This window comes from Sturnira hondurensis, unplaced genomic scaffold (assembly GCF_014824575.4).
Source record: "Sturnira hondurensis isolate 20B ecotype Veracruz unplaced genomic scaffold, ASM1482457v3 Scaffold0001872, whole genome shotgun sequence".
NCBI classification, from domain to species: Eukaryota; Metazoa; Chordata; class Mammalia; order Chiroptera; family Phyllostomidae; genus Sturnira; species Sturnira hondurensis.
The window spans coordinates 19,962,629-20,106,807 of record NW_028074503.1 but is presented as its reverse complement, the minus strand read 5'-3'; positions in this window follow the sequence as shown (position 1 = coordinate 20,106,807).

Below are 144,179 nucleotides of genomic sequence, written 5' to 3'. Positions count from 1 at the left end.
ACCTTGTTTCTACCTGGCGGCAGCCCCGAGCTCCTTGCTCCTGGTTGATGAGTAGTTACACTGATACAGTACTAAAATTACATTCGAAGGCCCTTTGAAGGCAACTGCAAGGCTAATGTGGCCCCAGGGAAAACGAGTTTGACACCCCTGCTTTAGACGCATATGACATCACTTTTTGAGTTTTGCCATGTTGTGCAGAGATGCTGAACTCAGCCTGTGATCCCTCTCCCACTGAACTAAGATGGCTCTTGCCCTAGGGGGCCTCTCTACCAAAGATGACTTCCTGACACACTCTTTGTGTTGCCTCTGTTGATGCTGAATTTCAGTTCTCATTTTGATACAAAAAGCTCTTGTGTTTCTAAATGCCTTCAGTTCTGACAAGGCAAGGGTGAAGGCTATTTCAATTATTTTCTACATAAACTACTTCCCATGTTCATATAGACAGTCATCTGATCAATATTTGAGGAAGAACTGAAGGGATGCACAAAGTGGAAGACTATTTAGAGGTCATTAGACCATCTGCTCTTGACCATAATGGAACAAATGTGAGGTGCATCATGGTCATTAAAACGAGTTAAATAAGTATATGGATGATTTCTCCTTTTAATATATATAATAAAGCATTTCAAGGTTATCTCTCTAAAAACATCTCATATTTTCTTGCAATTTGCATGATTTCTTGACTGGAAAAGAAAGGATGCATGGCAGCCCAGCTTTCTGGAATGCATATGGGTTATACCTCATCTTGTCTATGCTTTAGGCATAATGATGGCTTGTCCTGGTGACCTGTCCAACACTCAACCCCATGGGGCCATTTGTGTTGTGAACACTTCCCAGAAACCATAGACTGCCTCGCATCCGCCTTGTCTTCATTTCCAGCTCTCCCTTCTTATGCAATACACTCAACTTTCTGTATACTGCTGAGTGATAACTTTTACCTTGTTAACCTAGGTTCTTTAATAGCAGCAAGCATTTCATGTTTCTCTATCATTTCTGTTGAACTGAAAGCCTCTTAGTGCTAAGATCTATCATTTATATTATTTGCAACCCTACAAGTATATAATTGATTCTTGAATAAAATTAGGGCTTGGCTAAGTCCTTTGCAAATCTACGGTAAATACATTTTTGCCTTCTTCAATTATCTTAATAATCCAGCCAGTGTCAATCCTTAAACTAATTATAGAAGCAAATACCTAAGGAATGACCAGAGTAGAAATTAGTCTTGTGCTCCTTGCTATGCATGGTCTTCCCCAGTGAAGAAGCCAAGGATCTCATTAGGTTTTTTGGAACTCATTCTTTAAGAGATGGGTCTGCTTGAAATAATTTGATTTATATGCCTAACTAAACCCTTCTGTTTTCTGGTCCTTTCCTTCAGGCAGTCTCCCCCTGTGGTTTCTTCTTGTCCTCTCTCTGAATATACTGCCCATACAGATGGGTTACCAATGCAGACACTTGCTTGGTGACCTGGAAGTAATTAACTGGATACATTAATAATATTAGCACTGGTTCTTGCAACCTCAAGCTTTAGAAGAAAGCAGAAAAGTCCCAGTAAAACCAGTCACAATTTGCATTCACACACTTACCTTCATGGTCAAAGAGACCTAAATTCTATATACTGATTCTGCCACTTAGATGTATGATTCGAGACATAACCAATTCTCTAAGGCTCAGATTTCTCATTTGCCAAATGGTTATGATCATTTACCTTACTAGGTTATTATGAGAAATAAATAAGGGAGTCATGTGTCAAACTCTTACACACTAAAATGACAAGTGCACAGGGAGTATACTCAGAGCAGAATGACTACAGATAATGATAAAACAAAAGAGTAAAACAATTATTTTTATCATTTTATTGTGCTACCAAATTAGCTTTGAATTCTGTTATATATTCCATTTATATATTTTAATGTACATTCACATTTAATCTATTCTATTTGATCTCTTTCTCCAGGAATCATTCTAGACCAAGAGAATTAATGTTTAAAATGGTAATCATACAGTGCAATTCACAGATGAGGTTTTCTAGAATTGTACACTTGAAACCTATGTAATTTTATTAACCAATGTCATCCCGATAAATTTAATTTAAAAAGAGCTGGAAAAAAAAGGTAATCTCGGGTTCTGGTTTTGGTGACAGTGGAATAGCTTGTATTGTACTAACTTCTGAGCAGATGATAATGAGAAATTTTGGGAAAAGTATTTTTTTAAATTATGGTAATAATTGGCTCAGGCAAGAATCATGAATAAATGCTAAAATAATGTATCACAATTTGATGAGTAAAAGGTTATTTGTATTATCTTTAAAACTCTCCATTTAATTAATAGCAACGACATCTGGCAAGGAGCCACATTAAGTCAATAGTCAAAATCAATGTCACAGGTAATGATACAAATCAATATCTTCAGCTTTCTAACAGGACACAGTGAGAACACAATATTGCTTCTGAAGTTTCACTGCCAAACGTTCAAAATCTGAATCCAGTTCTGAGGAAACTTTGAACAAGCCTAAGTTGAAGGGGCATCCAAAAAATACCAAGAATAAAACAGAGAAGAAACACTATGAAATCATCCTAGACATTTTCACTTTTGAATATGGAAGTCACAGTCACATGTGGCTATTGAAATGTAAAGTTAAGTGAAATTAAATTAAATACAAAAATCAATGATCATTCACTCCACATACATTTCAACTGTTCAAAGTGTATGCATGACTAGAGGCTACTGTGTTGGACAGTGTAGGTATACATTTCTACAATCATAGTAAGTTTCATGACCTAGAACAGTAAGCCCTGTTCTAGATTAAAGGAGACTAAAGAGAAAAAACAACTGAACAGAGCACTTGATCCAACATTTGAGTTTGCCATAATGGGCATAATTGGAAAAATTAGCAGAAATTGTTTAATATTATATTGTTATTAATTATATGATTTTGGTAATAGTACATGGGCTATTTGTATTTTAGGAAACTGCATTCTGAATCAAGACTTATTGGTTAAAAGGGTATCACATTGGCAAAATACTGTCAAAAGGTTTGGAATAATTCTGTATGTGTGTGTATTTATATGTATATAAAATATTTGTAAATAAATACACAGCTAGGATCACATTTAATAAAAGAAATCTGGGACATCTAAAGCCTATAAGACATGCCTGAGGAGAATTAAAGAAGGTCTAAATTAATGGCAAAATATGCCATGATCATGGATTGGAAGAGTCAATATTGTAGCCATTTCCTCTAGCTAACATATGGATTCAACAAATTCTCATTAGATTAAAAACATTGTTTACAACAATTCTAGAAATTGAGTTGATTAAAATTTATATGGGAATACAAAGCCCTGGCTGGTGTAGCTCAGTGGATTGAGCATGGGCCTGCGAACCAGACGATTGTGGTTCGATTCCCAGTCAGGGCACATGCTTGGGTTGCAGGCCAATTTCCGGCAGGGGCCAGTTCCCTGCAGGGGATGCACGAGAAGCAACCATACATTGATGTTTCCTTCCTCTCTCCTTCCCTTCCCCTCTAAAGATAAATAAATAAAATATTAAAAAAATAAAATAAAATTTATATGGAATACAAATATATGGAATACCCATACATTTTTCCCATATTTTGGGAAATAAGAACAAAGTTGAAATAGCTCAACTGCCTGATTTTATATCTTACTACAAAGCTGCTGTAATTAAGAAAGTATAATAATTGTGTAAGAACAGGCACATAAATCAAAGAAATGGAATACAGCATCTAGACACAGACCCGCATATGTACAACTGACTTTTGGCAAAGATGCCCAGGTAATCTAGTAGAGAATGTAGAAAGTCTTTATAACAGATTGTGTCAGAACAACTGGGTAAACTTGAGGAAAAGGATGAACACTGACTTATACCTCACAGCTCATGCAAAAATTAATTCAAGATGGATTGTACTAAAACCCAGAATATTATGTTCATGACCTTGGGGTAGACAAAATTTTTGTTGTTGTTGTTTAAAATAACACCAAAAGCACTAAACAAAAAACCTGATACATTGAACTTCATCAAAATATAAAATTTCTGAATATAAAATTTCATGAATTTAGCTTCATTTCAGAGCAAATACAAAGGGGAAGATGAAATTCCTCTGAGACTGAGGGTGTCTGAACAGAAGAAACTGGTTTAACTTCATTTGCTCAGTTTTCTATCATTATTGGAAGTGGGAATTGAGATTTAGGTTAATTTCTGTTATAATGGAATAAAGTTATAGTTTTATACATGACTTTGAAATTACTTAGATTACAAACATATTATTTGAGCTGGCAGAATCTGAGAAATATACATTTTGAGAGAATGTGTTCAAGGAATACTGTTTACGGGCACAGAATGTATAGTCCATTTTAGGAGAAAAAAATATTCCACTGGTCCTGTTTTCTTGCCCAGTATTCTGGGTAGATGTGGTTACTTTGCCCCAATCCTTGCTTCTTCCTTTAGTGATATGAGTCTCGGTTTTACTGTTCACCTGGCAGTGTGATGTGTTCAGAAGGCCTAGGAAATCCATTTTGATGACTAACATTTTCACATAACATGGCTAATGTTTCCATTTCTTAGATGTTTGACAGAATATAGCCAAACTGTTAGCTGTTTCAGCATAATTTTCATAGCTGCTTTTTAAAGTATTTGTGTTTTTGTAGCAGAGCAATAATCTAAATGTATGCCTTTCCCATAGAGCTCAGCTGAAGTCTATGGTCATAAGAATTATTTATTTTTTTCCCCTCTGTAATGTCCTTGTGACCTTAGACAAATTATATCTTCTGAACTTCCTTTACTCATTTGTAAACAGTGTGATTATTCCCTAGGCTGATATCTTAGCAGGGCTGATGTTCTTCTGCCCATTCTGCCAGACTCTGACCCTGGACTTTGGATCTGAGTCTTCAGATTTGGGTACTGCCCTCACTTATCTACTTCTACCAGTTGGTAAGAATTGACGAATTCCTTTTATATCATATTATTTTATTTTTTAAGAAATCATTTCCTTTTTTAAGATTTTACTTATTTATTTTTAGACAGAGGGGAAGGGAGGGAGAAAAACATCAAGCTGTGATTGCCTCTTGAGCACCCCCTATTGGGGATCTGGCCTGAAACCCATGCGTGTACCCTGCTGGGAATTGAGCCAGTGATCCTTTGGTTTGCAGGCTGGCCCTCAGTCTGTTAAGCCACACCAGCCAGGGATAATTCTTTTTTATCCTTGCCTGAGGAGATGTTATTGATTTTAGAGGACATGTTATTGGGCAGAGAGAGGGAGAGAGAGAGACATCAATTTGAGAGAGAAACATCAATCTGTTACCTCCTGTATGTGCCTTGATGGGATCAGACCCACAACCTAGGCATGTGTCCTGATCAGGTATCTAACCCATGACCTTCTGGCGTACAGGACAATGCTCCAAGCAACTGAGTCACTTGGCCACGGCAGGGTTGACTAATTTTTAACTTTTATTACTATTATTCTGTCCAGAATTCGGTAGTTCTTGTATTCATTGTCTTCCATCATTTGGTCATTTCATAAGAAGTCATTATTTTCCTCTAAGGCATCAAAAATGTTTTATTTGCGGGACATAAAGCTCCCTCTGAGTCTCTACTTTTGTTTATACCCTTTCGGATTATTTTTCAGAGCTAAACTGTTTTGTGATGGGTGTAATTACCTATTCCCTTAAAGACTGATTATCACACTGGTTTGTGAGAGAATCCGTTGAACCAGTTATATGAATCATTTATTTCATATTGTATGATATAGGTGCAGCTCACGTTGCCTTGTCTTCGACTACATAGTAGTGAATCTGGTTTCAGATGAGTTCAATGATTCTCCTCTTTTTGGTGGCAAATCAAAATTTATGTTCCACTTCTGAAAGAATGTACAGCTTTTTTACACCCCCTCCCGCTGACACCTCCTCTTCCCTGCCAGGTGTCAACATGATTTCCATAGCCTGGGCTTTCTGAGCCACAACCTTGGGAAAGCCTGGTCTTACGCTTCCATTGTGCTTTCTCATCAGTTCTCCCATTTGTATTCACAGCCCTCTGTGGAGTTGTCACAATAGATAGTATCATTCTTCCTATTTTTCAGATGAGGAAACTGGGGCTTCCAGGGATGGCATCATTTATCAAATGGTAACAAATAAGTGAGGAAACCATACACAGTTGCACCTCGATTTTTGATTCCGGGTCTAGGACCTATATTTTCATAATCAACACAGTCCAAGCGAATAGCAAAACAACAAACATAAGTTAGCTTAAAAAAAAACCCACAAAAACCCTCGAAGAGTAATACCTTATTTTGAATGCAAAGTCAAACAGCAATTACAACAATAAAGTTACGACTCCTGAAGTTCTTTCAGTAAATTGCCTGATTATACTTGATAACTTCTTTCAGATAAATAAATCTTATTTTTACCCTTTTATGTAAGTTTCCTGCTCACTTAGTCTCGCAAATGACATATTCTGTTCATACAAATCTAGCTAGAAACACTTGTGATTTTCTCCCTCCTCGCTCCTGCTTCCTCTTTTATGATTATGGCAACATTGACAGCTGTGTTCATTGCGATCTATGGCTGGCTATACCTATAAGTACCTAGCTCTGGAATCATTTTGTCCCTCTGGATTTGAAAAATTACACCCCCGTCTCCCAATTCAAGACACTCTGAGACAGAGCTCTGCTGCCTGCAAGAATATTAGTTTAGAGAATAGGATTGCTGCTTGCACCGCACATGCGGCTCTCTTGCCAGCAATAATCAAAGCGAGCTTGTATTTCTTTAATGACAAAGCCTCCCGGTGTGTTAATTTGGTTCTCTGTGACACTACATCTTGTCAGAGGAGAGAGAGAAATGGGAAAACATACATTAATATCACTGTCAGCCAAGTAGTACATTTTTTTTTTTCCCTGTGTAATCCCTATTCGGAAGGCGAGGGGCTTTGGCTCTCTACCTCTTTGGTTCTGAGGAAGCTGCGGGCTCACACTTTCTGCTGTGTCCAAGGGGAGACCTTTTCCATGTGACTACTCACTCTGGCCCCGAAGAAATTATTTCTCTGCATTGAGTAATTAGTCTGCCACGAAGCATCATCTACTCACTGTCTCCTGAATGTGTATTCCCTGTGGCACAGAGGGAAGATGAGAGGGTTTCCCATGAGAGAGACTTCATCCTGCCTGGCCCCATGACAGTGGGAAAGTCACTCTGGACCTGGGACTCTCATTTGTAAAATAATGACACTGACACTTAATTCAGTCGACTGTTGAGAGGATTAAGACGAATACCAAAATTGCTTTGCCGTGGCCACGTTCATCCTCTGCTCTTCTCAGACCTGCAGCTCATTTGTGAAGCAGCAATTTAGCTCAGAGGTGACCATGAACGGCAGTTCTAGGTGTTTCCAAATGTGGCTAAAATGAAACCTGAGCCTGGGAGTGTCATCCCAGGATAGTTCCCGAAATCTCTGTGCACTCACATCAGCTATTCCAAACCTGGGGGCTTTTTCAGCCTAACCTGCCAACTTTTCAAGTTCCAATGATGATAGTTTTATTGGCACCAAAGTCGTGTGTGTTGCCAATTGGCTTTAAAGTACGACCATTTCCCAGGATTTTATGGGCATGCTTCTTTTGCCTCTTATTCTTAAAGAATCCCTACATCTTCCAAGCTTATGTCTTAGCACTGGCCTTCTTTAACAGACGGCAGTGCTTAGACCGATGGTGGTTGGTTCTAGAAACCATTATTCCTTTGAATGAGCAACTGCCTCCCAGATAGCTTGCTAAAGAGGAACTAGCACTTTCCTTTCCTCTTTTCGTTCCCATCAAGAATGCTCTGAGTTTACAGCAACCACTGAAGCCTGTCAGCATGCCCGTCACTACTGCAAACCAACCCAGCTGAGGGGATCTCTTGCGGGAAGTTCTCAGGGCCTGGGTGTTTGGTTTGCCTCTTCCTGTTTGCCTTGCAGCTTTAAATAATGCGGTCGCTTTACAACCACTTGTTTTTTGAGTAGGGAACAGGGCATATTTTTCTAGCAGATAAAATGACTTCCCACCATTCACTCTTTGTTATTTCCCCTTTCTGAAGGGCGGTCTGATGAATGCAGGGCAATGTGTAATACAGGCTTTCCTGTTTTCTGCTCTTTCTCCATTGGGCTTGTCAGTCAGTCATGGGCTTGTTCTGGGGGGGGGGTGGCATTCATGAGAAGGAGGTTGAAGAGAATTTGTGTGCATTATCCTTCTCACAGAGCACTCATTCTATTTCTGCACTGCAACCAGGTGCCAGTTAATATCCAAGATTCCATGTATCCAAATTATGCATTGGGAATGAAGAGTAAGAGAAATCCAGGGTTATATCACAACTTCCTGAGATGTCATATCATGCTGTAGAAACTCACTGATGAATTGTGATGTAGTGTGGTCGATGAAGCACCAGCCAAGGGCTGAACGTGATTTTGGCAGAGAGTAGAGTATCTGAGATCTAGACTGCTCTGGGGAGAAGCTTTCTGACCACTCATTACTGATCCCACATCCTACATCTGAAATTTCTCTCTATACCACTGCCCTGAAAGTCTATGTTGAAGGCTCAGGACTGAGCCAGCTTCCTCATCTTAATTTAGTTTTACCCGCCTACAGACAAACTGGAATCCCTTTCTGCCTCTAGAGACCTGCTAACGTCTAGTGACTGCAGGGGGGAGATTGATGCTGACCGTCTGTCCCACGGCCAGTGGTGTTGAATGGAAACAGCTGTAAGGATAGCACACATGGGCATGAATTTTTCCTCAGTGGTGTATTCATAATGACAATTTTTCCTCTTAAAATTGTTATCAAAGAGAATTCCTACCTAGCTTTAATTTATGAGTCCTAAATGAACTAGAAATAAGGTCTGGACGGCTAATGGATTTAGGTCATGCTCTTTCTGTTACGTGTTGTACGATACCACTCAGAGCCACCTGAATAAAGAAACTTCATTTAAGTGGAGAGATCTTAGAAGGTCCCCTGATTCAACATGTTGAACTTAATCTACCTAGTTTACCATCATAGCCATCATTTATTTTGAAACCTACATGCAAATATTTATTATAAATCAGCATCTATTCCCAGACACAGGTGGTAAGGGAACTTGATACATATTGGGAAGCCACTAGGAGAAGGATATAGACTATAAAAATGGGTGCATTTTGGGTACATAGATTTTGCTTAGTATGTATATTTGCCAAGGACCCATCCTCTTGATATGATGTTAGCAAGATAAATGCAGAGCCATAGTGAAATCAGGCCCTGGCTCCACAACCCCAGCTGGTGGATCATGAGTCACTTACTGACAGTGACCTTGAGCCAGTTCTTGACTGTGGGGAATGGTGGAAACTAAATCCCAGACCTCTCCAGAGGCAACAACTGTTTCCCCTTCTACCACTCTTGTGTAAAGGAGCCAAAAAACCCAAGTAGGATCCTCTCCTCTTGCTTCCCTGACAGTCTCTTCTGCTGGGAGAAGAATATTGGTTTGGCCAAAAGTCCATTATGTATTTTCTGTAAGATGGCTCTAATAGCACTTAGTTGTTTTTAACTTCATTTGAAACAAGTCTGTCAGATTGTGTTGTGACAGCTGTCATAGCAGTGTATGTCTACAACGATTATCAAAATTGATGAGTTTTTGTGCAGCCATTTTAATATTGAAGATGGAAGAAAATATAAAAGCATTTTCAGTTTATTTTGCTTCATTTCAAAAGTAAAATGCAACTAAAATGCAAAAAAAAGTTTTGGGCAGTGTATGGAGAAGGTGCTATGATTGATCGAACATGTCAGAAGTGGTTTGCAAAGTTTCTTGGTACTATTGACATTTTGGGCAAATAATTCTTTGCTGTTGGGGCTGTCTTGGGTGTCTGAAGATGCTTAATAGCACCCCTGGTCTCTCTCCACTAGAAGCCAATAGTGGGAGGTAGCCAACATATTCAAAATATCCAAATCAATGAAGTTATTGGTGAAAATGAAAAAAAATATGTCTTTTATTTCATGAAAAAAAAACCTAAATGGATTTTTTGTCCAACCCGATAGTTTGGGCCATTGGATCTGTCAGAGTAGATCCCAGGCTGTAAGTACCAGAAGTCCACAGCTTTAAAGAGGAGTCACTCTGTAGAGCCTCAGATGGTGCCAGGAGAAAGGTAATGGTCTATAGAAAAAAGAGTAAGAGAAGAGTTAACATGTGTCAGTCAGGTACCATCTCTTAGACTGAATGCTCAGCGGCCTTTTGAGTAAGTCCTACGTCTTGCCTGCAGAGCCAAAACTATGCAGAGGGGACAGTGATCCTCACCATTTGTCACTGAGAATTTCACAAAAGCCATGATAGGTGGTTTGAAGAAATGATATAACAGTTTAGCCACAACTGGAAGGAATCCGAGCTCCACCAGAGACAGTACTTACTGTGACTTCGTTCCTCACCCTAGTGTGACAATGGTACGCCATGGAGACCTTCGCATGTGGGGCTTAGGTAGCGATATGATGACGTCTCAGAAGAACTCATCACCAAACAATAAAAAACTTTTAATAACTGAAAGCTATCTTTGAGGCACAGTATGCATTCTTACTGATACTTACTGGGCATGGGGAGCGCTGATGAGTACATTAATGACACCCTTCTGACTTTAAGTTACTTATAGCTTCCCTGGGGGCTTGAAACCTGTATATAGGAAATAGCTTATGGAAAAATAACAAGCAAGCAGTTAAAAGATTGCTACCACTTTGAATAATAGCAACAAAAGAATGCGAGGGAAAACGTGGTTTTATTTATTTATTTAGGCATTTCTTAAAACAGCAAAGAAATGCAGGAAGTAGGGAAGGAGTGATAAGAATATAAGAATGAGTGAGAAGGAAGGCAAAATTTAACATTTCTTTATTTTTCTCTTGAATTGAAAATTTGACAATTGAAAGGAAACTAATTTGATGGATTCCAGCTTGCCCTTCCTTCTCTTCTTCAGGCATCAAAAAGTAACCAATTTTGTGAGAGCTCCAGAAAGTGCCAACTTTTCCACAAAACCTGAGTTTATCATTCCGACTCACGGAACTATTTTCCTTTTCTGTAGTCCTTTCTCGTTTACCATTTTTCCTATTCTGACTTTATCCCCACTTTCTAATGGCATATATCAAGGCTCAGAGTGCAGGCATGCAAAGTTGAGAGAGAAGCTCAAAGCCAGGGGAGCCACAGTGAGCTCGTGGGGTTGGATATCTTGGTGAAAACAAGACCGGGAGGGAACATTATCATTTCATTCAAAGAGTCAACGAGTTGCCTTGTAGAAAAAGGAGCCAGTTTCTCCTCTATGTTCTAGGAACTGGGCCTCATAAGTAGAAACTATTGAGGGAGTGTTTCAGTTTGACAGAACAAGGAACAAATTAATAGCTAGAAGATCCCAAAAGAGAACATAGAGTAGCAGTCTCCTTTCCAATGGCAATATTCAGAACAAGTGCCATTATCATCCATACGGGACCCTTTGTACAGGGGATTCTTACGCTGGTCTCCAGGATGAGCTAGACTAAATAATTTTAAAGATTCTTGAAATTTAAATTCTGTTATGTGAAAACGATAGCTAAATTTTATATATAATTTATGCTAAACATTTATGTTAGAATAAGTACTAATAAGAAAAAAACAATCACTTGTATGAATCATTCACACTTAAGCCCACTTACATTTCTATAAATCTTTCCAAAATTTTATTTAGGTATATTTCTACAAGAATGGACTATTCTCCAGTCTGCTTTTCTACCTCCTCAATAAATTATGAGCATCTCCCTATTTCAAAGGCTATGGATCTAAGTCATTTCAGTAGTTGTATCATATATTAATACATTTTTTATCAAACATTAAGGTTATCTCCAATTTTTCACTAATGTAAATAATGGCACAATGGAAGTCCTTAAAAATGCAACTTTTTAAAATTTGTCTTTTTCTTTAGACTATATTTAAGAGTAAAGCTATTAGGCCAACTTTATGCCCATTCTTAATACTTTTAAGATATCAGGAGATCTTACCCTCCTGAAAAGTAGGACATGTTCCAACTCTCAGAAATGATACGTGACAGAGTCTTTTTACCCAAACCCTTGCTGGAACTAAACAGATCAGATTCTTTCTGATCTTTGCCAATTTGACAGGTAACTTTTTAATCTAATTTGTTTCATTATTAGTGAGATTGAGCATTTTTTATGAATTTACAAGTCATTTATAATTACTGTTCCATGAATTTCTATTTATATACTTTGTTCATTTTTCTCCTAGAGCAGGGATGACACACTCATTTTCACTGGGGGGCCACATCAGCCTCGCGGTTGCCTTCAAAGGGCCAAATGTAATTTTAGGACTGTGTAAATGTAACTACTGCTTAACAGTTCAGTGAGAGCTCTGTGCTGCTGCTGGGTAGAAACAAGGTGCTGGGCCAGATAAAACCGGGTGGAGGGATGGATTCGGCCCGTGGGCTTTGTGTTTGCCAACTGTGTCAGAGAGCTTTCTTATTTATTTGTGACAATTGTTTGTATATTATTAGCCCTTTTTATTTATGTTGTTAGTATTTCCATTCTTATTTGTATGTATTATATATTGCTTTTTTTTTAACCTTGAGAAGTTTTACAGTTTCATTTGGTTGAATTATTTCTCAGCATTTTCTTTTATAATTTCTGGTTTAACACTATGATTACAAAATTCTTTTTAGATGAAGGTGTGAATACTAACTTTTAGAGGGAGGATCTGTATAATTTACTTCTGTGTGTGCCCTCAATTTCACCTGGTAGCTCTAGACTTAGGTTCATTGATGGGGAAGAGACTCACTGCTAAAAATACACATATGGTTCAGGCAGATAAATAGACCCATTCCTTTTGTTCTCTCTGATCACAGCCCTTGTTATTATATATATTCTTGGCCTTCTAAGATAGGACTTTAGGTAGGTTTATGACATAAATTATCTTAAAATACTGCACTGTTTGAAGAAAAGTGTTGGTACAAAATCATTTTACTATTGCCAGGTGGATTGATTGTTCCCTATTTGTGTGCTTGCACCAATGTAAGCACATGAACACAAATATATACACTCACATACAACTTGAACTTATTCGCTTTTCAATGATAACTCTAATGTCTTTGGATTTTTAAGAACATTGCAAATCCATTTGTGTTGATCACCTTCAACGATTCCCCTGTAATATGTAGGCTTTAGGTGGATAGTCACTTGCATTATTTAATAAACATTTATAACTATAATTATCAATAACAGTAGTTTATTAAGCACCTTTACAAGTCATGATGTAGGTAGTCATGGAGATAAATACTATACACAAAACTGGACACAAAGGTGAAATATATTGACAAGAGGAGGGGCCAGACATTTTGAAGCCACCGCCGTGGTCAGGGTAAGTGGTAATGAAGGCCCGCATGACACCAGTGTCCACACCCACGGGAAAGGGGAGAGGAGTCATGCATGAGCTGTGCTACAGAGGAGTATTGTCAGGAAGAGTCTTGTAAAATTGGCCCTTAGGAAGTCAGTTTTAAGGCAGAGGGAGTCAGGCCCACTTGTTAGGGAAAAGAAAAATCATGCCATGAACATGACCCTTTTAAGGGCTGTAAAAGAAAAGGTGTAATGAATGATGAGTGTGATTTTTGATGTATTCAGCTGAATGAGAATAACGCACATGAGAGTAAAGGACAGTATGTGTTTGTCTTCCAGACTGTGAATCTGGCTTTTAGCATTAACATCTCACAAAGGGGAGCAAACTCCCTGGAGTCTTTGACAATTTTTACAATGTTAAAAAGAAATCTTTGCAAAAGTATTACCTGTGAAAGTGGAAGAAGAATTTTCTAAGAGGAATGAAGGGGAAATCACTTTCTGATTAAAGTGAGTGAAGAAAAGGATGAATGAAGTACATAACTCCTCAAAGAGAGATGAGTGATTCGGTATTGATGAAATAAAAAGGAGGACGAAGAGAATTTTGAGAGGTGTGATTTGACTGCCTCTGTCTCCCCACAGGAACTCAGGAGTCATGGGTATCAGATGTCAGCATCACAAGAGGGAAGAAGCCTGCATCTTGAGTCATTGAATGGCAGGGAGAAATAATAAGCAGCTCCTCAAGCCTTCAGTGAGGGGAGCTTTCTGTTGTGTCTCGCTCCAAAAGCTGGAGTTTGTGTCAGCAGCTGGTGTTAAGTAGCAAACACAAATGCCCACTTTATAAAGTGCTTTTAAGTTGAAAATATTTAGTATATTGCCTCACACCAGCATGTAATAACTATTGCAATTGACATCAATTATATTATAATAAGTCATGCTTATTCGCACTTAAGCATGACTGTCAGGCATCCTTTCTTGGACAACGGACACATGGAGGAGTGAATAACCCAGTGCTCACTATTCACTTTCTCCCCACGATCTGGGTTAGAAATTCTGCCTTTGCTATCACACCTCACTATCCTCTATTACACTTATTTATGGTCTGGTATGGGATCCACACTAAGCAGACTAAGGCTTTGAAGGTGGACACTGCATTTTATGGACCTTTTTACCCCTAGAGTTCAGCACCAAATCTGTTACAAAGAGCAGACAGTAAATATTTGTTAGATCAGTAAATGACTTATAAGCATACAGTGGTCAACTTGGGCAAAAGCATAAAGACCGGCAGTCAATTCATCTCGCTTTTCCTAAGATGAAAGAACTGAGTACAGATGTTAAATAATTTGCCCCATGTCACCCAGTTGGTTAGTGGAAGAGCTTAGCATTGAATCTAGTCGGTTTTTTTTTCCTTTTTGAAATGCAGTTCCCACTATATTACACACTTCCTCCATTGAATTGGACAACAAAGGATATTTCAACAAAATAATCAGGGAGATTTTGCTCACTCTGAAGTTTTCTATGAGGCACAGTAATAACTCTTAAAGTTCACGCATTTCCAGGAAGAGGAAGAGGCAGCTTACAGAAAACCACAGACAGGAACTGATCGGGGAACTTATCTTGAAGCTCGGCAGCCTCTATGTGCACCTGCAGTGGAGCATCACAGAGACACATAAAACCACAATAAGACTTTTTTTTCCTGAGAGTTAGTTTCTGCTGGGGGTTATGAGGAATGAAATAGCTTCCAGGAGAGACTGCTTGGGCTAATGAAACTTTAGAAGCCAGAACCAGATTTTGCCACAGAGGGAGGGGCTGTGGTAGTATTATCAGTGCACAGCTGCGGCAGGCGGCTCGGAAGGAGAGAAACAAAATTAAGAAACAACAACACTCTCTCTTTACCACCAAGTCCCACTGATTTCAAATCTGCTCAATGAGAGTGCAATTTAAGAAACATCTGGCACACTGGGGAGATATAAGAGAAGTGAACCTGGGAACACACCTGGTGGGGCCCTTATGTGATGAGGTCGTGATGTGCTATGTGTCCAAATAGATGTGGGCTAAAAGACAAACCGAGACATACGCTCGAGGCCTCAGTCTCCAAGCCAGAATCCTAGAGGTGTAAGTGAGAAATCTATCTTTCCTCCTCCACACACATACACACATACACACATGTGCATACACACTAGATCGCACTGGCCAACAATTCAAGGGAAAAAGAAAAATGGGGACCAAGACAATCCTATTATGCTGAAGAAAGGAAAGACCATATAGCTGAGTGAATTGCACCATTAATAAAAATGCAAAATGAAATTTGGGGGTGGGGGAAGGGAAGGGAAGGGGGGCACTTACATAGTACTAACGCACTGTGACTTTTGTTCAAGATGTCCAAGTAAAAAAACATGCTATTTGTTGTTGACATCATGATCTGAAGCTGGTTGGTTCCTGTTGGAACAAAGGGTGGGATGCCTTGGAATGATCTCTTTCAGGGATGTACACATATGTCAGTAGTTTCTGCTCCACCCAGAGAGTTCCAACATTGTTAGCCTCAGCTGTAAGCCATTGTCATAGGTAAATACTCAGTTTTACAAAAAGAAATTTAAATGTGGATCATCACCTTATTTTATCTATTTTATGGTGTGGTGTGTGAATCACATCATTTAGCATATGATAAACCCATCTTGGAATCTCTAAATACTGTATAGATGCAAGGCTTGAAGCTAAACTCAGAATATGTAATTTATAAACTCGAGCTCTCTAAATTATGTCATTTCACTTTGCCATCCTTGTTCCACTCTTCTCTCTACCACAGTCAATTATTTGATCGTCAAGTTACAACTATAATGCAAATCAAAGGAGTGTGAATTTCCCCAGCTTTGCGCTGGTCAAAACCACATCTGAAGCACCGAGCCGGCCTCTCAGAGTGTCATTGTAAAGTGCGTGATGCCACTAGCAGCCAGGACAGTGGAAAATGTAAGTAAATGTTCGGTCTGAATGAGAAAAGTCTACCTTTGATTATTTAAATGATACAGGAAAGGAAATTTCGGGGGTATAGCTAATACTCAACAAAGAGGATTACTTTCTGGTATCAAACTGGAAACATTATTCTGGAGGACTTCTCTCCCCACAACCCCCAGGCCTGACTTCCTACGAGGCCTTTGCAATTTTTGAATGCTGCTGTTATTTGCAGTTATGGTGTATGTCTATACAGAAGACTAAATTATCAGACTGATTTAAGCTCACAGTGAATCAAAACTCAGGTGTTTGGAGAAGGCCACTTTACAAGAGTGGAGCGGAGAAAATGACTATAAATATAGAGGTGTGCCCTGTCACCGGGCAGCAGTGCAATGGCACTCGGATGGACCATGGGGGTCTCTGTCTGAAGCACCAGGGACCCGAGTCCCGACGATGGTGCCGGCTGACAGCACCTGGGCTCTTGACTTCAGTAGTAGAAGCAACCGTAGTGATAGTAGGGAGGACAAACCAATGAGAAGAGGCTGATGATTTTAGATGCAGAGCCCATATTCTTTATCTCTGCTTGTGCTTCAAACCTAGTCTGACTTCCTGAGAACGGAAAGCCCCTCAGAGCCTCAGATGGCACGGAGGTGTGTGCCCAACCCTAGAGAAATAGATGCGGGGTGTTTTCTAAACTTCCACGTCCTTTTCTTTCTCAAAAGACCAATCATGTGTTGATGTTTTTTAACTGTGTGTTAATTCCTACTATGTGTATGTAAGATATGGATTAAACCAAACTATACAGATATGTTTTCTTTAAAACTACACAACTCTCATCTATAATTTAGCACCACCTGTGGAGTTTTGAACCTAGGAATGCCCAAATCTGAGGCCTCCATGGACAGGATTATTCTAGACATTCTTCTTGGCCCTGGTGTGAGTGTGTGTGCGAACACATGTGTGTAGCCATACTAATTTTTGGACTACTTTTTGGTGCTTAGTATGCATATTTGAAACTGCGCTATCCCAAGACTATCCCAATTCATTGTTTTGGTCTTTGCTTCAGTTGTTGGCACTGCTGACCTCCAACTCTGAGCTCTTGGTTCTGCTTAAATTTATGACAAAAGCTGTTCCTTGACACCCTCTGTTTACTCTCTGATTATTACAGATTATTCTTAGTTGTTTTCACAAGGAGGGAAGAGACAGTTAGAAATTGTTAAAGATCCAAAATCCACACACTCAACCTTGTCTAGTTACTTGGCATGACTGCAGGAAGGTTTATGGGAGATAATGTCAGAAGCAAATAGGGAACAAATCCATGGCTTATTACTCTACAGCTGCGGTCCCAGACTTCAGGAGCTGGGCTGCTCTACATCTGAGGGCTCAGCAGCAGGGATGAAAAACAACGATTCTGCTCCCCTTCCCTGAACCTTGATAATTTAATGCTCCAACAAAGAGAAGCAGCAGAAAATGCAGTGGGAAGCTTACCAAGGCAAGTAAGCGTTGCTTCCCAAAGTATCAGCAGCCAGTGTAGCCATCCAGTGCCCACCCTTTTCACCTAGATCCTCTTCCTGGTCTGGTTAGCAATCACAAGTGCTGGGAGCCCTCCCTACTAGGAGGCATCTCAGAGCAGTTTTGTGTCCATCGCCAATATAGTTCTTGGCAGCAGACTTCCCCAAAATGATTAAATGGAAGATTTCATACAGAGCTACAGGGCACACTACCTGATAATGCAAGAGGTTTTTTTTTTTTTTAAACACCCTTCATTATGTCATGAGTTCCAGGGTCTGGCTGGCACGTAGATGTAACAATGTTGTTGGGCTTAAATTATGCAAGCATTTGTCTTTCCCCCAGCTGAGTCTGAAATGGGGTCTTGAACTCCTGCTGTTAAGTGGATCACACTATTTCTGTTAACTAAGACCAGATTCCTATAAGAACAGTAGTTTAAAGATGCTATCTACTGAAGACTTGGTACCATATTACTCATGTTCTGCTTTACTTTGCTAGCCATGTATGTGAACATATTTGAGTTCAACAAGACAGCAAAGGAAATTTCAGATGAGGAGAGGGTGTCAAAAAAGTCAATCTATAAATGAATGTTTTTGCAATCTGTAAAAACAATTCCTTTTGGAAAAAGAAACAAATAAGTAAACCTCAGAATGTGCAAGTGGGTGATTCATACATTCCATGGAGTGAAAACGTTAAATTCTGAAAGCCTTTAGGCTGTGATTTTCTTGTCTCTCCCCTGTAACTTAAAATAGACGGAGGGAAAAGACAGCAGAGAGAAGGAGGGGGATTAAATGAATCAAGAGGGGGCTGTCAAAGCCGCTATAAAGTCTGCAGGAAGGCAATAGCAGTAAGGAAAAGTAAAAAGGCTACAGTCATAAAGATGATGGCATTTGTGAAGCAGTGGGAAGAAATGTCAGGATGGGTGCTTTCTAGATGTGAATAATATAGGACTTAGACATTTCACATTCCAGATTATTTTATTGGTTCAACCAATGTACCTTGTACTAACTTTTGCATGTGCAAATAATTGGGTACTTCCGTAGAGAGGCCTTAAAAGCTTAGATAATCCACTTACTTTATTACTCTATATCCATCAAGCAGTATTATTATTTTTTAGATTGAGCGAAGTATGTTTTATAAAATTAGCTTCAGAGTTTATCAACGTTTTATAATCCTTTAAGAGAGTGGATTTCTAGCCTAGCTGAGATTTTGGATGGCTTAGGAGGATTTTTTTAATTTTTGATATAAATTCCCAAGGGCTATTCAAAATCTCATGTATCCAGAATTCGGAATATTGGAGGTGATCTATCTGAGAATCTATGATATGAAGATCCGACATTTTGGAGAACCATAATTCTGAAGCAATATAAGGAAATTAATGTATTATTCAATACTTTTCTAATACACTAAAAACACAAAGTTGAATTCAATAATTATCACTTAAATATTGAAGAATTAAAAAAATGAGCACATAAATAATTATTTTGTCTTTTATTGTTTGCCTGATGACAAGGCAAACAATAATTATAAGACCAATTTTGGTTAAAATAGGTTTAAAAGTAATATCCTTTGAAAAAAGATAATTAGATATGAATAAAAGAAAATAAAATAGAATTTATAAATTAAAATGAAAAAGGAGGAGCAGAACCACTGGACTAGAAACCAGAAAAAAATGTGCTCACTGTCATCTTAAACTGAGAAATTAGTTCAGCTTTCTCTTCTATCAAATAAATCAATCAGATTTTAAAACATCTCTAAGTCTCTTCAAATTCTAACATGATAGTTCCACAAATATTGAGATTATTGTATTTTAGAGACATCATATGGTGAAATAACTTGATTCAATATCTGAGTATACTTTAAATATTATTTTTAATAGTCTTTTATTAATAATTAACATCACCCTTTTTGTTATGGGAAGTGGTGATTCATTACATTCTATCAAGCTTGAAACCAAAAGCCCATCAGAAAGGCCAATGTATTTTTTACTAAAAAGTCTTTTAAAGATTCTGCCCTAAGTTTCCCGATTTTTACATTTTTTCACACTTTGTTCACATATTATTATTTACTGTTAGTCTATAGTAATAACTACAATGAACCACACATGTTAATATGTTTATTCATTCATTCATGCAGTGATTCAACAATGCTGAATGAGCACTTTAAGTATGCCAGAACCACACTAGGTCCAATGGGTAACACAGGGGTAAAATAAAGTGTGGTCTCCACTCCCTCAGGGCTTTATAAACTGGTGGATAAGCAGTCATTCATTACATAATTTTGTACTCAATATTAAATTTCAGTTGTCATAGACTTTCTTAAGGAGAAGAATTTAAGCTGATAACTAAGAGTCAAATGCGTCTTTAGAGAAGTAGAACAAGACTGAGCAAAGGCACAAACCATTTCAGGTAAAAGAACCTGTGTGTAGAAAGCCCAGTGGTTGAAGATAATGTGGAAAGCATACAGGACATAAGAAAAGGCTAGGGAGACTGAGGACCAGAGCAAGAGTGAGGTGTTTTAGGATCAGTTTTGGTTGGAAGTTAGAGTGATCATGTAGACCCTGAAGGCTCTCTGTTGTTCTCAGTGCTGTTCATCAAATATTTTTTATCAGACTTACCTGCCCTTGGGAATTAAGTGAGACCCTTTGACTTCTTTTGATTTGAGACATCTAACAGGTGTGCAATAGTATGATACTGTGATTTTACTTTGTGTTTCCCTAATAAGTAATAATATTAAATAATTTTCATATTTTTATTTCTCATCCTTGTATCTTCTTTAGTAAAGTGTCTCTTCAAATTGCGTTTTTTGTTAGTTGGGTTGTTTGATTTCTTATTACTTAGTTGTAAAAATTCTTTACGTATTTTGGATAGTCATCCTTTATCAGATATGTTTTACAAATATTGTCCCTAATCTGTGGTTTGTCTTTACATTTTCTAAATCCAAAGTGTGCCTTTTGACAATCCAAAGTTAATACTTGTGATGAATTCTAATTCATCAAGCTATTATTTAACATCCCTCTTATATGAGAGTTCAACAGATAAACTATCCAGGTATATATTTAATAAGAAATATATCATATTTACATAAGAAAATATTTCCAAAAGAGATACAAATAGACTTGAACAAATAGGCAGACATTCCATGTGGGATAAAAAAATATATTTTTGGTGCTAGATATGTTGATTCTAAAGATCATAAGAAAAATTAAATAAGCAAGATTAGACAAGAACATCTTGAAGAGGTACAGTGATGATGTAGTATCACTGTGTACTAAAATACACTATAAAGTCTGTATTTAAAACACCATGGTAGATATACCACAGGTTTATGAATCCATTCATCTACTGCTGGGCACTTAAGCTATTTCCAAATCTTGGCTACAGTAAATAGCGCTGCAATAACATAAGGGTGAATTTTTATTTTGTATTGTTGTTTCAGGATCCCTGGGATATATTCCTAGAAGTGGAATCACTGGGTCAAATGGGGGCTCCATTTACATTTTTAAGGTGTATTCCATATTGTTTCCCACAGTGGCTGCGCCAGACTGTATGCTCAGCAACAGTGCACTAGGGTCCCTTTTCTCACATCCTCATCAACACTTGTTTGTTGGCTTGTTGATAGCCATTCTGACAAGTGCGAAGTGATAGCTCATTGAGGTTTTAATTCGCGTTTCCCTGATGACTAGTGATGCTGAGCATTTTTTCATATGTCTACATGCCCTCTGTATATCCCTGTAGACATATGAAAGTATCTATTCAGGTCTCTTGCCCGTTTTTAACTGGATTGGTTGTCTTAGATGTATTAGTTCTTTGTATATTTTGGAGATTAAACCATTGTGAGATGTACCAATGGTGAAATGTTCTCCTGTACAGCGGGTTCCTTATTTGTCTTCCTGATGGTTTCTTCAGCCATACAGAAGTTTGTTAACTTGATGTCCCATTTGTTTATTTTTTGCTTTGTTTTCAGTGCCTTAGGGGATAATATTGGTAAAAATATTTCTATGTTGAATATCTGATATTTTAGTGCCTATGTTTTCTTCTAGGATTTTTATGGTTTTGTTACTTACTTTTAAGTCTTTTGTTCATTTCGAGTTTATTTGTGTCATGGTGTAAGTTGGTGGTCTAGTTTCATTTTTATGCACATACCAGTCCAGTTTTCCCAGGACCATTTATTGTAGAGACTGTTTTCACTCCATTGTACACTCTTGCCACCTTTGTCAAATATCAATTGCTCATCAAGCATGGGTCTATTCCTATTCTTTCTCTTCTGTTCCATTGTTCTGTATATCTGTTCTTGTTCTAGCCAGGCTCTTTTGACTACAGTGGCCTTATAGTATAGTTTGATACCAGGAGTTGTGATACCTCCAGCTTTGGACCTGGATAAAATTGTATTAAGTCAATTAAACCAGTCAGTGAACAAAAAAATTCCACATGGTCTCACGATAGATAACATATGTGGAGTCTAATGAACACAATAAACAAACAAGATAGGAACAAAACGTTACATACATGAAACAGATTGACAGTTGCCAGAAAGAAAGTGGGGGACAGTATGAAAGATGGTGAGGGGTTTAACCAAAGAACATTTATACACAACCCATGGATGCAGACAACAATATGGAGATTGGCTTGACAGGAGAGGTGGGGGCTAGGTGGAGGTTGAGAAAGGGAGAAAAAGTGGGAACAACTGTAACAGAACAAAAACATAAAAATAAAATTTAAGAAAATAATAAAACACTATGGCATTAGAATAAGAAAAACTAGCTCTATTAGTGGAACAGTATAGAAGACCCCCCAAATGAACCCATGCATATATACAAATTAGGTATAAAATAAAGGTGACATTTCAAATAACTAGGGCAAAGTTGACTTTCAATAAATGGTTTTAAAAGTACAGGACAGCCATAAAAATCCTGTTATGTACTTTGCACCCACATATGAAAAAATTCCATGGAGAGCTCAGATAAAATTATAAAAAATAACCCCAAAGAAGTACAATATGAAAGGTGTATTTTTTAATAATCTGCAAGTATGGAAAGCTTTTATCACTTGATTCAAACCTAGAAGCGATGAAAGAAAAATTTTAATAAAAGAAAGCAATAAGGAATTACATAGTAAAAGGACTTTGAGGAAAGTCAAAATACAAAGGACAAAGGAGAAACTATGTCAAACTTACATTAAAGAAAATCTCCCTAAAATATAAAATGTTCTAAAAATATGGAGATGACAGAATGTCAAACCTAATAGGAAAAAATAGACAAAGGATATAAACATGAAATACACAGGAAAAAAATAAGTATCCCTTAAATACATAAAAATATTTTTCTTTCAGTTAATAAGAGAAATGCAGAAGACTACTTAGAAATATTACTTGTTACCTACTAAATTAGCAAGTTCAATTATTGTGGTGAATTTAACGGTATAAAACAAAATTATATGCGTATTTTTCTTTTACTTAGAAATCCTATTTTTAAGGAGCATCCTGGAGAGACACCTCAACAAACATGAAAGAAGAGCATATACACAAATTTATTCTCTGTTCAGCAACAGGGGGTGATTAGATGAAACAATGCCACTGAACACTGGAGAACCCTGAGATTTTAGAACATAAGGAGGATTATCTCTGTGCTTATTTGCAATGATCTTCAATGCACATTATTAAAGCAATAATCCAAGTCTCAGGATAGTATTCATGCAGTAATGTCATTCATGCAAGGCGGTAGTTCTCAGGTGGGGTGATTTTTCTCTCCAGAGAATATTTGACAATGTTTGGAGAGATTTTTGGCTATCATATTGGGAAGGTGCTATTGGTATTTTTGGATACAGGTCAGGGATGTTCAGAACAAACCAGTACAACAAAGAAATAACAGTTAATATATGCAGCAAACAGATCTTCACTTTGTCACTAAAGGAACCATGAATTTTTCTTGGAAAATAGCTGATACAAATCTGAGACAGGACAAATATATACTGAGTCTGGAATACCTTCCTGTGCTAGAGAGTAAAGGTGCACCCAGAATCTGGTAAGAGGGTGCCAAAAGGAATGAGCAGCCAACTTGCAGACTCTTCTATTGACCAATATGGGGAAAGGTGAACTTAAAGAGTTGCATAAAAATAATAGCTATAATTGACTGTACAGCAATGAATATGTATTGCATTTATTTAGTGGCAAGTAAGAGATAGAGATGAGAAATTGGGAAGGAAAAAAAGCACATTTGTTACCATTTGGGATAATAATACCAAATCCATGCTCAAAAAAAGGGGGAAGAAAGAAGAAGAGAGGGAGAAGGAGAAAATCAATTAAAGAAAAGAATTTTCTTTAGCATTTATGTAGTCTATTTTAAAAAATGCTAATTCTTTCTTAGTTGATGTACTAGTCAGCTTAGGCTGCTATAACAAAATACCATAAACTAGGGGGTTAAAGCAACAGAAATGTATTTTCTTTCAGCTCTGGATGCTGGGAGACAAAGATCAGAGTGACGGCATGGATGGTTGCAGACAGCTACCTTCTTTCTGTGCATTCAAGCAGTGTCTCTTCTGGAAAGAACACTAATCCCTCATGACTACTTTTAAACCAAATGTTTAACCTTATCAAAGGCCCTATCTTCAAATACTATCATGTGGGAGAGCTAGGACTTTGACACATGAATTTTGAGGATACACTCAATCTAAAATGGCTGATAAGGGAAGTTTTTTTGTTTGTTTTTGTTTTTGCAGAAGAATACCAGTTACCGTATTTTGTCAGACTATATGACACACTTTCCCCACCCCACATTTGGGAGGAATAATGGTTGTTAATGCTACTGTTGAGATCTGTTTACATTTCCATTGGAGAAATATGTTACTTATGTTATTAAATATTTTACTACATTTTTTGCTTCAAAAATTTTTTCCCTAGTTTCCTCCTGTAAAACCTAGGTGAGTCTGATGGTCTGAAAAATACAGTAATCTGAGTGGGAGAAATAATAGAATGAGAATATCACCTTATAGCAAGCTCAAAGAAATAATTCATTCAGCAATCAATCTATAGGTTATCAATGCATGCTAAAATAATTAGGTGGAAGACAGGAAATTTGCAAAGGCCAAAACAATGCTTCATGCAACAGTTATTAGTTGTAAAAAATAAGCATACCTTTAAGATAAGAGATACGGTGATTTTTCCTTAGCCAAGTGATCAAACTTAGCATTGCTAATACGGCAATCTCCTGCACACATCTAGGTGTGATGCATAGTGTTGTTGACATCTAACATTTTTTTGTCAAGAATGTTTAATCTAAATTTAATAAGCCTTTGGATCTAACTGCAATTTCAAAGAAATGCAGACGATATAATAAGAGGTCAACAATGCAATGAGGAAAAAATCAGGTAACTTCGGATTGCGGAATTGTTGGTGAGAAAACTGACCTACTCTCTTGGGAAGGAAGACAGGTTATATGCATACCTGCTTACTGAGAAGCAATAATTGGGGGACCACTTGTGAAGCATTGTTGATTTCTTTCAATGTGGTATTGCTATTGCAGTGACATAAAAGGATGTTCTTCATTTTAGGAAATGTACACTGATGGATTTAAGAGGATAAGTATACAAGACCTGCCGTTTATTTCAAATGGTTTAATCTATATGCATATGAACACACACAGGTAAAGCAAACACAGGCATATGTTAGTTTTTATTAGCTTTCAAGTTATAGTCATTTTAAATCTCCTATATGTTTAAAATTCTAAAATGAAACTAGAAAAAATACTAGAAGGATGATAACATAATGGTGGTGTGGTGTGGGGGAGACTTCTGGTCAAAGTAGAGCAGTCTACAATATATCATCTTTATACCATTTACCCACAGAGAGAAATAGTGTGTGTGTGTGTGGTATAAAATACATATACATAAAAATCCTTGGGCAGGTAGAATGAGAAATGAGAAAACCCTTAGTAGTTAAAAGCCGCGGTACCAAAAAGAAGGTGGAGGCAAACACGGCCGTGTGGTTCAGGACCATGTGTAAAACGTAACAGCCTCTGTGTCACTGTGGGCTGGGCTTCGTCCTAGTCAGCAAGCTACTTTCCAAAGAATTCTCGTTACTGTCAAGGGTGTGGTCCTAAAAGATTCCTTTGACTATGGCTTAGGAAGAAAGAGATGCATTGACAACAAGCAAGAAGTACAAACAGAAATAAAAAGAAAAGGATACAGCAACAAAAGGGAAATAACAAAAACACGCAGAAGAGCACTACCAGTTCAGGAGGAGATGTGGCAAAACCCTAACGTAAAATCTGTTTTACAAAAACCTCTGGTGCTGTACAGACCAGAGGACCAAGGTGGCAGTTCTCAATAAGGATTATAGCTCTTTGGGAGAAGTGTCTGTTCAGGTCCTCTGTTTTTTAATTGGAGTTTTTGTTTTGGTTATTGTTACTGAGTTGTATGAGTTCTTTATATATTTTAGATATAAACCCCTTGCAGAAAGTGTTATTTGCAAATAAATCTCTTGCCTCATTCAGTTGGTTGCCTTTCTGTTTTGTTGACAGTTCCTTTTGCAGGTAGAAAAGGTTTAGTTTGATATAGTCCCATTCATTTATTTCTTGCTTTTAATTCCATTATTTTTGAGGAATTCATTAATATTCATAAAATATTAATTTTATGAATATTAAAATTTATAAAATATTCTTTAAGACCAAGGTTTATAAGTTTAGTACCTATGTTTTATTCTGTGTTATTTATTATTTCTATCTTATATTTAGATCTTTGATCCAATTTTAGTTAATTCTGTAACAACATGGATAGATCTTGAGAATAACATGCTAAGTGAATTAAGTCAGATGCAAAAAAGTGAAGAACCATATGATCTCACTGATATGTGGGATATAAAACTAAAAGCAACAAATAAATGAACAAGACAACAGAAACTCATAGATGCAGACAGCAGTAAGGTGGTTTCTGGTGGGAAGGACGGTGGGAGAGGTCATGGTAAAAGGTAAATGAGGTCAAATAAACACCAACCAAAGAAGACTTGACTTTGGGTGGTGAACATACAATACAATATACAGATGATGTATTATAAAATTGTATACTTGACACCTATGTGATTTTATTAATGAATGTCATTCCAATACATTTAATAAATGTTAAAAAGAGTTACAGAACATGGAGAGACTCAGCATGCAGAACATATTAGAGAAAACATTAAACCTGTTACAATCCGGAAAGGAGGGATCGTTATCTTTGCTAACAAGAGAGTGTTTACTAGAGGAAAAAATGTGTAAGAATCCCTAAGTGTCACCTAATCAACAAAACAAAGCAAGCAAAGTAGAATCAGAGACTTGGAAATAAAGAACAAACTGACAGTGACCAGAGGGGAGGTGGGAGGGGGATAACAGGGAAAGAATGGGAAGGGTTGTCAAGGAACACGTGTACCGGGCCCATGGACAAAGGCAAAGATGGGGGAGGACTGAATGTGGGGGGTGGGGGGTAGGGCGGGGGGAGAGTAATCGGGGAAAACTGGGGACAACTGCAATCAAAGAACACAAAATATTTCTAAGCATCAGAAACTAATACCATATATATATATATATATATATATATATATATATATATATATATTAGAAAGAATGTCTAACAATGGTATAACTGTAGAGCAAATCGTAAATTATATAGACTTGAAGTAAGTGTACATAGCAAGGAAGACAATAAACTGAAAAGTTACAATATGTGTAAGAGAGCGAGCGAGAGAGAGTGGGGGCAGGGTGGGAGGTGTGAAGAGTGTGCCGGGAGGAGAAAGACAACAATTGAATTGCATATTTAACAAAACTTTTTCAAAACAAAGGGTAAAATTTAAAATATCTATGATTTTAGTTTTCAGATAAAAAGAAACAAGGTAATGCATTTTATTGAAGGCATTTTCTGAGATTATTCAGCTGGCTAAATTTCACTAAGTAAACAAAATCTATGTGATCTTGTTTGAAAATCACAGATTTTCTCTTATTTATTAAAATAATTGGATATTCATGTGTTTTCTATATTCATGTGTTTTCTAAGTTAAAATTTTCTTACACTCTTGCAAAAACCTTACTTTGTCATTATGTATCTTTTATACATGATAGTTTTAATGTGCTCATATTTTATTTAGCTTTTTGCTTCTTTAACCCTAAATGAAATACCTTACATTTCTCATGTTTTTATACTTCCTTTCTATTGCTTGAATTCGAAATTGGTGTAAGCATCATCAAATAATGTGGAATCTGTTTTTTTCTTTTCTCTGAATAAATCTAAGAAATAGAGAATATTTGTCCATCGGAGTTTCCATAAGAACATCCTATAAAGCTTTCTGAGCCTACCTGATGCCCCTTTATAGAAAATAAATGTAACCTCATGATACACTGGCAGGTCCAGGTATAAATAGGAAGTAATTTTATAAAATGTTTATGATGTCTAATACCCAAATGGAGGGGTTTATGTATCACAAATCTACACATATCAGTGAATCATCACAAAGCAAGCACACCAGTGTAACCATTATGGGGTCAGGAAATTTATATTTGAAATCCGCGTTTTTCCGCCTGGATGACAATGTTGATAATTTTATTACTGTGTGTTTTCTGGTGATGAGTTCTCTTAGAATATTTTTCATTTGAAATAATATTAGCTCATGTTTAAGGATATTGTTGTTGAATATAGAATTCTAGTTTTTGTAGTCATTTCCTTCCTGTACTTTAAGGCTGCAACTCAGTTGTCATTTTGTATCTACTGTTTTGGGTTCAAAGTTGGCTATAAGTTTTATTTATTGGTCCTTTTTAGAAGGCATTGTGGATGCTTTCACAATCTCTTTGTTTTTGTGTTTTAGTAAGCTTTCTATGATGGGTCAATTCCTCTATGTTTATTAGTCTTAGGAGTTAGAAAGCCTCTTGATTTTGTGGTGTGGTATTTTCATATTGTTTTCTGAAGATAGTTTCTGCAACTTCTCAGGTGGAAAGAAATAATACATATAAATACATAAATAAATACAAGTACACAAATAAGTCTTGACCAAGACTTCCCTGTTCCTGCCCCAACAGGAGCAGGCTCCTCAACACACACACACACACACACACACACACACACACACACACACGGAGACGCAGATGAAGGATGAGTTGTTTGTTACAGTAGATTTGTTCCTTTGTTCCTTCCCTCAGCCAGAAAGCCCTTCTTCATTCATGTAGTATGATCTCTGTTCATGCTACTCCCAAATGTTTTTCTTTAAAATATATTTCCTTAAACATATGTAACATTTTTTTCAAAGAGGTGTCCTCTGTCACTGTGGCACTTGGGGCTGAGGCTTCGGGTATCTCAGTGGCTTATCCTTAAACTAAGGAACAGGGTGTCTTCAGCTCTGATTGAGCACCTGCCTTAGTCCCTAAAAGGAGACCTTCCACGGTGAGGATGGTTTTTCGGGAAGCTTGATTTTTGCCAGGGCTATTATTTTTGTTTCTATCTTCATAGAAGGTGCTGCGTGGCAAAAGTATAGTTTTAAAATTCTTTGTGGGGCATTCCATATGTGAACCAACTAATTTCTTGGGGTCTGGAAGACTATGTAACTCCTAGGACTGTTGAGAGGGCTCAGCAGCAATCCCATGCCAAACTATATTAGAAACCAATTTCCAGAAGATATTCGAGAGGGCCATTATAGCCACTTCCCTCCCATACACCTTTTCTTAATTCTGGAGAACAGAGTCCAAAATCAAGGTGTGAGCAGGGCTGCCCTCCTTCTGGAGGGTCTAGAGGGGAGTCCTTTCTTTTTTGTCCAGATTCTGTGAACTTCAGGTTGTAGCTGTAGCTGCATCACTCCAATCCCCACTTCTGTTTTTTTTAAAGATTTTATTTATTTATCTTTAGAGGGGAAGGGAAGGAGAGAAGGAGAGAAACATCAATGTATGGTTGCCTCTTGTGAGTCCCCTGCTGGGAACTGGCCTGCAACTCAGGCATGTGCCCTGACTGGGAATCGAACCGCGATCGTGTGGTTTGCAGGCCCGCACTCAATCTGCTGAGCTACACCAGCCAAGGCAGCCCACTTCTGTTTTTACATAACATTTTCCTCTTCTCCCTCATCTAATGTTTAAGAGGTATGTGTCCATATCTATTGGGATGTTTCTACCTGGGAGTCTCTAGGGAGTCAGGCAGCTGCAGGTCCCCTGGAGCAGGGCAGCACCAGTGGGGACCCCATCACATTACTAGAAAGGTTTAGACTTGCCAACAATAGCAATGAGTGATCTCAAATTTTGAGTCATAGAACTAAGAAAATATACTGCCTGTTATTTGGAAAGAAGTCAGTTTGGGCTAAAAATGTGGATAAAACTGATTTATTATTAGCTTGAGTCTTTACTTCTCATTCCAAGACTATACACATAGTCAAGATGTTTATAGTAAAGCTGGCAAATCACATCTGCAATAAGTCATCTTCTTCCAGTTTGCAGGGCTGCTCTAAGTGCCTTAGTTATTCTTCTTACATTCCAGAATTAGTTTCTACTCCTTCTTTCAGTCAATGGTTGGCTTGTCTCTTTCTTACCAGCAGCATTTACACAGTAACTGATCAATACATATTTGAAGATGAATGGAAGGAATAAACCACAAAAGCTAACTCTGGCTCCTGTTGTGTGCTTCTTTATCTTCTCATTGCTTCCTGGAGCCTCTGCTGTGTCCAGGACATGAAGCTCTGAGCCTGGCAGATGGCGGAGATATTTCTAGGGGAGGAGAAGTGATCGCCAGTTCCTGAAAAGGCCGGTGACAGCCCAGGCTGTGCTCCTCGGCAAGGCCAGCCCGGCTTCCCTCCTCTAATTGCATTTCATGCAATGCGATCTCTGCTAAGCAGTCACAGATCAAAGGCCTCTTGACAACAAATGAAATCAGAAGAAGATAGCTATTTGTCATCCTCTGTCTAAGCTGACCCCCATGAAGGCAGCTCATTAATATAAGAAACCGCAAAGGAGCCAGAGTCCAGGGCCAGGCTTGGGCCAGACAGTTGAGGGGCATCAGTAAGCAGTCATCTGGTTCTCTTTCTCTCAAAATTCCCCCCTTTGGCCCACTGCTGCCTAAAATTCTGGCAACGAGGGGTCAGCCAGTCCTATGTCCCTAGATAAGTAGTTCCTTAGAAAAAGCAACTATTCTTGGGAAGTCAGTAACCCCTGTTATTTATATTTTACCCTGAGTTATATTTTCAGAATTTTTTGAAACGACAGCTGGCCATCACGAAGGTAAACCTAGGGAGTGGGAATATGGAGCCATGACCTTCAGAGTCAGGTCAAGAACAAAGGGTGTGCCACACAAGTTCTGAGGACACAAACACAGAAGGCAAGAGGCAAGGCAGGTACACATTTTGGGAGGATAAAGAAGGGAAAATAAAGAAAGACAAGGGGATGCAGAAGGCACAGGAAGAGAAGTGATGGGAACCACAAGAAAGGAAAGTCTGTTACCACACAGGCAGTGCCTTCTGTGTATCCGTTGTTTTGTACACTTTACTTCATTTAATCTTCCCAACAGCGCTGTCAGGCTTCATTGCCTTCCTGTGACCTAGAGAAGAAACGTAGACTGATAAGAGATCAGGGACTTGCTCAAACTGTGGCTTGGGATAAGTAGGGCAGGGTAAAGGTCGGGTAGGGATGCTTTCATAATAGGTACAAGAGATCCTGTTTACGGGTTGTGCTGTGGGGAAAAACAAAAAAAAATCTTTCCTTAAAAAACTTATTATTTTATTTCTACATTAATATTCAAATACAAACAGTGAAAGGACAGCAAACTCACAGTTGTTAACAAGCACACCTAAAACAAAAGCAAACTAATCGGACAGCTAGAACAGGAGCAGAGCCACAGAAGTGGAGATCACATGGAAGGTTAGCAACAGGGGAGTGGGAGGAAGAGAGATGGTACAAAGAATAAGTAGCATAGACAGTGGGGAGAAAATAGGAGGAGGGCAAGAGTAGTGTGGGAAATGTAGAAGCTAAAGAACGTATGACACATGGACATGAACTAAAGGGGGGAAATGTGGGTGGGAGGGGTGTGCAGGGTGGAGGGGAATGAAGGGGAGGAATGGGACAACTGTAATGGCATAATTAATAACACATATTAAAAAACAAACAAACAACCAAAAATATTCCTCCAGATTTAAAAGCAGGAGTAACATCTTAGTTTATTATTATTTGGTCAGATTAGATCAATTCAGTATAAAGGACTTGGTGATACAAGAGCTAGGGAATAATAACAGGAATAGCTTTTGATAGAGGAAGGAAAGTGCAGTGGTCTGATGAAGGAAGTGTGATTGAGGACCGGCCCAGAAAGACACCCCATTGGGATGGCACAGGACAGAGGAGAGAGCCTGCCAAGTGACTTTATCTGCATAATGTCACCCACTAGATCAGCGCTTTTCACATTGTAAGTTGTGACTTGCCATAGGCAAAAAAGAAACACTATAAATAGAATATAAAACAGTAAATTACACAAAGTACGGATAAGTATCATTTCATAAAATTTCAGTTTTACTTCAGAATATTTGTGTGAATGTATAGGCAGGGTCACGATCTCAAATACATTTCATGGTCAGATTTCAGTGCATAAGATCTGTGGGGAGGGTTCATTGTAAAGTCGTAGCTGAGCCCCACCTTTGCTGACCCAGGAGCTGGGGGATGAGTTCCAGGAACTCACGTGTTTAATAAGTCCAACAGGAGCCACACCTGAAGTGCTGGCATTGGCTGGTATTTAGAGGGAGGAATCTGCTTCAGGAATCACCACAACTGAGATCTACAGAGTGGGAATAACTAGAAATATGCCCCTCTGACGTTTGGCTTTAAGAAATTTGCTTGTTAATGACTCACATTGCATTTGATTAAATACTCTCCTGGACCTGTGCTTGGCAAAAGGGTTTTCGCAGGCGTGATGATGGGCAATTTGAGAATCACCGGAAGATGCTTGCTTAACCCAAAATATTTTTTCTTACTTTACATGTTGCTGACCCCAAACACTGAGCACACTTTGGACAATTAAAGTCAAGGATCAAAGTTGGAGACCAGAGGAACAAAGTCTAATTTAAGGTCTGGACAAAGTCAAGAGGTCAGGAGCCAAGTGAATGCAGACACTGGGTGGGAATAAGTGAACAGAGGCAGAGAAGAATGGAGACTGTGTTGTCTGAAGAAATTGTTCATGTTCCATCCATCTTCACAATTTACCCATAATAAGTTCATTCATTCATTTATCAGCATTGGGTGCTATTAATGGTGAGGAATGTGGACTCTGGACTCATCAATACTTACCTTTCTTTACCTTCAAAGAACTGCAACTGGAGATAGTACCAGTACATCCTCACGAGGTTGTGGGAGATGAGGTATGTGTTGTGCTTACAGGTCAGTCAGCATAGCCTCCAGGATAAGGTCTGAGCAGACCTTCCGGTGCCTCCCTATTCCTTAGGGCACAGGTGGCAAACACAAGGCCCTTGGTCGAATCTGACCCTCCACCTTGTTTTATCCAGCCTGGCACCTTGTCTCTACCTGGCTGCAGCACCGAGCTCCTTGCCCCTAGTTAAGGAGTACTTTATACAGTCCTAAAATTATGTTCGGCCCTTTGAAGGCAACCTTGAGGCTGATGTGGTTCCTGGTGAAAATGAGTTTGACACCCCTGCCTTAGGGTAAGCATCCCAGCTCCTCGGCCTGCTACGCTACCCTTCAGAGTCTAGTGACCCCTCCTTTCTGGCCTGATCTACTCTAGCCACATGGAGAGACCATGTGTCCTAAAATGTGCCATCTGCTTTCTGCATAAGTCAACCTTACCTGTTGTGGCAGGTGAACTCCTAATCTGTCTTCGGGGTTTGCTCAAAATTATTTTTTTAATGAGCTTTTTCTCCCTTCCATTCTTCTCATAGGTGTTTGTTACTCACCCTCCCCAGGGCATCTTCTTTATTCTGTTATCATAAAGATCTCCAGATTGTTATGTTTTGCTCACCTTTCAGGCTGACTTTCCCTGTGAAAGGTGTACTCAGTAACCATTCAGACCTGTGCTTGCAGGGCACTTGTTTTGTTATCATCACTACAGTTTTTTTTTCTGCTCTGAAACCCAGTTTACTTTGTGTGATATCCATTTAATTCAGTGACTTGGTAGTCTAAGTTGGTTAGTAATACCTTAGTAACTGTGTGGCTTATTATTTCAAACTCACTTCTGCCTTTATCCATCCTTGCCCCCCTCTTTTTCCTGCTCCTTCTCTCCATCTCTTCTCTCATTTCCACTTTTAGCATCATAGGATTTTTTTTTAGCCAGATGTGGCTTCCGACAGTAGGAAAATAAGGAATAATAGTGGTTATGGTTCATTCAAGCAATAGTCAACTTAATTCTGGCTCCCTAGCAAGGTGGCCACAGGGCTCTCCCTTTGTCCACGCCAGCTTGATGATTCCTTTACATCCTCTGTTTTGGCTAGTCTTCTTCAAAACTCCTGAGATGTGTGGGAAGTTGGACATCACACCCTCTCCAGCCTCATCTTCTCCATCCCAGCAACTCGGCCACAGTTTCTTCATGTCCCACTGGCATGAGCTTTGCATGCTCAGAGGCCTCCAGAGAAGAGGAAGTGCTGGTTACTGAGCTCGCATATATACCCCCCAACTTCAAGGGATATGCCCAGCACTCTTCCATCCACTTGGGGATGAAAATAGGTCCTTCACACTTTCTAAAACTTTCCATCCTGGTTGCAAAAACTACTAAGCCAATTAATATGTCCTTGGGGCTTTGAAGCAGATTAAAATTTGGCGTGTCTATTCCCTAAAAATGTTCCCTTGGGAGCTGGCCATGTGGAATTGGGCACCTTTTTCCCCAACTCTCTGAAGCCCAGTTTACTTTGTGTGATATCCATAGTGATCCACGTCTCTTCTTCTTAGTCCTTGGATGTGGCCAATAGGAAGCCAGGGTGCGAGAAAAAAAAGGGGTACAGTTAACATGGGAAATTCCAAGTGTCTGTAAGATAGGAAACATAGCACATTGAACTCTGAATGTTGCTCTAGTTTGACCAGAATACCTGGCAAACAATTGGAAGACCACAATTGTTTATGGAAGGAAAGAATGTCTTGAAACCTTATACGTGATTTGCTGGGTGAAACTGTCCAGACTGTAAGAGGATCTCAGTTAGCGCCAGGAACTTTGCCATCAGCGGTTGAGGCCAGAGGTTCATGCAAAAGAGCTGACCCCACAGTTGGTGGTTTCGGAACAATATGTCAGGCTGGAAGCTGGAAGTTCTGCAGCCACTGATTAACTAGGGAATGTAGGAAAAATACTTCCAGCCTTTCTTGTTCTCAGCTTCTTGTCAGGTGAATGATGGTGGAGGGTAATTTTACGTGGACCTTCAACTTTAAATATTCTTTGAGCATCTTGCTCCTGTTTTACTAGTTCTTTGACTTTAAATAAGTTACTGATAACCCACAACCTCAGGAACTCAGCTAAGTAATGAAGGAGATGAAGTGTTAAAGATCTATTCTCCCATTTATTTATTCAATAATATTTTTTGTGTCTAGTAGAACCCTGAAAAAAATCTGCATAGAGATGGTGAATTTTAAGGAATGTAATTACAAGTTTGGCATTTTCCTACCTCTTGGATGGGTGCAAACTTCATCTTCTTGTTTCAAACCGAGCTTTCTGCTGACAGAAGTGTGTGCCACCCCTCACTTGTTCCAGGGCCTTAGAGACCAGTGGGATTGTTTCAGAGGCAGAGGTTTTACGAGATGAAAGGCTGAGTCTAGACTCTGAATTCTATGCCACCATCCAGTCAGAATTGCTCCACTTCCTGTTGGCCAACCCTAATGCTTGGAGTCAGACCAGAAACAACATAGCTGGCAAGTTAGAGAGGGGCTCTCAGAAGCATAGACATTAGCTCAAGGCCTTCTTGGTATAGCTCCCCGAGGGTAATGAGTCAGTTTATCCCGCAACAGGCACTAGGGTCAGCAGGAGCGATTTTTCTGGAACTCCTCCTTTGGGGTCACGAGGGAGTATGCCCACTTCCTCCAGGCACTGAGAGCCAGTGTCCTCATACCGCCTCCGCACCGGCTTTTGAGATCAGCTCTTTTGGAGTCGAATCCACTGTGGCCTGTCTTATGTGCCACAAACACTTATTGAGCCATATTATGTGCCAGACATGGCAACCACGGTGATGATTGTAGAAGTAATGATTTCAAAAGGCATGATTTATGCCTCTCTAAGACACCCACAACCAGAAAGAGGGGAACGTGTTAACAAATGACTCTATTACAACAGGACAGATTCTCTAGTAGAAGTCTGAACAGAGAGATACAAACAAACTCTTTTCTTGAATATCATTACATTTATTGGGTGCATAGGTTCAAGGTCATGACTAACTTGAAGTGTTATGGCTTAACATTAGTCATGTATAAATGTGCATGCATCCAATATTAACAGTTTTTCAGAAAAGAGTTTGTTTGTATCTCTCAGATCATCCTGCCCGTGCAAAGGGCAGGCTTGACAGAAAAGGTGACAACTGGGTGGTAGGTTTTGTATACAGAGGAGCTTTCCAGGGAGAAGGTGTGTGAGGGGGCATTGTGGGTTAGGTGTAAAGGCGGGAGCTGAGCACCTGGGCTGGGTGATCCTAGCACATGATGGTCAGTGTCAGGACCTGAACCCAGGTCTACAGTTCCATTACTCTTAATAGTAATAATAATGCCACATTAATTTCCCTGATCTCCTACATGAATGAGTTGTAGTTTTACATGTGCAATTTTAATAGAAACCTGTGATAACTGCTGATTGGACAGTTATCAATAGCCATATGTTTTATACAAAATAAAAAGTGGAAAAGTATACCAGATTAAAATTCTAGGTAACAGTAAATGTTACCACTAATGTTGGCTCTAAAGACAATCTTCATGAACTGCTTATCTTAGATAAGAGCCCTGAATAGGTCAAGTTACATTTAACAAACGAGAATCACATCCAATGCTCAAAGCCACATCGGGCACCTAGTGCGTAGGTAGAGTTCAGGTCACCTGATCCTAAGGTTTGAGAGATTTTTACTAAACAACTTTCCTTCCTTAGGCACAGGGATAAAATGCTTCTGTGCTAAGACACCTCAAGGACAGATGACAGCAGGCGAATCAATGAAATGTTGCCAAGTGTCTTAGCAAAGGTCCCGAGTTGGAGGCAAGAAGAGGGCAGAGCGCGGGGGAGGGAGAGAGCGCAGGAAGCCAGCTCTGGCGGCATTCGGCAGAGCAGTTCCTGTTGATATGCTGGCTTCCAAGATCAGCTCTCCTCGTCCCCCACCCTGGCCAATCCAGTAACCAGACAGTAAACTACTTAATTTACATTATGTTCTCATCCCACTGAGTATGGGACACAATTCTCTTGTATTTTCTGATAAGGCTGATAATGAAGCGATCAGTCTATAGGATTCCCAAATGGCAGTGAGCCTTCATTTGCATAATGATATTATAGGGTCTGTCGAACTCGCTAGTGATGATCCATCCATATGCGAGAAATATAGGTCAGCAAAGATGCAGCAGCGATGAGTGAGGCAGGGCTATCCACTTATTAAAGTAAGAAAGGTCTTCTCTGTCCTTTCGTTCAGCATGAGAGAAATAAATGGAATGGAATGGATCAGGGGATTCCATTGGCTTCTGAACAATCAAAGGAGATGCATCAATTCTGTCTCATGGTTTAAATTCAATTCAAAGTCTGCTTAACTCTTTCATTTCCATTGGCAGAGTATGTTCTCCTGTAATTCTCTCCCTAACTCAGAAAGGGGAGTTTGCTCTAATAGAGAGATTAGGAGGTGCAATGGCCATATTTGGGGTGGGGAGAGGTAAAAAAAATTAACCACTGTGGCTTTCTCCCTTGTGTTTTCTGCTCTCTGAGATCTAGGAGATTTCCAGCCCACATACGACATGTTATTCTGGGCTTTTTATTTACCTAATTTTCCCTGTGCTCTTTCTACTGTGTCTCTAAATCTTGCATGCAAGGTAACAAATCTTGCTTCCCCTATATTTGTACATTTGCCAGTGGCAAACATCTTGCTTTGTATTTTTCCCTGGAAAACTCTTAGCACAGCACCTACTAAGGCTGGACACAAACATGGAAGGCCTTGTAGGAGTCTATTGACTTGACATCCCAGCATCACCATAGATTTAACTTTAAGGAGGTAAAGGGATCTTAATAAATCATCTAGGTCATCCAGAGACAGGCAGTAATGCAACTAAAACATTTGGAGAAAATGAAAAGATATGCTTGCAGTTCTAACATGATACGCACATGATCTCAACTAAAAATGAACTCTTCTATGAGTGATTTTAACTCATACTTTATTGTAATTTAAAAATATTTGCTGCATCTGTGTGCCAGGAAACTATAATTACCCTCCAATGGCTTAATGCTTATTAACAAATGGAAATTGATTTTATATCACTGTATATATAGATAAAGTGAGAGAAAGGGTAGTATATATAAGGAAAGATTTATTTATTGTCACATTCTTTTTGTGGCTATTTTATTAGGTTGACATTAAATTACTCTGAAGGAAAATACATATGCAACATACATATGTAGAGTGTACCCACACTCACTCACATATGTACTAATGCATCATTCACACCAATTAGACTGGGATCACCTTCATTGTGAGGATAACATTATAGGGTAACTGAAAGGGAAAACTTTCTGCCTAAGAGTGACTTCAGTGCCGTGACTGTGTGGACAGAAAGATGATTTTGGATATGTTGATTAGCACAGAGTTGATTTGAAACGCAAAATGCTAACCAGAAAAAAAACACACACACACACAAAACAAACAATTCTAATTCTTGGCTCAGATTAGCAGGGCTGCTCAACCTCAGTTAGCTCAACTGGTGGCAAGAGAAGAAACTTGAGGCTTGAGCAGTTCCCAGAGATTCTGGAAGCCGTCTTACCCCAAATGAAAGAGTTGGACGAGGATGGAATACAAAAGTTTATTTCTCTTCTGGTTTCGACCTCAGTCATCTTTGTTCTTGATCTCTGACCTTTGGGCTGACTTCCATCATCCCCAGGCTCTGCAGCTCTTGCCCGTCTGGATCTTGGCCACAGACTGGAGTCAATAAAAAAAAAAAGCCCGAATCCAAGAACATCCAAAGCCAAAATACAATAAATCACTGCCACCGAGGGAGAAAGAAGTGATATTTTCCCTTTCTTAACTAGGAGTGAAAATGTTATGTTGCCTGCCCATCAAACTGGGCTATGAGCTCATGCCTTGGAGTTCAGCGTTTTGGCACGCCCTGCAGTCATTGTTTCCACGGCAGGAGTCCCAGCACCCCCGCCAGGCTCCATTCACCTTGCTGACCCTGATCTGGCCTCGCTGTCCGCTGAGAAGGGAGTGTTTTGCGAGGCATGTGGGCAATACCATTGTAAGTGTGAGGTTTTTGTTTGGAATAAGAAACATGCCACCTCAATTCCATACTCTCAAATCTTTAAGAACAGTATACGTCAGATTATCATGCACACAACTGACTTCAGTGACTATTCTCTTGGTCTGATTGCCTTGTTTCAGAGAGCAAATGGGAGAAAAAGGGGGTTTAAATGCTAGAGAATGCTCGTGAAGCCATCTGTTTCTCAATTGCCTAACAGGCTTCAGCCCTCACCCTGGAATCTTGGATAGAAATGGATTTTGGAATTTTCTTGTTGTTATCTATTGTGTGTAAGAACTTTTGTAGCAACCAAAATGTCACTGTTTATCTTGAAACAATATTGTACTGGCATCATTTGATTTCTGTATTTTAACTGACGATTTTCATTTCTCATTTTGTATCCAACTGCTTCTGACAGTGTTTCTTATCTATCAGATTAGAACTTTGTGGGAAATTATGTGGCTTATGGGACTTTTTCGTATATGACATGTTTTGTTTACTTAGGGCTAGTGGAATGTGGGAGAAGAGGATGGATGTTTGGCTTGTTTTACCAATCATTGCCTTGTATTTTGCAAGATTGATGGCTTTCTTTCCTCAAAGACATTGCTGGCCCACTTTCCACAAAGTTGAAGTCTTACTCAAGACTTAAAGACATCTCAGGGACCTTATGGCTCATTCTACCTCCTTCTCGATCTCCTTGTTGTGTAGATGCGGGTGCCACACCCTAATATCAGACAAGAATGCCGTTACTGTTGTAAGACGAACCCCAGCTGACGCCACAATTTATTCCCTCATGATGCAACATTGCCCCACTTTGGATATTTTTACCCTTCATTTTAGCTTTGACCTGGCATTAGAGAAAATGTTTAAGACATTTTCAAAGTCAGGTTTGGATCATAAAAATATACGTTTTATATTTGATACTAAAACATATCTTTGCTTTTATTGGTTGGGGGGAGAGAAGTTGGGTGAGAATGGGAGTAACCTATTAAATTTGAACTATTTATTGTAGGTTTGAAAGCAACCTATTATAATATTTATTATAACATTTAATTGAATAATTTGTATACATTTAACCAATTTCCAAAGTAATTTGCATTTATAGACACTGCTATGTTTGTGTGTGTGTGTGTGTGTGTGTGTGGTGTTTTCACTATGTGTCTTTTTATGAAAAACCCTGCAAACCAAGAAAGTATGATGGGCAAGTTTATATATGAACCATCTTTGAAACACAAAGAACAATTAATATGTGATATTTACAAAAACTGGATAATAAGTACAAAATAGAAAACTGATCTATGTAATATTTAGACATGGATAAGGGTATGATATAGAATATAGGTCAGCAAACTTTTTCTCAGCCTCTGTGGATCAAGAGGCAAAGTAAGGTTATTATGTAGTATTTCTTTATGTAACTAGTGAGGCAATGACTTTCCAAACATTTTTGAACTTAAAAATATTATAATAATTAAGTATATATTTTTGTAAACAGGTGTACTGTCATGGTTTGAATTGTGTCTGTCAAAAAAGCTATATCCAAGTCCTAACCCCAGGTACCTTTGGGTGTACCCATGTGCCTTATTTGGAAATGTAGTCTTTGCCGTGCAGTTGACCCTTGAACTAACTATGTGGGGGTTAGGGTTGTCCTTCTCAAGCTGAAAATTCTCATATAGCTTTTTGACTCTAGTCTTCCCTACCAATATGGGAATTCAACTAACCTTAGATCAAAAACAGTATTTGTAATCCTTGGTTGGGATTCTGTGGTTGGGAAAGTAAAATGCTGTTTTCAATCTGCACATTTGGTTGAATTTGCAAATGCAAAATCTCAGGATAGGAAGGGCCAACTGTATTGCAAAATATATGCATATAAATGAACCCTTGCTGCCCAAACCCATGTTGTTCAAGGGTCAACTGCAGAATTAAGTTGAAGATCAAGGGTCAACTGTATAAGTTTAAAGATCTCAAGATGATATCACCTGAATTTAGGGTGGGCCTTAGATCCAATAATTAGCTTCCTTATAAGAGAAAGGGTACAGAGATTCAGACCAAGGAAAGGCATAGAATTTAGGGTTGTTCTGCGACAAGCAAAGAAGTGCTAGGGGCCTCCAGAAGCTGGAAGAGGCAAGGATTGACTTGCTTGTAGAACCCTAAAAAAGAGTTGGCCCTACAAACATCTTGGTTTTGGACTTTTGGCCCCCATAACTGTAAGAATATAGCTTTCTGTTATTCTAAGCCACTCAGTTTGTGATCTTTTATTATGGCAACCCTAGGAAACTGATACATATTAATGGGAAGAATGGAATTAATTTTTTAAGGATGGAATAACATTTCACAGATTTGGGGTTCAAAGTTAGTATTTCCTATCCTCAAACCAGTCACAAATGCCCATCTGGCGAATTCAGTCTTTGTTGGCAGTCCTTACGGAAGTAGACAGCAAGCCAGATTTAGCCCATGGACCTTAATTTATCTGTCATCAAAAGAAGATCAATTTTCTAAATTGCTACTTTTATTTAAGTTTTTTGTCTAAATCTAAATCTTTGTTCATTTTTACATCTAATCTCAGCTTTAAAAGCTGTTTTTCACAGATTATTTTTTTCTCTTACGGAGGTAAAACAAAATTTGTTTCATTAAGGAGTGATGATTATAGAACCAAAATCTGCAACATGCAGGGAGCAGTTTTTATTTAGGAATGGAATTGTGGGGAGAAGGAGGAAGCTGGGCTTCCAGGGAAAAAATGTATTTCCTGGGAATTGCAATGTGAGAGAAAAGACACTACAGAGAAAACCATTACTTGAAGTGAGACCTGTCCAGGCCCCAGACAAGTGTGGCCCAGAAGTTTGGTGTGTTGACCAACCTCCAACTTGACCTTCACACAGTTTCCCTTTTTCCTCAATTTTGGAACTTCCTGCTGGCTTCTTTGGAACTTCCTCGGGCATCTTTTCTTTGCCAGGCACACCTGAGCTTGAATAGCTGCAGAGAAGTCTTTCTTCCCAGTGAATGCAGGAACCTCCGTGATTTGTGGAATCTCACTTAATGCTTATCACCCTTGCTGTTGAGACGCTCCTGTCCTGAACCCTAACAGAGGTCCCCTTAGGCTCGAATTACTCTAATATTTTACCTGTTAATTTTCCTCTGAATAGCCCAATGGGCTAGTTTTCAGGTGGTTTGTAAAAATCACTGAGTTTGTTTGATGTATTTTTTAATTGATTGTCCCACTCTCCTCTCTCCCTTTTTTAGGGATCTGTTTGCTTCATCTATTTATGAATTATCCCTAACCATGTAAAGTTGTTGAAGCAACTCCAGAACCCAAAACAGGTCACGATAGCCATATATTTGGAACAGGACAGATAGTTTCTGGGAAGCAGAAATGTAAAGAAGGATGGGGGTTATTCCAAGGGGAAGCCATTACTTACTCTTAGCATTCGATGCCAGAGGAAAATAAAATATTAGGGGCAGGGTGTCAGGGAAATTAATTTTTTTACTAAGAGAAAATGCAGGAGTAGATTAGGAAGACTTGCTGGAATACAGCTTTGATCATGGGATAGTGGTAGTGGTTAAATATTAATCTCTAGGTTAGGGCTCTTGGATTTGCTCTTTTCAGGACTAAAATGGAGTGGAGATAATGTAGGCATGGATGTTAGAAGAGATCAGATGAACAGAGGGTTTATGAAACAAGGCTACACTGCTGGGCTACTGTGTGGTGGGGGTTGTAGGGGTAGGTTAGCATCCCTCCACCAATGTGGACTGAAGGACAGGCTTCATTGGTCTCTAGCAAGGAATCCCTATTCTGGCAAGGAATGCCTTGAGTTGCTCATTCCCCATGGCATCTACATGTGAGTCCATTATCTAGGTAGATTTGTGTGCTCGGTAAAGTACAAAAACTAGAATCAAAGGTGGCAATATTTCAATGGAGAGAATAATGATGGCAAGGACACTTTAGGCTCTCTGAACCACATACCTGAACACAGGAATGGTGCGCCCTTACCCACTGCCTGACCCGTTTAGATCAGCCTTGCCTCCACTCTGCCTTCTTTCTTCTCTAAGATCAGAGGCAGTTCGTGTAGTAGAAAAAATCTGCCCATCCAGGGTGGGTCTGAGGAGCATCAGGACCAAACCTTGGTCATATGCAGAGATGTTGTCAGTTGTGATTTATGGCCTCTAGCGCTTCTCGGCCATTTATTAAATGCTTTCAAACTATTTTTAGATGAACATAAAAAGAAATTGAATTTAGATACCATGTTCATTTTTTTTTTTAATTTAAGAATCAGGAATTCAGGATGAGGCAAGGCAGACTGACTTTTCCAAGCCACTAGAAGCCGAGCAAGTTATAAGCAAAACTGCACATTGAGATTCTGCATTTATATATTTTAAATTATTTTTCAAGATATTGCATTTTATGGACCTATTCTTAAGTGGTCACAAGTGACATTAATTCTAGAGAACTACTTCCCAACTCATTAAACAATTTTAATTATGAACCCTTATCAGGTCTAATATTTTTATTATTCAGACGAGGCGACTGAGGTCAAAAAATTTAAGTGACTCCCCAGATGCGGTTTGGGCACCACGGCAGAGCAGAACTGGGAGTCAGGGACTCTTGCCTTCCAGGCCCGTACTTCATTCTATAGCCAATGTTGGTAAGTGGTGGGATTTAGATGCGGGCAGAGGTTCCAGACCCTGTGCCCTTCACCACCATGTTCTACAGCCTCTCTGAATCCAGACTCTTTCTCTCTTGAATTGCAGGGTTTCTCTCCCCTCACTATAGCAGACTACTTTCTTTTCAGCTGTGGGGTAGACTTCCAGCTTCTCTTAATAAAACCATCAACAAATAAAATGCAAATGTGCATTGCCAGTAGAGTCACAAACTCAATCTGCCATCAGAAATAGTTACAGCTACTCTGAGGTATGGGGCAAAAAAAAAATCCCAGATTTGCAATGCCTTCTTCTTCAAAGTTAAATTTTTGGATGGTCTAATGAGACCTTACACCAGTGCATGGAGGAGCTTCAGAAGTGCATGGCACATGCCACTAAAACAAATGACTCTGGCTCAGACACTGAGCAAGTTCACTGGCTTCATAAATCATAACGTATCTCCTCTCTCACCTGAATTAGGCACACATCAGCCCAGTAGTCAGGGAAGAATGGTGACTGACATCTCAGAATAAGGCTTAAGTTGAATAGTTTTCTTTTCCTTTCACAAAGAATACAGATTAATTTTTCATTAAGGACATATGGAAATATCTTGCGATGATAATTTAGAAAGCCCCGTAGACAGAGAATAATTTGCCTCTGCTCCATCGTCAAATGAAAATGAAATGCTGGTTTGGGGAGCAAGAAAGATAGACCAAGACAGTTGAATTATTCACTTTTGAAGGTTCCCAGTTCAAATGTTTTGCAAGCTTGTTTGCAACTGGGCTGTGCCAGGCTCCATCCACGTCTGTCTAATGAAACTCATGCTGAAAATCTCAGTTGGAAGTTCGGGGAATCAGGGCCATTTATCAAGCCTCGTCATAATTATTTAATAAGCAACATTAAATGTTCAGTCAAGTCTTTAACTCATCAGTTCAGTTATCACAGTTTAGTGCATGCAAACATCATTTACAAGGTTTCCCACTGAACGATAGAGGATAGAAATAAACCCCATAAATTAAACCAACCCTCAAAATAAACTTCTTATGCTTGATGTCCCCTGCCTCATCTTTTCTGCTTTTGAAGAGGGCTCCTCAAATGAGCTCCCTCACCAGAAGTGTGCGTGTGTTTAGCTGGGGTCATTTTCAGTGTGTGTGTGAATGTATGTGTTGATTGTTGGGACAGCAAAGGCTCCAATTTTGCCAAGGTTTGCTCCTTTCAGTCTGTTTAGCTGATACCAATATATTAGTGTGGATTCAAGATTATTTCTATTATAACACCATCCATTTGTATAGATTCTGTTATGCTTTCTTATGAGAGAGAAAGATTTTGATCGTATTAGTGAAGGGATTTCCATAAAATTTTCTCTTTATCTAGGTGACAGCTCTTGATATGTTGGATGTATAGCTATCTTATTTCTCTCTCTCTCTCCCCTCCGCCTACATTCCTACCCCTATTCCTCTCTCTCTCTCTGCCTCTCTGTGTGTGTGGAGAGAATTGTTGCCTTAGGAGACTTATAAAGAGGAAGTCAGGTGCTCAAAGCTTTGTTTGGTTATGCACATTCCAGTGATTCCAATGGTTCCAGTCAAGCTGACTGCAGCATTTCTTCACTGTCATTTAGGTGGTCAGGGGTCAGCAAGCTTTCTTAAGAAGCGAAATAAACAATTGCAGAGGGGCCATAACATCTAAGAAAAATGATCATAAGATCATTTTATTCTGCTTTTGCTATTTACTATCTGTGCACCCATCTGCAAGCCTTGGTTTTCTTAATTAAGATTGTGATGCCAAATTTCTGTTAAAATTTTATTAAAGGAGTATTTAAATAAAAAATTGCTTTAAAAGATAAAATGCTCCTCAAATCTTAAAGTTTTTAGTATATATATACACACATGTTATATGTATATATATATATTTATATATATATAATTCCAGTATATACTGTAGTAAAAAGTATATATGTGTGTGTGAGAGAGACTATATATGTACAAGGTCTGTCCCGAAAAAGCCTAGACACTGTTAATATAATGAGAACGGTTTGCATGACATCGATGTAACCTGGCAGCCGAGGAGTATGGACTGGATGTGTATGTGTGAACAGTGACAACTTCACTGTACTAGTCAGTGGGCACGGTAGACACTGTTGCGTGAGCATGTGTACTGTGTGGCCATCACATTCAAAATGACTGAATGAGTAGAGTAATGCATCTGCATCCAATTTTGCATTAAGCTTGAACATTTCCTCTGCAGAAACTATCCAGATGATTCAGAAGGCCAGAGCTAGGGGCACCTGGTGATTGGCAGCTTCATCAGAACACAATACCTGCTCATGCATCATTTCTCATATAGAGTTTTTTGGCAAAACGTCAAATCACCCAGGTAGCTCAGCCCCACTACAGCCCAGATTTGACACCCTGCAACTTCTGGCTTTTATGAAAACTAAAAATCACCTTTGAAAGGGAAGAGATTTCAGACCATCAGTGAGATTCAGGAAAATAGGTCAGGGCAGCTGATGGTGATTGGGAGAACTGTGTGAAGTCCCAAGGTGCCTACTTTGAAGGGGACTGAAGTGTCATTGTACTATGTACAATGTTTCCTGTATCTTATATCTTCCTCAGTGAATGTCTTTATTTTTTGTATTACATGGCTGAATACTTCTGGACAGACCTCATATATAATATATACATAGAAAGAATGTTATACAGTGAATATCTATACCACATTTGTGTGTGTATGTGTGTTTATGCCTGAAGTAGAATCTAAAAAATGTAAGGTTGTAAATTTAGGAAGTCGTAATAAGAAGCAATGATCCATACTTTAAACTGACTATGCCTGTTAAGACGACCACATCTTGAGTAGGTGCTCCACCTACCTGATGCCAATTGAATACTCATGATCTCTCTGTGCTTGATCATAGTATAATGCATCAAATTAAAATATTGGTATCTTGTGTGTAATGGTGGGATTTGTGGCTATGTTATATTAAAAGTCTCTTGGACTTGCTATTCAAATTGTTTCAGAGCTTTATCAAGCATGTCATGTTTTCCTTGTGTTTTTGTGCTTCTGTCTCAGTGGGTCCCACTGGGCTTCCTTTATTTACTTCTAAGAACAAAGTATTTCCACTCACAGGGTTTTCTAAATACACTGTTTTCTGCCTGTACTGATTCCTTTTGGCACACACATCTGGTCACCTGCAGTTACGTTTCAGATCTCATACCCAATGACCTCCCTGACCAAGTCACATCCCATTCCCCCCTTCAGTTTTCTGCTGTTGCAACACTATGTTCTCTCTGTTCTTATACTTATCACAATAATAAACTTAGATTCAATTTACTACAACTAGTGATTGTCTGCTCTACTAGTCTATTATAACTGCTGTACAGTTACAGAGTAAGTCTGCTTTTCTCACTGCTGTATTCCCAGAGCCTCACTCAATACTTAGCACATTCTAGGAGGTAGGTAAATGTTTGTGGAAATCATGGCTTGCTCTTGCTCCCCTACTGGCTCAACTGGGGTTACCCAAAGCTTCAAAACACTGCAATGATTAAGGAGATATTCATCATTTGGCTCATTTAGTGAACACACATCTATTATATTTCTATTCTAGGTCAGACTATGAAGTCTATTTAGTGAGATACATCTAGATCATTGAGGGGAAACTAATATGACTCAGATTTAAATCAGCAGGGAGATAAAATCTGAGGGTATTATGGATAGAAGAGAAAGAACATATCAGAAAGGCAAGAGATTCAAAAGTATAGTCAAATAATACTTCAATCACTTGAACTGTTCGACGGAAGTGACATAAGTGATATGTGTGTGAGCATAATTGCAGGGAATGTATTTAAGAATCATAGGTGGATAATATCCCACACAAATCTAAGGTGGTTGTAATTTTGTAGGCAGCTGACAACTCTTACATCTTTGGTCTTGGCTTACTGCAGTTACTTGGAGTTCTTTAGAACTTTATTTCTGAAATATCTCCATCCATAGTGTCACACACTTTGTATGTGTTATATTATTTAATGCTTACACCAGCCCTTTAGGTCCTACAGGTGAAGAATCTGAAACTTAAGGAAGTGAACTAACTTGACTTTTGTCCCTATGTAGAAGAGACTAGGGCTAGATCTTGCACCCCTATAGTCTGCCTCTAGAACATGTGCTCTTATTTTGAACATGGACTTAGTATAAGTAATTTCCAAAAAGGACCTGGGGCAATCACTTTCCTTTACACTGCAGAGCAGATTATGGCCTTTTTTTACTACCTGGTATTTGGTCATACACTCATAAGAGACTTCTGCTTCATCTCTGGAGGAATTATAAATTTGTTTTAATAAATTTACATTTAAAAAGAACAAGGTTAATATAAGTTTGTGAGAATTATTGCTTTTCCATCCGGGAGGAAAGGGACAGCAGATATTACTGGCTTAGGAGTTATTACTTGTCTTAGCTCTGTTGCCATCGTTAATTATCTATGAGACATCAGGAAATCACTGCCCTTTGGCCTGCTGTGTCCTCAGTCACGAAAAGGTCAATTCCAGCTACAATATCTCTAAGATCCTGTGCCACACTCATTTTGTGCTTCTCTACAAATCATCTTTGTACCAGTTCAAACTACAGCTTCTGCAACAGGGGCACAGAGGCTTTGGTCAGCTTCATGCAGGTGTAACTCCTTTGGGCCTGCCTGGCCTGGGACCTCACTCACACTAGATCACACTTGCAGGACCTTCCTGGCACTCTGCATGCAAAACCTGAGAGTCCCCTTTTATATTCTAAAGACAATTCTCAATGCAATCCATGAGGTTCCCCCAAGGCCGGAACTGAGAGTGAGTGGGTGGCCCTGTGAAAGCCTACTTAACAAATCCTTTATTGCTTTTTCCTCTCTCCATGTTCCCTTTCTCTCCCTCTTACCCACACAGTGCCCTCATGCAGTCCTTGGTCTTCATGTGGTTTGGGGTCAGACAGGCTAAGAGGGTCTCCTTCCATAGTCAATGTTGTTGACTCTGGGAATCTCTTCCTGGTGGCACTAACTTGCCTAGATACATTCCCGAGAGCCTTCTAGACTTTCCAGTTAAACCTTTGAAAGTTGCTAAAATAGTTATCTAATAGCCTTTTAGTAAGCCCTACATTTTTAGGAAAGTCAGAAAGGATCAGATAGAAAGGATTATTCCAATGAGCATCAGCACCAACAATGTCATTTTCTAAAATCATTCATATTCTAGACTAAATTACCCTCGTCCCAAGGGTCTGTAATCTTCAGTATAACTTTTCAAAATATCTAAAAAATTATATGCTTCTATTATTTTTCTTAAAGACCATCTCCCTAGAAATATATATTAATGTGAGATTTCAGAAGGAAATACTCAAAACTTGATGACAGGTTTGATGAGGAGGTGATGAAGTTAATGTGGAGAACATGTGGAGAGGGGAGGAAATGAGGGGGCCAAGGCGAAGGTGGGAAAAAGATAGAAGAAATGTGATGCTATTCTGGGTTCTGGGTTTCTTTAAGACAAATCTCTGTACTGAAGTTTTCATTGACTTCATTGAATTACTGTTCTCTTCAGATACCAGATAAAACCATCTTCCTGAATAAGTCTTTAAATACATTCCACAGCAAAAGTGGGAAGTGGAAGGAGAAGACATTACATTCATGGACCTCTGCTCACCGTCCATAAAATGAAGGGGTCCATTGCTATGAGTGCTTCTGACTTTCCAGTCAAAGAACCAGATACTACAGAATCAGTCTGTGAGATACTACAGGATCAGTCTATGAACTCAGGCACTACCGCTCTCTCTGCCGCCCATGGTTTCAGATAACATAGACCTTTCTTGATTAGCTGCAAGGTCTTGGTTACCACATTGAACTTGATTGTCCATTCTTGTAGTTTGTGAGATGGTTGTGAAAATCACATCAAACACATAAAGAACAATGACTGACCCAGAGAATATTAGTGAATTTTAGCTTTAAACATCCATTGTAAGGTACATGCATGGCTACTGTCTGGCATATTCTTTTATAATGCAGTAAAGTAGAATTACCTATTATCAAAATTATTTCTTCAATACATAAATATAGATGGTGCTGTGAGTTATTTGAAAAAGTATGGAATGTTTTAGTTGATAATAAACTCAATTAAATTTAATAGTATGATAGAGAGTGGCCATTTAATTGCAAAACTTCCCTCCAGACCTCTCTTCCCGCTGAGCTACCACATTTTTAGTTTGCACTGATCACCATTTTTTAAAAAACGATTTTACAGGTTTTCATTTTTATTAAAACAAATATCAATTGCTATAACCCATATGAACAATAAGCTCCTTGGGGTCCTTTTTTTAAACAAGTAAAATGGTCTTAGACCAAAAATTAAGGAATGTCACAGTGGATTAGCTCTGGCCCCATCATAGGTTTATTTCTTGCTATGACCTCATGAAGAGTCATTGTTATAGAATCCCAGCTACCCATGTAAGTCCCTGGATGAGCCTAGGTTTGGGGTCCATCTAGCTCAGGAAGCTGGTTTTAGGAGACTCAAGTGATTTTGACCTAAGTTAGCTTGTTTTCTCCTTGGCTTTTTGTCTACTTTTGCACTTTTTCTTCTTTTGCTCATTTTTTCTTGTCTCTTATTTCTCCTTATTTTTACTTGCTTTTTACTTCATTTTCTTTTTCTTATTTTTTATTTTTAATAGACTTTATTTTTTAGAGCAGTTTTAGGCTCGTAGCAAAATTTCTTTTATATTTCTATTCTTTTCTCATTTTTTCATTTCTTTTCCTTTTCTCATTTTTTCTTTATTCATTCTCTTTCTCTTTCTCTCTCTCTCTCCCTCTCCCTCTCCCTCTCCCTCTCTCCCTCTCTCTCTCTTTCTCTCTCTGTTAGGATTTGCTTTTGTTTATTTTTGTTTTAGCCTGGCATTGTGTTTTGATACAGTTAAATGACCAGTTCATCAGGTGGACTTTGGACCTGCTTTTCTCTTGAGGTTATTTGAATGAAGCTTCTCACCAAGCTTTTCTTGCTTCTAAGCTGCTGTTGGGACACCTAGTCTAAAGAATAATAGAGGTATATAAACTGCCATGGTCTCTCAAAAAGTTTCAAATTAAGATGATATCCAATGCCTCTATAGCCTTCAAAGCATTTTTTCCAAAATACCTACTGAGGTTCAATTCTAATGGGCTTCCAGGAACTTCCTGGATAATGAGAGGCAAAGCTGGCTCTACCTGTGGCCAGACCCATGGTCCACACCCAGCTGACACTTCAGAAACTGGACTGTCTTTCCTGGGTCACTTCTCCCCTTCTCTGCTCTGCCCTGTCTTTTCCACCATGTCTGTGGGGGAGGGAAGGTATTTCTTAACTTCATTTCTTGCAAACCTTGTAGTAAAATTGGTGATCCAAAAAAAATGTGATGGAGGTCACTTAGCTGTGCGGCCCTGTGCGCTGACTGTATAATACAGTTTGCCATTCCACCGTGATATTTTTTTTAAATTTGTGTAATAGTGGCATGGAACAGTTACTCCAAGAGGCCTGACTGAATTATGAGTTGTTCATCTAGCCTGAGGTTCCAGGGGGTGCTCACTTCATGATGATCCTAATGTCTCATGGTGCCCAGAAAGAGGATTAATGATGGGACAACAGCTCAGAGGGTTGGAAGGAATGACATGAAAGGTGGCTTTTAACATCAAGTTGCAGGTTCCCAAGTACCAGGTATTTCCATTTTAGTGAATATATTGTATCAGAAACCTATCAAAGCTTTAGCCTGGGTTCCTAGGATGCCCAAGGAACTTCCCAGAAGACCCTCAGGAACTAATCATTGTTACCATACACCTGCTTGTGAATTCCCCTGCATTTATCATTTTGATTAATATTTTGCATTATTCTAAATGTATTTTACATAGGCTTTATTTTCTTCCTCCCCTTGGGTCAAAAGTCATTAAGTTTAGGACCAAGCCTTATTCATCTTTTATGTCCCAAACCTTGCATATTTCTGGATAAATATTTAGAACTCAATAAATAAGTATTGATAAGTTAATGACACTTCTAAATCAAAGGGGAAAATTCAGTGGTTATTACAGACTTGAGATGGGTCTTTGAAGAATGTATTAATTTAAATACATATAGAATGATGGCTGGTGATGCAATATGATCAAAGGCAAAGAGAATGGACATAAGATGGAAAAGTTGGGGAGGGGGGTTTGAGCGTGAAGTTCAGTGAGCAGTCTTGCACTAAGGGAGAAAAAACACCTAAGTATAATTTGTTTAGACATCGTAAGTCCTAGTATAATATTGGTATTTATGGAGGGTGCATGGAGAGCAATGTGATCTATAAGTGGTTCACTCACAGGTATCATTCACAGATGTAAAGAACATCACTGACTCAGTATATTTATGTACTGAGTGCATAAATGTTAGGTGCACTAACAACTACAAAACGTATTGGGGTTAAAAAGAGTTGAAGGAAGAGGATATACTTATGGTTTCTATTGCTATATATAGAGCAAAGTATTCCAAAAGCCTAGCAGCTCAAAACAACTTACTGCTCATGATTCATGATTGTATGGGTTCACTGGACTCAACTGTGTGGTGATTGCTTGGAATATATGTATATGTGTGTATATATATATATATATATGGATGTATGTGCATATATAGATGGATAGATATAGATATATGAAATCTGTCTCTGCTATGAAAACAAACAAAAGAGGATAAAGATAAAAGTGGAGAATGATAGGAAGGGCACTAATTTAGAGGGAATTGTCAAGAAGACCTCTCTTGAGAGTTAAAATTGCAGTGAAGCCTGATTAAAGTGAGGGAGTGAGCCATGCTATTACCTGGGAAAGTGTGCTTTAGGCAAAAAGCGGGGCATGGGCCTGGCAGAACATCAGAGAGGCCAGCACAAACTAGAGTGGAGTGAGAGGGGAAGCAAACACTTGGAAACGAGTTTGGAACATTCATCAAGAGCCAGATCATTTAATGTCTTATCCACAGGGAAAATGTATTCTAATTTTTATTCTAATTCTGATGACAAAACATTAGAATACAGGAGGAACCATGATCTGATTTATGCTTTACGTGATTCAATATAGCTGCCCTACAACTGGAGACTAGATGAGGGGAGGGGGCACAGGAGGACCCGGGAATGATGAGAGCAGATAGACCAGGTAGGAGGTTTGCAGTGGTCAAGGGAGGAGTTGATGGTAGCTTGGCCTAGAACATTGGTAATGAAAAACTTAAAACAGTTTAATTCAATAACAGTTTGAAATTGACATCAGCAGGATTTGTCCCTAGGTTGGTTTTTGGGAGATAAATCAAAGATGACTCCAAGGTTTTGACTCAGTGAAAGAATGGACTTTTCTGAGACAAAATTACTGAGGGAAATACAGGTTTGAGGAAATAAAAATCAATTAATTGCTCTTCCCTTCTTTGTAAATTTATATACAAGGAAATGCAAAAATCGTAAGTGTACATTTACTAAGTTTTGATAATTGAACATGTCTGTGTAATCCAAACTCCTATCAAAATATCGGTGATCCCATCACCCTAGAAAGTTTCCTCAGTCTTTGTTTCAGTCCCTCCCTTCCCAGCTGCAGAGACAACCCCTGGAGGTTCCTTTTGCCTTTTCTATAACTTCGTATTAGTGGATCGCATGATTCCATTAATGTGAGTGGTTTTTGAAATGGTTCAATATCTTTATTAAATATCCACAGGGTCAAAATCAATTAAAGACAGCCAGTAAATTACCTTTAGTGACAAAGGTAGTCGATAAGGTATATGTGAGAATACAGGTGAGGCATCCTGCTGGAGGTGAGTTTTGAGGACGGTTTGCAATGAAGTGATGCTTTTTAATTAGATTATTTGGGAACTGATGCAAGGGCAGCAACATAGTTTATTTTGTCAGGAATCCATTTTAAGGGGAGCAAAAAATTGGATGAGTCTTTGGTGATAGATCTTTTAAAAGAGAAGAAGAGGTCAAGGAGAATGAATTCAAGTTATTAGATGGTGCCAGTAGATCCATAAAATATGGTTCGAGGAACTTATTCTCACAGCTCTCTATTCTAGCATCAATTTGATACTTCTAAGCTGGTGGTGAAGAACTAGTCTCAATACATGGTACCATGTCCTTTCAACAGAGCCTTGTAAAACTATGATGAAGGCTGGAGTTTGACAGTGTCTTTGTAATGTGAAAGAAGCTGCAATTTTTAATTACTTGCCTTGGGTGAAACAGTGGATAACTGTTTTTGAAGAAGAGACAGTTCTTATTTGTTGCTGTTTGTGGGTGGTCTGTTTGCTTGGGAACACTCAAACCAACTGGACCTCTGAAAGTAAGCCAGAGGCAGGATTCATGGCCCCATGTTCCCCCGGCCCCAGGCAGAGGGAGTTAGACAGTAGGTCCTAATTCTGGAACTGACATCATAGTTGGTCACCACTTTGCCCTTTTCTCTTAAAATATAAAACACCAAAGAAAGTCGATTTAAGAATATATTACTTATTAGACAGATGCCTACAGGGAGTGACTTGATGGGGACTGGAAAACTCTTCAGTCCCAAAATATCTCCCCTTGAAATCTGTTATGTTTTACATTGGAGCGTGAAGGCTTTGGGAATTCTGAGGGTCTCTGCTGTCTCTGTAAATACCTTTGGGAAGGAGAGCACATTAGGCTCTCATCAGCTGGGGGATTTATCTCATCTCTCCAAGGGCAAAGCCCTGGGGAACAGGATGCAGAAGGGAAGTAGAGATGCTCAGACAGGCAAAGAACCTTGAAGCGCAGGCGGTTTGCAAGGGGCTACCCCAGAGAGATGCTATTGACTTCAGCATTTTCCCAAGGTCTGGATGCCTCTGTACTGGGGCCCCCTTCTGAGGCATTGACTCCTTCCCCTCGCCTACCTCTTTACTGTGCTGCGACTGTACCTTTTAGCCATTATCTGAAGCACTTACGCTTCCTCATCCACCTGGAAGTGTCCCATTCTCTCTCTTGCCCCCTCTGTCCTTTTGGCTTGCCTTCCTTCTGCTCTATTCAGAAATGTTGACAAGGCATTGTTCACTGCTGACTTGTCTGATTTTTAAGTTTAGTTATTAAGTGGCTCTTTTGTTGTTATTGTTATCTTCCACAGCACTGGATCTTAATAGCTGCTGAACTGCAAATAATGAAAAAAGCAAAGAACTAGAAAAAGAAATGTTGAGAAGTAATATTTCCCGAGTAATGACACCTGAGCCGGCCAAGCAGGCGACATTTCAGTAACAGGAGGCGTTTCAGTAACGTGGATCGCAGAGGAAATAACGGTTAAAATCCCTGAGACTAGAATTCCATTAGTGGCACTGGGGAATTAGGGAGTTTATGCATCTGCTATTTTTAGTAGAGCAAACTGAGGGATTGTAATAGCACTGGCTTGCTACACGTTTGAAGCATTCACTGGACTCAGTAGAGAGCAGTGTTTAAGTGAGGAGTGGAATTTAAAAAAAAGAGGGTAAAGCGTATGGTGTACATGCAGTGTGGGGGTGTTTGGCCTCCGTGGAGAAAAGTGATAGGGAGCACGTTTATGAAGAAGATCATAATGGTGGTAATGCCTCAGCTTTCACATTGTTCATTGGACTCTGGTTAAAGACAAACAGATGAATATGGAGAATGAAAGGAAGCTTTAATCAACTTAAGAATCATGTATCTTTTTAGCTTTTTAGCCTCCTTTCCCCAAAGTTTGTTTTTATGATTACAAGTAAAATAATTGGGGGTAGATTTTATAAGCCATATATTTTGTATCAAGGAGAAAGGCTCATTATTCAAATTTCTGATGAGGGTAGAGTAATTAAAGCTAGCAAGAAGAGGCTGGGCAGAGTAATTAAAGCTAGCAAGAAGAAGGTCTGTTCAAATATGATTACCATGCTAACCTCTCTTCCTCAACAGCAGGGTGTGACTGACTTTCTTTAGCCTGGTATGGGATGGGTGTAACTGTTCTGAGCAGTCATTTTATATTTAAAATTATTCCAAGTCTGGGACTGGGAAAGTCTAGTCATGACTCCCAGGCTAGGGATGGTTGAGAGGCCTTCTTTATAGAGTGTTGGGAGAGGGTCACTTTGGGAGTCTTAGCTAATAGTAGATCTGACCCTCCCAATTTAACATGGGAGGAAGAAAAGTCATTTGGTGGTCCTGAGACTGGGTGGCTGTGACATAATGCTGCTTCCACGGGTCCCCAGAATCAGAGTCAGAGACGTACAGAACTATACCAACTGCTTTCCTTTATGGGACTCCGGTCTGCTATTGGATATATATATGCACAGGAACCTATGCAAATTAAACACAGTGTTACCTTTTACATCTGGCTGAGGTGGAGAATCTTGCGACAGCAGATTCTGAAGATATTTAGGTGTGGCTTAGCAGTGAAACGAATGAATGTTAAGCCAGTTATAGAGCACTTTTATGTGCCAGACGATGTGGGAGGGGCTTTATGTACATTTTGTCATTTAATTCTTTTTTAACAAATATTTATTTTTAGAGAGAGGGGAAGGAAGAAGGAAAGAGGGGATGAAAAACATCCACGTTCTTTGGAATGAGAAACGAACACAGACATGTGCTCTGACTAGGAATTGAACCTGCAACCTTTCGGGTTGAGGGCTGGCACTCAATCCATTGAACCACACCAGCCAGGACTATCCTTTAATTCTTATAATCATTATGTGAGGTAGACATTATGATTCCCATTTTTGGGTAAACTGGAGTTCTGAGATGTTGAACAAGAATGCAATTGCTAAGTAGTCATTACAGGACTCAAACCCATGCCTGTCTGATCTGAAAGACCATATACTTAACCACAAAGTTTAGTGTTTCATCAAATAAAAAAATAAACCCCAACATTTATTTTAGTTTCACCCAAGACCAATAATTTGAGGAATATTTTGCTCCATGAAATGGCATGCTGCCTTGTATGAGTTAATGCTGAACATTTATGCAATTTTAGCCTATTATATTTCAATTCATCTATCATAATCTTTCCTGGAGGAAACTGGGAGGGGTCAGGGGAAAATCTCTCATTTACCATTAATTTGTGTAAAAGAATTCAATTTGAAATGTATAACAAATTGAATTAAATTGAGAAAAGTCATAAGAGTTTATCAGTTGAGGTTGTCAAGACAGCAGTAAAGAAAGTAGTTAGGAGGCTGATTTTATATTAGCTGGCAAGCCAGCCAGGTCACTCTATTAAAATTCCAAGAAAGCCTGAATCACAGCGCTGCTCAACGTGACAATTAAATGTAATATGTAATTTCTTCCACTACCCATTACACTGATGGCCAAGGTGGCCACTCAAAATGAAAGCTACAGGAACAATTAATGAAGCACAGTGCAGCTTGTGTGTGGTGGTGGGGCCATGTGGTGTGTTTCATTACAACATATTAGTCCCTGCTATTTTCCTCTCCTTGGTGGCCAAGTCTTAACTTTCAGCTGTAAGCTCAGTCCTAATACATTTGTTCAATGTTGTTTATCACTGATGTGTAATTAGCAATGGTGCCTGGCTCCTGTTCCCTAACATTGATATCCATCCAGTCATTCACATCTCAAGAACACGATACATAGGGTTATCTGGCAGTTAAAAGTTATGTATGAATTTATTTTTATCTTGAGCAAGCGCATGAGCAGGTTCACTGAGGTCCTTTATTAGAATAGTCCTCTGGATTGACTATTGTGGTCAAGGGGACCTGCATTCATTTTCAGCTATGTGGTTCACTGGCTGTAACATGTGGGGATTGTCACATCCTCCCCTGGGGCTTAGTCTGCTGCCTGTTTGAAGGGCTATCTACATGACTAATCCCAAGAGTCTCTTCATAGAGCAACCAATGGTACAATAGTTTTCTTCAACTGTACCAATTTAACCCCTGAGTAGTGATGTCTGAGAGTTCCCTTGCTCTCCATTTTACCAAATATGTTAAATGGGTTACTTCTCTGCTAATTACTAAGATTGAAAAAGTTGTTTTTACATTTATTATTCATTCTTTGTCGTTTCTGCAATAATTATTTATGCAAGAATTATTCATATTGTAACCATGCAAATTGGGCTTTGGCAGCTTGGTGCTTTTATATATGATCTGACAATTTGGGCTGAAGGAAACAGGTTTTTATGAGCAGGGTTCCAGCCTTGGGGGTGCTGAGAGCACTCCTGCTCTGAGCCCTTCTCTCCCACGAGACCCAGAACTTTGCTTGTTCTCCAAAAGACTATAAGCCAAAAGCGGGCCCAGGAGTTCCCCATTTCCTCACCTGTCCTTAAGCAAGTCATGCAAGCAGATCCCCATCCCCTCTGGCATGCGCACTTCTAGGTTTCGGAGTCGCCATCTCCTTGTAGCATCTCTCTCCTTCAGGATCTGGGGTGTGCTGCTCCCCGTCTCCATGTAGCAGTCCAGGACCTGTGTGCTGTGTTATATTGGAGCCCAAGGAGGCACATGTCCCATTGCGGGACCCTGCCTCTAGGGGTGGGATTCCAACCATGTGGGATCTAATCTCCTCGTGGGCCTGGGATCTCATGGTCCTACAAGTGTCCCATCAGTGTCAAGAGTAGGGCCAGAGGCCCAAAATGTCCAAATTGCCAAAAGCCCAGAGAGAGAGCCTGCACCAAGTTCCAAAGCAAGAAGAGTGACTTCTCTGTACCAAGCCCTGTACCAAGAGCATGAATGAGAGAGAGTCTTCCTTCTTTCTACTTTAAAAGGCCCTCTTAAAATTCCACATGTGGAGGGAGCCAGTGGGAGTGTCCAGCTTTTCCTACAGTAAATGAGTGTCTTTGACCCCCTTTTGGTTGCCATCTTCAGTCAGGGCAAGAGTTGTCCAACCATGCACAGGTGCACATGCACCTGTTCACCCAGGGTGGGGCATCTGGGCCCAGCGGCTCATGCAGGCACTCTACGCGCTTTCCCTCTGCCTGGGGGTGTGTTGAAGAGCCTTTGTTATGCAATGTGCCTTAAACACTGTGCCTTCTACTCCTTTAGCACCCTCTTCTACCTCCTTGCCTCTTCGCTTTGGGGGGGTTCTCCTGCTCTACAGGGACCTCTGCTCTGACCTACCCTGTTACAATCTTTTGCCCATTTTTCTATTAGAATGTATGCCTTATTCTCATTGCTTTATAAGAATTTTGCCAATTGTAAAATTTCCTTATATGCATGGATATTCTTCTGAACTCTTCTGTTTTACTGGTCCAGATTCCTATAACAATACCATATTATCTGAATTACTGTAATTTCATTATAAATTTGATGTTCTGCAGTTTGCCCGTGAGATATATGTGTACATTCCCATAGATCCTGCTAGGGATTCACTTTTCTGAGTCTGATGCTAAGTGCCTTTAAATAGTTGTGGGTCATTCTCAGCTAATATCTCTCTGAACAGTACCTATTCATTACTCTTTTTTATTTGGAATTGAAATTGGATGCATGTTAGAGCTCTCATTTCATTCATCCTCTCTCAATGTCTGTTTTACATTTCCTTTTCTTTAACTGGCCTCTTTCAGTTCATTAGTGCTTTTTTCATCTGTGTCTAATCTGCTGTTTTACTTTTAGAATTTTTTGAATCTTAGACTTTATTTCTCATGTTTTTCATATCTAGAAAATCAACTTAGCTCTTTGCCAATATGTCTTATCAATTTTAAAAGTCTCTCATTCATTCATGACCCTTTGTACCCTCTCTTTTATTTCTTTAACCTTTAAACATAATTATTTTACATTAATCTGATATTTTCTCTACTTGTAGTCTTTGCAGATCTGATTAGTATGTTCTTGTTTCTGCTGATCCTCCTGGATAGAAGAATAGTTCCTCCTATATTTAGTAAATAATGGCTGTGAAATTTATTCTTAAACTCTTTTGACTCCCTTTTTCTTCCTGCTTCATATAAAAGCAAAAGAGGCAGGTTTGCTTTTGTGAGCAAGTGTTTTGTTCATCTAATTCACCAGTGAGTGTGTCATTCTCTAGGTACCCTTCCTTTATTTACAGGTCTCTGATTCAGACTCCCTTGGGCAACAGGCTTTTTCTCTTAGTTTTGTTTTTGTTTTTTACATTTTTTTAAACTCAGGCAATTTACTCATCCCAGAAAATCACTTTTGGGACTGTTTGAAATATAATAAATGTTTTACTCAACAATTTCTAAACATGTGTATAATGTGTTTGAAAACAGGATCATATAAATTAGCCTTAAAGCAAATATCAACAAATGCCAGTGGTTTAAAATCACAAAGACTATGTTATTTGATAACTGGATTTCAGCTAGGAAAAAAAAGAAAGTGAAATGAAACTTTAACTATAAAATCCTTAGCATCTTGGAAGCCAAGCAGCATACATTCAAGTAACCTACATGCAAATGTACATATTTTTTAAAAAGATGAAAGTCATTATGGAAAATAACTAAACCTAAATGACTGAGAAAAATGATAAAAATTAACATAGAAATTAGTATATAAAATACATTGGACAGATTTAAGAAACTCAGGAATTGGTTTATTTAGATGATAAATTGATGAATTTCTGGGGAGACTGACTAACAATAAAAAAGTACAAGTACTCAGTATTAATGGAAATGGTAACATTGTTTAGATCCTACATATTTTAGGAAGATAATAGAAAAATATTATGAATGATTTTATATAATACATCTGAAAAGGTAGATGAAATAAAAATATTCTTAGGGTGAGAATATTATACAAGAGGGAAATTAAAATCAAACAGATAGAAATTTTAAAGAAAACTCATCTATAAAGAAATTTGCAATATTACATGGCATCATCAATTATTCCCAAATGTTTAAACATTAAATAATTCCAATATTATATATATATATATTTTCAGACAAAATAAAATGAAGAGAATCTTTTTTAAAATGATAATAGGTTAACCTATGAGAGTTCTACCAAAAGAAAATTAAAATAACAATTGTTTCCTGAACATAGATTTAAAAGTTCTAAATAAAACAGTATCAGTACACTGCAATTGTATACACCAAAATATATCAGAAACACAGTGTGTTTAACTGTAGATGTTAAAAATCGGCTTATATAGGAAACACTAATCAATAAATATTATTTTTGTAATTCATGGGTAGATACATGGATCATCTCCACAGGTGCAACAAAAACATTAAACAACCATACCAGATAGGACATGGATGTTGGAATGAATCATCAGACTGAGAATTTAAAACAATTAGGCTTAATATGTCAATGGCTCTAATAGTAAAGTAGATAGTGTTAAGAGCAGATAGGCATATAAGCAGAGATGGACATTATAAGAAGCAAAAGAATTCTAGAGATCAAAAACACACTAACATAAATATGAATGCCTTTGATGGGCTCATTAGCAGACAGAATATGGCTGAAGAAAGAATCTTTGGATTTGAGGACATATTAATAGAACCTCCCTACACAGGACAACAAAACAAAAAGGGCTAGAAAAAAAAGGAGAAGAGAAAAGAATAGAACAGTGAGACAGTCCAAAATGTGCAGCATATGCATAATGGGAATACCAGAAGGAGAGGAAAAAGGAGAACAGAACATAAGTCTTTGAAGCAATAATAACAAAATTTCCCCAAATTAATATCAGACACCAAATCACAGATGCATGAAGGTCAGAGAACAAGCAGGATAAATGCCAGAAAACTCCAAATACAACAAATCATGAAAACAACAGAACTACACCTATACATATTTGAAAGCTAAAAAAATGTAGAAGCAGATAGAATACTTAGTAACTCATTCTATTAGACTGTTCTAAATTTTCCTGATATCAAAATCAGATAATGAAATTAGAAAGAAAACTGTAGATCAATATCTCTCATGAACATAGATGCAAAAATCCTCAACAAAATGCTTGCATATCAAATCCAATAATGAATACAAAGAATTACCCTCCTTGGCTAAATGGGATTTATTTCAGGTATGCAAGTCTGGTTTAACATTCCAAAATGAATATAGTCCATCCCATTGCAGGCTAAAGAAGAATGACATAATCATATCAATAAGCAAAGAAAAAGCATTTTACAAAATCAACATCCAATCACGATAAATTCTTTCAGCAAACTAGAAATAGGAGGGACATCCTCAGCTTGATAAAGAACATGTGCATAAACCACACAGCTAGTATCAGGCTTAATGAAGAGAAACTGCAAAGCATCCAAGTAAGACAAGGAAAAAGGCAAAGATCTCTCACCACTGCTTTTCCACATTACATTGGAAGGCCTGGCTAGTGCAATTAGATAAAAAAAAAGGGGGTGAAAGTTATACAAATTTGAAAAGAAAATATAAAAATTGTCTTGATTTGTAGATGATATGATTATTTATTTAGAAAATCTGAAATATTTGACAAAACCTCCTAGAACTAATTAGTATGGTTATCATATAAAGTTTAATATATGAAAGCCAGTCACTTTCCTATATAGCAGCAATTAACAAGTGGAATTTAAAATAAAAAATACACTACAATGTATATTAGTACTCAAAAATTAAATAGTTAGATATACATCGAACATAATATATGTAAGATCTATGTGAGAAAAACCAAAGACTATTGAAAGAAATTAAAGAACTAAATAAATGGAGAGATATTCCATGTTCGTGGATATGGGGATTCACTATCCTCAAGACGTTAATTGTTCCCAACTTGATCTATAGATTCAGTAAAATTCCAATAAAAATCCCAGTGAGTTACTCTGTGGGTATTGACAAACTGATTCTAGAGTTTCTGTATAAAGGCAACAGGCTTAGAAGAGCCAGCATGGTGCTGAAGAAGAACTAAGTCAGATAAACCGACACTGCTCAATTGCAATTGCAGTCAACTGATTATTCAAAATGGAACAAAGGCAAAGACAGGTTTTTAGCAAATGGCACTACAACAATGGGACATCCATGTTCAAAAAAGTGAATCAAGGCACATAGAAACAGACCTTACATCCCTCACAAAAAAACAACAAACTAGACTGTATACTTCAATATAAGCTAAGGAAAGACCCTGGGGCACTTTACCGCAGAGACAGTAAAAGGACCACGGGTTGTCAGGGGTACAGGGAAAGGGAGAGATGGATAGGCAGGGCACAGAACATTTTTTAGGGCAGTGAAACTACTTTGTATGATACTGTAATGTTGGCTATAGTCATGCCATTTATCACAATACCAAAAGTGAACCCTAACATACACTGTGAACTTTGGATGGCAATGATATGCAATGTGCATTTGTTGATTGTAACAGGTGCACCACTCTAGTACAGGAATTTGATAGTGGGGGAGACTGAGAATATGTGGGGACAGGGGATCTATGGGATGTCTTTGTCTGTTTTTCTTAATTTTGCTGTGAACTGAAAGCTGCTCTAAAATTAAGCCTATTAAAAATCCATATAGACAGACAGAGGGGGAATAAGAGTAAGACAATGTTGAAAAGAAAAAAGAAAATTAGCACATTAAAACTTATAGGCCTTCAGTATTTAAGTCTGGAATTAGTGTAAGGATAGACAATTGATATAATGGGCAGAATAGAAAGCCCAGAGACATCCCGTGCATATATGGATTTAAGAATATACAACTTGTACAATGACAATGACATGGCAGAAAAGTTGGGAAGGTATCCTCCCAAATTAGGTTGGTTCAACTAGATATCCATACCGAGAGAGAGAGAGAGAGAGAGAGAGAGAGAAAGAGAGAGAGAGAGAGAGATGGACTTGAACTCTGCAACACACTGACAAAAATATACATTTCAGAGTGTTGTAAATCTAAAGGTGAAAAATTTTTTAAAAGCTCCTATAATATTTAATAATGTCCTCATGAACTTGGGGCAGGTAAAACTTTCTTAAACAAGGCACAATAAACTCTAATTACAAATGAAAAGATTACCAAAGTAAGCTAGATTAAAATTGGAAATTTCTGAGCATGGAAAGGCAATTTTAAGAGAATATAAAAGAAAGTCACAAGACTGGGAAGAGTTATTTGGCAACACATATATACAAAATACGTCAAGAATTTTCTATCACTAAGGAAAAATATGAATCAAGAATCAATAGTAAGAGGATCAGGTACCTCACAGAATGAGCATTTGAATGGTCAATTAGCATGAGACACAGCGCTTCAACTCATTAGTCAGCAAAGAAATGCAGATTAAAACGACAGTGATAAACACTACATACCTATTAAAAACTTGTACGTTCACTTTAAAAACAATATTGACATTTTCCACTAAATCTGAATATGTAAACACACACTATGCCCCATTAATTTCCTCTTAGGTGTATACCCACAGAGAAGTTTGCTTACATGTAGCGACAGACAAGTACAAGAATATTCATCATAGTAGCACAGCGCTTAATAGACCCAAATTGGAAACATCCCTCATGTTTATGTAGAGTATAATGGATAAATAAATCTGGTACATTTACAATTGAGTCCTATATAGCAATGAAAATGAGCAGATATTGTTACATGCAAAAAGGACAGCAAATTTTGTATATATACATAAAATAATAGTAAAAAATACACCCAAGCCCTGGCTGGTAGCTCAGTGGATTGAGCGTGGGCCTGTGAACCAGAGGATGGTAGTTCGATTCCCAGTCAGGGCACATGCCTGGGTCGCAGGCCAGTTCTCTGCAGGGGATGCATGAGCGGCAACCATACATTGATATTTCTCTTTCTCTCTCCCCTTCCCCTCTAAAGATAAATAAATAAAATCTTAAAAAACAACACCCAAGTAAAAGTGGTATATGCTGTTAGAAGACAGGAGAGTGGTTAGCTCTGGTGAGATGGGAGGGGCTGTGACTGGGAGAGGCCGGGAAGGGAGCTCCAGATGTTGATAAAGTTTAATTTCTTGATCTGGTGGAATTTTCACTTGGTGATAATTCATTGAGCCATTCACATATCAATTGTGCACTTCTCTTTTTGCATATTATACTTCACCTAAAAGGTTAAATGAATAAAGTAAACCAATTTTTAAAAGGTTATTTTCTACTCCCTCAGTCAGTGTTGAGCAACTCATCAATCACCAAATGGCCTACCATATCGTCATGCATCAGCATTATTAAAATATTAGTGACCTGGGCAGTATCGATGCTCCATTTGAAAAATAGAGTTACAAATCATATTTTTTTGTCCTTGTATAAGCCAAGGGCCAAATCATAATGTGATTTTTAAAATTCCCACCTAATTCTTATCACTTTCAAATCCCTGCTGTTGCAGGAAAGTCTATGTGATAGAGCCCAGGGCAAGACCCCTGACAAATGCTACCGTTCTTTCTCTTGTTCACTCCTCGCCAGACATAGCGGCCTTGCAGCTGCTCCTCAGAGGTTCCTTGTTTTCCCTTCCACCTGGAATGCACTTGACTCAGACATCCAAATGCTTGGCTCTTCCACTTTATTCAGGTTTCTGCTCCATTATCATCTCAGCTTTTTGGTCTATCCATCAACAGAAACATTTTTCCTTTCTGTTCCCATAGCCCACTTCTCATCGTAACATTTGCTGCTTCATTAAACGGTAATACCTAGTTAGTTGCTTTTGTTCATAATTCCCTTTAAGTGTAAGCATCCTGGGGGAAAGAACTTGCTTTTCTTCATTGCTACATATTTTAGCATCCAGGACAGTTTTCAGTACATGGCTGGTCCTCGGTTGTTTAAATGGATGAATGAATGAATTGTTGTTTGCAGGAAGGGCTGATGCCATACCGTACAAATGAGATTGTTCATTTGTGTTAATTTATTTGAATGTGCAACACTAGACTCTGGACAACTGGGTGTTAACCCTCCTCTGGTTTATTTGGGCAGTCTTAAACCTCAAAACCTACCCTTGACCACCCTCCTCCTTTATCCTGCTGTGCATATGCTATCGAATCGCACAGTCCCTGGCGGGGAAACATTAAACAAACAGAACCCAGAGTTGCTATGCTGTTAAAGCCAGAAGTACATCATTCATTATGTGAATAAAATACAGAGAGAATAAAATAGCCACAGAGTAATGGGAGTTTTATTCTCTCTTCCATTTCACTCCCTCTCTATTTTACTTACGTTATGAAATGATGCTCCCGCCGCTGGCTGATAAATGTTGATTAATCTGATGGAGAGTTGGATTTGTTAGCGGGCAAAAGCAATGTAAATAAATCGAGCAGGTGAACTGGAGTTCACAGTGTCATTTCTGAGATTAAAGAGCCTGTCTAGCCCTCCAAGCTCACTTATTACAATCAGGATGCATGCTCTTCTTGTAAATAGACCGAGGAAGCCCCTTCAAGCAGCTCGGCAGACCTCCTTTTGTGTTGTCTACTGCCTGTCCCTTCGGCAAGTTTCATCTCTCGGGAATTGCCTATTCTGTTAATTTTTTGTTTCTCCTCCAGGGGCTGGAATTTGGGGGAAGGGCGGTGAGAGGGAGTAGGTGGGTCAGTTTTTCATTTTTTGAAATCATGTAGCCAGCCAGTCGATAATTGCACTTATAATACGCAAGAACTTACAATTTGCAGGGCTATGAGCAAAACAGTTGAAGAAAAATAACAATAAAGAGAACCGCGAAAGCAGCGATAGTAATTAACACCTATATAACATGGACTGTAAACGCAGGCGTTATCGTTATATCTAGGTCAGCGAGGTGTCAGTGGGGTCACCATTCTTTTGAAATCCACCTTACCCACTTATAGTGTGGATTGATTGCCCCATTTTAGGTTCTACAGAAGGTTCTGCCTTCTTCAAAATTTGTTAAAGGTCTGCAAGAAGCTAATGGTCTTCTTGTCATTCCTGGCTCTGGGTATCCGCCCTGCTAAAAACAAACAAAAAAATCACTCCCCACCTTCCTGTCTGCAGTTATTCTCCTTTCTTCTGTTTCATATTGGCTTCGATACGGAACTCAGATCTGTCTCTGCAGTTGTCCTCCAGGTAACAAACCACTTCCCTGAACACAGTGCTGGCAGGTAGTCGTGCCATACTTTGCAAGGCTTGGCATCTACTCCCCATGAAGTCCCTCATCATAGCTTCTATATACAGTAATTTAGTTTTGTTGCCTGTTCTTTTGATGTCTCATCCAAGAAATTGTGCCAAGACCAATATTAAGGATATTTTGCCTATGTTTTCTTCTAGGAGTTTTATGGTTTTAGGGGTTACATTAAAGTCTTCGGTCCATTTAGAGTTAATTTTTTTAATTGAAGTATGTTTGACATACACAATCATGTTAATTTTAGTTGTACAACATAGTGATTCCACATTTATATACCTTACAATATGATCACCATGATAAGTCTAGTAAGAATCTGTCATAAAAAGTTATGATATTATTAACTATATTCCCTGTGCTATATATTATTTATTTATTTATTTATTTATTTATTTATTTAAGATTTTATTTATTTTTAGAGAAAGGGGAAGGGAGGGAGAATGAGAGGGAGAGAAACATCAGTGTGTGGTTGCCTCTCACGTGGTTCCCACTGGAGACCCGGCCCGCAGCCCAGGCATGTGCCCTGACTGGGAATTGAACTGGTGACCATTTGATTTGCAGCCCATGCTCAACCCACTGAGCTGCAACAGCCAGGGCAAATTATTTATTTTAAAACTGGAACTTAATCCCTAATTCCCCTTTACTTTTTTTACCCAATCCCCCACCACCCTCCCCTCTGACAACCATCTGTTTGTCCTCTGTATCTACGAGTTTGTTTTTGTTTCATTTTGTTAGTTTTATGTTTTTAGATTCCACGTATCAGTAAAATTATATAACTCTATCAAAAATACAAACAGTCTGATTTAAAAAATGGGCAGAGGACCTCAATAAATATTCCTCCAAAGAAAACATACATATGGCCAACAGACATATGAGAGGATGCTTAATAAAATTAATCATCAGAGAAATGAAATCAAGACTACACTGAGATAACACCTCCCACTTGTCAAAATGTCCATTATCAAAATATCAACAAACAATAAGTGCTGGCAAGGATGTAGAAAAAAGGGAACCCTTATGCACTCTGGTAGAATTGTAAATTAGCACAGCCACTGCGGTAAATTACATGGAGAGGTTCTTTAAAAAAATTAAATACAGAAGTAGTACGTGACCCAGCAATTCCCTTTCTGGGTCCTTATGTGAAGAAGATTAACACATTTGTCAGAAGAGAGACACGCATCCCTGTGTTTACTGCTGCCTTACTCACAGTACCCAAGATACGGAAGCAATATAGGCATTAACTGATAGATAAATAGATGAAGAATGCCTGGTACATATATTCAATGAAACATTACTTAGCAACAAAAAGAGTGAAATCTTGCCGTTCACATCGCATGAATGGACGTAGAGGGCACTCTGCTAAGTGAAGTAAGTCAGAGCAAGGAATTTTGAGTTAATCCTTGTGAGAGGTATAAGGAAGGGGCCCAGTTCCTTTCCTTTGCGTGTGGCTGTCCAGTTTTCCCAATAACATTTATTGTTGAAGAGACTGCTCTCTGCCCTTTGTGTGTTCTTGACACCCTCATCTGACTCTAGTATAAAATACACAAGTTGATTACATTAAGCCAAATAGCTTCTACACAGCAAAAAGAAAATCAATAAATTGAAGGGGCGACCTACAGAATGGGAGAAAATATTTTCTAAACATATATTGTAGAGGATTAATATACACATATATAAAGAACTCATATAACTCAATAGCAAAATAAATAATCCCATTAAAAGTGGGCAAGGGCCCTGAATAGGTCTATTTCTAAAGAAGAAATATTGCATACAAATGGCCAATATGTATTTGAAAAGGTGCTTAGCATCATTAATAATCAGGGAAATGCAAATCAAAATCACACCGAGGGATCACCTCACACCCATTAGGGTAGCTGTTATCAAAAATATAAGAGTTAACAAATGTTTGCAAAAAAAGAAGAGAAGAGGGAACCCTTATAGATTATTGGTGGGAACATGAAATGGTACAGCCATTACACAAAACAATATGGAAGGTCCTTAAAAAAGAATTTGAACTACGACAGGAATAAAAATGAATATCTGCAAGAGATATCTGCCCATGTTCACTGCAGCATTATTCACGACAGTCAAAATGTGGAAACAACCTAAATGTTCTTCAACAGATAAGTGGATAAAGAAAGTGACACACACACACATATATATGTCACTTTCTTTATATATAAATCTCACAAATCTCACATCTTATATATATAAATCTCACATATATATATATATATATATGTCATTTTCTTTATATATAAATCTCACATTCAATGGAATATTATTTAGCCATAAAAAACAAACACAATCTTATTTGGAATAACATGGATACATTTAGAGGGCATTGTATAAGTGAAATATGCTAGAAACATAAATACTGTATGGTTTCAGTTATATGTAGAATCTAAAAACAAGGCAATTTTATTGGAATACAGAATAATGATTACCAGAGTGTGGAGGGAGGGGGGTGATATATATCCAATGATATAAATTTTTAGTTACAAGAAGAATAAGTTTTGAGGATACAACGTACAGCATGGTGACTAGAGTTAATAATACTGTATTTGGGGATGAGGGGGAAGATGGCGACAGAGTAGGATGGAGTGATTCCTGTTCCCGTACCCCTGGGAGAAAATCCTGGCAGATCTACTGAGGAACAGCGCAATCAACCAACAGTTCCCCAGCATTTATGAAAATAAGAGACCAGAGATTGTGATGGAGGGACCAGACAGCTGCAGGTCAGTGGGGATTCCGGGTCGCCAGTAAAGACAGAAGTGGGGGTGGGGTGGGGGCAGGCAGCAGCGCCCTTGGCCAGTGCTTAACGGCTTCAGTGCTGCCGCTGCTATGATCAAGGTACAGAGGCTTCAGTCTGAGACCAGCACGGGGGGGTGCCTGCTGCGGAGGGAACTCCGGAAGCCTGGCACCCAGCAGGTCTACAGCAGACGCCATGGGAGCCTTGGGTCTGCTACAGGGTCTGTGGGAGAGACTGGCTCCCTCCCTCTTCATCTAAGCAAGGCTGGGCAATACCGGGTAGAGACCTGTCTGCTTAAATTTACAGAAAGGGTCACAAGGGCAGAAGGCAGTGTTGAACTGCAGACTCTGTGGCCTGGGAGAATTGAGAGGGGCACTGTCCTCACCAGTCTTTTGGGGATTGGGCTGGGCTGAGGGGCAGGCTTTGTGGAGAAGTTTTTATTGGAAAATGAACTGAGGTGTTCTCCTGCAACAGCAGCTAGCTTTGATTTCCACCCAGCCCAACGGCCATCCAGGGAAGGGGCGGAAGCACTTGAGTCCCACCACAGGACTGGGAAGGTTGGTGCCAGATCCCTTGGGATCATCCCAGTCTGGTAGACTAGCTGGCGCACTTCCGCGCGCATGTGCGCCTACACCCCAGCCCACAGAGAGGTCCTGGTGCAACCAGAAAAACCGGTTTGGACAGTTTGATACCAACAAGGGAAGGGGTTTTTTGTTTGTTTGTTTGTTTAGCAACTTTTTAAAAGTAATCTTATATTTTTTAAATTTTATTATTGCTTTATCTTTCAATACTTTGTTCCTCTCCTTTCTTTTTTCCTGTTTTAGTCCTTCTTCCTTTCTTCCCAAACTTATCACTTATTCCTCCTTTCTCCTGCCTTTTTTTGTGTTTGTTTGTTTGTTGCTTTGTTTTCTTTTACCCACAAGAGACACAAACAACTGGGAACTGCAAAAGGACCAGAGTGGGACCCAAAGAGGGGGCACCTCAACAATAGAGACAGAGAGACAAATTTCACTTTGCTATAGCAGAGAAGCCTCAAGTTGCTGCATAATTGTATTATTTTTTCATTATTATCACTTCTTTTATATTTTAATAGTGTCTTTGTATTCCTCCTCTTTCTGTATAGGTTTCTTAGTCTTGGCTGGTTATATTGTGTTATTTGACAGTTTCCCCTGTTCTTTCCTCCACAGTGTATTGCTAATTTTCTATACTTCATGCCACTTGTTTTCCTTTGGCATACTACCCAAAGCTCTATGCCCCCATTCAGACAGATGACATAGAGTCTGTCATATGATTGTTGCTCTAATATTATTGTAAATAATAGCTGTTCTATACAACGGTAAATACTTCACAACACATCTCTCAGGTCTTAGCCCATTTTACAGGTTTCTAAATTCTATTACTGTAGTGATTAACTTTATCTGCTCACATGCTACACCTAGTTACTATTCTTTACTCTCACCTTACCTCAAAACCTGACCGCCTGCAACCTCACTGTTTTCTAGATACAACTTACAAGCCTTCCCTTCCCAACAAGAGACTTATCTTTTGTCCCTCCTTTCTTAAAAGTGGCAAGCTGGGTCAAAGATTATGGTTAATACTATATATAGCCTAGAGATTTTCTATTTCTTCTCTACCAACTGTGACTGTAAATAACATAAAATACTCTTCTGCTGTTATAAACCATTTTGCCTCCTCCTCCAACTGATCACACACACACACAAAAAGGAGTAGGTGGAAGTGGAGAACACCAAGATACCTGCAGGGGACTGCACCACTGACTTTCACAGGTATTCTACCGTTGAAGTTCACACCATAAACCCAGGGAGTCAGAACAAATCAATTTAAGAAGCTGAAGCTAACAAGAAGAGTCTCACAAATAATGGGAAGACAAAGAAACAATCCCCAAATGAAAGAAAAGGTGGAAGTCTCAGAAAAAATGTTGGATGAAATAGAGGCAAGTCAACTATCAGACATTGAATTCAGAGCACTGGTTATTAGGAAATTCAAAGAGCTTACAACGAGCTACCAGAAACTACAGGGGAGCTAAAATGAACTCTCCCCAAACTGTATCAACATGAAAAGGGAAATAGAAACCATCGGCAAAGGCCAAGAGGAAATGAAGAATACAATTTCTGAACTGAAGAACACAGTAGAAGGTATGAAAAGCAGGATCAATGAGGCAGAAGATCACATCAGTGAGTTGGAGGACAGAGTAGAAAAAATCTCCCAGAAAGAGCAAGAAAAGGAAAAGAGGCTCAGAAAGAATGAGGAGGGATTAAGAGAAATGCAAGACAATATGAAACATAATAATATCCGAATAATAGGAATGCCAGAAGGAGAAGAAGAAGAACAAGGGATAGAAAACCTATTTGAAAGAGTAATACAGAAAAGTTTTCTAATTTGATGAGAGAAAAAGTCACACGAATCCAGGAATCACAGAGAGTCTCAACCAGGTGGAACTCAAAGAGGCCCACTTCAAGACACATCATCATTAAAATGACAAAACTCCAAGACAAAGAGAGAATCTTAAAGGCAGCAAGGGAGAAAAAGGAAGTAACGTACAAGGGAGCCCCAATAAAGTTGGCTACTGACTTCTCAATGGAAACACTCCAAGCAAGAAGAGAATGGCAAGAAATATTCCAAGTAATGAGAAACAGAGGCCTACAACCACGGCTACTGTACCCAGCAAGGCTCTCAATCAAGATAGAAGGCCAAATAAAGAGCTTCCAAGACAAAAGAAGTCTAAAAGAATACGCTTCCACCAAATCAGCTCTGCAAGAGATGCTAAAATGACTGCTCTAAGGAAAGGAAGAAAAAAAGAGAGAGAGAGAGGAACACAGGTACAAAAATGGCAATGAATAAGTGCCTATCAATAATAAGATTAAATGTAAATGAATTAAATGCTCCAATTAAAAGACACAGAATAGCTGAATGGATAAGAAAGCATGACGCACACATATGCTGCCCACAAGAGACCCACCTCAGGTCAAAAGACCATCACAGACTAAAAGTGAAAAGCTGGTAACAAATTTTCCAAGCAGACAAACAAGGAAAAAAAGCCAGGGTAGCAATTCTCATACCAGACAAAATAGACTTCAAGAAAAGGGCTATAAAGAGAGACCTAGAAGGTTACTTCATAATACTCAAGGGAAGAATCCACTAAGAACACATTAACATCGTAAATATATATGCACCCAATATAGGAGCACCCAAATATATAAAGAAAATCCTAGATGACCTCAAGAAAGATATTGACAGCAACACAATTATAGTAAGGGATTTTAACATCCCACTGTCAAAAATGCAGATCTTCCAAACAAAATATCAACAAAGATATTGCAGCATTAAACAACACCCTAGATGAAATGGACCTAACTGATATATATAGAGAGCCCTTCATCCCAAAGAAGCTAAATGCATATTCTTTCCAAATGCACATAGAACATTTTCAAAGATAGACCACATGATAGGACACAAAATGAGTCTCAACAAATTCAGGAAAATTGAAATCACACCAAGCATTTTCTCTGACCACAAGAGACTGAAATTGGAAACCAACCCCAAAGGAAAAAACCCAACACACCCAAAATCATGGAGACTGAATGACATGCTATTAAACAACGAATGGGTCAAGATTGAAATTAGGGAAGAAATCAAAAAGTTTCTGGAAACAAATGAAAATGCACTCACAACAATCCAAAACTTATGGGACACAGTGAAGGCAGTCCTGAGAGGGAAGTTCATAGCAATATAGGCTTACCAAAAGAAGATAGAAACATTTCAAACAACCTAACCCTATGCTTGCAAGAACTCGAGGAACAACAACAAAGACAGCCCAGAGCAAGCAGAAGGAAGAAAATAACGAAGATCAGAGCAGAATTAAATGACATAGAGACTAAAAGCACAATTCTAAGGATCAATGAATCTAGGAGTTGTTTTTTGAAAAGATAAATAAAATAGACAAGTCTTTAAGTAGGCTCATCAAGAAAAGAAGAGAGAGGACCCAAATAAAAACAATCAGAAAAGAAAGAGGAGAGATTACAACTGATACCACAGAAATAGAAGGGATTGTAAGAAATTACTATGCAGAGCTGTATGCCAAGAAATTTGAAAACCTAGGTTAAATGGACAAATCTATAGAAAAATATAATCTTCCAAAACTCAGTGAAAAAGAAGCAGAAAACCTGAACAGACCAATAAGAGCAGATGAAATTGAAGCAGTAATCAAAAAACTCCTGCCACACAAAAGCCTTGGACCAGATAGTTTCACAGGAGAATTCCACAAAACATTTAAAGAAGAGCTAACCCCTATTCTTCACAGACTATTCCAAAAAATCCAAAAGGATGGAAAACTCCCCAACTCTTTTTATGAAGTAAGCATCATCCTAATTCCAAAACCAGATAGAGACACAACAAAGAAAGAAAACTTCAGGCCAATATCGCTGATGAATATAGACACTAAAATCCTCAATAAAATATTGGTAAATCTCATCCAACAATATATCAAAAAGATCATACAACATGACCAAGTGGGATTCATCCCAGGGATGCAAGGATGGTTCAATATTTGCAAATCAGTAAATGTAATACATCACATAAGCAAAAGCAAAGACAAAAACTACATGATCATATCAGTAGATGCAAAAAAAGCTTATGATAAGGTACAACACCCATTTATGATAAAGGCACTCAGAAAAATGGGAATAGAGGGAGCATTCCTCAATATAATAGAAGCCATATATGAGAGACCTACAGCCAACATCATACTCAATGGGCAAAAACTGAAATCTTTTCCACTAAGATCAGGAACAAGACAAGGTTGTCCACTTTCACCCCTTCTATTCAATATAGTATTGGAAGTTTTAGCCACACTAGTCAGACAAGTAAAGGAAATAAAAGGAATTCAAATCAGAAAGGAGGAAATAAAACTGTCATTGTTCACAGATGACATGATAGTGTACATGGAAAATCCTATAGACTCTACCCAAAAACTGCTCGAACTAATAAATGAATTTGGCAAAACAGCGGGTTACAATGTCAATATCCAGGAATCAAAGGCATTTTTATATCCTAACAATGAATCAGCAGAAGCAGAAATCAAGAAAAAAATCTTATTTGATACAGCAAAAACAAAAATAAATATCTGGGGATAGACCTAACCAAGGAGGTAAAAGACCTATACTAAGAAAACTACACAACACTGAAGAAAGAAATCAAGGAAGACACAAACAAATGGAAACATATACCGTGTTCATAGATTGGAAGAATTAACATCATTAAAATATCCATTCTACCCAAATCAATTTACAGATTCAATGCAATACCTATTAAAGTGCCAATGGCATATTTCACAGATATAGAACAAATACTTCAAAAATTTATATGGAACCATAAAAGATCCTAAATAGCAGCCACAATTTTGAGAAAGAAGAACAAAGTAGGAGGATCACAATACCTGATATCAAACTGTATTACAAGGCCACTGTAATCAAAACAGCATGGTACTGGCATAAAAACAGGCACATAGACCAATGGAACAGAACAGAGAGCCCCAAAATAAACCCAAATCTCCATAGTCTATTAATACTTGACAAAGGGGGAAGTAACATAAAACAGAGTAAAGATAGCCTCTTCAACAAATGGTGTTGGGAGAACTGGACAGCTACATGCAAAAAAAAAATGAAACTTGAACACCAACTTACACCATACACCAAAATAAATTCAAGGTGGATGAAGGACTTAAATATAAGCTGTGACACCATTAAAATCCTAGAGGAGAACATTGGCAGGAAAATATCAGATATTTCATGCATCAGTATTTTTACTGATATGTCCTCTAGAGCAAGGGACATAAAGGAAAGAATAAACAAATGGGATCTCATAAAAATTAAAAGCTTCTGCATGGCTAAGGAAAACAGTATCAAGATAAAAAGAGAAGCAACTGTTTGGGAAAACATATTTGCCAATGATACCTCAGACAAAGGTTCAATCTTCAAAATATACAAAGAACTTACTCGACTCCACTCTAAGAAGACAACTAACCCAATTATAAAATGGGGAAAGGACTTGAACAGACACTTCTCCAAGGAGGACATACAGAAGATCCAGAGACACATGAAAAAAATGCTCAATATTGCTAGCTATCAGAGAGATGCAAATTAAAACCACAATGAGATACCACTTTACATCAGTCAGAATGCCCATCATAAACAAAGCAACAAAAAACAAATGTTGGAGAGGTGGGGAAAAGGGGACCCTAGTTCACTGTTGGTGGGATTGCAGACTGGTACAACCACTATGGAAAACAGTATGGAATTTTCTAAGAAAACTAAAAATGAACATGCCTTTTGACCCAGCAATTCCACTTTTAGTAGTATATCCTACGAACCCTGAAACGCCAATCCAAAAGAACCTATGCACACCAATGTTCATTGCAGCACAATTTACAATAACCAAGAGTTAGAAGAAACCTAGATGCCCATCAGTAAATGAATGGATCAAAAAACTATGGTACATTTGTAGAATGGAATTCTATGCAGCAGAAAGAAAGAAGGAGCTCCTACCCTTTGCAAGAGCATGGATGAAACTGGAAAGCATTATGCTGAGTGAAATAAGCCAGGCAGTAAAAGACAAATACCATATGATCTCACCTTTAACAGGAACCCAAACAACAAAACAAACAAGCAAGCAAAATATGACCAAAGACACTGAAATACAGAACAGGCTGACGGGGACCAGAGGAGAGAGGGGAGTGAATCACAGGGGGACAGAGGAAGGATTCACAGGAACAAGTATAAAGGACACATGGACAATAACTAAGGTGGGGAGTTGAAGTGGGAGGGAGGTGGGGAGCACTGGGGCGGGATGGGCAGGGCTGGGAATATAAGACAGAAAACTGTACTTGAACAATAATTAAATAAAAATAAAAAGAAATAGAATGGTGGTTATCAGAGGGTGGGTGAATAGGGGAAATGGGAAAATTTTAAGGGTAAAACTTGTAACCAGCAAATAAATAAATCCTGGTGATCTATTGCATACCATGGTAATTACAGACCATATTACAAACTTCAAAATCTGAATTGCTTCCACCACAAAAAGAAAAGATCCTTATGTGACATGATAGAGGTGTTAGCTAATTCTATGGTAGTAATCATATTGCAATATATAAATGTATCAAATAAATGTGTATTCCTTAAACTTATACAATGTATGTCAATTATATCTCAATGAAAAGCCAATTATACAATAAAATAGTATCAAATTATAAAAAATACTGTATTGTATACTTGAAAGTCCTTAGGAATAGATCATATATATTCTTACCACACATGCGTGCACACACACACTGAGTTACTTATGTTAACTGTGTGAGCTGATGAGTTAATTATCTTGATCTTGGTTACCATTCTGCAGAGGATATGTACATCAAATCATCATGCAGCACTTTAAATATACAATATTTGCCAATTATTTCTCAATACATTTAAAATAATAGCACAATTATATTAGTTCTGAGGCAAGTGAGGTCAACACCATATCACGAAAGAAGACAACCTTGACTTCATGCACCTGGTTCTGTTCGTAAGACACTGTTGGCTGCTTTACATCATTATGTAGAGGTTCGTTCTCAAGTGTTGTTCAGCCTTTGACTTCTGGAATTTGCCCCTATGCCCCTGTGTAAAGCATTATGGCTGTAATGTGATCATTATACATGGATAACTATCCGAGGATGTAGCAGAAAAACATTTTTTAATTCCTGAGTCCAGATAACATTCTTGTTACGTGTGTCCCACTCCTTTGCTCATATATAAACTTGGAATGATGGCTGAAGTGTGTTGGGTAGGAGGCTGGCTCTGGTGTCCCACCCCCCAAGTAAGTTTTGGCTCCAGCAGCCCAGTGTGGCTGGGCTCCCACCTGCAGTTGTTGGGTTACGTGCTGCACAGAGGCTCCGCTGCCAAGGCTGCAAGTTCAGATACAAATGCAGCCTGAGCTCTCATCACTGAGATGTTAGCCTTCATGTCAGACTGCGTAGCAATGAGGAAAGTGTGCCTTTTAGTAATTAAGTAAAGGGGAACTTTTTTGAATTTGAACAAGGCAATGTACTTGTGTTACAATGTATTGTTTGTCCTGAGGATAACTTTTGACAAATGGTGTAACCTCTCTGTGCCTCAGTTTCCTCATTTGTAAAATGAGTTGTGGTGGTGAGTAGATGAATTAATGTATCTAACTGCTTAAGAACTGTCTAAAACTGAAGCTCCTGTTGTTGGATGGCTGATCCAGTGGCTCTCTCTCTCAGCACCCACCATGCCTCGCCCACCTTTTCCAGCAGTAGCCTGCTGACAGGTTCCCTAGGGCACTGTAAGGGTTCTTGAGCATGCTCATGAAAAGGGACAGGTTTGGCTTTCTCCTTCCCCTTCTTGCTGCCCAGGATGGAGATGCAATGCCTGGAGTTGCAGAAGGTGTCTTGCAGTCTAGCGGCTGAAAAACACATGCTAGGATTGACGGGTGAGAAAAGAGAAGAAGCCTGTGTATTTAAAGGCATGCAAGGCCTGAACCTGGAATTCTTATTCCGTGACGCAGATACACTGATGCTTTACATGTTTCAGCCTTGTTAGTGAGATTTTCTGCTGTTTGCCACTGAATGCAGTTATGACAAGTGCAGCTATGATATTAATAAATATTACTATTACTATTTTCTGTGAGGAGAATAGAAGAATATCATGTGTAAGAAAACTCCAGAAATTGAGGGGGAAGGTAATTTGCTCTTCTGGTTGCACCTACTTTCCAGGTGAAGAACCTAAATGGAATGTTGCCCAGATTTCATAGCTTGTAACCAAAAAACATCACGCAGTCTGTACCCACATACCTGTTAGCAAATTTGTTGCTTTTCTGCTTTTGTGTGCTGTTGCCAAGTCTCCATCCCAGGGTTGAACTTCAAAAAGATCAAATCCTCTTACACTGAAACCAGTTTGTTTTATGGTGCCAGTCTGTTGAGAACCAGTGGAACCTTGAAGGTATCATGTAATATATTAAGTATATATTCTGGTTATATCTTCTCTATGCTTTATCCAGGAGCATTCTAATCCTTTATGCCGTAATTTAAAATGATTAAACAGTGCTAATCCAAACCCTGAGACTTCAGACACATGGTCAGGTGATAACAGTTAAGTTGTGATTCACATTCGGAGATTTCCTCCACCCTCACACCAACTATTATTTATCATTCATTAACTACTGTTGTTGGAGTAACAATAGAAAAAAGGTTTTCTTTGTATACTTTTAATGGGCCATGCATTTTTTATAGTGCCTTGTATGTATTATTTAACTGAAACTTCACAGGAACCCATAAAGTGGACCTAATCATTACTTTCACTTTTCGTTTGAGAAAACAGAGGGGTTTGTATCTCCCTAGGGCAGCAGTGACTAGATTGTAATGTTGGCTTCTTCTGAATAGTTCTCAATATCTGTATTGGGAGACATGTTATACTGCAAAAGAGCACAGGAGGCTCCACCCCTTCTGATGGACTTCTTATAGCAGGAAGCCTCCTGAGATGATTCTCATGTGCAATCCCTGGAGGCCACACCAGGGGTTTCTTTCCTACTTGTAGGGCACATGGTGACAACATTCTGGTGTCAGATATGGGGAGGCCCTGGGGCAGGCATGTCCAAATCAGATCTTGTGTAAAAGGAGCTTTACACAGCTTTGCACTAGCAGCGGTATGCAGGGCGCTTCTGGGGACCTGATTCACAAGCTCCTTCCACCACATCTGCACACGCCCTGGTCTCTGCCTTGCTCCCCATTTCTATGGATGTCCTTCTGTGCTTCTAACGAGGGTGTCAATCCAGCTTCCCCTCCTTTCCTTTATTTTCTTCTCCTCTCCACCTTCCTCCTCTCTCTCTCTCTTTATATGCTTTATTGAATAATAAGTTATACCAAGTAAATTCATCTATTTAGAGTGTATAATTTAGTGGTTTTTATTATGTTTACAGTTATGTGCAAACATCATCACAACCAATATCACATCAGATCTAGAACATCACCTCAAAAGGAAACCTCAACCCTGTAACTCTTATCTCCTTATCTTCCCAGCACCCCCTAACTGAAAGCAATCACTCATGTACTTTCTGGCTCTTTTCACCTCCTCTGGACATTTCGTACATCTTATTTTGTTGATTTTGTTTCTGTGTCTTCATTAATATTCTCTATTTGCTATGACATTAACATTCTCTACTTGCAGACCCAGGCTCAGAACGATTTGGGAAGTATTCCCTCCTCTTCTACTTTTTGGAAGAATTTGTGAAGAATTGTTGTTAATTGCTCTTTAAGCATTATAATTTACCACTGTGTTATCTGGGTCTGAACCTTTTTTACTTGGTAGTATTTTGGTTTCTGATTCAATCTTTTTATTTGCTATAGGTCATGATAGTTAATTTTATGTGTGAACTTGACTGGGCCATGATATTTGGCTCAGGTATTTGGCTCAAACATTATTCTGGGTTTTCTATGAGGGAGAAGAGTAACGGTTAAATAGTAAAATGAACAGATTGCTACTCCTAATGTGAGTGAGTCTTATCCAATCACATGAAGGCCTGAACAGAAGAAAAAGGCTGAACCTTCCATCCCCACCTCTCCTGTAAGAGAGAATTCTTTCTGCTTGACAGCTTTTGAACTGGCAATTTGGTTCTTGCCTAAAATGAGCCTAAACTGAGCCTAAACTGAAAGGTTGACTCTTCCTAGGCCACTAGCCTGCCGGCCTTTGGACTGAAACTATACCAACTGCTCCCTTATGCTGAACTGAAACCACAGCTCTCCCGGGACTCCAGCTTGTGACTCACTCTTTGGATCCTGGGACCTGCAGCCTCCGTAATCGTGTGAGACAATTTCTTATTATAAATCTCTCTCCACATATGGAAATGTCTTTATTTCACCTTCATATTTGAAAGATAGTTTTGCTGGGTATAGGATTTATATACTTGTTTTAGTTGTTGTTATAAGACTTTGAATACATTCTCCCACTGCCTTCTAGTGTTGGTTCTGTTTGGGGAGGGGAGTTAACTGCTAATATTACTAGAAGTCTCCTGGGATGAGTCATTTTTCTGTCGCAGCTTTCAACATTTTCTCCTCGCCTTTGGCTTTTAACATGTTCACGGTGATGCATCTGTTTATGTATCTTTGTGTTTATGCTACTTGTAGTTTATTTGGTATAGCATATGAGGTCAGTGTTTTTCTTAAAATTTAAGAACATTTTGAGTATAACCTCGCTGAACTTTATTTCTGCTACTTTCTTGCTCTCTTCTCCTTCTGGTAGTTCCAGTATGTGTGGTGTGTTCATTGGTGTTTCACATTTCTTTGAGACTTTACTGTTTTTCATTTTTTCCCCCTGTTCTTTGGACTGACTAATCTCACTCCATATTCAAAGTTGCTCATTCTTTCTTCTGCCAGTGCAAATGTACAATGAATCCCCTCTGGTTTTACACTTTTCAACTCCAGAAGTTTCATTTGCTTCTTTCTGATACCTTCTATCCCTTCGTTAGTATTTTCCATTTGCTGTGACATTGTCATGGTACCTTCCTTTACTTCTTTGACCATGATTTTATTTACTTCTTTAAACATTGATAATGGCTACTTTGAACTTTTTTCCTGTGAAACCCAAAATCTAGGTATTGTCACAGGCAGTGTCTGTTACGTGCTTTTTGTTCCACTGCACGTGCTGTACTTTCCCCTTTCTTTGCATATTTTATCTTTTTTCTTTGGAAAAATGAACATTTTTGATAGTATATTGTAGCGACTGTAGGTGCTGGGCTACCTCTCCAGGACTTATTGTTTTCTTGTTTACTTGATTCATGACTTGCTGGGACATGTTTTACTCCTTTATCTTAGTTATTGTTTGTCTCTTTCACTAAAATGCATGCTAATGGAGGGCAAGGATTTCTGTATTATTATTATTATTATTATTATTATTATTATAGCTGCAAACCCAGTATCTAAAGGAACACTTGGCATATTACAGTTACTGCACTGAGTTTGGCTGAATGACTATAAATACTATGGAAGTTATAATGTGAGTCCTAGAAAATGGATGTAGTTATCATAACCGAGACTCAACATGTTCCTAGATTTTGTTTTATGAGTGGATTTGGGCCATTTAAGTAGGTTATACCTAGATACATGGCTACTGAGAATTTCTTCTTCCTTTCCTTTTCCTTCTCCTTTTCCATTTTGCTTCTCCCCCCTTCTCATTTTATTTGTTTCTTTATTTTCTCTGCTGTACATGATATTTTACTTAACATATTTTCATCTAGAAAATATGTTAATTTTATCCACAAAAATTTTCTACTTTTTTGGTGAGTCATATGTTAAGAAATTTAGAAAGTCTTTTTTGATAATTTCTTAATCTTTTAAGAAAATTTTCATCCTTTATCAGGAGCTCTAAAAAAAGAAAATACAGCTTTTAATATTCTATTTTTATTTTTTCCTGTTTTATCTGGTTTCCTATCTTTATTTGGAGAACTAAATGGAAACTGTATCTGGGATTAAAAAATGTTTTTAAAAAATATTTTATTTATTTATCTTTAGAGGGCAAGGCAAGGAGAAAGGGAGAGAAATATCAATGTATGGTCGCCTCTCATGTGTCCCCTGCTGGGAACTGGCCTGCAACCCAGGCATGTGCCCTGACTGGGAATTGAACCATGGTTGTTTGGTTCCCAGGCCCACACTCAATCCACTGAGCTACACCAGCCAGTGCTGGGATTACATATTTTTAAATATTCCTACCTAAATCCTCAAGACCCTAGACATTCTGGTTTCTTCTGACTGATAGTGTGATTTTCAAGAGGCAACAGAAATGGACAGGTTAGGTAGATTAAAGAAACTTGGCAGGCTTTCCCCCACATTTCAGTTTTGTTTTTTAGAAAAAGAATTCTTTCAATTAGCTAGGACAGTAGAAAGTAACTGGCCATTGTGATACTGATTTTGGTTTGGTTTAATCAGATTAATTTCCTCTTAAGAGCTAGCACAATAGGATAGGGAGAGAAAGAAAAAATTTTGACGAGGCAGACTCACTTGGGCCGGGGGGCCGGTGGAACCCCCACAGCGGCGCTTGGAGCTGCGCGTTGGCTGTCCAGGTCAGTGGGCTCTTGGGGCAAACAAGACGGGAACCGAGAGAGGAGAGTTGAACTGGGAAGGGAGAAGGACCCCAAAGAAGCCCTGCTCCCTGCACTCGTCCAACGAGAACCATCACTGGTCTGCACATTCTTTTATAAACAGGCTTTTCCCCAAAACCCAAAGGGGCCGTTGCAAAGTCAGGCTGAAATCACTTAATTATAATTTTTTTACTTGCCATGCAGTTTACACATTCATGCAGTGACTGTGCCAATGACATCTTCACAAATAGTGAAATAATAGGTAGTGAAATAATAAACTGTAAGCTCCCTCTTTGTCACATTTGTTGCATTGTTTATCACATCTGTTTTTTTTTTCCCTGAACAGTGTGATGATCAATTATTCATGGCAGAATGATAACAGTTTCGCAATAATCTCACTCGGAGATGAAATCACCCTGTCCATTGAGGGGCCCATGGTCTCCGCATCGCTAGAGTAATAAGTCATTGTTAAGCACTTTCCTGCTCTGGGCATTTCTCTTCATCTTATTTGTCCAGACTTTTAAAAATTACTGCAGAAGAATTCTATAATAGTCACTAAAGCAGATTATAGCTCTAGTCACTGTGCCATGCTTAATAAATGTCCCCACTGCTATGGTTCAGAAAATAAATATAAAGTAATTGCTATTGGGCAGAGAAAGAAACTGAAACTGGGAATACTCGAAATTATTTTTGTTTTTTTTAAAAGGACCTATAAATGCCATTTAATTGCCCCATTTTCAATTGTTTGGTCGGGGATAAGGTGAGGTTGGGGGGAGAGGTCAGAACCTCATTTTTGAGGAAGCCGTGATTAGCTCAAGTTCACAGTTGATGTATGTCTAACGTGCTAGTGGAAATAAAGCTGATTTAGGGGAAGAGAATGAGGTCTGGTGGAGTTCAGGGTAATTCTTCAGGGATCAGGAGACTTGTCCTCACTGCTAAATTAAATTGAAGTCAGAAGCAACCCTGTGATGAGGGGTAAGGGACAACTCTTTATTCTGAGAAAATAAGCTCGAGGCATTTTAAATTTTTAGTTGGTTGTTATGTTTCCCTTAATCACTTGGTATCAACTTTGGTATCAAAATTGGCTATAGTAATTATTTATACCTTTTTTCCTGATATTCTTTATTCATCTTGGGTTTGAACTTGCCATTTTCTTTCAGGAATTTTTTCTAGTTAGTGTGAAAGTTGGGTGACTAAACTTCTTATGCTTTCTAGCATGCTATGGCCTGGTTTCTGGGGTTTATGGTGTTTGGGCTGTTCAGTGGCACTGGGGAAGGGCTGGTTTGGGTAAAATATAAAGTTGGTTTTACAGTCCAGATTTGTTTTCACACACGTTTGTTTCTAGTAACTAAGGTCTATTAATACAATTACAGAATTTCAAAATCATAAAATGGCATGATTTCATGGCAGTCATAATTAATAATAGCAACATCAAGAGTTTCTTTTCTTCCCAGAGGCATTTGTATTGAAATCCCTTAGTGATAAAAAGTATCACGATGGAATGGCAAGTTCATGAAAATGGGATGGCTGTTTTCCACACAGGTCCTCCCGAAGCCTTGGCAATAACAGCACAGAAGAGACCACCTGCCAACCCACAGGACTGATGGGGGTTTTGAGTTATAAATTGTTAGCCTCAAATGTTTAAAAAATGACTGTCTGAGCCTCTGTTTCTGGAGTTTGTTTTTTACTAATTGAAAATCATTCCTTCAGGAATTTTTTGTAATGAGGTTTGGAAAAAACTTTCAGACCATTTCCTGTTTTGCTACATCTCCTAAACTCTGTGCTATGCCTTGAAGAGTGCTTGTGTGCGGGGCTGTGCATGGGTTTTACCTGACAGACCAAGGTCAGTCCTCTGGCATTGACTGTCTTCAGGGATGTGTTGGGATAGAGTGTCATGACATAGAGGAGTAGGAAAGGGGTGAATAGGGACAAAGAGGGTAAAGTACAGATATTTTACATTTTGGTCACAGGATGTTTTGGGTTTAAAAGAGTAAAAACATGAACAACTTTGAATTCAGATTCTTATAACATCAGATGAATCTTGATAGCTTCTTCATTCATGACAAAAGTGTGTCACCACTTAGGGGAGTGAGTAATAGGTAAAATAAGAAGGCTTGAGTACTACCATGGAAAATAAAGCAATGATCCATTGGAGACCATGGATCAAACTTTAGAGTTGATTCACATCATCTTCAGCATCCAGTTCAAGGCAAATAACATCATAATAACAATAACATTTTGTGAATATAAAGCACAAAGTAATATGCTCCTAGTTGATGGTTTGGTATTGCCCCTTCCGTGTGTCGTAAGGATGTTAAAATAATTGAAAATACCATTGTAGTTCCAACCTGCAGCAATGTATTGTCTTTGAAAAGCTCACAGTCACAAATAATAGGCAAATGATGAAAATATTATCACTGTGCATTTATTAACTTGTGGGTGTATTAACATCACATAAATGAAAAAAATTATATCTCATATTGAAAATGCATTGGCTGTTTAGAGTCTGGGGACAGAAAATGAAAGTAGTTTAAACAGTGATCATAAATGTTTAAAAATTAAATGGGAAAGAATCTTAGTTGCATTGTCATATCTTTAAATAGATAGCTATGTGTATTTCATTGCACAAAATAATTGCTGCCAATATTATGTATTTTAACAAATTGTTTTTGAAGTATAATTGAATTGAAGAGTATGAGGAACTCTTGTAGATTGACTTTTCAAATAACGTAGCCAAGATACTAATGGTTATTCAGAGGTCATGTAGGACTTGGGAACCTAAATGTGCAAAATTATAATTATAGCGTCCGATCAGAATTCATTACAAAACTCAGTGAAATGTATAAGAACACTGTCGATTAAAATATGCAATTAATTTAATCTTTTCTATCTACAATGCAATTATCAAGCCTTCTAATTAGGTAAATTAAAATAGTCCCTTAAAGGAGGATTGAAGGAGAGTGGTGTGGCAGAGTGAGTAAATTCTAGGAAATATAAAGTGAAATGTCATAAAAAAATGATTGAGCCATGACGGAAGATTATGGCATCTGTAGCTGTAGAAAAAGCCATAAGAAAAAGTATGTTTACAAATATTGATCTGGAAACAGATGCCGATTTTTTATATTTCTTCTTTGTCAGAATTCAGTAACCTCAGAATTTTAAAAACAATAATATTGAAAAATGCATTTTAGAATTATGATCATACATAGGAACTAAGTTTATAATTTACAATATTTTATTAAACTGAATCTTGTAAATGTACTGGGTTTCATATACAGATAAATTTGAATATTTTTTTACAAAGAAACAAACTTCCAAAGTTAGATTACTTTAGACATATGAGGGGCAGATCCAACGTAGACCCTTAATGGAAGATATGTCGGGGAAATTTCCAAAGGTGCACCCTGGCCCAGCTACACTTTGATGTGCATAATCCTGGCCTGATGGAACAGTGATGGTTCCATTTGGGCTTTGTTCAGATTTCCTGGAACTCCACAAAGCCATTAATTCCTCTGCAACACAGGTGGCAAACACAAGGCCTGCGGGCCAAATCTGGCCCTCCACCTTGTTTTATCCAGCCCAGTACCTTGTTTCTACTCAGTGGCAGTGCTGGGCTCCTCCCTCCGGGGTGAGGAATAGTTACATGTTTACAGTCCTCACATTACATTCAGCCCTTTGAAGGCGACCGTGAGGCTGATGTGGCCCCCAGGTGAAAATGAGGTTGACACCCCTGCTCTGCAAAATGAAATGAACCAGACTCTATTTCTAACGTGTCTGGCGTCTCCTCTTAGGATGTTGATGGGGAAAGCAAAACGGTATTTTAGAATCCTCTGTCAAGTTTGTGCTAAAACAACAAAATCAAGACATTGGTATGATGCCTTGGGCCAGAAAACACCTATTCTTTTTCCTCAACCCACCCTCCGTGTCTGCTGACTGGGCAGGGAGGACTAACGGTGTGGAAAAGCTGAACCGTGCAGTGAGAAGCCGCTTCCACACACCTCATTAGGCCTTTAACACATCGACTCTGTCTTTCCCCAGTGCGGCACATATTATAATTGGAAGTAGTTGGGTACGTCCTAGTTTACCTTGAAAGGTGTAATTGGGTAACTAAGGAGCTGTCACTTCCTGGACATTGCCAGCCTGGCCATTTGCCTTTGGAGTTTCAACTTACTGGCTATTCCTTTAAGAGGTTTCGNCCTCCGTGTCTGCTGACTGGGCAGGGAGGACTAACGGTGTGGAAAAGCTGAACCGTGCAGTGAGAAGCCGCTTCCACACACCTCATTAGGCCTTTAACACATCGACTCCGTCTTTCCCCAGTGCGGCACCTATTATAATTGGAAGTAGTTGGGTACGTCCTAGTTTACTTTGAAAGGTGTAATTGGGTAACTAAGGAGCTGTCACTTCCTGGACATTGCCAGCCTGGCCATTTGCCTTTGGAGTTTCAATTTACTGGCTATTCCTTTAAGAGGTTTCGACTCACGGAGTGTTCCATGTTGAAAGGGCTTAGCGGTGTTTTGTTTAATCTCTCTTACTTTACAGATGGAGAAATTGAGGCCACAGACATTGAAAGTCATACATATAGACACATTTTATCTTAGGTCACCTGACTCCGGGTTTAGTTCTTTTTATATAATAACCATCTGTAATATATCCACGATTCTTTCATTTTCTCCCAACTTCGTGGGTCTAACAGCGAAATCGATCCATTTAACATTTAGGTGTACTGTGTGCACCATTTGGGTATAAAATGCAATACAAGTAGCGAAGAGCACTATGGGAAAGCTCCAGGCTGTGCCTTTGGGAAACTGCTCCTTGCCCTGCCCCATAGTTCTATAGCTATCACGGGCAGGAGGAAGTGGGGCAAAAGAATTGGAGAGCACAAGCACATTTCAGTTCGGAGGGCGTCGCCTTGAATGCCTCTCTTCTGTAAGACCATGTTGGAGCAATGAAAATAAATCTGGTCTCAGACCAAAAAGTCTGATGTGCTGGCTCACTCTGCTACATGGCTAACTGAATCTGTTTGTCTAAGAATAAGACATTTTGCCTCATAAGTTATTATTATGTAACATCTCATTAAATTTCAAGGTGTGTTCCTAGCTTGGGCTCTAAGCAGCAGGCAAGTAGGCAAGTACTGTGAGCTTCATGTGAACTTCCTGATTAGTTTTTTTATGCAAAAAAGTCATAATTCACCAAGCACCCTATAAGAAGACTTAAGCCATAGCAAAATTTAGCTGTAGGGTTATCTTTGAAGTCTGCATTTTTACTTCCTGAATCATGCCTCCTAGCACCATCCTCCTTCCATTCATCTTCCTATACACTCATCACCCTCATAGTTCTATCTAACTCCTCCTCCTAAGCCTGCTCTCTTGCAAGTCTTCTCCCTCTTTCCTCACAACAGTCAAGAGGGGGCTGTTAGAGGTTCCCTGTTGCAAAACTGCAGATGTAAAGAAATGCTGTACCTCATTAGGATGGACAGGGCTGGGATCAGAAGTAAAAGCAAAAGTACAAAATTGTTTCTTTAGTTCTCTCTTTATTGTCAAGTTTGTAGCCAGGGTAACAAGAGTCTTGGTAGTAGATAGAAGTGAGAAGGTTTGTCATCCAGTGAGAGAGCAAGTTGACCTCAAGCTTGTTCTTCTCACCTCTCCCCTTTCTGAGCCTTGCATTGTAAGGATGTCCTAAATTTCAGGAACACAAAGCTTCTGTACTTGTAGGAACCCCACCTACAAAATTAAATTATTTTGAGGTCAAAATTTCTGCTTTGAGAGGTTTCAAGAATAACTTGGAAATAATGCTGTTACTTTAACACATTTTTTCCAGTAACCTATAAGTTCTTTATACCTTTTCTACACTCTAATGCATTCTATATTATTCTGCCACACCAAACTTCTTAAAGTGAAGCTTTATTTTACCACCTCATTTCATTGATATCTTCAATGATTCTCATTGCCAATGACATTAAATCTGAAGTTCAAGGCTCTCTATAACCTTTCTGTACTGATTCCTTTCCCACTATTTTACTCTGTTTAATATAAGTACCAGTCAAACGAGGACACTAAATTTGTTGACTACATGGTTGATCATCCCTTCTTCGTCTTTGCTCATGTTCTTCTCTTAATCTGTAAATACCTTTCATCATATTCACATATCAAGAAATTATTTGATCTCCCTGAGCCCCAACTTTTACTCATATGTAAACAGGATTAATCATATTACCAAATTTACAGGGTTGCTGGTTTATATGGAGGTAAGAAGAGGAGTACTTGGCCTCCACTAAGTGTTTTGCTAGTGTGATCATCATTGCCATTACCATTATAATTACTATCAAAATATTACCCGTACATAAATAGCATTATGTCTCCCATGAATCACTGGCACATGTATTATAATCATCCTCCTTTCCACACAATGAATATCTTCTATACATGTGTTAACTTACAATGAAATTTGATCTTAATCTTTTATACCCTACATTGAATTACGTGTTAGCTTCTTTTGGTACAAGGTTTTTGTCTTATTTGTATCTGTTTCCCTGTCAGGACTCCCACAAGTTGGCTAATCAATATGCCCCTTGGAAGTCACAAAGTCATACTCTGTGGTCTGTCTACCTACTGCAAAGTGTCCACCTATTTTGCTAACTGTCCTCTATCATACCACGTTTGAAACTGTCTGAAGAACGGCTCCAGCTCAGTGAAATCATTCCTTCTTGAGTTGTCTGTTTTCTGGGATAACTTTCCTTGTTTACCACACTCTTTCATATTTACTCATATTCGCTTATCATGCTTACACATATAATTTATTTTATTTTAGAACCAAATCTGACATTATACCTTTCTCAAGCCACTTCAACCCCATCTCAACTCCCACTGTACCCCTAGTTTCTAGCAGTACAAATCTTTTTTGGCTCAATACTTGACATATTACAGACATGAAATGGCTATTAAATTGAAGCAATAATAGTTGTATTAGCTAGTATTCATTGAAGATGCATATCTGTCAGGTATGGTGTGATACCAGGTGTTATAAGTATAAAGAGCTCCTATTTAAGGGAGTAGATTTCTATGACTCAGAAAAATAAAATACATTGCCAAGGTCATAAAGTGTGTGATAGAGTTAAATTCTCAGTTTGCCTTCAAAATCTGTGCTCTTGATGGCTTTGTTCTCCTGCCTCTAAATACATGGTATTTGGGGAAATTTTAAAAATGTATTTTCAAATACACGAGTTCCAAATGTTTCTGGCATAATGTGTGGTTCCAGAGAAAACATGTTTTTATTGATGTTAAAAGAAGCCCACACTCACATTTGTGATGAATTCTAGAACCGTTAGCTTTCTGCTACAGTCTATATTTGGGGTCTGAAGGACTTGTCAGTGTCTCTTTAGTAATATCACTGTTTTCTTTTTTCTTCAGACTGAATCTCATTGTCTGTAATCACTGGTTATACTTGTATGTGTAGCTTCCAGTCTTCAATTTTCCTAAATGTCATGCAGATATAAATGTAAGACTCAATTGCTTGGCTCGAGGTTTTGTGTCTTGACGGGCAGTTAGTGGGGGAAGAAGAAAATGCCTTAGTGTTGGGTTTCGCTCTAATTTTGTGGGTATTTTGTGCAAATAACAACTCAAGTATATTTTTGCTCTTGTTTGTTTCACATATAAATATCTCCAGGAAACCAACATAGAAAGCAAAACATTGAACCCCATGGTTTTAAGGCAGAGACAAATTATCTCATGGTGAATAGCCAGGCCAGGTTGCATATAATGACTGAATTGCTGCATTCTTTGTAGATTGATATCAATGCTCCTAGAATAACCGTAAAAAAAGCTCAAATTAGAAAAGTACATTGGAATTTTCTAAAAAGTTGCCACAAGGCACAGCCCTGTGCCCATTTGATGTAGTTGCAATTGTGGCTAGAATGTGCAGTTGGAGAATCCCCCCTGCAGACTCCGTCCAACAAAACATGTCCCACCTGCTCTGTCGTAGCATTGAGAGGTCAATGTCAGAGGCCAAAGCCCTTGACTTAAAGAATTAGCCTCCTGGGTTCTTTCCTCCTGTAAAACAAGTCCTGGGGGAAGAGTAACACATGACATTTTATGGATTCATTATTTTAGCAGAAATTAGCTTCTCAGCACTTCTCATGACAACTAATTGAATGTTGGAGATGGGAAAGGGTTGGTATTTGTGTTAAAACGGGGGGAAAGGAGGAGTTGCTGGTGGCTTGAGCACTCTTCCTGAACTTCATTAAAAGGGCAAGGACTTCTGGGGACACAGTAAGGTCAAAGTCATAGGAGTGCTGAGAAACAGATACATCTTTAGTCTCCACTTGTACAAAATAGCACTTGTTCTCCTCACCTACGCCCGGGATGACAGCCTGGGCTGGCCCACCTATCATCCAGCATCATTCCGCTGGGCTAGGTCTTTCTAGTTCCTGCCTCTTTGAGGAAGAAAATGCAGCCTCGGTGGCTGAAAGGCCCAGAGTTTGGGGTACCAGAAGCAGCAGTTTTTCTCCCTTTCAGATTTTCTGGCCAGTTAAGGACCTCATTTATTGGTTGGAGGTCACAGAAATATTCAGCAGGAAAGTAGAATTTTTGTAATAGGTCTCATTGCTTCTCTCATAATTATTGCCTGGATAATAATGAAAAGTGAATTGCGTTTGCAGAGCATAATATCAAAAATTTTTTACATTATCTTTTTAGTTAAGACTTGCCTACAGTACTTTATTCCTATATTTATAACTCGGTTTCCTTATTTGTAGAATAGTTTGTTGAGTAAATGGTCTCTGCAGTTCTTTTTAGAACAGCACTGATAATTTACATTCTGAATGTGTGGGTTCCTAAATAGGATTACTCTGGTCCCCAGCAACCTTGAAGAACCAAGATTTGGGGGTACTCAGTGGGCTGATGTATCTTGAAACTTCTTTTAATGTTCTCTTTCAACTTGCATTTTATATTTTTGAAGAAAAAGTAAAAGCACCAATAAAAGGGACAGCTACAATATGCATGTAAGTCCCTAATTGTTGGAATTAACAGAAAGGATGCTGTTACTTAAGTAGCAACACATGGCTGGGACCCAGAAGATCACACACACACACACACACACACACACACAGACCACAGACACACGAATTAGAAGCTGTATCATTAGTACCTGCGGGGCAAACCTCACAGACTGGGTTTACAAACGATAACAGGCAGCTTCTACGTTCAGAGGAAGCATTTCCTCTGAATGTAGGGAAGAACTACAGAGATTATTGAGCCCAGCAAATTATTGTACAGAGTGGAAAATCAAGCCCCAGATATAGAAAGTGCTTTCTCCAAGGTCATGACACAGAACCCCGGTATCTCAACTTCCAGTTTTGGAGTCAGACTGTGAATTCAGAACTTGCTTAAAGAAGCCTCTTAGTATATGACAAAATTACCTGTTGGGGACATAATAGAGTTACCAGGCCCTTGAGGGGAAACATGAAAACAGTTAGAAGGTTTGCACTTGGTGAATTTTGGGGGCCAGCAGCAGAGGCATTGAAAAACTCATTCTCCCCGAGACACAGGGCTCTCTGCACCAGGCTCAGCTAAAGCTGTTGGCTGGGATGGGCTCTCTGAGTGATTCATTTGATTATATTAAAACTAAGAAAAGAATAAAGAGTCTTCATGGACATATAAATGTGGAAGTCTTGAATATTGCCCCAGCTCTGAAATAAACTAAGTGACCACAGGAAGCCACCTTTCCCCGTGACCCTGTTTCCTCATTTGTGAATTAGAGATTACGTTCGCTCCCTTGTCTATTGCACAGGGTTGACACGAAGATCAAACACAACAGTGAGTGTGACAATGGATTAAATATATTTTAGAACATAGAAAAACATCGGCAATTATTATTTCATATCGTTACTCATCATCAAGTCCTATTCTAACCTGAACCAGGTTGCTTCTGCTCAGCCCAGTGTCTGTAAAGCACACTCAGGGGGTGGCTTGCTTGCTTCACCTGCAGGGCTACAGCCTTAGGGATGTGGAATGGGCTCTCAGTTGTTGGGGGTTTGTTTCTAGTGTCAGCTTTGAGAGAGAAGATGTGTGCCCTGGGGAAATTAATTTTTAGGCCCTTTAAAGAATGCCTCATCTGCAGAGAGCCAACTTGACTAAGGTTTGTATTCCTTCTGTGGATGTCCAACACCCAATGACTGATCCATGTAGGAGTATAAAAGGCTTGGCCCCCTCAGCCAAATAGGGGTTGGCCAAGGCTATCTAGTGATCTTGCATTGCTGATTGATTTCTCCTTCTGCCCAATTCCACTTCCTTCCTTTCCCTTCCACAAATAATAATACCCAGAGAATTCCCTTAGAAGCATTTACATGTGAAACTCTTTCCCATAGTACCCAACTTAAAACATCTGTGTTTCAGCACATTGTGCCATTAAAGAGGCGTGAGTCTGGGAAATACGAAAACTGAGCAGCTCTGTCCATCCAGTAGAAAGAACCAGGGTCCCCATTCTACCTCTGGCTGATTCCAGTCCACACATCGTTGACTCTCCCTCCCTTCCCCAATCTCAGTTTTCCAATTTTAGAAAAGATTAAATCCCATGATAAAAAATAAATACGTTGCACCTGGCAGAGCTCAGAAGATTATGTTTGGCCTGCAGTTTTATTGTTTGTGATAAGGCATTAGGATGCAATTAACTTTTTAAGTTTATGCCAATGACAGTATTCAGAATTGCAAAATGAGCAGCCAACACAAGAAAAAAAGAAGTCTAAATGCCTGCTGACCCTCATTTGGGTATGTTCAGGGGTATGGGGAAAAATATTGTTTCTTTGCATGACGACAGCCGTTGACCCATTTCCCATTTGGTCAATTCATTCTCCCTTTTCCAGAATTTCTGCCTGCACAAGAATTGAAAGTTCTTTGTTGCTGGGCTTCACTGGTTTATACTTGGATTTGGTCTAAAGCTGTCAAATCCTGTATTTCTTTGGTAACTGCTCAGACTTTGAATAACTTCTTCCCTATGCATGAAAGAAAAAATATTAAAGTGGGCTTGCTTGATCAAAGGCCTATCATGCTGGGTTTTTTTAAAGATTTTTTAAAATTTCGTGCCTTTTAAGTTTCAGGTGTGATGTTCAATGCTGTAGAGTGGATAATGGCCATGATGAAATCAGTCCCTGCCTTCGCTGAGCTTAGAGCTATGGAAGAGGCAAACAAACAAACAATTATAACTCAGCAGGCTTTAGATCCTGGTGGTGGAAGCGTTGGTGTGCACTTTGTGTCGGAGACAGGATGTGAAACAGTGCTTTGCAGGTCTGAGCTTTAATTTATCCCGCCTTCCTGTGTTTGGATGCTCACTGAACTGGTTGTGTTTTCTCCAGGTGTGGCGGAAAGGGCTGCTGGTATGATACCATGTTTCACAGGCTGCTGGGAAATTATATACACTGGGAAGCCAGCTCCCATGGGATCCTGTGATCTAGAGTGGGCCAAGGCGTTAGTTCAGTTTGCATTGAAAAAGAAGGTGAAGTTTCCAGTGCTTCCACTTCCTCATAGTTGCTTCCTGGGACACCCATGTTTAGCTAATTACCTAATTCCAAAAAACAATGAGACAAGTCATATGGCCGTTTTCCTTCCCAATTCAAACTTAATTTTTTCACGGTGTTTTATGTTACCCCACCTTTGAGCATTTTCCGATTTTACTGGGTACCTTCAAATACTTGGTCCTGTGTCTCACACTCTGAAGGATTCAATAGAAAGACAAGATATGGGCAGCACCCAATAAAACCTTTTAGTTTTGTTTAGGGAAGAATATAATAGACACAAAACAAAATCTGTCACCAAAATAGTACATTTTAAGACACATTTTATCCTATGGACAATGTCATAAAGGTAGTGTTACTTGCCTAATCATACTGTCACTGGACAGTAGCTTGGTATAATAAACACAGCTAGCACAGTGCCACCTACTGTCCCTTGGTCTGAGATTCTCTCCTCTCTCTAATTTTTTTGCCTCAGTGACTTCTATTTATTTTCAGTTCAAGTGTCACCTACTCCGGGGAGCCTCCCCTGATTTCAGTAGCCCCTTTTCTACTCCTTTTCACACCCCTACGTAAGTGTTCTTGCTCTGTTCACCGTAGCTCTAGAATCACACATGTAACATTTAAGGGTGCTTGCCTACATATATTCTAGTCTTTCTTTAAATCCTTGAGTACTAGAATTGTTTTTTTCTGAGTTTGAATGATATATTACATATATTCTTATGTTTCCAGATCCATGGACTTATCTTGAAAAGGATATGTCATTCTCTCTGTCAAAGACAGAGGGAAGTTCTGGGACTGCCAAGGTTAGTGGCATATTCAGCCAAATAAGGAGCAGCAATAAAAAAGGCAGTAGACACAGACTCTAGACTCTCAGTAGGAGCTAACCCTTGGAAAATTAAATTAGCTATGGAGATGTGAGGGGTTCTTTAACAAACATCTGAACACACGGATGTTGAAATAGTGTCCTAGGTTGAAAACAATGAGTACTTACTTCCTACTTCCATGGGGGCGGGGGGTGGTCAGATCAGGGAGCTTGTAGAGATAACATCTAAGATGCTTCTATGTTATAATGAGCCTTCCACCAGATTTTTTTTTGCCTGTATTACTTCTAGGTAAGTTGATAAGCACATATTTACCACTAGTTCCAATTCAAACCGATCCTAGAAATTATAAAAACTTTAGAATGTCGAAGCATCAGTGCGTAGCAATTAGCAAGTTAACTCCATTAATGTTAAGGGATTCTGAACATCAGACATCTTTCCAAGGGTACGTTTGAATGTAGAGTTACACATTCCAAATTGTATAATACTTCTAGTCTCATGTAAAGCTCCTTTAAAAATATTCCACAGTGAAATACTTTTGGGAACTCTGCCTATAATTTCCCCCTGTTGGAATTTCATCGTGCGTGTTAGCTATTAAACATTCTGCCAAGCGCTGCAATAAAATAACCTGTTAAACTTTGTTTAACCTCACTTTTCCCAAACTAATTTGATTTTAGAATTTTTTTTGAATGCATTACCAATTATAATTCTGTGGGACTAGAATTTTGTGGAACACAGTTTGGAAAAGTCTGGCCTGGGCTGTTTGTTTTGGTGCCGTATGTAATACAGGGCTACACCCATGTCTGGAGATCAAGGTTTCTCTCCACTCTAGCCAAATACTTTCTGAAACTTTGTTCAGAGCAAATGGGCCTGGCACAGCATGCGTCTTCAATGTTGGATTTTGTCTGTTGGATTTTGAGGAAAACTTCCTAAGTTTCTTTTTGTGATATAAAAATTGAAGAACAACAATTTCTAGGTCAGAGTCTCTGAATGATAAAAAGAAGTGGAAGAGACAGCCCTTGCCTTAAAGACATAACTATTGTCCAGGGAACAAGAAAAAATGAAAATTAAGTGGTAACATTATGTGATACGGATGACAAGTATTATTGGAAGTGAGGAGGAAGGACAACTAACTAATAAGGATGAGAGGGATCCTCTGGGTCACAGGGGTGTCCAACCCATGGCCTGCGGGGCGCATGGGGCCCAGGATGGCTATGAATGTGGCCTAACACAAAGCTGTAAATTTACTCAAAACCTTTTTTTTGCTCACCAGTTTTCATTACTGTTTGTGTATTTAATGTGTGGCCCAAGACAACTCATCTTCTTCCAGTGTGGCCCAGAGACTCCAAAAGTTTGGACACCCCTGCAAGATGAGGTCTGAGTTGGAAATCGAGACATTTCATTAGAGGGATGAGCTAGATGAGACCAAAGATGCTGATGTAGGCTCCGAAATTGCTGGAAATAGTGAATGACTCCAACCAGGTTTAGGTGTACTTTCTTAAAGGTTACTGTTTAGCCAGCAAATGAGTAGTATGAAGGAAATACATTAGCAGAATGAATAAATCAGTGATTATGGATCTTTTATACGTGTTTCTAAGAGACAAGAGTTCAAACTGAAATTAGCATTCTCAGCATCCCACAGAAGTGAAAATTCTCCCAGTTTGGAGAAGCTCGGAGCTGCAGCCTCTGCTTTTTCTTATGTTAAGCTCTGTGGAGGGCACGTCAATGGACAAGAGTCTGACTCTTACCCTGCAGGGAATCTCGTAATCCATGGTTAAGAGATTTCATGTTTCATTTCTTAGTATGCCATTAAAATAAGAGCAGTTCGTGCCATGGCCTAACACAGAGTTGGTAGAGTATCAGAAACAAAGAAAATAGAGTATTAATAAAGTTGAGAAAAAATGAAGAGAGCATTTGTGAGTCCAAGTCCTGCCATTTCTGTAGGCACTTCCACTGAGAACCAAATGCACCTATATGTGTTTATTCCTTCCTTAAAATTTAAGTGAATGTTACCTCTCTGTGGAATGGAAGGGAGAGAGAGGAGGAAGCCATGCGCGTCATCCCAAAGCCTTAGCCATAACAATCACATCCCTATTTCCATTTCCCAGGTTCTCGTGCCAGCCGAAGCCTGTTGGAGAAAATAAACTGTTCCCATTAAGTCTTTATACTGTAAGAAGGGATTGGTATATCATCAAAGCCTTCATCAGTGAGTTTTTAAAATGGTAGATGAGGTTATCCTTTTGCATGCTTTATAAAGTACAGTTATCTCGTTTGTATTCAATATGAATCGTGTATTTTCTGTTACTTTACACCAACAACTTGATGGTGGCAGTAATTTTTGCCTCGTTTCCCTGTGGTCCCGTGCTCTGTCCCTCCCGAACAGCACACAGTTCCCTCTTCGTTCCAGGGAAAATCGGGCAGCTCTCCAATCGACATGATGTGTTTCCCCAAGTCTCATTTTTAAGGAGGCTTTATCAGGTTTAATTAGACAGCTGCCATCTCTTGTGGCTTGCAGTGTATATTTAAGGAGAGAAACATGAGTCGTCCTCTGTGAAATGAAAAACAATGTCATCAAAACTGTCTCTCCAATGCTCTGCTGGCTCTTTACTCACAGCCTGGAAAGATGTTCAAGTTCCTTCCATTGCTCTGCGGAGAGTTTCTCGGTAGAGATGCTCAGATTGTGTTAACTTTGATAGCTGTGTTTTCACAGGGAAGATGCTTAAAATGGAACAAAAGATTCAGGTAGGAAATATTTGGGTGTGAAAGAGCAGATTGGTTTGCTCTGCAATATCAGACAAGCTTGACCCAGGGAAGACAATGCTAAGTGTATTTCTGACTCTACCCTCAAATCTGATCTTGAACATTTGCCCAGTGTGTGTAGGGTCCTTAAGGGAACTATGTGAGAGTGCACCCAAGTAGGGGAACAAATGGTAGCAGATGGAAGGATGGAGTAAAAGAGGCTCTCAACGCATTGAAAATTCTAGGCAGGAGGAAAGGTATTGCCTTCCCTCCCCCAGCTCATGTTTCAGTGACTCCTTATCTAACTTTTTATAGTTATTCTTTTAATTATTTCTAGAGTCCCCTGAGTGCCAGGTAGTCCAGTGGGGGCCTTGCCTGTTCTCTTGCCCATAAGAGCGTTGGTATCTGATAGAGATGGTCCCACCCACACTTTTGTTTCTTAATTTTTTTCTGCCATGATTTTGTGCCATTTCCATTTGTAAAATAAAGTTCAGTAAGACAAATACCTATTGGCACATTCAGTTAGTTTCTATTCTTCCAGCAATATAGGGAAAAAAAGAAAAAGTAGAAAGAAGCTTCCAGGAATCACTAATCTTCCCTGAAGAATGGCTTGGTGACGGCTGAATCCCTCTATTGTCCCCATGAAGCTGAACAAATCTCTAGCCAATATTTTAGAAATTAGCTGCAAATTAGCTTTTCTTCCCTAGGTCTTTCATCATTGCACTCAGGCTTGGCTTCCCTCCTCACCAATTTGCCTGATATACTCTTCATCCACGGAGCCAGGAAGTGCCAATTAGGAGGTTTGTGACTATATTCCAGGCTTTGAAACTACCCAAGATGCAGACATGCTAGTGGTCAAAAGTATGCAGGAAAGGATAGCAGCCCAGGATGCATTTGGCGTACGTTGACTAGTCAAAATTAAACAAGTAGGATATGAAGAATCATTAAAATGTATATGGGTAGCAATTTTGGTTGCTTATAATGAGCTAGTCACGGTGGTAAATTCTCTACATCGACGTTTTATATAATGCTCAGTATTGCCTTAAAAGAACACAGTAATCTGAAGACATGTGAAAGCAGGCTGCGTACCCATGAGCACATATTTTATTATTTCTACTAATTGTTTTGTCTCCATGACTTCAGCAGTATTAATTAACTGATCATTTTGTCAACGTGCTTTGTTCCCACACACTTGTAGTAAGAAGTCAGTTGCTTCTGCTAAAATTAGTAGTGAAATTGTGCACGGCTGATTTCCATGAAGACAACACAGACAATGTGTGAAGAGGACTCGGCTGTGGTAGCCTATGACCGTGTCCCATAGTGCTTTATTTTCCTCCTTCCACTGGTTAATTAGAGAGGGTGACGTTCGGGTACAATTTTCTCTTGAATCCCTACCACCTGCTTACTGCTCTCTCTTCTTCCCTGGGACTTTGAACCAGTTTGGTGGGGATGTTAGGACTCCTATCTCATCAACCCCTTTATTTGTTCCTTTTTCCCAAACGGCAGACGGTAAAAGTGGCCTTTCTTTCTCTGTGCGATCTTTCCTACTGTAGTAGCACAAGCCTCGTGGAGTGACTCACATGGTGAGAGAAGTGTTCTCTCCATATTATCAGAGAAACGTGATGATTGGCCATTCCCAGGCCTAGTTCTTCAAACAGGATCCACCGGATGACTGAGAATGAATGATTCCAGGTGATAAAAGTATCACTAAAAATAGAGCGTGAGTTACATAAGCAGTAGTAATACAAACAGTAATTTAATAGGTTCTACAGAAGTTACATAAAGAAGTAGGATATTTTAAAGGATGTAAAGATAGTTTCTGGCAGGAGGAGGAATCCCAAGATTTGTTGCTGTCGTTGTTGTTGTTGTTATGACAGAGGCTCATCCTTGTTTTGAAAAACGATAAAGTAATCACAGGTGAAGATGGAAGACCAGATGACTTCATTTACTCGAAATGGCTGAAGTCACATAAATAGAGGGGCATTGTATAACTGGGTGCCTTTAAAAAACATTTTCCTGTGCTCAAAATGGCTATATAACACCTTCCCCCCCAAACACGCACATATAATAGATAATAGATAAAATCTAGATAATATGGATAAAGAAAACCCAAAGTAAAAAGAGAAAATTAAAAACCAGAGAAACATTTCCTTGTATCATAAAGGAAACAGAACTACAAAGAGGTAATCCAGGCTAGAACTGTGAGCTGGTGGGGTCTGGTTCACAGAGGCAACCAAGAGTTCTTCATCTGTGCAACGCAAGTCTGAGCACTCAGAACTACTGGAGACAGTAGTTGATGTAAAGTTATATTTGCTTTAAAAAGGGAGAAGGGAGTAAAACATTTTTAAAAAGCTGTTAATGAACTACTGCTGAGAACATTTCAGGAGACTGGTTGCAAGGAAGCAGGAAGGCAGATTCACAGCCAATGGGCTCCGTTCCTTGATCAGCATCATCTCTGATAGAAATAAAGGGTAGGTTACTGATCTGAGGACTATGGTTGTTTTAACACCCCTCATTATTAATTCCTTCATCTGTGTCATTTCTGTGTCTATTTCTACGGACTAAATTTTCTCCTGGCTATAGAAATATTTCCTGCTAGTTCATATGCCTATTCATTTTTATTTGATTTTCCAGATGGGATTGTTGGTTGTAGAAAGCTGGATCCTAACAGCCTTTTGAAGTTCTTTCTTCAGGTGACTCCATCTTCTCAGGGTCTCACCCCCCAAATTTCTATACTTTTTGGTTAATATCAGTTTGTTTTAAATTTGAATTTTGCCACTTTAGGCCTATGTAATGCTAGCTCTATTGCCGTCTTATTTGTACCTCCTTTATTATTGATATGAAGCATGCGTTGCTATGACCTACTTGCCAATCCTGCATCTTTGTGAAGTCTCTGTTCAAATCTTTTGAAAGTGGGTTGTCTTCAGGGTTTTCCAAAGTTTTCATCTGAAATAGTTTTGTTACTCTAGATTCTTTGTATTCTTACTGTATAAATTTTATAACCATACGGCCAATTGTTAAAAAAATAAATAAAATAAAAGTCCTACTGGATTTTTATCACAATTATATAAAAGTATACAATTATGACAAAACTCTCATCTTAACAATATTGAGTATCTTGATCAATTAACACAAGCAAATCTTTTGAACCAACATTTCATAAAAGGAAATAAAAGAATGTTTGGTACATACGTGAAGAGATGTGCAACAACATTATTCACCAGGAAATTATAATTTAAAATCATAATTGAATTTCTCTATATACCTGTTAGTATGGCTGACATTAAAAAGACGGAAAATTCAGAGTGTAGGTGCTATTATGGAATAACATTATGAAACATATATTGCTAATGAGAATGTAAAATTGAACAGCCCCTTGAAAGAGATACAGGTAGTTTCTTATGGAATTAAACATATACCTGTGAAATAAGGAATTCTTTTTTTTAAAGACTTTATTTATTTATCTTTAGAGGGGAAGGGAAGGAGAGAGGGAGAGAAATATCATTGTATGGTTGCCTTTTGTGCGTCCCCTGCTGGGAACTGGCCTGCAACCCAGGCATGTGCCCTGACTGGGAATCGAACTGTGGTTGTTTGGTTCACAGGCCCGTGCCCAATCCACTGAGCTACGCCAGCCAGGGTTGAAGTAAGGAAATTTTAATCTTGAGTATTTAGCATGTATTAGAATTTTCAAAGTAATTCTTATACCTCCAAACTGGACATAGTCCTTACTCCTATTTTTAGGAGAAATAATTTTTAAAGTATGCTGTAGTCATGCAATAGAATACTACTTAATAAAAATGAAAAATAACAATGAGTAATATATGAAAAATATGGATGAATCTCAAAAACATTATGCTAAATAGGATCAGTCTGGCTAAAAGTGAAAATACTAAATGATTCTATTTATATAAAGTTCTTGAAAAGACAAAATTGGTGGCCTGTGGGGGTAGCTGAGAGATTTATTACAAAGATACATAGAGAACTTGCTGAGGTGATGGAAATGTTCTCTTTTAATTTTAATGAAAGTTACATGGGCACTCACATTTGTCAAAACTTATTGAACTGTATTTAAATGACATTATAATTCAATAAAGTAGATTAAAAATCTCAATAAGCACATTTAATAGCTGATTACATATTACTCAAGACTGGTCTGGGAACATGTCAGAAGAAATTATTTTTAACAAGGTACAGAAAGGCCAAGAATGGGAAATGTGTAAAAGAATTTGAAACCTATACTCAGTGAAAAGATCAAATGTATGGTGAATAAGAGTTCAAAAAAGAGAGGAAAGACAGAATTCGGTGGAGCTAATTTATGAAGGTAAGATGGTTGAGAATTTCCCTCAGGCTGATAAAATACACCAATCTAGATATGACAAGCCAAGTACTTCTCAGTCAGGATAAGAAAAAGAGAGAGAAAAAAAGAATTATTATTATTAACCTCAAACACTTCACAGATAAAGAGTTCTTGAAAGCAGCTAGAGAAAAAGGAAGAGGAAAAAGAGTAGCACTGAGGCTGACAACTTACCTCTCAAAATTATCACTGGAAACTAGAAGACAATTGGATCCTCTTTCTGATTTCCTGAGCATCTGGAATCCTATTCTCAGCAATAATATCTTTTCAGAATGAGGGTAAAAATGAATATTTTTAGAGAAAAATGGAGAGTTTACTAGATTTCAGATCTGAGATGCAAGAAACTGTAAAGAACATAGAACAAGGCAAATATAAAGGTTTCCATAACAAAAACTAACCATACAAAACAGTAATAATTTTGACCCTGGCTGGTGTGGCTCAGTAGATTGAGCGCGGGTCTGCGAACCAGAGGATCTCGGTTTGATTCCCAGTCAGGGCACATGCCTGGGTTGCAGGCCAGTTTCTGGCAGGGGCCAGTTCCATGCAGGGGATGCACGAGAAGCAACCATACATTGATGTTTCCTTCCTCTCTCCTTCCTTTCCCCTCTAAAGATAAATAAATGAAATAAAATATTTTAAATTAATAATTTTGTTTCTGTTAGGCTAACCTAGGATAGGAATAAATTGAGATAAACAGTCATATAAAACGGGAAGGTGATAAAAGAATTAGAAATGATCAAAGTTCTTATACATTCTCAGACTATATAAAGTCTGTTTCAGCTTATAAGAGATTAAAAGAGACATTAGTGGGATATTAAACAATTATAATAAGTAAAATATGTAAATACATTGACTAAAGTTTTTTAAGTGTGTATATTGCTTGTCAGAATTGCCACAGCTATTTAGAGTCATTTATGGCCCCATATAAATTTTTGAATTGTTTGTACTATATCTGTGAAATATGTCATTGGTATTTAAATAGGGATTATGTTGAATCTATAAATTGCTTTAGGTAGTATGGACATTTTGATGTTAATCCTTCCAATCCATGAACATGGTATATGCTTTCATTTATATGTGTCTTCCTTAATTTCTTTCTTCAGTGTTGTGTAATTTTCTAAATATAGGTTTTTTACCTCCTTGGTTAGGTTTATTCCTAGGTACTCTATTTTTCTTGCTGCTATTATAACAAATGGTATTTTTAAAAAAAATTTCTTTCTGATAATTTCATTATTGGTGTACAAAAATGCCTTTGATTTATGAATATTGACTTTGTATCCTGCTGTTTTGCCAAATTCACTTATTAGGTCAAGTAGTTTTTTGGTGGAGTCTGTAGAGTATTCTATGCAACACTATCATGTCATCTGCAAACAGTGACAGTTTTGCTTCCTCCTTTCTTTTTCTTGTCTGATGGCTGTGGCTAGGATTTCCAATATTATGTTGAATAGAGTGGTGAGAGCAGACATCCTTGTCTCGTTCTTGCTCTTAGTGGAAAATCTTTTTGTTTTTGCCCATTGAGTATGGTGTTGGCTGTAGGTTTCTCATATATGGCCTTTATTATGTTGAGGTATGCTCCCTCTACTCCCATTTTTCTTAGTGTTTTGATCACAAGTGGATACTGTACCTTATCAAGTGCTTTTTCTGCATCTATTAATATGATCATGTGGGCCCTGACTGCTGTAGCTCAGTGGATTGAGCATGGGCCTGTGAAGCAGAGGGTCGTGGTTCAGTTCCTGGTCAGGGCACATGCCTGGGTTGCAGGCCAGGTCCCCAGTGGGGGATGCATGAGAGGCAACCACACATTGTTTCTCTCCTACTCTTTCTCCTTCCCATCCCCTCTCTCTAAAAATAAATAAATAAAATATTTTAAAAATATGATCATGTGATTTTTGTCTTTCCTTTTCTTTATGTGATGGCTTATGTTTTTACATTTGTGAATGTTGCACCATCTTTGCATCCCTGGGATGAATTCCACTTGTTCATGGTGTGTGGTCTTTCTTAATGTATTGATGGATGCAGTTTGTCAATATTTTATAGAGGATTTTAGCATCAATAGCCATCAGTGATATTGGCCAGTAGTTTATTTTCTTTGTTGCGTCTTTATATGGTTTTGGGATTAGAATAATGCTAACCTCATAAAAAGAGTTTGTGAGTCTTCTGTCTTCTTGCATTTTTTGGAATAGTTTGAGAAGGATAGGGGTTAGCTCTTCCTTAAGTGTTTTATAATGTTCTCCTTTGAAACTCTCTGGTCCATGCCTTTTGTGTGCTGGGAGTTTTTTTTATTATTATTACTGATTCAATTTCACTAGGTGTTATCAGTCTGTTCAGGCTTGCACAGAGACTTCTCCAAGGGGGACATGCGGAAAGCCCAGAGACAAATGAAAGGATGCTCAGCATCACTAGCCATCAGAGAGATGCAAATTAAAACCTCAGTGAGATACCACTTCATACCAGTCAGAATGGTCACCACAAATAAATCAACAAACAACAAATGCTAGCAAGGTTGTGGAGAAAAGGAAACCCTAGTACACTGTTGGTGAAAATACAGACTGGCACAGCTACTGTGGCAAACAGTATGAACTTCCTCAAAAAACTGAAAATAGAACTGCTTTTTGACCTGGCAATTCTACTGCTGGGATTATACCTTAAGAACCCTGAAACATCAATGCAAAAGAACCTGTGAAACCCAATGTTCATAGCACAATTTACAATAGCCAAGTGCTGGAAGCAAGTGCTTACTAGGCGCCCATCAGTAAATGAGTAGATCAAAAAACTATGGTACAATTACACAATGAAATGCAACACAGTAGAAAGAAAGAAGGAGCTCCTACCCTTCACAGCAGCACAGATGGAACTGGAGAGCATTATGCTGAGTGAAATAAGCCCGGCACTGACAGACAGATACCATATGATCTCACCTACAAGTGGAATCTGATGAACAAAATAAACAAACAAGCAAAATATAATCAGAGACATTGAAATAAAGAACAAACTGACAGTAACCAAAGGGGAGAAGAAGAGGGTGGGGGGATAATGGGGAAAAGAAGGGGAAAGGATGTCAAAAAACATGTATAAGGGACCCATGGACAAAGCCAAAGGGAAGAAGTGAGGATGGGAGGTGGGGATGGATGGGGCAGGGGAAAGTGGTGGTGGGAAAATGGAGACAACTCTACTTGAACAACAATAAAAGATTATAAAAAAACATATCTGGGAAAATTACCTTACAGTGATGATGGTAGGCATCAGACCTTGGTATGTCAAGTCTTTTCTTTCTGTAGCTAATGAATTAGATTCCTAACACTTGAGCTTCATCACAACAAGTACTATTTTCTGAAATATTTTATTAGATCTTGGTTTTATTTGGACTGTAGACTGATATCTCATACTTAATCCAATCAATTTATAAACTATTTTGTTTCTGTCAATAATTATATTTAACTAGCTTTGTATGATTTTTGTTCTCATTTGGGGCAGGAGTTAGTGTTATATGCCTTTGTAGTGCATCAATTAATTTTAAGGCTTTAATTAAATTAACTGATATTTTATATAAATGTCTAATCACTATGTTGTACACCTGAAACTAATATAGTACTGGATGTCAACCATAATTTAAAAATAAATTTAAAATAAATAAATACACTGAGATTAAGGAAAGCTTCTTTACATAAAGTTTATTACACTTAAGGATATTTAGAGAGTCAGAATTATAATTACTTTTGGTAGTCATGTTTGTTACATTTTCCCTGGAATGACAGGTGTTTATAATGTTTTGGAATAAGGACCAATTTGGAGCTTGTTCTAGGCATTTTCTCTTATACCAGTGTAATTGAAAGGAGACTTAGAGGGAAAAATGTTTATGATGATAATAAAATACATAATAACACCGTAATAGATAAGAAAGTTGTTTGGTTACTTTTTTTCCTTATCCACATTTTCTGTTTCACAATGTACTTAAGATTTTGTATAGATGCAGACATGTAGGTGATTGAGTGAAGTTGTCATTTTTCTCAAAAATGTTTGGTGCAGGCTTAACATAGTCTTCATTTTGTGATGTGACTAGGAAGAGAAAATATTAGACAAAGTAGAGAAATAATATACTTCTGAACAGACCTGTTAAGTGGTCAGATATGACAAATGATAAGATCCTTGTACCATCATACATTCCACATTATTTCCTTTCTCTAGGCTCCTGGAAAAGATAGCACTTGGTTCAGCTTCTCTGCAAGGTCCTTTTTAGCCAGAAAGTCGAGGAAATGCTTTCCAATGTATCCCTTTGTTTATTCCAGTCAATGTGTGGAGATCTTTGAGTCTGTGTTGTTTTTATTTGGTAGACTTTTGGGTAATATATGATAAGAGGACACCCTTGGAAATAAAATGCATAAAATGATAAAAATCTTAAATAGGTTTTAGAAAAAGCTGCTAATAGAAAAGTACATTATGTGTCTATTTGTCAACTTCTAAAAGGAATAAATCACTAAGTCAAATTGTTAGAAGTAACTGGTTTTAATGTCAAGGAAATTATGCTTTCTTTCTAAAAGCAAAGTTTATTTTGAAGTGGTCATTGGTCTTGTACATTAAAGAATACATATGGTTTCAGTTAATTGTTTAACAAAATGGACACATACGAAAGAGACAATGGATTCTTCCCGTGGTCTTCAGTCCAAGTCTGCTGTACAAATGCTCTGAGATTTTACAACAAATGTTGAGAAACTTATAAAATTTTAAAAATCTTGGATACAATGTTATAAACTGTACTATAGCTTCAAAATTTTCCAAATCTTTTTTTTTCACTTACTACATTTAGCTGTGTACATGTGAGGGGAACAGACAAGAGCTAGTCTCATTTTACTTAAGGGAAATACGCCTCAGAGAGATTAAGTAGATGGTGGGGCAATATTGGGATCTGGTCCTCTGAGCCTCAAGGTTCAGCTCCACTTCATCAAAGATCTTTTGGGATCCGAGGAGCTAAGCTCTTATGACACCAACTTTAGTAAGTCACTTCAGCTTCTTTGCTTCATTTGTCCCCTGTGCCAAATGAACCATGCTCCCAGAATTACCTGCAATTTGAAAATAATTTCTGTATTTTTTGTTGCATAAAATGATAGCATTATACAAATATGAGCTGTCCTCATGGCAATAAGAGATCAGGAGTTGAGAGATGTGGAGTGTTAAGAAGAAGGATTTTCAGAGGACCCAGGAAATACAAAATGGGTCCCAGAGATAGGAGTCCAAATTGCTGCAAAGGGTGTTACGACTTTGGCAACTCCTGTTTTTCTGGAGAACATGATATTGTCAGGGTGAGGTGGAAGAATTGTGTGGTCAGCCTGGCAAAGTGCTGCTGCTCTGGGTGGTAATGCTGTGGATCAGATAGAATCTTCAACCTGAGATTTGTGACAACAGTTCCCCTGGGTGGCCTGGAATCCTTAACTGTGAGATCTCGGCAGTGAGTTTAGTGAACTCACCATAAAACTGCCTGCCGGGGCAGGCCAAATGCAAATGACAAACTGAGGGGCAAACAGTGAAATGCATTTATATTCTCCAGTAGCCTCAAGAGTTGAAAGATCACAACACTTGTTCAGAAACCACTTAGACCCAAAGCACTGGCTGAACAAAACATAGACTCATCTGTGCGGATTTATGCAAACAGAATATTTCTGGGTGATTCATTAGTTTTTGTTATTTTTGGCAGTGGGAGCATTAACATTGACTTTAAAAACGTCACCTGTTGTATTTTTGACATTTTAATATTTTAGAATATAGAATGTGAATGTGCTGTTGCCCTACCATTACCAAGAAACAAAACAAGAAAAATTTGGAATTGGTAGCCCTTTGCATTGGTTAAACCTTCTTACATATTCTAGAGAATAAGTTGAAGGAGAGGATCTTATACAACAGTCTACAATTAGTTTCTAAAATTAAATGGAGGCTTAGCTTCTAGTAGAGTAAATGGAGTAGCCATAAAGCAGCCACAGGGAAAGGTAAGTGAGGATGATGGTAAGGGGCGAAGTAAAGGGGATTAAACATATGGTGATAGAAGGGGATTTCACTTTGGGCGGTGAACACGCAATACAATATACAGATGATGTGTTATAGAACTGTGCACTTAAATACTACATAATTTTATTAACAAATGTCATCCTAATAATAAAATTTTAAAAGAATCTCCTCACTTAGCTTAGCCTTGTAGATTTTTAAAAAACATATATTTTATTTATTTTTAGACAGAGGGGACAGGAAGGAGAAAGAGAGGGAAAGAAATGTCAACATGTGGTTGCCTCTCCTGTGTCCCCTACTAGGGACCTGGCCCGAAACCCAGGCACGTGCCCTGACCGGGAATCGAACCAGCAACCCCTTGCCTCACAGGCTCATGCTCAATCCACTGAGCTACACAAGCCAGGGCAGCCTTGTAGATTTTGAACCCAGGATAAAACTGGGTCTCCAATTCATGTAAATTTTGAGTGATATTGACTTCCAGTTTCCTCCATTTTTTTCTTGATTGCTTGAGGACACAACCACATATTCTCAGTTTTCTACGCATATATCGATATTTGTGCATAAAAAAGTATAAGACTTCAAATACAAGTCTTGCAATACTGCAAGCACCTTTCCACTGGGTCCAGATCCATCTCTTTGATGGCTACATTTGCAGAGATTATTATTGCAGAGATTATTAAGGCCTTAAACCTCTTTGCTATGGTTGAATGTTTGTGTCCTCCTAAAATTCAGCTGGTGGAGTCCTAATGTCCAGTATAATGGGGTTAGAGGGCAAGGCCTTCAGGTGGTTGACTAGTTCATGAGCACGAAACCTTCATGAATAGTTTAAGTTCTCTTGTGGGGGCGACAAGATGAAAGTAAACAAGACATGATCTGCTTGAGAAGGAGAGGTGGCAGATCCCTCAAAAGGGACAGGAAGCCCCTTCCTCCAGGGGCTTTTATTGGGTTATAATACACAGGAATACAAGGCGGCAGGGATCAAACAGTAGATAACCTTTCAAAGAAATCTGAGGGCTTAGTCTGAGTCAGAGACTGTCAGGAAGGGACTTTTGCAGAAAGTTTTAGGGTTTCTTGCTCGGACTTTTAACATATGAATGAAAGTACTCTTAGCAGAGCGGATTTCACAGGCTTTTCAGGAATTCTGTGTGATGCCAGATTTTCCCCCACTGGGATCAGCTCTGGCAAGGCAAGGAGCTGCACTTCTCCCCATCAGGTATTCAGGCTTAAGTGGATTAGAGCCAGGAAGCGCTTCTCCCAGAGGTCATGGGGACTCGGGCTATATCACATAGCCTGGGGGGCACTAGGCTATTGCTTGCTCTTTGTTGCAGCCCCCGAGTCCTTCCATGATGGCCTCCCAACTGATCATGTCTGACTTAGGTTGCTCTCCACTGTGAGGAGACTTACCCATCAACAACACAGACCATGCTTTGGGGGCAGGGGGAGGAAATTGAGGCAGCGTTTGCTACCAGAGACAAGCTTTGTCTCCTGTGGCTCAAATTCCAGAGGTCACTTGCTCATCCTTAGCCACCGGAGGTAGTTACAATTCCTGAAACCAGGCAGAGTGGTCCACAACATTCTCTCATGAAGGAGACCCCACAGAGCTCCCTAGCCACTCCTTCCACATGTGCAGATACAAAAAAAGTCTGTAGCATTAGGAAGAGGGTTCTCACATGACTGTGCTGGCATTCTAAGACATCTAGCCTCCAGAACTGTGAGAAATACATTTCTATGTTTTATACTCCATCCAGTCTGTGGTATTTTGTTATAGCAGGATAAATGGACCAATACATGCATATCAAATATGGGATCTCCAATAAGGGATTGATGGATTATTATGTTCATTTTCTCCAAAGGCTTAGTTTAGTTACAATATGAATACACGTTGCACTTAAACTGCTCATTCAGACCTTCTAAGAAAAATGTGAACTCTATCTTTTAACCATTTTTAAATTAATATTCAAAAACAGTTGTCTCCATTTTCCCACTAAATGTCAACTCTTTGACGAAGGCTGTTTGAGTTTTTCTTGATAGCTCCAAAACACTAAGTCATAAGACCCCTGATGTTTGGTCTCAGACCCAGAGAAATTTAACCTCTCTCTGATTTATTGAAGTGGGGATAGCTATCCAGCTACTAGTTGTCCTTCCTTACTGACTTCCTTAACTATTTCTAGCTGCTACAGAGTTCCACATAACCAAACACTATTAAGGGCTTTTACAGCCCTTAGGCTGCTATTACTGTGTATTACAGTCAGCTATAATCATTCTAATGGTATAAGATGTTGCAGCTAATTTACCCAAGGCCTGAGCACCAGAAGTGCAAAAATTGAGAGTTTTATCTTGCATTCAGCCATTACCATGAAGGAGAATGTTTTACCTCTGATTTCTTTACAGTGTCCGTGGAAATCCAACCATCAAACAAAAGTTGGACCTAAAAGCTTTTAGATTATAGCGATCATTACAGATTTTACGTGAGATAAAAATGTAATTGTTCCATCTCTTTCATTCTTTCTTTTGTCCGCCCTTCCTGTCTGACTGCCAGGTCAGACCCAGCACAAAAGACATTGGTCATAAGGTAGGGGAGCTGGAGTCTTCCTTTTCATAAGAAATGACATGCTTGGAATTTCCCTTCCAAATGGATCACCAAATTTCCATGGCCATTTTCATTTTTAAACTCTTTTATGTCTATGTAAACTCACTCATTGCCTATAGAGGAACAATATTCCTGGCTATTTGGACAGCTACAGATAGTGAACTGAAGGCAGCAATCCTTCACAGGCAAAGAGGTGTATATATATGCATATTTTTTTACCTTGCTTGCTTCCCCCTCTTCCATACTTATTCATCCTTTTCAATTCTTTGAATCTCTCCTACTTTTTTCCTCACTCCCTTCATTGTTGCCTTATTTGAAGAAATTGCCTCGGCTACTCCAACTTCAGCAGCCGCCGCCCCAATCACAGGGCCCTCCTGTCATCTATCAGCAAGTGGATTACAAGTCACTAAAGACTCGGATGATGGTTGATAATTTTTGAGCAAGAAAGTAGTTTTAAATTAAGGTATGCACATTTTTAAAGATGTAATGCTATTGGACACCTAGTGGACTGTAGTATAGTATAAATATAATTTTTCATACACACATCAAACAATTTGTGTGACTCATTATTGCAATATTTGCTTTATTGTTTTTGTCTGAAACCAAACTCACAGTATCTCTAAGGCAGGCCTGTATAATTGCATCTCCATTATGCCTATTTGGAGTCTGAGGCTCAGAATGCTAAGAATTTGGCATTGGGAAGTGGCACCTGAGGCCAGAGAATTGAACCCAGGTTTTTTGACTAAACCTCAGCGTTACAACACCCTGTGCTGAGCAGTCAACGGAAGGAGTCAGCATGCCTGGGCAGCGGGCTGTCATTTGAAGAAGGGAAGTCAATTCATTCTGTATTGCTCTGGTAAGCAGGACAAGGATCAGTGGGTGGAAATTACAGGGAAGCTGATTTTTGCTGCAATTTGAGGAAGAACTTTCCAACAATTAGAGCTGTCTAACCAAGGAACAATCTGCCTTGTCAAATTAATGAGCAGCCTGTCGCTAAAGGCATTTAAGCTGAAAGCCGAGGATCACTTCTCAGGAATGTTGGAGGAAAGATTACAGCATGGGTGGCATGAATGACATTTAAGGTTTATCTATCTCAAAGATTTGGTGGGTGGGGCCGGGTGACATTGGGGGAGATGATCCATAACCGTGGACATCACATAGTCTTCAGGGTCATATCTAGGCGACCCTGGTGTGCTTTAGAACCATATGATTATAGTGCAAGCCTGATACTTCTTAAAGAAGCTTCTTTTCAACAGATTTTCAGTTCAATGGACATGCCCAGAGTAGTTGGACATGAGAACTCTCTCCCTTCCAAAATGTTTAAAATTTGTCTCCTGTGTTTTATGTTCCTAAACATATTGTCACTTCTGGAATCATTAGATGTGAATATTTCCTCTCCGGAAAAAGCACTTCAAATTATGCTTTTGCATTTCTGCTAAAGGCTTAAGAATTGTCATGAAATACACCCAAATAACTAATATAGAAATAGTGGGGCTGGACAAATGCTTTAATTTGGGGAGCAATCAAATTTAAGAATTTGAGCATGACATTGTACATTGTTAGATGGAATTCCAGATCTTGATCTACCCACACGTTCGTTTCTCACTTCTTTCCTTTTATAGCACAGTGTAGCCCAGAATCTCCTTGTTCAACTAGTGAATTTCCAACAGCATATTTTCCCCCAAGGAGAATTTTACACACTGAAGTCAATTGTATCCTACATGATAAGAGTAAAATGTTAGAGCTTTTCACGGAGACCCCATGGTGATACTTAAGCACCTGTAGAGTCATCTAAGTCACAAATAGATCTCATCTTAAACTTCAAAAAAGAGCAAAGTTATAAAATACTTGGAGACACAAGTCAACAAACACAAGCTAGAACATTACCAGGGACTCATTCTGTGCCTCATTTTCCCCAACTTGAGAAAAGGGAGACTTATTTGACTTAGCTAAATAGTGTATAATAATAGCAAAATAACAACAGTTTTCACATATTGTTTTGAATTATCATAGGCATCTTTTAAAGAGGGTATGACAATCCTCATTTTATTAATTTAAATAACTCTAAGCTTTCATTAGCTGCAAAAGATCAGGTCCAAACTTGTAATAATGAGGACTTTTCTATTATTTTAAGTGATAGGAACTCCCCTTGATACAACTTTTTAGAACAGGGCCTACCTGTGGGTAAGTATGCAGTCAAGCATCAGTTCAGGAGTGGGTACTTAGCTGTGGCCAGTGCCTCTCATTCCCTCGTCACCTGTCATCTTTTCATTCTTTGTTTCTTCAACAGTGCCATCCATTGCTCTTACTCTCCTGCTAGAGAATACAACAACGTTCAATGTTTATGTCTTCTTTTTTAAAAAAAATATTTTATTTATTTACTTTTAGAGGAAGGGGAAGGGAAGGAGAAAGAGTGAAAGAGAAACATTAGTGTGTGGTTGCCTCTCATGTGCCCTGTGCTGGGAATGGGCCTGCAACCCAGGCATGTGCCCTGACTGGGAATCGAACCAGTGACCCTTTGCTTCACAGGCTCATGCTCAATCCACTGAGCTACAACAGTCAGGGCTAACTTCTCTTTCTTTTAATGTGTTGCAATTTTTTTCCTGAATAAAGAAATTGCTTGGTTTTCTTAATTTATTCCTGAAATATTTTGATACTTTTGAAAATAGAAATATTTTTATTTTTCAATTGTATGATGTTAGGATAAAAAAACTACACTTGATATTTGTATCAATTGTATATTGGCTTGTATCCTATGATGCAGCTAATTTTATTTATTACTTCCAGTGAATTTTTGAATACTTTTTAAGATTTTCTACATTGATAATCATGTAAATAGAGACAGTTTCACTTTTACTTTTCAATCTTTAAGCCTTTTATTATTATTATTCTTTATTTTTCCAAGATCTTACTAGGTTTACTGAATCGTGTTAAATGGTTTTTCTTACCTACTGCAATTATCATATATATTTTATTGTTTTCTGTAAATATGATGAAATACATAAGCATTCTTACATTCTCGGGATAAACTCTACTTGAGGTCTATTACTGAATTTGATTTGCAAAGAATTTTGGGTCTGTTCTCAAGGAGGCTATTAATTTGTACTTCTTATATTCTTTGTCATGTGTGTGTGTGTATGTAATTTTTGTTGTTGTTTTGGTTTTTGGTCAAGGCATTGTTTATATAATATAATGGGAAGTATTTCCCCTTTATTTTCTGAAAACATTCTTGTAAGAACAGTGTTTCTTTCTTTAAAATTTTGATAGATTTTGCTAATGAAATCACTGGGGTCTAGAGTTTTGTTTGAATATTTGTGAATGCATACAGTTTTATTAATAAATATAGGGCTATTCAGATAGATTTTCTTTCAGTTTATGTTTCTGTTCACTTAGAGTAGTTGTAGGAATTTGTTAATTTCACCTCAGTTGACTAATTACTGTTATTAAAAGGCTCATAATAATGTTCTAGGATTTACATGTAGCATCTTTTGAGATATATTATCTTAATTTCAATATTGATCTGTCTTGGATCTTGGATCAAGTTTATACTAAATTGTGGAAATAATGCCACAGAGAGATTTTTGTTTAGATTTGTTGGAAACTCTAGGGAGTTCACCATAGACTATTTTTGTTTTGAGATTTTTGGTGGCAGTTTTAACTTTAATACGTCAGTGTTAGAATAAGTTCATGATGAGCATAGAGATTTAGGCTTGAGGGTTTGTTGCCCTGTGGAGGAATATTTTTTAAAAGATTTTTCTGGTGTAAGCAGTTTCTCTGGTCTCCTTTTCATAGGAGCAGTACTGCTTCTAAGACCTCCAGTTATACACCTTTCTTACTGACAGATTTTTACCTTCACCAAACACAATTGTGAATATTCAAATATTCACAATATTGAATATCAATTTCCAATTTCTCATTTCCTACATTTTGCTGTAGTATCAATTTCTCTCTTCCTGGCACTTGAGGATGTCAGTTCCTTTAAGGAAATCATGTATTTGTATTATTGTCTGTTTACTTTCTGTGTGTTTGTAGTGAAACTGGGGTCCGTGTTAAATTAGCCTGTTATTTGCTTGGACCCAGCTTTACTTTCTGCAATACTTACACACCCCTGGAACATAAGTGTCGTTTAGCTTGATTTTCAGAGAAAACTGCTGTTTACGGGTGTTCATAGACTCTATCACAGCTAGCTCTAAAGTTTCAGTCTTTTCAATAGAATAAAAAAAGTGTACAATTTCTGATTGGTTCCTTTTTTCTTTAAATACATGTTGCATACTGTCAGGGGGTCCTATTGGGTCATGTCCTATTAAGGGTCCATTATAGGACATAAGTGGCTTTTTGTGGATAATAACCATCTTCTGTGGGATTGAGCTTTTCTGAACCATTGCTTTAACAAGCTAATGGTGGCGAATTGTTCTTATAATTTGACGAGACTTCAATTTCCCATGACTTTGCTGTTCTTTGTGGTGATTACGAATTTCCTATTATTTGTGAACTACAATCATGGTTCTTTGCTGTCACTCTCCTGGTCCCTGTTCTGTGCCCCCAGGGTATTTTATTTACTCTTGGTGACAGTACTTACTAGAATTTTCACTGTTTTATGGATTTTTTTTTTTTATTATCTGACTGTCCTCCCTTCCCAATTCAGACAAAGAGCTTCTTGAAGGTAAAAACTTACCTGGGTATCATGGCTTTTTGTTGCCAAAACACCTAGAAGAAAACTTGTGTTGTATGTGCTACCCTGATTTAGGAGTGTTGTCTATGGACTGACCATAGCTAAAAATCTTCCCTAGAAATTACCCTTGGAGGAAGGGAGCTGTATCTTCCAAGATTACTCCCTCATCCCAAGAAAATCTCCATCTGATGACTGGTTGATTCAAGGCTACAAATGTCTGGCTCCCATGCCTCTGTCCGGACATCTCTGAAGGGATATTTTAGAATCAGGGAACTCATGGAATTGACTGAAACTTCTATCGTGCTCGCATCCTGGTCCAATTGCTCTCTCTGCCCAGTCGTGATGCTGTCAATATCAAACTCCAATAATTGCCTGCATTCTCTTCTTAGAGACTTAGAATGTAATTCCAGGGCAAGTAACCTAAGAGAGCCTTGTTTAGAGGGGACATTTAATTAAGGATTTAAGTGAAATTAGATAAATTTGACTGTAAAGTCATGGAAAGAAATATGGGTTAATAATCCACAAATCCAGGCATCCATTTCCACTTGAAAGACTCTTTAATGTGAATTTTTCCTGGTGCCACTGCATCACTGAATTACTTATGATGTGGTTCAGGTATTGGATACTTAGAATCTTTATTGGAATTTACAGTGCATATTGTTGATATCACTTATTCTTTAACTTTTCCTGTCTTTACATCTGGAGAACAAAGCACCAGCCATACCTGAGGCACATGTTTTTTAAATACACAGATGAATTATCATTACTCCCTATTAACAAGTATACATGAACTACCTTGGTATCTTTGCATGTTTTATGCTCTTGTACTTTAATTTTTATGTGTTTTAAATTGTTTCCTAAACTGTGGTTTTCTAAGTGGAAGTAAGTTTCTTTTCACTGTCACATCCCTCCTGTGACTAAATGGGATACTCTGCATGGAGATAATGTATAAGAACCTTTTTATTAATTGAGTTGTTGATAGATGATCCTATAGAGAATTTAAAAAGTATTTAAACTAAAAAATAATGATTACCTTGATTTAATAGTAAATAACTTTTTATGATCCAACTTATTTGCCCCTTTGCTCTGGGGTAGTTATTTAAAGTAGACTAAACTGAGTTTGAATATCTACTTACATGCTTTTCTTTTGTAAAGCTATTTATCACAATTTGGGATTGGTTATGTATGTCATGTATAGGTGTGTGTATACAAGTAGGACATGCAATATTCCTGAAAGATCTGGGTGGATGTGTCCTCATGTACTGTGAGGATAAATTCTTAGTCTCTCAAAAGGACATGTTTGATGTTAGACTCATGTCTATATTTGGAGAACTTAGCTTTGGCAGTATGCTATGAGTTTTATTTATCAGCATATATAAATTATTCACTATAGGAATAATAATAAAAGTGTGAAACTGCTGTTTTGGCTACAGAAATGTGATGTTAAGTCAAGACTACAGAAGAAAAAATTAATTTAATATGACTACAGAAGAGCTCCAATCTGAATAATTCTAGCAAATTCTCGGTTATATCAATGCCCTCTGGCATTACTGAGAAAACTGCCCAGCATAAATTAGATCCTCAATAAATATTTCTGGTGTGAAAAAATGTAACACAGATTGTGCTCAAATATTACAAGGCCTTTGATACCCAGGTGAAGTAGATGTTTCTAGTAAATTCTGTAGGAAATGGAGAATTGTCTTTTTAAGGATAATTTTATACCTAGAAATAAAAGTAGAATTTAAGACATTTCAAAAATTAGCTTATTCATACTTACCTTGGAAAACAATAGCAACAAGAAAAACAGAACAAATTCAAAACTGAGTTCATGTCCTGAGACTCAGACCCAGTTTTACTCTTCTGTTTCATGAAGCAATGTGTTGTTGTATGTAATCACATAGATCCAATCCAGTTAATCTCAAATAAGGGTGAAATGTGATTTGAATTAATTTTCTAATGGTTAGCATAGTTTGGGTAAGAAATATGTAATATGTTTTCCATTACAAACAGCTCATTAACAAATTGGCCATTTGAAATTTGTGTTTGTCTTCCTAAAGCAGGAAAGGTAGCGTTCTGCATAGTACAATTGTTGGGTCATTCAGAGGTCTTCCTAGTCATCAAATTTTCACCCAACCCATAGACAAAGTTCCAAATAAGGGTACGCTTTTCATAGAGATAAGAACCTTATCCTCTCACTACTTGTTCACAGTTAGGTACCGAACTAGTTGGAATGTGGCAAAAAAATTTCCGAGGCTTGTTGATAGCTAATTAGGCGCTGCATCATGTCATGCCAAACACATGGAAGCAGGAAGCCAGAACCCTGGATCTAAGAGCTGGATTATGTTAGGCTCCCCTCTGCTGGGGAAAGAATGAGAGTGGCTAGCTGCCAGCACTATTTTCCTTCATTGTTCCCAAGGAAGATGTACACAAGGAAGAAAAGGCCAGGCAAACCCTATACTGCTAGCTACCATAAGGCTTTCCCTGCAAGCAGGTAGGCTCCCGAGGAGAGGTGCTTGGCCACGTGGAATTTGCAAGAATCCTTCTAATGAGACTAAGGCACCTGCTTTCCCATGGGAGTTGGCCTTGTTTTCAATGGCAGTGGCTCTCTGCATCTCCCATTAATGCCAGAACAAGCGGGTCAGGCAGCCGCTGTGGTTTCAGGCTATGTAATCAAACAACTTTATAAAGGAAGGGAAAAATGGGAGATCCTAAAGAAGAGCCAAGGGAAATTGTCCACCAGATACCCCACGTCTAGTACTGTAGAGGAGACCTATGCCACTTGGTGCCCGTTTCTATCTGCATACACTTCCAGGCACTTCCCCTTACTTCCCCTCACTTCCCCTCCTATTCATGACATCCAAGTCAATGCTTTATGTTGTACAGGCTCTCTTGCCTTTTGTGTTCAATCAGGCACAATTTCTCCAACATTTCTCAATCTAACTCTTGCTTACTCTTTTCACAGTAACCATGCTAGTCTGGCTTTGAGTGTAATACCTCCCAACCTCACCCGTTCAAAGTTACCCCTAGAACAGCACCTTACATATAAAATTTTCCCAAGTGGCCATTACGTGATTGGATGAATGGATATCCCTCTCTCCCTCCTAATCAAAGTTGTTTCACCCTACCTGTGTAATGTACTAAAAACAACTTTGTGCTCCAAATTTGGCAACATTTTATTTCTCATCCTACGATCACATTTTGAAACTAACTCTCACTACATTTTCCCAAGGACTCTAATTCCACTATATTGACAAGCCCTATATTATTATTCTGCTCCTGTGAAGTTCTTTTCTACTGTTTTCCTTTACACCAAGGTCTTTCCGTGAAAATTATCTTCATATATTTAAAACATGTATCTGTACTAAACATAAGTAACTCAAGAAAAATGGTACATTTTATTCTTAATTTCTATCCCTCTTAACATAGAGCACTGGGCCTTACACATTTATTAACCATGTAGTAAATATCTGCTCATTTAATCAACATTGACTTAAAAGACCTCACTAGAAGAAACCTTGGCACACATGTGGAATACTTAAGAATTAATCAAGGCATGTTTTCAGTGATTTACAGGGGTTGACAAAAGAGAGTAATATCAATATGGACTAAAGTCACACAATAATTTTCCTGAGCAAGATGTGTCTTGACATGACCCTTGAAGGTAACACTCTCCTCTGGCTAAGTAATACTTTATAAACTGGCTAAGCCTACTTCATAAACAAGTATGTTTGTACAGCATAGGAAGATTTAGAGGCGAGAAGATCCATAGTTATTTTGGGTCGTGGAGGAGGAAAATGAAGAAAGAGAAGTCAGCAAGATCCAGGTAGGGAGACGGATTCCAAGTACCCATAAAGAGGGACTCCAGAGTGGGAATTTGAGACTGAGCCACCTCCATCAAATCACACAGCAACCTAGGCTTTGCTTGTCTCACCTATGCAACAAATTCATTTATTCTAGATCTTTCAGTTTTAAGATAGTTGGGATTTTTCTGGTGCCTATACAGGCAAAATAGCTTAAGAGAAAACCATCCCAGCTTTTTTCTTTGAGAGCCAATTAGAGACAAATCATTTGAGTCGTAGACAGGCTTTTACCCCTTCTGAAGTACTCTGAACATTTCCACACCCTTGAGACTCTTGATATATACAGTAATGGAAGTGAGTGAAGGTTTAAACCATTATTTGCTGTTAACACATACTACCTAAGAAATAAAATGATCCCTAAGTATGATTTCTGTGTATAAACTCCTTGTAGCTATTATTGAGCTCGCAATAGGTTCTCCAAACTTCTATTAAAATATCAATAGTATTTTTCAGAGCTTAAATTGAGCGGTGATTTTATTTCAGGCTGATCCTATAAACCACTTTTCTCCGAAGATTCTCTTGTTGTTGCTAAAAATGAAAGCCATTCAAACGAGCAGTGATTGAAACAGTGAAAAAGAAGGGGAAAAAATCAATATTGCATTTTCCAGGGCACTATCTCTGCTTTTGAAAAGAGACCTTTAATAACGTGCTTACGGGAGAGGCGGCCGGTTGCTCAAAGTGCATTCAGGGGTGAGCTGAACGGATGGCTTTCTGGGAAGCCTCTCCAGAGAGAGATTGCTGAGAAGTCAAAGCTCACTGGTGGAATCCGCGGCAAGCTGACTCAACTCATTCTCAGGATCTGGAGCTAAATGGGCTGCTTTGCAACATTGGAAGTGTTCTTTCTACCACATACATCTTATCTGAGCTCTGAGGCAATATGGAATAAGGGCACAGCAGGAAGAACGATTATTAGTTCCCGGTGATTCATGGACTTGCTGTGTTTCCGAGTCTGGTCTGTTAAATTAAGACCAAACTCATCGGTAGAGAACTTAAGCCTTTAGTGATGACAATGGCCCTAACCACAGTGAACATCTATTCCTTTCCAGTGTTCCATCTCTGCTGCACACTATTTACTAGGCACAGGGATAAGAAAGTCCTTGGGGAGAAAAACTCTGTGGTTGCACTTGAAATCTTAGAGGTTTGGGAACAAATCTTGTTTTGTAACTTCCAATTGATATCTCCCTTCAAGTGGAGGAATCGAAGAAAAGCTGTTTTCTTTAATATTATGGTTTAAAAGGAGGAGGAAGTATTCCAGTACCTGAAAGAAGTTGCCAAATGAAAATTCCAAAAAGCATACAATTTTAAGACAGTAAAGGGGGATTAAAGTCAAGATCAAGAGGAATGAAAACTCACGAGGAGGGAAATGAGCAGTGCAAATTCTTAGTCACAGGCGGTGTCACACAGACATGGGACTGAAGGGAATCCACATCCTCTGCTGTAAAGAATGATAGAGGAATTAAGGATGTTAAAAAATGCCAGAAAGAAGAGATGTGTGGTGGGCACGTTTATATTCTCCTGAGAGTTAGGGATTATTTTGACATGGATAACCAAGAGGTGAGTGTGCAGTCAAATCTATCAGTGGTATATATTGTAACTGTTTTGATCACAAGAAACCTTCAATATCTCCCAATTTAGCAGTCATAAGTAGTCACTGATATGGACAGGTAATTTTGTCAGCTATTAACCTGGTGTGCCATTTAGGGGCATGTATGAGACCGTGGCCACTTATTTTGGAGGTTCAGATTCACAGACAATAACAACTCCAAGTCAATACAAGTAATTCAGCACTTTATTAAGCAAGAACAAAGCAAAAGCAAGAATCAAGATTGTACATCACCAGATAGGAGATCAGCAACACTCGAACGTAGATGCTGGGGCATCCCAGAGACAGCATTCGGGGTCTGACTGGAAAGTTCTGAGTGAAGTGTCCTTCTCTTGGGTGAGATTCCAAAGACTCACTTTGGGGGCTATGGTTAAATATGTTTTAGACAAAAGTGGCTATGTGCCCAGGACCTCATGTGACTTAACTAACCAATAGGTCTCTCTGGGAGAAGAGCCAGTTCTCCTTGAAGGAATAGTTAAATATTAAAAATATTAATTTCCTGGGGAGCAGGGTCACTTCTTCCTGGGAGACAGCAAACCTATATTTAATTCTTACAATAAAGGTCACAGCTCAGGCATAACACAGGGAAGATTCTCAGTGTCCCTTTAACCTGTCACCTGGGACTGAGAAGTAAAGTGTCACTGAGTTTAAAGCCCCACTTAGCACTTGTTGAATCAGTTGAGAGACCTTGTATCAATTTCTTGACCTCTTTAGGTCTTGGTTTTTTCAAATGGAAAGTGGGTATACTGTTAGTACCCAGCTTGCCAAGTTGTTAGGGGAGTAAATGAAATAATGTAGGTTCATACATCCAGCCACCAATCAACATGTTTTAAAACTGTGCTCCTGATATGCTCTCTGCAGTGAGTATAGTCTTAGTTTGTTCTTGAGTAGCTCTGGTGTCTAAAATGTATGCTGACCCTGGCTGGTGTGGCTCAGTGGATTGAGTCGTGGCTTGTGAACCAAAAGGTTGCCAGTTCGATTCCCAGTCAGGACACACGCCTGGGTTGTGGGCCAGGTCCCCACTTGTGGGCACATAAAAGGCAATCACACATTGATGCTTCTCTTCCTCTCTTTTTCTGTCCCTTCTCTTCTCTAAAAATAAATTTAAAATTTAAAAAATAAAAAAATTAAAAGGACATTGATTCCAACTCTCAGCTCATGTAATTTAGGTATAATTGTATATTTTAATTCCTTCATACTTCATAGTCATGCAAGGTTTTTTGAGTAAAGCTTCTTATGAGATTTGTGATGCACTGATGGTATTTTGAGATGCTATTCTACCAACTTTGGAGTTATATGTAAGAGATGGGAGTGTAGGTGGATATTTTTCTTTTCTTTGGAGGTCACTATTTAAAAAGTGAAGTGGCTCTGGGTAGACATGTGATTGGCTACATAGAAGGATTACTGGAGTTTCATTAATGAAGTTAGAAAAATAGTCATGTGGCAAGGGGTGAAGGGCAATTTGTGAAGACTAAAAAGAATGAATTTGGCAGACAGTTGACTTTTTTTTTGTTCTTGTTGGTTTAATCAGCAACTGAAGTTTAAATTTGAAGAAGCAAAACAAAGTACAGAGACATATCTGTGAAATGGGTACAATGTTGGGGAGAAGGAATGACCAGAGAAGAGCAAACAGGAGTATCATACACAGATGATCAGTAGTACCGAAAACAATGGAGGAGATCATTTAGACTTGACTGTTTCCATAGGTGTGCACAGAGAGTGGGTAGTAACACAACTGGGAATGATAACTCATACCTGTAAACATCTTTGCAAAAGGAAGCAAATTCAGTCTTCAGAAACTTCTCAAGTTAGGTGGTGCTTGTGGGTAGGCCTAAAATATTAAAAAAAAAAAAACAACAGAAACAGAGGGGGATTATTAGGAAGATGAATATATAAATAAAAACTCAACAACCTAAGCTTTTACTTGAAGGAGAGGATTTGGATAGTACAAAAAAGAGAAAATAAATAATTATGCTGTTGGGAGTATACTCTAGGCCACTAAGAGAGTGAGTGGGTCCTCAACTCTGAACAATGNTTCAGTCTTCAGAAACTTCTCAAGTTAGGTGGTGCTTGTGGGTAGGCCTAAAATATTAAAAAAAAAAACAAACAACAGAAACAGAGGGGGATTATTAGGAAGATGAATATATAAATAAAAACTCAACAACCTAAGCTTTTACTTGAAGGAGAGGATTTGGATAGTATAAAAAAGAGAAAATAAATAATTATGCTGTTGGGAGTATACTCTAGGCCACTAAGAGAGTGAGTGGGTCCTCAACTCTGAACAATGTATTTCTGGTGGAGGAGAGATATGTCCTGTGCCCAGTCTGTAGCAGTGAGCAATAGTAGGGGACTCACTTATCCAGATGATGGTGGGTAGTCTCTGCTAAAAGAATAATCTGATAAATTCTGGACATGCTTTCTTGACAGTTCCAGCTCTCAAGAGGCTAAAAAGGCAATGTGAACTACTACTATGAAAGTAACTTTGAGTAACAAGGAAGAACTGATTGGGGAAGCAAAAGTGACAGGCACTCAGGGAGAAAGTGACCATGTTGTTCTGAGTTTATTATAATGTATGAATGAAAGGCTGGGTGGAGGAGACCTAAATCATAGGTGATAGTCAAAATAGTCAAAAAGATTTCAAAATATTTTAGAAAGCATGATCTCTGAAGGAGAAAAAAAATGACTATCAATATAAAAGTACAAAAGAGGAAAATTGCATGACAATTTTAACAGTAATTAGTATATTATTAATTACATAAACAATTCTTATGTACTATATATGCAAATGTTATATATTATATATACATATTGTATTATGTATTATAAATGTATAAGGGTTTCAGTTACATGTATAAGTATTTGTTCATTAAACAAGCCTGCGGTATGTATAATTTGTTCCTATTTATAAATGAAATACTTGATTCTCATAGAAATGAAGGGATTGAATCAAGGTCACTGAATGGCAAAGTTGAGTCTCATAACCATACCTCTTGCTCTGGGAAAAAATCTTTTCTCCTTCTATGAATAATACCCTCATACAATTTTATGATCATCTAGAGATATCTTAGAAATAAAAGCATCGTTTACAAAATATACAAAAGGATAGCATAAAAACGGTAGTAAATTGTCATGAAAACAAAAAATTAGAATGAGTTTTGGCTTACAGAAATACCAAGGGTAATTAAAAAGCAACAACCTCCCTAAATTTCTAAGAAGAATAAGATTAAGAAAACACATAAAGAGAAAATTGTGCTGCTTAGGAACAGATGGTGTCATGTTAATAAATACCTGAGTAAGTGACACCATTCAACCTTACCTACTCCTGTACTCTCAGTTCCGGAGGAGAAACTTGTAATTGGTTAAGGTAGAATAATCATGAGTAGTGGCTTAAAAAGCAAGGAGAGAGTAGGCTTCAGACAGAAGCTTCAGACAGATTCAGATATCCAGACCAAATGAATCAAATTTCAGAGTACTAAAATAATTTGCAGTTACAATTATAAATACGTAATTGAAGGTCTTTAAGTAATAATGGAAATTAGAATTTGTATAAGGAAATTGGAGCTGGGACCAAAACATCCATATACCAAAAATGTGGATGAACACACTACTGGGTTCTATAAAATACTAACTGTGAGGACAATGGGAAATCCTATGTAAACTTGAATTGTGTTTCTGAATAGGTTCATATAGATACCAACCCTGTTTGAATTAGTAGTTAAAATAGTCCATAGAATTTTTAGGTTGGTAGATCAGAAAATGCTGTTATAGCATCAGTCCAAATTTTTGGACATTTGATGCAGTGAGATAGATATGATAAGTAATGAAGCAAATGGACTAAACATTAAACAACTAAATTCTTTAAATGATAACAAACTCACAACTATCAACAACTAGACCTAAAAAACAAAAACTAAGCAAACAACTAGAACAGGAACAGCATCTCAGAAATGGAGATCACGTGGAGGGTTATCAGTGGTGGGGGAGAGAGACAATAGCGGAAAAGTACAGAGAATAAGGAGCAGAATAAATAGGCACAAAATCGACAGGGGGAAGTTAAGAACAGTATAGGACATGGGGAAGCCAGAAAACTTATATGTGCAACCCATGGACATGAACTGTAGCAGCGGGGAGGATGCTGGAGAGTGAGGGGGTTATTGTAGGGAGGAGGGGGATAATGGGCAGGAAAAAATTGGGACAACTATAATAGCATAATCAATAAAATACACTTTAAAAAAAGAATGCTATATACATGATTCTCCAAGGCCGTCCCATTCAATGTGCACGAGTTCATAGTCATAGTTATCACTGGCACTTGGAGTTTTTTCCCATCATGCTCTTGACTTTTGTTCAGCAACTTTTTGGAATCCCTGAGAGGTATCTCCTATAAGCATGAAAATGACTTTTTAAAGAAAATCACATTTATGAAAATATAAAGTATAGTGAGGAAATTTTCCAAAGTATAAGTGTGTAATTCAATAAATTTTCTAAAATCAAGCACAGAACTGTAACCAGGAAACAAACCAAGAAATATATTCCCAGGCCCCAGAAGCATTCCTCATACCCTTTCACACTACCCTTCTGCAGAGAAATAATATCCTGAGATTTAACAGCAGAACTCTGTGTTGTCTGTTTTTGGACTTAATAAAATAGAATAATATAGATATAATCTTCTTGTTTGCATTTGTTCAGTATATGGAATATTCAGTCATGTTGTTCCTATGGCTATAGCATATTTCTTCTTAGTATCATGTTGTATCCCTTCCCATGATTAAATTAATATACAAACCATAATTTATATGGTCATTGTACTATTTATGAATATTTGAGTTGTTTCTAGCTTTTGCCATATTAACAATTGCCCTGCCACAAATATATTTGAACAAACAACCAATATTAACAAAGATAAAATATAGAGCCTCAATAATCTGATACTTACTCAAGAAATTGAATTCATAGTTTAAAAAAAGAAAATAATTGCTCATGAAAAGGAAAAAATTCACATGCTCCAATATATTTTCCTTGGGTAGATTTTTTTTTTTTTGGCAATAAGAGCCAGTATCTCTTTGGGTGTATCCTTGAGTCTTCAGGATGCCAGCTCTGTACTCTGGACTCTGACACAATGCTTATGTTTGAGAGGCAGAGATGCACATTAGAATGCACCTCTCTTAAGGTCTGCGTTCAGACTCTTTGGGTGCCACAGTGACACCACTTGCTGAAGAGCCTTAAAGATCTTTTATGAACATGGCTACTGCTATCATCTTTCTTGCCAGAAAAGCTCAAAGTCAGTTACTCAGCCTGGGAAGAAGAACCAGTACTATGTGGTCGCTGACATTCTCTTTATCATTCTCTGATGCCTCCTTTAGATGAGCCTGTGCACTCCTTCCTTGCATCTCCAGATTGGAGGAGAAAAGTCTACTTCCACTTAAACTCATGTAAATATGCGCCTGAAGATGTCATAAGTTCCAGAACCAACCAGAATAGTGTATCTCTTTGGATTTACCTAAACATTCTTTACAAGAACATACAAGGAGAGGGACAATTAACCAGTTCATTACTTCTTACTGTAGGCATGTCACCAGTTGAGTATTTTAAGGTAGAAACAACCAACATCGTAGTTTTTTGTGGCCAATCACAATATTACAATGTTTATGATGGTAAAATTTTAGAGCAAAAATAAAGACATGATAATTTGTTGAGTGGGTTTTCACATCTGTAAGTCATCTTCAAATTAAAATAGATACAAACAAAGGTATATTAGAGCAATAAACCATTGCTATATAAACATCAAGGGATTCTAGGAGATAACAGCTGGAAGTAGCATGAGTAGATCAGTGTTGAAGGGCAGTTTGGAAAGTTAATGCTGATTTTTCAGAATAAAAACACGAGGCTTTGGCTGGGCATATCTTCACAGAGAGGTTTTTGGTCTGCAGGATTTTCAAGGAAAATCCTAGAGAAGGGTTAGGTGCTGTGGACAGGGCAAGTAAGGAGCTGGTTTTGAAGGAACTGTGACAATGTCCTAACAGCTTCCTTTGTGGACACCTAGGCATTACAAAAGTCCCCCTGGGCCTTAAGGGTTGTAAACCTGGTGCAAGACATTGTTCGAAGAGCTTTACGTGTCCATCCATTTCTCCCATGCTTACTGTTGGGAATGGAGGCCTTGAGAAGATACACAGCTGAGAGGCTGAGCCAGAACTTGGACCCACGTGATGATTTCCAAGACCCTTTCTTTATTTCCCCCATGTCCTATCTTCTGAATATTTCTTTATTTCTCTCTCACAGTCATGCACCAAAGGCATTTTTCATGTGAGGGCCTTCATTTTCAAATTGCCCTTCGACTTTGTAGGCTATTGTGAAAGATGCTTTTCCTGTAACCGACACTTGTTTTGTATCGTAGGGTTGAGAGAATGTTAAGAGTATAATTTGAAATAAGAAATAGAGTCTTTTGTCAATTTTAAAGTGCAAAGCTTTGTTAAGATGTAATTTTTATCTAACAAACAAGACACCCTTGAACATCTAGAAGGAGAGATTCACTGTGAGTAATCAAGTTCCTGCGAATAAACCAAGCTTTTAGAAAAGGGCAGGAACTTTCTGACTAATGGAATCACACTTAGTTAATGACTAAAGAGAATGGGAATCCCATGACATTGGAGGTTTTTCCTGTCATATATTGAAAGGAACTTATTCATCTGAAAAATCTAATCTACTAGGAGAATTACTTTGCTTCTCTTACAAAAAAAAAAGGAAAAGGATGCCATAAATACAGAGGCTGATTTTTATTTCTACAGCATGTGTTGTTAGAAATTTGGATTCCTTTATGAGCTAGGGAAGCTTTATAAACCTTGCATTAGTACAAAGTAATTAAAATATACAACTACACCTAAATTACACGAGCTGAGATGAACGGAATCAATGTTCCTTTTAAACACCAGTGTCTAAAGAGCTAATGACTATTCTCACTGTAGAGTGTCACTAACAGCTGATTGTCGTGACGATTTTTGCAATTTGTCATGCAAAAACGTGGAATCTGAATACCCATGGGGCCAACAATTTTTGTTATTTTAGATGAGCTTCTGGTCAATCTTTCAGAGGAAATGCTCTGGAAATATAAGGTTGATAGGCAAATAAATTTCATCCCATCACTACACTTTATTAAGCCACAAAAGAAAGGAGAAAGATAAAAACAAACACCTTCGCTGATACCACAATTTGAGGCACAATAAAGAGAAAATATGCCTTAAGATACCTTGGAATTGTTTCTTCAATACCTACTTGGAAATATATTAAAATGCATAAGAACAGCCATTTTGTGAATCAACCAATGAAATGAATGGGCTTCAGTTCACTGAGAGTGGTTTTTCTTTCCTTTGTAACAGCAAGTGCTAATTTCTAATCATAGGTTCCATCCTCTTCAAGTCCATTTTCACCCTTAATTCCCACATGCAGGCAATTACTGAATCTTATTAATTTACCTCTGAAATAACTCTAAAATATATCTTGTTTGATCTTCTCTTATTGCTATTACTTCAGATAAAGACCCCATCACTTCTTAACAGTTATTTATCACTAGACTGATCTCTCCACCACTGCCTGTCCTGCCTTGCCAACCTCTCCAATTATGCTACTAGACTCTGCTCTTCTCTAGAACATTTAATGACTGCCATCACTGATAAAGTACTCACCCCTTTGAGGATATGACTGCCTTGCCTAGTGTGGTCCTGACCTCTCCAGCATCGCACTGTACCACTGCCCCACTCCATTGCATTTCTCACTATCTTGCAACCCTCAGATATGCAGTGGCAATATTTTTTGTATTTTATACCTCGTTCTTGGAATTGGAATCCCCTTACTCCATTACCTAACTGTTTCAGGACTCAGCCTAATCTCCCCAAACCCACCATGAGTCAAGCACTGACTTCTAAGCAAGATACTCACATTCACTTTATCATTTGTGCAACCAGAAGTGATGTCTTCCTCTCTCCTTCCTAGTCACACATTGCATCTCATGGTACTTGAAGCATTTCCATTCTCATTATACTTATATTTTGTACAAGCTTCATTTCAGTTGTAAAACCTTAAGGAGAAGAACTGTGGCCCATCACTCACCATTGCATCTCCAAAATGACCACTTGGTGTCTTACAAATAGGAGATGCTCCATAAATATTCATTAAATTGGAATGGCTTCAAGTGAGGGCAAAAGAAAAATGGATGCCATCCTTTTGGCATCATTTCTTACGCTATAATAAGGACTCCTTCTGTTTACACATAAAACAGAAGATTTTAATCACTCCAGAAATCTTTAACTTGGTAATGAAGGCCATAAATTAATATTTAAATAAAATTAAAGAAGATAGAATGAAATATAAAATAAAAGCACTGTCAAAATCTTCACAGGAAACAATATTCTGGACACCAAATCATGACATTATGGAGCTCCGTTGTTTATTTCTTTCTAGAGCAGCCCCTTGTTTTATGTCCCAGATAGCATTTCCCTAAATAAAACTGCATGGAACAAAATGCCATTATGATTTCTCACATTCATTTCCAGTGAAGTTCCTGTTAGGTTGCAGCTATAACTATGATGGAAGGGGTGTGAGTAGAGCCCACTGCAGTAATAACTGTGTCTTCATACATCAAACCAAGGGATTATAGGAGAAACATCCACATAGAACAGGAAAGTAACTGGGGCTAACACCAGGCTGGCTTTAAAATGTGGTAGGAGATGTTCAGAAAGGGAGTTTAATGAATTTGAAAAGTTAGCATAAAGACAGAAGCTCCTTGTTCATATGATCAGGCATTCTATTTTTTCTTCCATGTAACTGACTTTATTTATTTATTTTAATATTTTATTTCTTTATCTTTAGAGAGGAAGGGAAGGAGAGAAGGAGAGAAATATCAATGTATGGTTGCCTCTCGTGAGTCCCCTGCCGGGAACTGGCCTGCAATCCAGGCATGCGCCCTGACTGGGAATCGAACCACGATCGTGTGGTTTGCAGGCCCGTGCTCAGTCCACTGAGCTACACCAGCCAGGGCCCATGTAACTGACTTTAACAGGTATAATGGGCACTGCTCTGTGTTACCTACTGATGAACCCCAGGGACAGGAATTTGCTCTAAAAGAAAGCAGAAGTCTTTAGTCTCTTGGACTCATTTGAATCTCCAAACTCCAGGGCAGCATACAGAGTGGACAGGAGAGAAACCTGTAAAGGTCTCAGATGGAATTCCATTGTCATGTCTCTTTATCTCTAAATGGCTAAATCGTAAAAATTCAAATTTCTAAAAAGCTCTCACATTAGTCCCTGATTCTTCTTCCACACTGCTATTCCTTTAGCTCATGTAGGGCCTTCTTGCTGCTTTTCTACACGAGTGCAGTCTCCTTCTAACTGACCTCCTTGTCTTCAAGAGGGACTCCATCTAATACAAAGATGTCACTGTTATGTTGTAAAGTGCCTATAGACCCATATGGGGCCCCAACTTAAAAATCTTCATGTGCCCTTCATTGCCTAAAGAAGAGATCCAAACGCAGTGGCAAAGCACACCAGACCCACTAAAATTAAGCCTTTCCATGACTCTTCTTCTCTCATTACCTGGCCTCCAAGAATTTCTAGGTTCTACTAACACTGACCTACTGTGTTTTTCCAGGCATACAACACTCCTTCCTATTTCCCTGCTTCCTAACTGAACTCCCCATTTCTACCTTTCCCTCTGCCATAGCCTCAACTCGGAATGGCAACAAGAGAGATCGATTTAGATGTGTTAAAGCATGTCCTTCTTCTGCCTAAATCTTACAACTTCCTATTTACCTCACTGTATAGCCACTGTTCTAACAAAGGTCTAAAATATACTATAAGAACTTGCCTCTGCCTATGATGCTGAGCTCATCTCTAATCGCTGTCCTCTGATCACCTGTTCTTTAAAAATGACTGATCGGTTTCCCCTGGTGCCTCGTGGGGGAGAGGCTTGCCATGATCTTCCTCCAGGTATCCTAGTTGGCTCACCCCCACTGTCTGCTAACCAAATAATGATGGTTCTCTGATGGCAGTGATGGAAGAGATGCCTGTGAGGCTGACTCAGTCAAAGGCCTTTTGAACTCTCCTTTTAGACCATGTTGAATGTCAGTTGGTTTGTGTTCAGGATTCTAACCTCCTGTGAGTGTGAGTGAAGACTTCAGGGATGGAGTCATTGTGCTGATAGGAAAAGGCCAAGAGGCACTCCCAGGAGGAACTGAGGCCACCCCCATGCATGGGAACAGGTGAACTCCCCCACAGAGTGGGCACAGGAGGCGCTGTCCACTTTATTTTTCCGAACTAACTCCACTCATCACAAATGCGTCAAGTTAGGAAGTTCCCACTGTTGATCAGCCTGATGTTTCTTACTGTCTTTTAGTCGGCACTTAAAAGACATAAAAGCTCAACATTACAAAGTCAGCTCTGTTCGTTTTTATGTCATGTTAACATCAGATGGTGTTATGTTTGCCATTGCACAGACAGTTCAAGGACAACCAATAAGGAGTTAACACATTCACAGGCTCTGTTATGAAGCTGGTGCCTGGGAGCAGGGCCAACCCAGTCTTAGGCTTTTCCCATTTTTGAATGTCAGCATTATGTCATCAGGTTGAGAGACTTAGTGTTAGGATTTGGGAACCATGAAAATCAAATGAAAATTATGGTTGGAAGTAACTGTGGTCTTCACAAAACCCCCAAACCCCACACAGTGAAAGCTATCGCCTTTTTGTTTTGTATAGAGGACTTTTCCAGAATTTTTTTAAAAAAGGATAGATTAAGAAAAAAATGGCAATCAGGTTTCCCTTCAAAAAAACACTTGCATGTTGCTGTTGCAAAGACAGAATAAAAATGTAGCAAAAGAACATCTTTCAAAATATCTGGGTTTTGGTTGGGTGGATGGGGGACAGAAGCAGGGGGAAGGGTCTCCAAGCATGAAAAAGAAACAGGAGAAAACAAAAAAACAAGTTGCTTCTAACATAACACCCTGTTCTGTTTCATCCTTGATAAAACAAATGCTAATTCTGTTTTTAGATTGCTAGTACCCAGGGAAGTGATCTGCATCTCCTATACCTCTGAGAGATTTTCATCCTATACATATTCCAATTCAATGTAAAATATTGTGCAATTGCCAAACCTCATATTTAAAATATGTGCTTATCATTCAACTCAGGGTCACATTAGCACACTGAAAACTGCATTCTAATTAATAAATCAGAACCTTAACCACTGAAACATCATTCACACATATGAGATAGTAATAGCGAGAGCCATTAAAAATAGTAGCATGCTGTCACCCTTCCAGGAAATATGGAAATATGCCTTTTGGAGGGTTATTGGCCTACATTATTTATCAATGTTTGGCTTTAATATATGGGTTTACTCAACATTGAATGAATATCATATTTCTCCTAGAAGATACAGCATTAATTTGTGATCTTGGACAAACTGTCAATCGGATAACAAGCCCACTAGGGGAGCATGCAATCAATAATTTGTATCCAGTGATGTCTTCCCTTAGGTTGTTTTAGGAAAATACTGCTTTCCCACTTTCGCTCTTGCTCATAGCACAAAACAAGGAAACACACAAATTGCAAGACAACAAAAACCAGATTTGGTCTGGCTTTATGTAATTTCAGAAAACAAACTACAACTTTTACCAGTGTATTAGAGCCTGGCAGTTGATTCTTGTTCTGTCTTAAAACAAACACCCAATAAATGGAGTGAAATGAGAAGAGAACAGACAAAAATATTGGTGCTTAGAAAAATCATTGAAAATATGAAAGCACACTAGAGCCACCAGATTCCACCGTGGAATGGGGATGGGACAGAAATGCTCATGTGGGCTTCACTTCCTTTGGTCTTGAGTTTTTCTCTTTCCCCTCTCACCTCTAGTCTGTGTAACTTAACATTTCTGCTGTTTTAAGCTTTAGCCTATGCCATCATTTTTTTCACCTGCATTTATATTTCTCAGATAGCTGATATTCTTGTTGTTAGGACTGAGCTCTTAACCTCTGCATGTTCAGCCTGGAATTTGAAGGTCCAGTCTGGTGCTGCTCATATCATCTGCCCGGTTACTTGCTCATTCTTCCTTACTTGAACCTGTATGCTTTGACTCAAGCTACCTGTGAGCAAGCTTTTCTCTAGGTTTATTCTGAATATTTGCCAGACCCCAGTCCAATAACCTGCTCACATCTCTCAGATGGGGTTTGTAGTAAGATTATTCTTTTCTTCTGGAACTAGAAGAAATTGAGACACCCGTGCCAGGAGAAAAGGTCACAGTGATTTAGAGTCGTTGTTTATAAAACCAGATTGGATCACATGGTTTGGACCTGAGTCCACAGAATGCGGGTGTCCTACTTTCTCCCACCCCACACTTGTACTCCAGGCATTTGGAATCACAGGAGGGAGAAGGGAATTTGCAGAGTCAGGCAGTTTCATGCTGCAGCGCAGCCCCAAACCCGAACAAACATGGGCAGAAGGCACAAGTCAGGAAAGGAGACAATACAATACCCACAACCTTTCACAACTGTTACAGCACAACAGAGAAATGCAGTATCACCCTCAGGCTCTCATCATCTCAGCTGTTTGGAATTAGATTCTTCCCATGTAATGGAATGTGTAAAGGCAACATTTTTTGCCCTTAGTTCTCACCCCCAGAGTGTACAAGTATGGGGAGAAATTCCTGTTTTATAGGCTTAGGCCCGAATGTAGACAGAGATTAAGAATGATTTCTCACACCTTCCTACAAATTTATTGACCCCTCTGACAAATTTATTTGACCCTTCTGTCTTCTTACTGTCTTGCCATGAATGTGTTTGTTACTATTGAATTACTTCCAACTTGAATTTCACCCAACCAAGGTTGGAGAGAAGAGATGCTCAAAGAGCTAGCAAGATTTCCTCCCAGAAGATTGTAAGTGTGAACAAGGTGGAGACAAAGCTTTTAAGTCTTTCCTAGCCTCCACGCGTAACTCACATGCACATAGCATAGGTATTTCATAAGTGCTGAACAAAAAGGAACTTGATGTCTTGACCTTTAGTTGGCTTTTTGTGGCAAGCAGCAGAGACTAACTGAAGGTTATTCCAGTGAGGACCCACGTGAAAGAATCCCAGGGAAATGATGCAGAGCAGGAACCAGAGTGAACTGGAGGTACAGGAACCAGCGTTACAACAAACAGAGGCTGTAGTTCAAATGGTTTTTGATGCGTGGTGCCTGGATCAGCAGCATTAGCATCACGTGGGAACTTGCCCTCCAGCTGCTACTGATACTCTCTCTGACACCTGCAAAGGTTTGGCAATCGCTGCTCTCTAGTTGGCCACCATTATTTAGTGTGACTCAGCTCTTTTCTCTACAGTCATTTCTCTCCATTCTGAGAGAGGCTGCATTTTTATGATGACTGGGCTTTAGAAACTCAGGGGGAAAAATAAATCTACTTTGGTCTATCTAAACCACAGAGATTGACATTTCCAAGATCATAAAGGTACAGATATCTTATGGAAATGCTTTATAGAAAGTGATGCTTGTTGGTCATTTTTCTCTGTCTTCTGTCCCCAAAGAGTGTAACTAGGACAGTTGAGAGGTGACAGTAACTGAACAGTGTGCTTTGCAGCCTTGTAGCAGCAGGTCTCACTACCCCCAGTGCAGAGGGCTGTCTCTGGGAGAGGAGTTGCCTTTGATGTATAGGGAGAACTGTACATCAAATATTCCTCCTGGGGGAGGAATATTTGACAGGTACATATTTTAGAAATGTTTTGCAGGTAAAATTTTTATCCATAAATGCATATTAACATTTCAAAGGTACGATCCTCCGGAATCCAAAGAGGAAGTCTCTGAAGAGATTCTCCCTCCTCATGGAGGGCTGTATTTTTCTAAGGCAGAGAGAATGTGATTTCCTCCAAATTCTTTAACTATGCCCCTGACCTCCATTTCAATAGCAAACCTTTAACGAGCCGAGGGGGTCGAATATGGGAGGGCAATAAAGGTTGAAGAAAAATAGGCACTCTGGCTTACAAGTTCTGCCCTTATGACATAAAACAAAGTCCTGGCCTCCAGATTTGCATGGAATCATTCAGAAAGCTTGGAAACAAATAAGGATTATTATAAAGCAGAAGTCAAGAGTCCTAGCAAAGCTTCTGCAATATGCCCACTTCATTTTCTCTGAGTACTTTATAAACAACAGACTCATCCAGCATAGACTGCTCATGATGTCTGTGAAACAACTGAAAAGAATGTGGTTCCCAATAACTAATATTCAGGAATAACAGTGGAATAATGAAGGGACACAGCCCAGGGACACAGCCCAGGGACGGATGACCCAGGCTTAATGGGTAGGGCCCGGCGAACTCAATGTGAAGCAGACTGCTCTGTTGCTACATCTGTGACTTTACTGTATATATCAATACCAGCTCTAAGTCATTAGACATTGTGACTTTTTTTGTTTACTTACTATTTTTGGTATCTCTTATGCTGACTCTTTTTTAAAATTAGTCTTACCGAATTCAGAATACAAAAAATAAACACATGTGTATTTAGTTAAAGAAACAAAAATAAAATTTATTATGATATTTTACTATTAGTAATATATAACACTAACCACTTCTGACCGAATATTCCCTTTAAGTGGCTGATGTGGTGTTGTATGGCCCTAATTGAAAGTGCACTAACCGAGAAGGCAAGACTATTCAGGTAGCATGTTAGTAGAAATGAGCTCTTTGGCTACCGTCGCCACAGTGCCTACTATGTGCTAAATACTGCCAAGAAATTTGCACGTATTACTGCTAACCCTTCATGAATGTGCGATGTAGGCATTGCCATCTCTCGTGGTACCCATTGGTCTTCTCGTGTAAATGTCCCCTGGCTGGACTGTTTCCAGTGTTTACACTGAGCTCCCACTAGGTCACACTGAGGCCCTGCTCTCGTTCATCCAGAAGGTCACACACTGTATGAGTCCATGTACATCATATTCTTGAAAAGACAAAATTATAGGATGGAAGAACACATGATTGGTGGTTGTCAACAGTGAGGAATGAGCAGTAGGGGCAGGAGAAACGTGTGTGCCTACGAGGAAAGCAATAGGAGAGATCTTTGTGCTCATGGAGACGTTCTGTATCTTGACCACATTAATGCCGCCAATATCCTGGATATGATGTAATTTAATTTTCAGAATGTTAGTATTGGGTGAATCTTGGTAAAGACTACATGGGGTCTCTCGGTATTGTTTCTGACACCTGCATGGGAAACTAAAGTCATCTCTAAAAACAACTTTCTTATCTGATATGTTAGTGTCTTCTTCAACATAAATCAAGTGATCACGCATGTATGGGTTTGTTGCTGGAATGTGTATTCTACATTATTATTCTACCAGTTTCGCTCTAATCCCACAAAATTTTAATTAGCATTTTTCTGTATCTTTCTTTTAAAATAGAGTATAAGTTATCCTTGAACCTTTGGATTTTCTCATATATTTTAGAGTCAACTTTTAAATTTTCTTAGTAAAAAAGATTTGCTAAGATTTGATTAAAATGGTATTGAGTATATAGATCAATTTTGAGATTGAACCTTCCCATTCATGAGAATAACCCCTATTAATGTAATTTAAGTTCGTTCAAGAAGACCACGAACCTCTTTCATTAAATTCAAGCCTCTATGCAGTTGACCCTTGAAGAACACAGGATTGATTTTTGTCAATAAATATGACAGTACTGTAAGTGTATTTTTCTTCCATATGATTTTCTTAATAGCAGTCTCTTTTCTATGCTTACTTTATTATAATAATGCAGTATATAATACATATAATATTCAAAATAGGTTTTAATAGACTATTTATGTTATCAGTAAAGCTTCCAGCCAACAGTAGGCTATTGGTGGTTAAGTTTTGAGGGAGTCAAAAGGTCTATGTGGATTTTCCACTTCATAGTGCGTTCAGTGCTGCTAACCACTGCATTGTTCATGAGTCATCTGTATTCAGTTTTTACAGTAATTATAAATAGTATTTATTTCATTCTACTATAATTTATTGCTGGTATGAAGGATGATTAATATATTTTAACGTTTTATTGAGTGGTCTTTCAAAAATTTCATCCATAAGCTAAAATAATATTTAACATTACATATATATTACTAGTATTTTAAATGAATAGTATTCGTTTTATTTCTTATTTTTGACACTTTATATTTTTTCTTCTTCCCCTATTACGCTGTCATAGAATTTTCATTGCTGTTGCACTGACAATAAATAAAAGTTTGGTAAAATACAAACTCACAATTTTTCTCTAACCTATCAGATATCTGAAATTGTAGGGCAAACTACCTGAAATCCAGAATAGACCATTTCCCTCCCTCCTCCAAGACAGGAAGGGTATGTGTCTCTGTCCCTGATGTTAGAACACAGGTAGAAGATCCAGTTACCATACAAGAGTGTGAGAAGTATTATGTTAACATATTGTTGAAGACTTAATGTGGGTTGGTATGACAAGGAGTTTATATCCACTTGCAGGCTCTTTTCAAAAGACCTCCATCTGGTGATCATGAGAAAGATTCAAGGCAGGACGAGGGGCTGGAGGAAGACTCCCTAAGTTTTACAGGTGTGAAGGAGGAAATTGATTCTACTTTGAGAAATAGAGGAAGGTCTGCTTCCTAATGCCTCCTTTAAAAGACTTTAAGCCACTGTAGTCAGGGCAAAAAACTTGTTACTTGTGGGCACAGGTAAAGATCTGTGTGTAGACACCTGTTGCTGGGTGAGAAAGTCAGCATTGAATCCAGCCCACATCCCAAAAGCAAAGAATCTTTGAAGAAATTTGAAGTATATCAATGCCTGGGAATAACTAATATTTACCCCAGTTTTTCCGTTCTAACTAAGATATCTTGCACTTAATTTAAAAATAAAATAACACAAAAAAATCAAATGAAACCAAGTCATTATCAAGAGGCAGAGTAATAGGCAGAATGAGAATCAGAGATGACTCATGTTGGAATTTTAAGATGAGGCTTTAAAAAGGCTATGATTAAAGGAACTACTTGGAAAGAAAGGTAACAGGTGAGAAATTGTAGCCAAGATGTGGAAATTATAAGAAAGTGGCAAATAGAAGTGTTAGAACTAGAAAATATAATAGTAGAGATGAAGAAATCCTTTAATCAGCTCATCCACAAACACAGCCAAGTTAAGAAAAAATTAGAAAATGAGCATTCTTCAATACAAATTTAACAACTGAAAGACAAACCAAAATAAAAAACGAAGTGTTCAAGATCAGTGGCTTATCAGTGCTTAGCATCTCTCCAATCTGCGTAAATTCTGGGAGTTTTGCAGATACAACTCAGTTTCTTCTTTACCTGGACAATTGAAGTTTCACTCTATTCAGGTATAGCATATTACCAAGGAAGGAACAATGCAGATTTATGAAGCCCTTTTTTTTCTATATCTCCACTTCTCAAAATTGTATCCTGCAACTTCCAGTGGACCCAGCCTTTCTAATCTTTGCTCTCCAGCTCCTCCTTCCCTGAGCCAACAGGGCTCTGTTTTAGTTGCCCTCTCTCTGGGGAAAGTAGGGCTTATATTATTGTGTCTCTTCTCTTGGTCTTTACAATTGTGCATAATATCCTGTCCAATCTCTAAAAATAATTGTCTTATAAATTTTGCCTTCTTTTTAATTTGTTTGTGCTTGGCCAGTCTTTGTTGTGAGAGCATTACTTGAAATAGTAGACCATACTGAGGATAAAGAACTCTGGAAGAGGAGTGAGGAATCCTTGGAGATAGTCACAACCTCCCACATCGACCTAACATAAGGGCTTTGAGCAAATGGGATACCATGTCTACTACTCAGTCTCATCTCTGAGTTGAGAGAGTTGTACTTAATCGCTTCCAACTGTCTCTCTTCCTAGCATGATCATTCTGGAACTATGGCAGAGAACAATTTGCCAAATCTTTAGATGGATATGTTGACCTTCTTACAGTTTACCTGAAAGTTGATTTTCAGCATCACCCTTTATAGCAAGATGAAAAACTAGAGTCTCACATTGCTGCCCTGCTGCGACACTGCTCACACTAATAGGGATTACACACCAGCATCTCGGAGATAATGGACCTGTCAGTCTCCTTTATGAACCATGACAGGCATCCAAGGAATGGTGGATTTCAAAGTAAACATCCCACATTCAGCATGGAGTCAATAAGGATAATTTTTCAACTATTTCTACTACTTCCCCCATCTCCTTCCAAAACCGAAACACCCATGAAATTCATTCACCTCTTAAGCAGTTGTTGGCTGACTTTGTTGAGATGGAGATAATAGTCGAATGAGAGGGATAGTTACACTGAAAATATAATCCAAATGGTCGATAATCTTCTTCTTTGGTTTCAGATTCCTGCTAATCAGATAATTGCAGATTAAAGGGCTCAGTCTGTCCTTTTGAAGTCACAGCAAAGGCATTAAAGTGTTTTCTGTTGATTCTCGGCAGGAGCCTGAGAGGAAATTTTCTCTCATGTAGGCTGTTCTCCTGAGATGGCATTTTCTGGTATCCTCGCAAGCCTAGCATCTTAGAGAGCTCAGACCTTCCGAACCTCAGCTGGCCCACATGTGAACTTTTGCCTATAACTAAGCCATCATCCAAGCTGTAGGGAACTTGTCAAGGTAATATTTTAAATAAACCGTCTGTGGGAGCATTGTTTCTAAAAAACATGGTTTGTAGAGCACGTGTTAGATTCCTCTCACCTCTGTGAGGTTATCTATTGATGTCAGATTCACAGAATGATAAAAATGAAAGAAACTTCAGAGATAATCTTGTTCTACTCTATCACTTTACAAAAATATCGTCATGATACTATGGCAATACTGTAATTCCTAAGGGAGAAAGGCATGTGCATACATTTTAAACAGAAGAGTAAAACAAAAATGTTTCCTAGCTAACTCTCTGTTAAATTCAATTAACAAGACTCTCTTTCCTTCCCAGGCTATTCCAACTATATTTACTTTAATCATACATAAAATCATAGAACACATCTCAGGAGAAATTATTTTAATTAATTAATTATTTAATTAATTAATTTTGCAGAAAACCAGTAGTCTGGAAGTGAATAGCTGAGATGAATGAACAGTAACTCGCTGATGTGTGTGTGAGTGTGCCTGAGAATCCCTGATCTTGTGCGTAGAAGGGGTCACCGGGAAAGTGTGCAATTCTTTACATCAGCAACCCCCAACCCTCATGGCAGTGGAAGTGAGGTCTGACGTTTTTACACGGAAAGCCCTCCTGTTCTTGCCTGTTTCTGGTGAACGGATGAATAATCTTTTTTCAGGTTTGAGGAAGCCGGGTTACTCTGGACACCTCTGAGACAAAGAGCTCCAGGGAAAAATCTTCCAGAAGAGAGGCAGACAAAATTCTTCCTCTCTTCTGTAAGTGAAACTTACAGTGTAGGATGATTTTGGTTGTAGGAACTCATGCCAGGAGGCATTCTCTATCACTTATATGCATCTTAAGTGTTAGGACTGGTTTGCATACACTTGTTTGGAAATACACCTATTGTTTCTCCTCCAGAAAAATGCACTGCATTTTTGTATATTTCATTAAAGAGCTAAAAATGCTTTAAAGTTATCTATACTTAGGTAAAAATAAGTAGAAAAACAACCCAATTTGAAGCAGGCGGCTATACAGATGTATATATAGCCCTAAATTCACTATGGGCTAAAAATATAATAATTGTTATGAAAAATAATAGAGATAGTGATAATAAATATTATTAAGCACTTGCATGTCAACTGCTTTACCAAGTGTTTTACCTGCCTATGTAATTAAATGTTCATAAAAGTCCAATTTGGTGATATGGCCTGGGTCAGAAACTCTTAAATGGCTAAACAGGGATTTGAACCCAACTCCGGCAGGTCAAAGCGTGACTCGATGTTGATACTTTGACAGTGTTGGGACGAGAGGAGGGATGGGTGCAGTCTCACTGAAAGTCACAGTAAAACCTTGATTTCCGCACCGATTTTAGTGAAGGTTGTATTCACGTATTTGTATATACACTTTAGTGTCCATGGATTATGAAGCTCAGAAAATGAGGAAATCCCAGAAGGCAGGTCCCCAGGGCCAAGGCATGGCATTCGGATTTCTGACCGAACTATAGGATGTTCAAACCTCATTGCCAGACAACTCCCTTTTGACTACCCAGGCTCCAGAGCATAAATTAGTTCAGCAAGTGTCTGCATTGAATTACCCTACACACACTGTCACTCCTAATTGCCTTGATTTTAATGAATGCAGGGAAGGAATTCTACGTATTTGGTGACATACCCTTAATTCTAGCCTAACAAGGCTTCTCACCTGGCACTCTTTGAGAGTCCGTAACTCAAACCTAGTACCCAGTGTTTCAGAAAACATTGCAGCGGGGTCTTGCCCTCTGTGCAAAGTTTGTTAAAATCGTCTCTGTGTGAAGAATTTCTATTGCCCTGTTGGAGTCACAGGTAGTCTCGCCCACTTCTGCACTTGCTCATTTTCTTCCCTTGAATATTTATGCTCCTTTTGCCCACTGATTTTTGAAAGAGGGGTATGGAAATTGATTGGCAGCATGGGCAAATAGCTGACGGGAGAACCTGGGCTCTGAATGAGAATGAGTCAGTAATGACAGGGCTGTGCCCAGTGTGACTAATACATATGGAGCAAGGAAGCTCTGGGGTTCTCCGGTGCTGATGGCAGCAGACAGGGAAGAGCGCTTTCTTCACTGTGGGGACCCAAGGAAGTTCATCCTTCTTAGCATTCAGTTGAATGTACTATGTCAGGCCTTTCATTTCAAGATGGCGTAGCTCTCTGGAACTCTCAGGAGCATTTATTCTTTGGTGGATTTCTGGCCTTGGGGTTGCTAACCGTCTGGATTAGAAAGCTTAGCCCGACTTAGTGATTACAGGGCTTTATTTCCCAGGGTGAGCAAAGGAATTATTTCCTCCATTGAAAAGCCAGTTGCTTTATACCTAGTTTCCCTCATTCTCTATCTTTTTCCATAGGGCTTGAAAACACAGAGACCAATTATTCTTACTCATTCAGTTCTGAACATGATATCCACAGTATGTGAAAAGTAAGAAAAAAAATCAGTCCATTTATCAGTCGTGTATTTTATATTAAGACAACCAAACCAAAACAAAAAAATTTGTGTAATAGATTTCCACCCCATAGCCTGACACTAAATTGAGGAATCAAAATATTTATAGAGTATTTTTTCTACTTTCTAATCATTTTCTCATGGTAAGCACTCCATAAATATTTGTCCAGTGATGGAATGAAAACAACGCATGCATTTATATATAAATCTGGGGTCTCTGAAGCTCCCAGGAAATAAATCGAGGTAGGCAAAGTGAGCATTTCTTTGTCTACAGATGAGTGAGGAATCAAGCACAGAGGAACATGTCCACAGAGGCCATAGGGGAAGAAAACACAGAGCTGGGTATCAGCTCTACCACAGCACATGGGGAATGTGGAAGGCACTAATCTACCCAGTGGAAGGGTTGAGATACATTTTAGCAGAACAGAGGTTTGGCCTAGATGCTCTCAGGAGAAACTTCACAGTACTTATGTCTCCTCACTTTAAAAGCAGTGCTTAGCCTGGCTGGTTTGGCTCAGCGGACTGAGTGCTGGCCTGAGAACCAAAGGGTTGCTGGTTCCCAGCCAAGGCACATGCCTGGGTTGTGTGACAGGTTCCCAGTAAGCGGCACACGAGAGGCAACCACACATTGATGTTTCTCTCCCTCTCCTCCTTCTTTCCCCTTTCTCTAAAAAGAAATGAATAAAATCTTCCAAAAAAAAAAGAGAGACAAATCAGTGCCGAAAAGGATGAGAAGCCAGCAAGAGAGAAACAGAAACCAGATGTACTAGGAGAGAGAGGTGCAAAGCAACAGGAAGGGGAAGTCCCAGAGGAGAAATGATAGGATGAGATGGGAAACTGGCCAAAATGTAGGTACTGATCCTGTGGGGCTGGAGAAGAGATAGCTCCCGACCTGCCTCATCTCAGCTCCATCTCAGCTCCATCTCAGCTCCTGCCTCATCTCAGCTCCTGCCTTCACTCCATTCATCGCTGCTCTTGGAGAAGAAGATTCTAGTTTCCTTTGTTTATTTTGCCAAAGGATAGACACTCTGGGATATTTGTTGACATGAAAAAAGTGGCAATGCCACTACTTATACTTTGTTTTTATCTTGGATAATTAAAAAAAAAAAAACTACCAGGGAATCTGGGCTAACTTATCCTTTGTTGTAGACAATTGGCTGGGGCTTTCTTCCCACCTCCTGGCTACCTGGCATCATTTCCATGCCCTTTAGCCTTTCTGTGCTTTTTGGAGGAAATAAATAATTTGGGATTGGAGCTACTTACTTTCAGAGACTCCCAGTCTTTACTCTGTACCTCCAAAGTCATGACTCTCAATATGTACATGCTTTGAATGCTCTCTTCTTACTGCCTACTTCCCTGTCCACTGGATTTATTAAACTTTGTTTCTGATCCTCCTCCTTGGTAATATCTCAGCACCCATTTCTGTGGCAGCCATTTTAGGGACATGTCATTTCTTCCTCCAGTTCCAGGGATACTTGTCTCACTGTGTGCTTTATGGTCTGGCCATGCCAGAACACAAGATTCATTCAAAGTCCATGGTAGGACTAGGACCCAAACTTAAAAACACAGTGTCGAGTGTCCAAAGTATCCTTAGAAAATATAACCTGAAGATAGAATGCAAGGCTTTCAATTCACAGGGCGAGATTCTAAAGCAAAACACAGTAAAATTTGCCCACTGATGCCTGTGCTTTATTCATAAGTAGCATTAAGGCACACGGTCAAGCCCTGAGCATAATTTTGAAGTAGGCAAAATTGGTCCTTTTATCTTAACCCAGCAGAGTGGGAAAGGTCATTCAGCTTTGTGCTCTATCTCATAGGTTGCTAATTGCAGAGCTTCTGACAAATGAGAGTTTGGTCAGAACATAGTCAAACACGGCTGGGCAGGGAGACGTGGGTGTCCTGAGTGAAAAGGGTGCTCGTGGAAAGAATTCACCGAGCAGTGTACTGTTGGAGTCAAGTTTCAATGCTGTTGGGGTTGATTAGGTCCCTGGATGATACCTTGCCTCACTTTGATACCTGGTCTTTCTAGGAAGGACAGCTTGATACTCTCCGGACAACTTCTTGCAAATTGCTGTCATATAAGCATTGATACAATCTAAAGAGGAGTGTCCTTAAGGTTTGAGCTCCCAGATTTGACTTCTAGTTCTGACAAATTCAAGCTGTGTCACATTGTGCAAAATGATTCTTTTTGTTTTCTTCTTCTGGTCTTTCTCTTCTCATTTCCAACCTGAGGACAACAGTTTCCTGTTGGATGATTGTGAGTGTTATCATTAATGACACATCAAGAGTTTATAGGATGGTGGTGGTCATTGTTCATCACGGTCATTATCGCTGTTATTTGTTCTCCTGGCTTGTCCCAACTCGTTAAGCAAA